The sequence below is a fragment of the Kogia breviceps genome, chromosome 10 (assembly GCF_026419965.1).
Source record: "Kogia breviceps isolate mKogBre1 chromosome 10, mKogBre1 haplotype 1, whole genome shotgun sequence".
Lineage (NCBI taxonomy): Eukaryota > Metazoa > Chordata > Mammalia > Artiodactyla > Physeteridae > Kogia > Kogia breviceps.
In genome coordinates, this window is record NC_081319.1 from 52,980,777 (window position 1) to 53,088,573 (window position 107,797).

Genomic DNA, 107,797 nt, shown 5'->3' on the forward strand with positions numbered 1-107,797 from the left:
CACAATCAGCTGTACTAGGTTAAATTAAACTGTCAGCAGGGCTGGTTTCTTTTGGAGGCTCCAGGGAGCATCTGTTTCCTTCCTTTCCAGCTTCTAGAGGCTGCCTGAATTCCTTGGTTCCTGGCCCAATCTCCATCTTCAAAGCCAACAGCATAGCATCTTCTACTCTCTGCTTCCATCACATTGCTTCTCACTCTGACCCTGCTGCTTCCCGCGTATCAGGATCCATGGGATTAAACTTTGGCCCACGTGAGTAATCCAGTATAAGCTCCCTCAGCACGTCACTCTTCTTGCTTGCATGGTTTCTGTAAAGAAATTGGATGTTATTCCTAACCTTTGCTCCTCCATAGGTGTTTTTTCCCTTTGGCTTGTAAGATTTTTTAAGTCTTTGATTTTATGCAGTTTGAATATGATATGCCTAGGTGTAGTTTTTTTTGGGGGGGTGGTTATCCTTCTTAGTGTTCTCTGAACTTCCTGGATCTGTGGTTTCATATCTGACATTAACTTGGGAAATTCGCGGTCATTATTGCTTCACATACTTTTTCTGTCATTTTCTCTCTTCTCTCGGCATTTTCACGTATATGTTATATCTTTTGTAGTTGTCTCACAGTTGTTGGGTATTCTGTTCCCTCTTTTTCTTCCCCAGTCTTTTTTCTCTTTGCTTCTTAGTTTTGGAAGTTTCTGTTGACAGGTCCTCCAGCTCAGAGATGCTTTCCTTAGCCATGTCTAATCAACTAATGAGCCCATGGAAAGCATTCATCATTTGTTAGTTTTTTTTTTAATCTCTACCTTAAAAAACGAATTATTTCTTAGAATTTCCATCTCTCTGCTTACATTAGCTATCTGTTTTGGTGTGTTATCTACTTTTTCTGTTAAAGCCCTTAACATATTAATCAGAGTTATTTTAAATTCATTTTCTGATAATTCCAACATCTCTACTGTGTCTGAATCTGATGCTTGCTCTGTCTCTTCAAACTGTGTTTTTTTGCCTTTTACTTATGCCTTGTAATTTTCTGTTGATAGCTGGACATGATGTACTAGGTAAAAGGAACTCCAGTGAATAGACCTTTTAGCACTGTGGTGGTGAGGTGTGGGGGAGGGGAGGCATTCTATAGTCCTATGATTAGGTCTCAGTGACCCTGTGTCCCTGGGCTGTGAACTTCATAAGTGCTTCTCTGTCCTCCCTGCCCCCTTACACACCATAGGTGGGACAGGATGGCTAGAGGGAGCTGGAGTTGGGTATTTCCCTTCTACCAGGTTGTTTAGGCTCTGATAAACCCCAATTAAGAAGGCTGTGATAAACCCCAATTAAGAAGGCTCTGATAAAATGGCTTCTCTTGAGGGCAGGCCTTGTTAATAGAATACTCTGACTTATTTCAAAACGGTTACTTTCTTCCTTCCCTTACCTGAAACACCAGGGGATTTTTCTCTGATTTTCCCTTTGAGACCCTGGTAGGGCTCCAGGAGGTAAAACTCACAAAGCAGTGGGGATCCCCTTCTAACTAGGGGTTTTTAACTCAGACTTGTCCACTCTGAGCCTCCAGCAATTTGTCAGTTACAGTTCCAGCTTTCTTACCCCAGCACTGTCTCCCTTAGAGGTTTCTGCTTGGAAGTTTCTGCTTCAGTAAGTTCTGGGTCTCTGTGTCCACCTGCATGCCTCTCCAATATGGAGGACTGCAGTTGGCCCTGTGACCTCACTTCTCTGACAGATCTAAGAAGAACTGTTGATTTTTCAGTTTGTTCAGCTTTTTACTTGTTAGGATGGAGAGATGACTTCCAAACTCCTTACTTGGTGGACCAGAATCCCCAAGTCTAATTTCCCCCTCTCAAAATCCTAATCACACCTGCAGAGTCCGTTTGCCAAGTAAGGTAGCATTCACAGGTTCCAGGGATTAAGATGTGGACATCCTTGTGGGGGCCAATAGTCAACCTACCACAAGATGTTTGGGTGGTTTCAGTTTTCCAATTGCTGTTACGAATTGTGTTGTTATGAACAGTCTTGAATGTGTCTTGTGGAAAACATGTTCTCCTCTCGGGTGTATATGTAGACATGGATTGCTGGATTCATAGGCTATGTGTATATTCAGCGTTAGCAGGTGTTAACTGTTTAGCCAAAGTTTTTCCAAAGTTATAAGAGGTCCCATTCCTGGGAGAAAATATTTGCAAATTATATATCTGATAAGAGTATAGTATTCAGAATATATAAGAACTCTTAAAACTCAGTAGGAAGACAGCCCAATGTTGAAATGGACAAAATATTTGAATAGATATTTCTTCAGAGAAGATATGCAAATGACAAGCACATGAAAAGTTGCTTGATATCATTAGTAATTGGCAAAATGCAAGTCAAAGCCACAATGAGATACCACTTCACAGCTGAAAAAAAATAAGTGTTGGTGAAGATGTGAAGAAATTAGAACTCCTGTACATTGCTGGTGGGAATGTAAAATGGTGCAACCACTTTGGAAAACAGTATGGTTAAACATATAGTTATGACATGACCTAGCATTTCCACTCCTGGATATATACCCAACAGAAATGAGAACATATGTCCTCACAGAAACTTGTATACAAATGTTTATAGCAGCATTATGTATAATAGCTAAAAGGTGGAAACAAACGAAACATCCATCAGCAGACAAATGGGTAAATGGAATGTGACATATTCATACAATGGAATATTTTTCAGCTATAAAAAGGAATGGGAGTTCCCTGGTGGTCTAGTGCTTAGGACTTTGTGCTTCACTGCCGAGAGAACTAGGATCCTGCAAGCCACACGGCGTGGCCGAAAAGAAAAAGGAATGAAGTATTGATACATGCTACAACATGGATGTACTTTGAAAGCATGTTAAGTGAAAGAAGCCAGTCAAAAAAGTCAGAATGTATGATTCCATTTATATGGAATGTCCAGAATAGGCAAATGCTTTGAGACATAAAGTAAATTAGTGGTTGCAAGAGGAGAGGGCAATGAGGAGTGACTGCTAATAGGTATAGGGTTTCTTTTGAGGGTGATGCAAATGTTCTGGAATTATACAGTGCACAGTCTTGTGACTATACTAAAAACTTGCCGTCGCTTTAAAAGGGTGAATTATGGTATGTGAATTACATATCAATTTTTTTTAAAGGAATTTGCATTACTACCAACAGTATATGAGTTCCAGTTGCTCTACATCTGTGTATACACTTGCTATTGTCTATCATTCTGGCAGATTTTTTATTTATACAATAGGATCTTATTGTGGTTTAATTGTATTTCCTAATAACTAATGAAATTAAGCATGTTTCATGTTTATTGGCCATTTGGATATCCTCTTTTGTAAAGTACCTGTTTAAGAATCTTAAGAGTCTTCTTTTTTTCCCCCCCTCAGAAAAATAGGGAGATATTTGACTTTTCTTACTAACTCATTCTTTACATATTCAGAATACTAGTCCTTGTCAGATACATATTGGAAGTATCTTCTCTCATTCTGTGGTTTGGCCTTTTCACTCTCTTATTGCTATCTTTTGATGAATAGAAATTGATTTTAATGTTCCATTTGCCAGCTTCTCTTTATGGTTATTGATTTTTTTTTTACCTGTTTTGAAGAAGTCTTTGCTTGTCTTCAAGGTCATGAAGATAGTCTAAGTTTTTTTTTTTTCTAGAAGCTTTATTGTTTTACTTTTCTACAATTCATCTGGGATTGATTTCTGTGCATGGTATGAAATAGGGGATAAAGGTGTTTTGTTTTTTTTTAAGTGTGGTGTTCAGTTAATTCATTACCACTCTGTTGGGGGTATCATCCTTCTGAACTGCAGTGTCACCTGGGTCATAATTTGTCCATTTATGCATGCATCTGTTTCTGGACTTTTTGTTCTTTTCCATTTGCCAGTTTCTCTATCCTGTACCAGTACTACAGTCTCAATTTCTGTAGTTAAAAACCTTTATCTGGCAGCCTAAGCCCTCCCCTATTGTTTTTCCTTAAGATTGTTTTTGCTATTCTTGACGCTTTGCATTTCCATATAAACTTTAGAATCAAGTGGTCAGTTGCCACACCAAAGAAGTGCCCTTTTGATTGAGATTGAATTTATGGATCAATTTGGGGATAATTATCATATTTACAGTATCTTCCAAGCTATGCACAGGATATACTTCCATTTATATAGGCCTTCAGTCTCTCCTCGAAGTGTTTGTAGTTTTCAGTGTATCATCTTGCACCTTCTTTTGGTAGATTTTTTTCCAGCTAATTTTTTTAGGCTATTTTATTTTTTTATTTATTTTTTTGTCCACGCAGTATGGCTTTCGGGATCTTGGTTCCCTGACCAGGGATTAAACTCGGGCTGTCAGCAGTGAAAGCTCAGGGTTCTAACCACTGGACCGCCAGGGAACTCCCTTTTTGATGCTGTTTTAAATGGCATCCTTTTAAAATGTTATTTTCTTTGTTGCTGGTATGTAAAAATACACTTTTTTCATATTGATCTCATCCAGCAACCTTACTCAGATTCATTTGTTAATGTTCATCCGTAGTTTATTTTACATGTGTCCTGTCTACAGTCCTCTGCTCTCCCAGCTGAGCTATTGAAAGGTGCACCATCTGTAATTTATTTTATATTTTTCTACATATAATTATGTCATCTGCAAATAACGAGTTTTAGTCTTTTCTAATGTTATTTTGCTTTGTGACGCCTATGCTCCAGTATAGGATTCTATAGAACCGATGAGAGGAAGCATCTTTATCTTGTTCCCCATCTCAGAATGAAAGCTTTAAATATTTCACTATTGAGTATATTTGCTGCATGCTTTTTGTAGATACTCTATCAGAAAGAAAGTTCTCTTCTTTCCTAGTTACTTTATAAGTTTTATCGTGAATGGGTGTTGAATTTTATAAAATGTTTTTTTATTTATTGAGATAATTTTTCTGTTAATGGTATCAGTTACATTACCTTTTAGAAATATTAAGCCAACTTTGTATCCCTGAAATAAATTTAACTTGATCTTGATGTATTAGTTTTATTGTATTGCTGGATTTGGTTTGCTAACATTTTATTAGGATTTTACATCGTGCTCCTGAGAAAAATTGGCCTGTAATTTTCATGGTTTTGTCAGTGTTTGGTATCAAGATTATGTTGACATCATAAATCCAGTTGGAAAGTATTCCCTCTTTGTAGACTTTGTAAAGAGTTTGTGGGACTTCCCTGGTGGTCCAGTGGCTAAGACTTTGCTCTCCTAATGCACGGGTTCGATCCCTGGTCACGGAACTAGATCCCGCATGCCGCAGCTAACACCCGGCTCAGCCAAATAAATAAATAAACAGTTTGTGTAAGATTGGTGTAATACTTTTTAGTTTTGCTTCTTTAAAACTATCAGATATCAATTTATAAGGCCTGTTGTGGAACTTAACAATAGCCCAAATGGTAATATCTATTACAGTTTTCATATGTGGACTTTCGTTTTAGAGAAGGTACTTGCTTTTTAAACTGGTAAAATGCCAGAATACGGGAATTCCTCTTTCATGTGGCACCTTATTAATGTCTTTATCAAAAAGTGGTTCCGGGGCTTCCCTGGTGGCGCAGTGGTTGAGAGTCCGCCTGCCGATGCAGGGGACGCGGGTTCGTGCCCCGGTCCGGGAGGATCCCACGTGCCGCGGAGCGGCTGGGCCCGTGAGCCATGGCCGCTGGGCCTGTGCATCCGGGGCCTGTGCTCCCCAACGGGAGAGGCCACAGCAGTGAGAGGTCCGTGTACCAAAAAAACCAAAAAAAAAAAAAAAAAAAAAAAAGTGGTTCTCCATGCTGAAATAGGATTGTAGACAATGATATCAGGGAATTCTCACTATATGTGTAAGAGTTATCCTGTGATCATGATCACTTCAGAGAATTATAGGAAAAATTGTAGTCCGCACATACAATAAAAAATACATGAAGTAATTAATGTGAAGAGGTATATGAAATTCAAGGATTTTTAAAAGGTATTTCTCAATCAGATAATTAGAGAATATATGGATAGAGTTATACTTTGAGAAATAATCATAAAATAATGATGCTTCCAATTTCTCAAAATATGACTATATATAGAGAGAGAGGGGGACGGAGAGTAATATATACAGACACACACGTTTGGGGCAGAGTAGTACCTTGATCTCATTGTATCACCAAAATCTTTTTAGAATTGGTGACAATTCTTTTCTTTCTTACGTTGGGTTAAGATTTTTTTCTAAAATTCAAATATGGGTGATTCTTAAAACTTTTGGTCACAAGACTCCTTCCCCCACCCCCTGCGCGAGGCTTCGGAGGGGTCTTAGTTCCCCAACCAGGGATTGAACCTGGGGCCTCAGCAGTGAAAGTGCTGAGTCCTAACCACCAGGGAATTCCCAAGACTCCTTTATATTTGTACTTATTAAGAACCCCAAAGAATTATTGTTAATGTGGTCACTTATCTGTATTTGCCATATAATAAATAAAAGCTGAAATTTTTAAAATATTCATTTATAAGTAACAATTAGTAATTCCATTACATGTTAAAGTAACTTTTTATAGAAAACAACTTTACAAAACTAAAAGTATGTAGAAGGGTACTGTTTTACATTTTTACAAGCTCTGATGCCTGGCTTAATGGAAGACAACTGGGTTCTCTCATCTGCTGTATTCCATCTGATGTGCTATTTGAATTCCAGGAAGAAAATCCAGCCTCACAAATACATAGGTGGAAAAAGTAGGAGTATTTTAATAGCTTTTCTAGATAATTGTGAATTTTCTTTTCTGATACTAAAGCTTGACAAGTGTTAGTTTTTTAAAGGTTAATTGCAGTGTGGAATCCATTGATCTTTCTTGCCCTTTGAGTGGATTTTTGCCCCTATGTGGTTTTGTAACATTCACTGGATTTAGAAAATATCAGTTCACTGAACTACAGGGTTCTTCCAAATATTGACATGTCCCATTATAAAATGTCTCCCCAAACCACATATTTTTAGTTATTATCAGATCTCATTAGAAAAGATTAAGTGGTGGGAAACTGTCAGGCTGAGTGATGGATACAAATTTTCCAAGATTCTGATTTTTTGAAAGTTCAAATTTTATCAGTTTAACAGATAGTGTCAGTTTTACTCCTTGTATTCACAGGCTCACTTCGTTCATTTCTGAGAAAGTGTCTGCCAAGTACATCTGAAAAACTAGTTGGGCTGTAAGTAGTTCTTTCAAGTAAATCTGGTGGAAGAAGTGGCCAGTTCAGCTTACCACTCAATAGCACAAAAACTTCTGTAAGCAGCAGAAGTGGTACACATGGCCTTCCATTTCCTCACACAGAATTTTAGAAGAACTGGTACTAAATGGTTGCAACTTAGTGAAGTTAATTTTTACTTCATCAAGGGAATTCTTAAGTGAACTTGGCTTTATATTTTCCCACAGAGTGGTAGAGTGGTGAAGAATACGATGACTACAAGTTCAGTTTGGTGCCACTGCCTTGCCTTGTGCTAGAGTGCTAGCAGTTTTACTCCACCTGTGGTGCAAACAAATGTTCACACAGTGAAAAAGGCAGATGACCTCTTAGTAGTAGTCTGAGAATAGTTTTGACTTTATGGAATCCCAGCAAAGTTCTCAAGACTTCTAGGGGTCCTCTGAGCATACTCAGAACTGCCATTATAACCCAGTAGCCAAATCAGTCATTTGATTTTGTCCTGTGTTGCCTTAGAATTTAAAACAAGGCTTTGGTTCAGAAATTTTGGTTGACGTCCTGTAGGATGTGACTCTTCTGAACATTCTCTATTAAAGTGTGTTCTGTCTTTAATGCTACAACTTTGCCAATAGTTACCTGGGTTAGTCTCCTATTATTCTGTGTTTTGTGTCTGTGTGCACTCTGGTCTTTTAAAGTTCTACTCAGATGGGAAATACTATTAAAATGATAGGTGATAACCAAATCTTTTTTTTAATTAAAAAAAATTTTATACAATTTTTAAAGGTTACTTCCCATTAACAGTGATTACAAAATGTTGGCTCTATTCCCCATGTTGTACAATATATCCTTGAGCTTATCTTACACCCAGAAGTTTGTGCCTCCCACTCCCCAACCCCTGTAACCATTAGTTCTCTATATCTATGAGTCTGCCTCTTTTTTTGTTATATTCACTAGTGTTGTATTTTTTAGATTCCACATATAAATGATATATATCTGAGCCTGGAGCAGCCACCTGCACCTTGTGTTCCTGTCTACCTGTGTCTGTGTGCTGCCCTGGTCCACTCTCCTTGAATTCCCCCTGGTTAATCCCCTTAGTATTTGTCTTTCTCTGTCTGACTTATTTCACTTAGCATAATGCCCTCCAAGTCCATCCATGTTGCTGCAAAGGCAAAATTTCATTCTTTTTAATAGCTGAGTAGTCGTCCATTGTATATATGTACCACATATTCTTTATCCATTCATCTGTTGATGGATTCTTAGGTTGCTTCCATATCTGGCAATTGTAAATGCTGCTATGAACATTTGGGTGCATGTATCTTTCCGAATTAGTGTTTTTATTTTTTTCGGGTATGCACCCAGGAGTGGAATTGCTGGGGATGGCCACATCTTTTGCTGTACTCCCAAAGCTTTTGCTGCTCTTTAACTGCAGTAGATGCTTAATATTTCGAGAGCATTAACTTTCAAGTAAAGTAGTCTTAGTCCAACCCTACCTTGCAAGATATGAGCATCTTAGCCACCACCTTCTCCTTAAATGGGCTTTGTAAAGCCACAAGCTTCTTCATGTGCAAGAACTGCAGTGCCAGGATGCTGTGGAAGACTGTGGAAAGAAGCAGAAGAGCTGGATTACTCCATTTATTAATCCCTTGAGTCTGTAAATCATTTATTCTGTAGCTGTAGTTCCATCATCTGTGTAGTGTCAAGGACAACCTGCTTAGGTGTAGAGTTACAAATGTGGTAAATGAGATTGAGGCTGTGGGGTCCTTTCTAAACTGAATCGTTGCACAGATTAAATTTTCATAGCCACCGGGGAAGGAGTTTTAATTTACATAAATTCCTTAAATACTAGTCCCATGATTATTCAAGTATGTTTAGCTATCTGCTCTAAATATATTAGTGTAATTAGACCACTTCTGAAATGCCTACTGCCTTGTATGCTTGTTTCTATAAGAAAATAGTTATATATATACACACATAATATATATATTTATACATATGTATATATTTATACATATATGTATAAAATTGTATTATACCAACTGATAGCTGTTTGTAAAGATAAAATTAGATCCATACCTGACATCAGTCACAGGAATCAACTCCAAATGTATCAGACCTAAATATAAAATATGAAACCATAGAATTACTAAACGAAGACATAAAATTATTTTGTATCTGAGTGGGGAAAGACTTTCTAACTTTAACTCAATCCACATGCAATGAAAGAAAAATTTTATATTCACCTACCTAAAAATAATTGGGGAAAAAAAGCATGATGGCAAAAAGCACCATAAGCAGAGCCAAAAGGCAAGCAAAAGGTTTGAGAGATAGTAGTTATATCACAGATAAAGAGCTGATATAACTAATATTTGAAGAACTCTTAAAATAGAGGTGGGGGAACTAAAATCCTTATAGAATATAAATAAATAGGCAAAAAACATGGACAAGTAAAACATTAAAATAGCCCTGAACATATGTAAGTATGTTCAGTTTTCCTCAGGGAGAAATGCAAATTAAAATTACACCAAAATATTATTTCTCCCCATCTGAGCGAAGAAAATTCAAAGCTTGATACTACACTTTGTGGGAGATGTGGGAGAAACAGGTATGTTCACTATTTCTGGGAGTGCAAAACAGTATAACCTCTCGCAAGGGCAATTTGCAGCATTTAACACAACTACACAAGCTTAATACCTACCTAGGAATTTACCCCAAAGATACATATCTGACAATACAAAAATAATATTCACACAGTTATTCATTGTGACATTATTTGTAATTGCAAAATATTGGAAACAGTCTAAATGCCTATTCATAGGAAATAGGGTGAATAAACTGAGGTATGGCCACTCAATGTAATTATTCAAAAAAACCAAAACCAAAAAACAAAGCTGATTTCTATGAACTGACATGCAGCAACTTCAGGACAGTATATGTCTCTTTCCACTAAAGAAACACAGGGAAGATAACCAGAAGCGAACAAGATGTTACCTGCAGAGGGTGATAGAGCAAAATGAGACAGAACAGATAGACTGAACACCTAAGTGTATCTTTTTGTATGTTTTTACTTCTGGAACTTTATGCTTCACATTTTCAAAAACTAATAATGATGAGGGGAAAACAGATTGTTTTCTGGAATCTTTAATGATGCTCAGTGTGAGGCACCCTGTGTTAAGAGTAGCCTTATAATGACAGAGACACCCTGTAATCTAAATCCCAAACGACCCCACCCTCTTTTCCCAAAGCAGTCAAAAGATTCCACCTTGCCTCCATCACATCTCTCACCCAAGCAATCAGACTGTCCTGAACTAAAATACCCAACTGATATTGAGGAAGGAGGCTAAGTTATCTAGAGTCTTTTCCCCCCAAATACCTCTGAGGAATTAACTCCGAACACAGGAGTGCAGAAAGCCTAGAACGAAAGGCATCACTAGCATTCCTTTGCCATCGAAGCCCTCTGCTGGTATACATAAAATGTGAAGATTGACGAAGTTATTTGCTTATCCTCTAATCTTGTTGATAAACTATCATCCCTAGGAGATTTCTGATCCAAACTTTTCTTTGCTTACCTGGCACAGCACAGCACCAAACACTGAAGTGTTTGGAAACGTTGACGAGGAAAACTTGAGACCTTTTTCTTTGCCTCTATGACACTACTTTTGTGTTCTCCTGCTCTCTAAACATGGCTTTATTTCTGTGACTCCTGTTCACCTTCTCTCCCACTCCTGCCAAAGTTCTAGCCTAAATCCTTCTTCTCTCTGTAGGTTCTTCCCTTGAATTTTTTTTTCTTTTTTTTTTTTGTTCTGGCTGCGCAGCTTGGGGGATCTCAGTTCCCTGACCAGGGATTGAACCCGGGCCATGGCAGTGAGAGCCAGGAATCCTGAGCACTAGGCCACTAGGGAACTCCCTTTCCTTGAACATTTGTACAGTTCTGTCAGTTTGATGAGTTTCCCGAATGTTTTATCTCTTCCAGATCCGTATTTGAAACTAGGTACTAAGAACTCCACTTGAACTTACTTCTGGCATGGAAACCTTGGTGTGTCCTAGTCTGAGTTCTTCACCTTGGCTTTGTTTAGACAAAAGATCCCAAACCTGAAAATAAGGCTGAAGGATTACCAAGTGCCCTTTCAATGCCATATATCAGACTAGGGCAGTGCTTTTCAAAAGGTGGTCCAGGACTAGCAGCATCAGCAGCATGTTGGAGCTTGATACAAACTCCCAAGTTCCACTCAAGATCTCCTGAGTCAAAAACTGTCGGGGTGGAGCCCTAGAAATCTGTGATTCAACAGGCATTCCTGGTGATTCTGCTGAGAATCTGAGGTAAGAACTACTGAAGTAGAGTGGGATTGTCAGATTGTAGCTTGTGGGCCATTCCGGCCCAGTGCCTGTTTTTATAAAGTTTTATGGGGATATGGTTGCAATATAGCATTTATTTATGTATCATTTATGTCTGCTTTCACTCTACAACAACAGAATTGAGCACTTATGACAGAGACTGCATTGCCCTCATGGCCTAAGACATTTACCATCTGGCCCTTTACAGAGAAAAGTTTACAAACCCCTAAACTACAGCACTGTCCCCCACACCCTCTGAAGGGTCATCAGTGGTCTAGGGAAAGATAATTTTACTTACTATTTATTATTGAATTGGGCCCAGAGTCTATTATAACGTTAGATGTTAATTATAGAAGATATGTAAGCTACAAATAATTTTTTGTCTTTATTTTTATTTATTTAATTTTAAAGATTGAAGTATAGTTGATTTACATTGTGTTAGTTTCAGGTATACAGCAACTTGATCAGTGGCATGTGTATCAAGTTTTTTCAGATTCTTTTCCCACATAGGTTATTACAGAGTATTGAGTTCCCTGTGCTATCCAGTAGGCCCTTGTTGATTATCTGTTTCAGTGGTCCCCAACCTTTTTGGCACCAGGGACCAGTTTCGTGGAAGAAATTTTTCCACTGACCTCCCCTCCGCCATCAGTGACCCACGGGGTGGGCGCGGGGGTATGATTCAGGTGGTAATGTGAGTGATGGAGAGCGGCAGATGAAGCTTCACTCTTTCGCCCGCCACTCACCTCCTGCTGTGCGGCCCAGTTCCTAACAGGCCGGGACCAGCACGGGTCCGTAGCCCGGGGGTTGGGGACCCCTGATCTATTTAATATATATTAGTGTGTCTATGTTAATCCCAATTGCTAATTTATCTCTCCAACCCTACCTTTCTCCTTTGGCAACCATAAGTTTGTTTTCTATGTCTGTGAATCTCTTTCTGTTTTGTAAATTAGTTCATTTGTATCAGTTTTTAGATTCCACCTGTAAGTGATACCATGGTATTTGTCTTCTCTGTCTGACTTACTTCCCTTCGTATCATAATCTCTAGGTCCATTTGTGTTGCTGCAAATGGCATTATTTAATTCCTTTTTATGGCTGAGTAATATTCCATTGTGTATATGTACCACATCTTTTTTATCCATTCATCTGTCGATGGACATTTAGGTTGCTTCCATGTCTTGGCTATTGTAACTAGTGCTGCAGTGAACATTGGGGTGCATGTGTCTTTTCGAATTATGGTTTCTCCTGATATATGCCCAGGAGTGGGATTGCTGGATCATATGGTAGCTCTGTTTTCAGTTTTTTAAGGGACCTCCATAGGGTTCTCCATAGTGGCCATTACCAATTTACATTCCCACCAAACAGTATAGGAGGGTTCCCTTTTCTCCACGCCCTCTCCTGCACTTATCGTTTGTAGAGTTTTTGATGGTTGGCCATTCTGACTGGTGCGAGGTGATACCTTGTTGTATTTTTGATTTGTGTTTCTCTAATTAGCGATGTTGAGCATCTTTTTGTGTGGTTTTCTCTTTTTAAACAGTGTAAGTAAAATTTACCTCTTGAAATTGGCTTCTTGAAAGTTTGCCCTGTTTTGAATTATATTTTTTCTTTTAAAAAAATATTTATTTATTTGGCTGTGCCGGGTCTTAGTTGCGGCACGTGGGATCTTTGTTGCCGGTGCGGGATCTTTAGTTGCAGTATGTGGGGTTTTTTTTTTTTTTTTTTTTTTAGTTTCAGGATGCAGAATCTTTTAGTTACGGCATGCAAACTCTTAGTTGTGGCATGTGGGGTCTAGTTCACTGACCAGGGCCCAAAATCGGGTCCCCTGCATTGGGAGCTTGGAGTCTTAGCCACTGGACCACAAGGGATGTCCCTTGAATTGTTTCTTGATGACCTACCCCAGGACATTTCTTGAGGGCAGGTGTCATATACAGCCCCTCAGGCCTAGTGAAGATGGAAGTGCCCGTTAAGTCGAGGTTTTAAAGTTGTTGTTATGGGAAATAGCCACAAGGTGGCAGGATTTCTTCATGCCCAGGTCTGGTTACTCAGGCAACCAGAGCCTTAGGGAAAGTGGTGTTCCTGGGTTGTCAGAGTGGAATGTGCCAGAACAAAGGCCCAAGGACTTGTGTCTCATTACTTCTTCCCCTTTACTTTTCACCTTTCCCCAGACAAACCCCAACCCCTAGAAAACCGCTACGCTGAGGGTGCTTTCGTCTGGAGGTGGGGCGATTCTAAGGAAGGAGGCTGGAGGTGGGAACTCCACCACCAGGAGACGTGGAGACCAGCTGACTTTTCAAAACTCTTCCAGCCCAGAGGGTCCACCCTTCTTTGCGTGCAGTGGGCTTGGTTTAGCTGTAAGAGGGCCCGCCTGAATCTGGAGATTGTGGTCCCATCCAGAGGGGACCAGGCACTAGAGGGCCAAGGGGGGCTCATTTGATGGCACATCCTCTCTAACTCCCTGAATCCCAGGGTAGTCCAGCCTTGGGACCCAAGCCTACTCAGGCTCCAGGGATGGGACACCAGCTTGCGTCACCAAGGCCTGAGGGGAATAGAGTAGGCATTTCTGATTTTCCTTTTTAATTTAAATGTAATTTTTATTTTATATTGGGGTATTGTTGATTCACAGTGTTGTGTAAGTCTCAAGTCTCAGCGACTTTGATTCATTTATACATAGACATATATCTGTTCTTTTTCGGATTCTTTTCCCATATAGGTTATTACAGAGTGTTGAGTAGAGTTCCCTGTGTTATCCAGTAGGCCCCTGTTGATTATTTTATATATATTAGTGTGTCTATGTTAATCCCAATCTCCTAATTTATCCCTCCCCCACACCTTTCCCCTTTGGCAACCATAAGTTTGTTTTCTAAGTCTGTGAGTCTGTTTCTGTTTTATAAATTAGTTCATCTGTATCAATTTTTAGTTTCTACCTATAAATGATATGATGTTTGTCTGACTTACTTTGCTCTTTTCTGATAGAAGTGAAAATGATTTCTTTGCTAGAGTTAATCACAAAGGCAATAATTTGTGATTATTACAAATTAGCCATTTAGCTAATGGCTAAACATTAGCCAGTTTCGTATCTAACCTAGTAATCTTATTCCAGCTTTTTTTCATATGTAGACACACTCACAGACATATACACACATACCACGATCTTTCATATAATTCTCTGAACCATTTTTGCATTCTTTTGATTGCTAGTAAGTTAAATAAGTCTTTGAAGCATGCTGACATACTTGGAGGACCGTCATGTTTTTCACTTTTTGAAGTTTATACTTTGATCCTGACAAGAGTTAATTCCTCCTATGTTCCTTGTCTCTGTCAGTCTGTGTTACATGGCTTGAAAGTTTAGCACCTGTTCCAATTCCTCCCTTTTTCTTCAAACAAATCAATCGCCAAATCACACTGGTTTTCCTCCCACCGGGTCTTTTCAAGCCATCCCTTCTGCTCTCTTTCCATGACCACTGTCTGAATTTGAGCCTCTCTTTCGTACTTCCAGAACTTCTACAACAGCCCCTACCTGGCTCTTTGTAAGCAGCCCAGTCTACACAAGGCTGCTAGAAAAATATTCTCAAGCAAGAGCTCTAGTCATTTCACTTCCCTACTTCGGTGGTTCCTCATTGTTTAACAGTAAAGGAAAGCCCTAGTTCCTTAGCCTGATTTCTAAGGCCCTTCAAAATCTGACCCTCAGTTTATCCTCCTTGACAACCCTTTGTCCTTCCTCCCTCTGTTCTCTGTGCAGTCTCTTTGCCTTCCACCCCGTTGCCCCTCTGCCTGCAGTACCCTCTGTCCTCTTTCTGCATGTCCAAAGCACGGGTTTTTTTTGTTTTTTGTTCTTTTTGAGGTACGTGGGCCTCTCACTGTCGCGGCCTCTCCCGTTGCGGGGCACAGGCTCCGGACGCACAGGCACAGCGGCCATGGCTCACGGGCCCAGCCACTCCACAGCATGTGGGATCCTCCCGGACCGGGGCACGAACCTGTGTCCCCTACATCGGCAGGTGGACTCTCAACCACTGCGCCACCAGGGAAGCCTCAAAGCTCAGTATTCTTTAACCCCCAGCTTGAAGTTCTACCACTGCTGATCCTTTTAGCTGAAAGTCATTTCCCTCTACTCTCAATTCCCAAAACATTTACTTTGTATCTCTTTTATGGCACATACACTTTGTTTTGTGAGGTGGTCTGTTGTGTATGTTTCTTGTTTCTGTGGCCTCTTTGTAGGACAGTGTCTGTGGTCCAAATTTGTATCCACATTACTGCCTAACTGTGCTAACATAGATAAGAGACCCATGAAGTTTTTTCAGTAGGAGCTGCTGGAAACTTAAAATTTCAACTGAAAAGGTAGCACCAAATTATTTTTTTAATGTTGAAAATCTCCTCAAATTATATTTTCCCACACTATCTCTTTTTTTTTTTTTTTTTTTTTTTTTTTGTGGTACGCGGGCCTCTCACTGTTGTGGCCTCTCCCGTTGCGGGGCACAGGCTTCGGACGCGCAGGCTCAGCGGCCATGGCTCACGGGCCCAGCCGCTCCGCGGCATGTGGGATCTTCCCGGACCGGGGCACGAACCCGTATCCCCTGCATCGGCAGGCGGATTCTCAACCACTGCGCCACCAGGGAAGCCCCCACACTATCTCTTTTTGTGAATGTTTTCTTTCCTTCATTTAAAAAATATTAACTACATTAAAGGAGAAAACTGAATACTCTCCAAAACGTAAATGAATCTTCTTTTCTTCTATTTAGTGTATCTTTTCTCCATAAATAAGATTTCTCATTTCAATGTAGCAAGTCCCAGAATTTAACTATTCAGTTATTTATTCATTAATGAAGTGAAAGTTTTCTGTGTGGCTGCCCCCATCCAAAGGACTTCCTAGTACAGTCATCCTGTGGTGTCCCCGGGGGGTGGGGGGGGGACTGGTTCCAGGACCCTCCCTGGATACCAAGATCCTCAGATGCTCTAGTCCTTTATATAAAAACATGTATTTGTATGTAACATATGCACATCCATACATTTAAAATCATCTCTAGATTACTTATAATACCTAATACAATGTAAATGCTATGTAAGTAGTTGCTGGCATACAGCAAATTCAAGTTTTACTTTATGGAACTTTCTGGAATTTAAAAAAAGTATTTTCTATCTGTGGTTGGTTGAGTCTGCAGATGCAGAACCCATGGATACAGAGGGCCAACTATATAAGTGTTTGTTCATGAAGACCTAAAATCTTCAGTTGGTCTTTTAATTTATTAAGAAACAATAAGCAATGCACATTTTTTTTAAACTGGCAGGGATATTAGTGTCTAAATGCTAGGCACCCCCAAATCAATCAGAGCAAAGGAGGTTATGGCCCGTCTGCTGTCTCCTACCTAATAGCTTTCATTCCCATAGTGTTATGAAACAGTGTTTCTCCACATGTGGATGGATTTCTCACTGGTAGTATGTGGAGAGCTGCTTACGAAATTATATTCCCAAGACCCACCCAAATCCAGACACTTTGGGGCTGGATCTCCAAGGAGCTTTATTTTTAACTTCCCAGATGATTCTTCGGCACCCTGAAGTTTGTGAATCACAGGCTACATTCTATCCTCTTCTAAATTCAAAGAGAAGCAGAGAACCTTTTTAGACTTGCCCAAGTGCACCATAAACAAACCAAGAGCCTTGAGAGTCGTCCATTTTTTCTCCTCTAAGTGTCCTTCTTTGTAACTTTCCCTTAATATTTTATTTTGAAAATATCCAAACAGAAGTTGAAATAATTGTACAGTGGACACCCATGTACTACACCATTAACACGTTATCACAGTTGCTTTATCACAAATCTCTCCTTTCATCCATCTCTCTATTCATTAACTCATCTTTTTTTTTCATGAATTTCAAAGTAAATTTCAGACACAGGTAGTGTCTAATTTGGGATGATGGTGACTTGAAGAATAACAAGGCAGTGAATTCTTGTAGCCCTTGTGAAAGCACAGTGGCTTTATTAGCCAGGATTGGTGGCTGCTTGACCTCAGCAAGAGGTTAAGAATGTGTTTAATCAAAGACAGAAGGATAGTTTGGGCTGACTGTAGATTATCTCCCCACCCCCCACCCTCACCCCCTCCAGCAGAGTAGTATCTATTTGTCTCTATTCATTTGAATGAGAGCTTTTGTTTTGTTACTGGGAGAAGAAAGGGAGGTTTGGGGCTGTGGAGAACAGAAGATAAATGTGGAAGCAGAGGGCAGCAGTAATGCCTCCCTTTAGCTCGGTTTCAAGGCCGTAATGGAGAGATGGGTTACAGGCTGAGGTTGCTGGCTTAGTGGTTAGCAGCAAGGCCATGAGTCAGACTGCCTAGGCCTACATTCTACTTGTCCCTGGGTGTTTGACCTTGGATGTGATACTCAGCCTCTTGGTCTTGTTTCTGAACCGAACTTGGGTCCTCTTGCCCAGCATGCAGCAAAGCCAGTTTACTGACACTGGGTTGTAGTAAAGGAAAGTACTGCATTTATTGGAGGGCCCAGCAAGGAGAATGGACAGCTCATGCTCAAAAGACCCAAGCTCCTCTATGGTTTTCAGGGGAGGGTCTTAAAGGCAACATTTGGGGTGAGAGTTGCAGAGGGCATGACTTTCTTTTGATTGGTTGGTGTTGAGGTAACAGGGTGGTGTTTCAGGAATATTAATCACCAACCTTCTGGTTCCAACCAGTCTGGGGTCTGTGTGCTGGTGGTTAGCATGTAGTCACTATCCTCCACTTGGGGGTCTTAGTTCCTGCAGAACAACTCAAAGATCTGTGGTCAGATTATGTGTATATATCCCCTGAGGAAGAACTAGGACTCTGTTTAATCCCTGAGCTATCATTTCTTGACTGCTTTTCTTTTGTTTCTGCATTCCTCACTTCCATAATTAGTAATTGCTTGAATCTGCTCTTGGGGACTCAGGGAAGGCCTAGGAGACTAAAGCCTTTTTTTAAAAACAAGAACTGGGGAGGGGCTTTTGTACCTGGGAGGACTGGGTTCCAGCCTCAGTTTTCTCATCTGTAAAATGAAAGTAATGACAGTACCTACATTATATTGTTGTGGAGAAAATATGTGTGCCTAGCATGTAACTTAATCAATTTCAGTTGCTAAAATATAATTACCTTCCTTGATGAGTATCTTTAAGTTCACACAAAGTTAACATATAGGGCTGTAGCAGCTGGTGAACAAAAAAGAGACAAGTAAATGAAACAATTTTGCTAATTAAGCCTAGAAGGAATTCAGAGAGAAGCAGGAGGGAGAAATCCTGCAAGTCCTTCAAGAAAACCCATAGCACTTAAAATGAAATACAACTTTTTCCCTTGCTCTGCAAGGCCCCTACATTATCTGGCCTCTGCCTACATCTCCAACTTCACCGCCTCTTTCTCCCTTATTTAACCTAGCCACACTAGCCGTTTCATAACGAGCCGAGCTCATTGGATCCTCAGACATTTGCACCTGCTGTTCCCTTTCCTTGAGTCTCTCCGCAGATCTTTTCAAGAAGTTAGGAAAGAGGTAAGGCCTCGCGGCTGGGGACGGGGCTCTGGAGGAGGCGGGGCAGGGGCGGAGTCGGCCGGAAGTGGGGCGGAGGCCCAGGAAGTGAAGGCCCTGGAAGTGGAGTCGGTGAAGTCGGCGACGCCAATTGCTGCCTTGCGTTCCCGGGCCGTGGGAGATGGAGAACGGAGCGGTCTACAGATCCACCACCGAGGCGCACCCGGGCCCCGCCAGAGGCGCCCGGAGCGGCCTCGTCGCCTACTTCACCCTGCGCCGGCTCAAGAGGACCCGGCTAATCATCAAACTCCTTCAGCTGGTGAGTCCGCGGCCGGGGCGGGCGAGAGGAGACAGTCGAGCGGCTCTCAACTGGCAGTTAAGAAGTGGCCGTTTCTGCATCTCCAGTTCCTTCCCTCTCCGCCTGGGGAGGGGCTGTTCCCCTCGGGGCTCCCCCTTCCCTCCGGCGCCCCCTCATCCCGGGTCCCTCCCCCGGTCCCCGACAGCGACCTAGGACCACCGAGCGAGTTTGGCGGGCGCAGGAAATGCGTCAGAGACCTAAGTCAGCCTCTTAGACTTTCTCTCCTCCTCTGTAGGAAGGACTTCGGCTCTTCTCCCAGCTGTAACTCTGCATTATCTCCCAAAGTGCCTGTATTTAGGCTATGAAACGCTTTTTATCTTTCTCTGGTTCTTGCGGGTTTCCTGGTGCGAGCCCAAGGGGGCAGTTTAATTTGTTGGACAAAGTCTTCCGATACTATGCAAGGCATAGAGATGTGTGTGTCCAATAAATTGTCTCCCAAAAGTTTTATATTGACTGGAAAAGAATTACTTCTGAATGAGCAATTTGTGTGTACCAAATACGAAGTCAAAAGGACAGCTTTTTGTGTGTGTTGTGTGCAGGTAGCAGAGCGAGGGCATTCTTTTTCAGTGTCTCTGAGTTTCAGTTTACTTTGGGCATTGGTTAAGGACCTTAAACCTACTACTGAAAATATCAAAACATCTTTGAGATTTAAATTTTAATTCAGGTTACATATTAAGCTCCTGTGTTCTGTTTTAACCAATGATGGGTAACATTTTCTGCAAGAGGAAAACTTAGACTGTTTAGAGTGTTTATGGGTTGGGTTGGTTTTTTGAACCAACCAAGTGAAAATATAGCCAGTTAGTTTCCTTGGAAAAATCTTAAGTTCTTAGAAATCAGGCAACCAGAACTTATATTCTTAGAACTCAGATGACCTACTTTTATTGGATAGAAAAATAGTAGTCAGAAAGCAAACAGTACTTTTTAGCCACCAAAATGATCACTTCTGAGAAAAATTGGGGAGTCACTTGGAATAAAGTGACACTGTGGCCTGTGGAACCCAAGGGTCTGGCTCTATCTCCTTTTAATTCCATACTGGCAATCTTTCTGTTCTTACCAGGTGTCATCAGCTCCCTCCTGCCATTGTTCCTTTGCATGGGTGGTTCCTTCTGCCCTTCCTCTTGTCAGCTCTCACTTGACTTTTATTTTTTTATTTTTCCCCAGATAAGAGTTTTTATTATTCTGTCTCTTTTGCAGGCAGTGGTCAGAGAGATGTATGCAGAAGTCTTTGGGTGGAGTTTCCAGGAAAGATCTTTAAAGAGGCCTACTCATCTAGGAGACACAACCTTTTGCCCTTCCCTCCTCTTCTTCCTGCCTGCCTAAAACATATGATGGCTGGAGCTCCAGCAGCTATCTTGAACCATGAGCCCCCCCCCCCCCAACAATAGCTGATACATGCTAAGGATGATGAAGTGAAGTGAAAAAAGGAACCTGGGTGTCTAACAACTTTGTCTCACTTGACTTTTAGATATCAGCTATGTTTCTCTGCCTTAGAGCTAAAATGTTTCTACATAAATAGTAGAACTCTTTAGACCAGAAAAGGGTTAATATTCATCTGAAGGACTCTTGCTGCTCAAAAGACATCATCAATTCTGGTCTGTTGCCCATTAAATCTGTTTTTAGTTGCCTTTATTTTTCCTTTCTAATCAGAACTGGCAAATCTAAAGTAAAATTCCCCATTACCTTGTGTATAGTTTAATAAACTGTAGTTCCATATCTTCAGAGTAGAATACAGCCAGAAGTTTGGATAGACTTTTTACTTGGATGTAGAGAGGAGAGGAAGATGAGTTTGCCTTTCGAGGGTTGTTAGACTATTCCTGCTTGTTCTCCATCATCCATAGGAGAAAGAGCGAGAGAATAAAAACTGCCACTGCACAGCTTGCGGGATCTTAGTTTCCTGACTCGGGATCAAACCCGTGCCCTCCACAGTGAAAGCTCGGAGTCCTAACCACTGGACCGCCAGGAATTCCCTCTGTGTATGGGGAACTTGTAATGTTACAAGAACATTTTCTTTAATATAGATTTTTAAAAATATTTCATTATTGCCTTTCATTTTGATGGTTTTCTTTTTGGTCCTGCTTTGTCTGTTTTAATGTCTTACCTCTTCACAACAGTATATTATAGGAGTTACCCAGAAAGTCCCAAGGAAGTTATATATGGAATAAATGAAAACTGTCATCCAGCCAGGGGCAACAGGCAAAGGCCTCTTTGCCTTAACTCAAACTCTGCCTTTAAGTGTTTCACTTTAGATAGATAACTTATTTTTTACTTAAATAGAATTGGAAAGCTCCAAGAAGGAAACAACCATAGTGGAGAAACCCATAATCAAAAGAGGAGGTACTTTAATAAGAGACCTGCAAGTCCTATGACATTTTATTCAAAATATAGTGCATTTCTGTGTTTGGGTACATTATTCTAGACCCATAAATCTTATCAGATTCTCAAAGACCCTAAAAGGGAAATGAATCTTATTCTAAAACTTAAAAAACACTGTGTAATTAGGAAATTCTTAGAGTCCTAGGAAGTTGCATTGGATTTCCTCTAAGGTTCTTTCCACTCTTAAGATTTTTAGAAATCTCTGAGGCTCTGTGGGATATGCTTGCTGGTACAGAGCTGAACACCAAAGAGTAGATAGAGAACGGAGCCTGCAAACAGAAGGAGAGGTTAGAGAGGAAAGAGAATAACCAGCTCTTGAGTTAACATACTCTGGGAGTTACATGGCTCTGTCTGCGATTCAGATGTGACCTTAATTTTTTCAAAGGCTTGTCCATCCACCCTTCCAGAGCTGAAGAAGAAATAGAGACTCAGCTGAGAATTTACCATAAGGAGTCATTGCAGGTCTGAATTTATGTGTCACTTTATTAGTTTATTCTACCCTTAGACTGGTCCTTATGCCCATATTTTATTTTGTGACGTTTTTGTTGTTATTTTTGAGGGAGTTTGTTTTTGTTTTAAGGGGAGAACTGACCTTTGGCAACCTAATTCCTTGCTAGTAAACTGGTGCAGTGATCTAAGTATGTGTGATATTCTCTCTGCCACAAGCCGACATTGTGTGTTTATGGTACCAATTGAATGTCCTGAAGTCTGCATAGTACTATGATTATAATGACTTTTTTTTTGGCTGTGTTGGGTCTTCATTGCTGAGTGCGGGCTTTCTCTAGTTGCGGTGAGCGGGGGCTTCCCATTGCAGTGGCTTCTCTTGTTGAGGAGCATGGGCTCTAGGCACGCGGGCTTCAGTGGTTGGGGCATGCTGGCTTAGTAGTTGCGGCAGGAGGGCCCTAGAGTGCACGGTCTTCAGTAGTTGTGGCACGTGGGCTCAGTAGCTGTGGCTTGCGGGCTCTAGAGCGTAGGCTAAGTAGTTGCAGTGCATGGGCTTAGTTGCTTCGTGGCATGTGGGGTCTTCCTGGACCAGGGATTGAACCCATGTCCCCTGCATTGGCAGGCGGATTCTTAACCACTGCGCCACCAGGGAAGTCCCCATAATGGCTCTTCAGGCAAGCAGTTTGATTTAGAATTCACCAAATTTATTAAATTATAAATATTGTTACTCTGTAAGTGCCAAGAAACAGATCACTTAGAAACAGTTTGTATTATGTTGGTGCTCTTTTCATGATTTAAATGTGAAAACTGTTAGGTACTAAATTGAAATGCTCTGTTTTTACCTTGAAGAAGATCTGTAATGTCAGCAAATTATATGTTCGAACCTTTGGGAGAATAAATGTTTGCCGAAGGCAAGGGAGGCTTGCTTGATTTCAGGCTGACTGATTTGTTTACTTGAACCTTATGTATCACTACGAGGTTTTTAATAGCAAATTCAGAAATTCACAGACTAATATAATTGTGTAGATGGAGCCTTATAATCAATAGCAAACGTTTAAAAGTTTTTTGTTTGTTTGTTTGTTTTTTTGTGGTACGTGGACCTCTCACTGTTGTGGCCTCTCCCGTTGCGGAGCGCAGGCTCCGGACGCGCAGGCTCAGCGGCCATGACTCATGGGCCCAGGCGCTCCGCGGCATGTGGGATCTTCCAGGACCGGGGCACGAACCCGCGTCCCCTGCATCGGCAGGCGGACTCTCAACCACTGCGCCAACAGGGAAGCCCAAAAAGTTCTTTTTATGAGAAGTTTTTTGGTGGTAGACTGCTAAATGATGGAGAACTAGTATGTAGTATGATGACTTAATTTTAGGGAAGACTGAAGTTTCAGAAAAGGTAGTGAAACTGAAATGGAGACACAGGGTAGTCATTATCTGACTGTTTAAGTCACTAGAAGTGTAAGACCATCTTTAGTCACTAAGACTTCCCAAATGTGTTGACCCTAGCACGTTGGTTTTAATGTATGATTTAACAGCAAAAGGGGAAATGCACAAAACTATGGTTGTAACTTCAAAAACCCAACTTACAGGGAAAACATACATAGTCGTAAAATGAACTTAATAAACAGTGCTTTATGGGGGGAAACAAGTACAGAGTGGGAGTTAGGAGACCCGGGTTCTTGTCTGTGCCTGGCTAATTTGGAATTTAGTCTGTCAGAGATTAAGTCCATCAGCTGTAAGCATGAGGCTAGGAGACTGTGCTCTCCAAGGACTCTCCCAACTCTAACAGCTTGATAATTCCCTTAATTATGTTTGGGTAAAATTTCATGTCATTAGAAGGAGCTGCATTGGGTGTACGTACTGTTGTTAGGTGCTTAGCCTAATATTCAGTAAGCAATCTTTAGTACATGCCTTCATGCCATTGAGAGCAAAACTGTTTACCAGAGAGTAATCAGTGAGCCTCTAAATTTATGGGTTGCGTTCACCATTATTTCCTTACGCAATTCAGTGACTTTATCTCTTTTCCAATCTCTAACCACTTTGGTATTTAATGCTGGTGACCACACATTTCTGAAACTTCTTCCCTTAACTTTCACATCATTTTTCTTTTTTAATACAAAAAAGTGTCTGCTTACAAATATAAACAAATATATACGATTACTTACATATATATGATTAATAAAATAAGCCACACTTCAGCCCTCACACCACTCACACACTCCGCAGCATCATTGTTAGATTTACAATTTAGAGGAGTGTGTTTACTTCCTTTCTTTTTTTTGGCCACACCGTGCAGCTCCCTACATTGGAAATGCGGAGTCCCAACCATTGGACCACCAGGGAAGTCCTTGCTTTAAAAACATTTTTAATTTGTTTGTTTGTTTATTTATTTATGGCTGCATTGGGTCTTTGTTGCTGCGTGCGGACTTTCTCTAGTTGTGGTGAACGGGGGCTACTCTTCGTTGTGGTGCATGGGCTTCTCATTGTGGAGCATGGGCTCTAGGTGTGCAGGCTTCAGTAGTTGTGGCTCGTGGGCTCTAGATTGCAGGCTCAGTAGTTGTGGCACACGGGCTTCGTTGCTCCGTGGCATGTGGGATCTTCCCGGACCAGGGATTGAATCCGTGTTCCCTGCATTGGCAGGTGGATTCTTAACCACTGCGCTGCCAGGGAAGTCCCGGAAGTCCTTGCTTTTTAAGGAGTTTAGGAAAGAAGTGTTAAACTTCCTGTGACTTGCTTGTCTGGTGCAAGTTGCCCTGTTCCCTCCTCCACTTGAACTGTTGATGTTCCTTCAGGCCTCACCCAGACCTCTGCTCCTCCTGTCTGCAAACCAACTAAACCAGACAGGCAGTGCCTGCATCTAGAAGTCCATACTCCCTGGCACGATCATCACTGTCACTCAACTCCTTAACCATTTTCCTCATCACTTCCCATCCAGTTAGGTTGGTTGCCTTATTATCCCTTTTGGGCTACTGTGCAAATCCTTGCTGGCATGAATCTGTTCCTTTTGTGCTGCACCTGGAATGCCCTCTGCCTATCCTGATTCTGTGTGTCTCTTGGCCCTGATTTGAGTCTTGCTTTTCCATTCATCTTTCTCCAGCTATTATTAGTGCAGGTGGATCTGAACATTTTCCTGAGATTTCCTGAATTTATGTATAACAAATGCTCAATTATGAGATATAAAATTATTATTTTCTTATTTTTTCTTATACGTTGATCTTGTTGCTCTCTTATTACATGTTCCTATATAGATTACAATGTTGGATACATGAAACTCAATGCACTGTATTTTTTTAACTTTTTTTTCAGCATCTTTATTGGAGTATAATTTTTTTTTAATTTTTATTTATTTATTTACTTTTGGCTGCATTGGGTCTTTTTTTTTTTAACATCTTTATTGGAGCATAATTGCTTCACAATGGTGTGTTAGTTTCTGCTTTACAACAAAGTGGATCAGTTATACATATACACATGTTCTCACATCTCTTCCCTCCTGCGTCTCTCTCCCTCCCACCCTCCCTATCCCACCCCTCTAGGTGGTAACAAAGCACCGAGCTTATCTCCTTGTGCTATGTGGCTGCTTCCCACTAGCTATCTATTTTACATTTGGTAGTATATATAAGTCCACGCCACTCTCTCACTTCGTGCCATGTTACCCTTCCCCCTCCCTGTGTCCTCAAGTCCATTCTCTATGTCTGCGTCTTTATTCCTGTCCTGCCCCTAGGTTCTTCAGAAACATTTCTGTTTTTTTTTAGATTCCACATATATGTGTTAGCATACGGTATTTGTTTTTCTCTTTCTGACTTACTTCACACTGTATGACAGACTCTAGGTCCATCCACCTCACTACAAATAACTCAGTTTCGTTTCTTTTTATGGCTGAGTAATATTCCATTGTATATATATGCCACATCTTCTTTATCCATTCATCTGTTGATGGACACTTAGGTTGCTTCCGTGTCCTGGCTATTGTAAATGTACCTGCAGTGAACATTGTGGTACATGACTCTTTTTGAATTACAGTTTTCTCAGGGTATATGCCCAGTAGTGGGATTGCTGGGTCGTATGGTAGTTCTATTTTTAGTTTTTTAAGGAACCTCCATACTGTTCTCCATAGTGCCTGTATCAGTTTACATTCCCACCAACAGTGCAAGAGGGATCCCTTTTCTCCACACCCTCTCCAGCATTTATTGTTTGTAGATTTTTTGAAGATAGCCATTCTAACTGCTGTGAGGTGATACCTCATTGCAGTTTTGATTTGCATTTCTCTAATGGTTAGTGATGTTCAGCATACTTCCATGTGTTTGTTGGCAATCTGTATATCTTAGGAGAAATGTCTATTTAGGTCTTCTGCCCATTTTTGGATTGGGTTGTTTGTTTTCTTGATATTGAGCTGCATGAACTGCTTGTAAATTTGGGATAGTAATTCTTTGTCAGTTGCTTCATTTGCAAGTATTTTCTCCCATTCTGAGGGTTGTCTTTTCGTCTTGTTTATGGTTCTCTTTGCTGTGCAAAAGCTTTTAAGTTTCATTAGGTCCCATTTGTTTTTTTTTTGTTTTTATTTCCATTTCTCTAGGAAGTGGGTCATAAAGGATCTTGCTGTGATTTATGTCAAGGGGTGTTCTTTCTATGTTTTCCTCTAGGAGTTTTATAGTTTCCAGTCTTACATTTAGGTCTTTAATCCACTTTGAGTTTATTTTTGGATATGGTGTTAGGGAGTGTTCTAATTTCATTCTTTTACATGTAGCTGTCCAGTTTTCCCAGCACCACTTACTGAAGAGGCTGTCTTTTCTCCATTGTATAGTCTTGGCCTCCTTTGTCAAAAATAAGGTGACCATATATGCATGGGTTTATCTCTGGGCTTTCTATCCTGTTCCATTGATCTGTATTTCTGTTGTGGTGTCAGTACCATACTGTCTTGATTACTGTAGCCTTGTAGTATAGTCTGAAGGTGGGGAGCTTGACTCCTCTACCTCCATTTTTCTTTCTCAAGATTGCTTTGGCTACTCAGGGTCTTTTGTGTTGCCATACAAATTGTGAAATTTTCTGTTCTACTTCTGTGAGAAATGCCATTGGTAGTTTGATAGGGATTCCATTGAATCTGTAGATTGCTTGGGGTAGTATAGTCATTTTCACAATGTTGATTCCTCCAATCCAAGAACATGGTATATCTCTCCATCTGTTTTATCATCTTTAATTTCTTTCATCAGTGTCTTATAGTTGTCTGCATACAGGTCTTTTGTCTCCTTAGGTACGTTTATTTCTAGGTATTTTATTCTTTTTGTTGCAATGGTAAAAAGGAGTGTTTCCTTAATTTCTCTTTCTGATCTTTCATTATTAGTGTATAGGAATGCAAGAGACTTCTGTGCATTAACTTTGTATCCTGCAACTTTACCAAATTCATTGATTAGCTCTAGTAGTTTTCTGGTAGCATCTTTTGGTGTCTCCATGTGTAGTATCATGTCATCTGCAAATAGTGACAGCTTTATTTCTTTTCTGATTTGGATTCCTTTTATTTCTTTTTTTTCTCTGGCTGCCGTGGCTAAAACTTCTAGAACTATGTTGAATAGTAGTGGTGAGAGTGGGCAACCTTGTCTTATTCCTGATCTTAGTGGAAATGGTTTCAGTTCTTCACCATTCAGAACGATGTTGGCTGTAGTTTTGTCATATATGGCCTTTATTATGTTGAGGTAAGTTCCCTCTGTGCCTACTTTCTGGAGGGTTTTTAATCATAAATGGGGGTTGAATATTGTTGAAAGCTTTTTTTGCATCTGTTGAGATTATCATATGGTGTTTCTTCTTCAGTTTGTTAATATGGTTTATCACATTGATTGATTTGCATATATTGAAGAATTGTTGCATTCCTGGGATAAACCCCATTTGATCATAGTGTATGATCCTTTTAATGTGCTGTTGGATTCTGTTTCCTAGTATTTAGCTGAGGATTTTTGCCTCTGTTTTCATCAGTGATGTTGGCCTGTAGTTTTCTTTTTTTTTGTTTGTTTGTTTTTGGGGGCTGTGTTGGGTCTTTGTTGCTGCGTATGGGCTTTCTCTAGTTATGGCGAGCAGGGGCTACTCTTCGTTGTAGTGCGCAGGCTTCTCAGTGTGGTGGCTTCTCGTTGCAGAGCATGGGCTCTAGGCGTGTGGGCTTCAGTAGTTGTAGCACGCGGGCTCAGTAGTTGTGGCTCGTGGGCTCAATAGTTGTGGCTTACGGGCTCTAGAGCACAGGCTCAGTAGTTGTGGCGCATGGGCTTAGTTGCTCCGTGGCATGTGGGATCTTCCCAGACCAGGGCCCAAACCCATTTCAGCTGCATTGGCAGGCGGATTCCTAACCATTGCGCCACCAGGGAAGTCCCTGGCCTGTGGTTTTCTTTGTGACGTCTTTGTCTGGTTTTGGTGTCAGGGTGACGATGGCCTCATAGAATGAGTTTGGGAGTATTCCTCCCTCTGCTGTATTTTGTAAGAGTTTGAGAAGGATAGGTGTTAGCTCTTCTCTAAATGTTTGATAGAATTTGCCTGTGAAGCCATCTGGTCCTGGGCTTTTGTTTGTTGGAAGATTTTTAATCACAGTTTCAATTTCAGTGCTTGTGAGTGGTCTGTTTATATGTTCTGTTTCTTCCTGGTTCAGTCTCGGAAGGTTGTGCTTTTCTAAGAAGTTGTCCATTTCTTCCAGGTTGTCCAACGTTTTATTGGCATATAGTTGCTTGTAGTAATCTCTCACGATCCTTTGTATTTCTGCAGTGTACGTTGTTGCTTATCCTTTTTCATTTCTAATTCTATTGATTTGAGTCTTCTCCCTTTTTTCTTGATGAGTCTGGCTAATGGTTTATCAATTTTGTTTATCTTCTCAAAGAACCAGCTTTTAGTTTTACTGATCTTTGCTATTGCTTCCTTCATTTCTTTTTCATTTATTTCTGATCTGATCTTTATGATTTCTTCCTTTCTGCTACTTTGGGGCTCTTTTGTTCTTCTTTCTCTAATTGCTTTAGCTGTAAGTTTAAGTTGTTTGAGATGTTTCTTGTTTCTTTTCTTTTTTTTTTTTTTTGTGGTACGCGGGCCTCTCACTGTTGTGGCCTCTCCCGTTGTGGAGCACAGGCTCCGGACGCGCAGGCTCAGCGGCCATGGCTCACGGGCCCAGCCGCTCCGCGGCATGTGGGATCTTCCTGGACCGGGGCACGAACCCGTGTCCCCTGCATCGGCAGGCGGATTCTCAACCACTACGCCACCAGGGAAGCCCTGTTTCTTGTTTCTTGAGGTAGGATTGTATTGCTGTAAACTCCCTCTTAGAACTGCTTTTGCTGCATCCCATAGGTTTTGGGTCGTTGTGTTTTCATTGTCATTTGCTTCTAGGTATTTTTTGATTTCCTCTTTGGTTTCTTCAGTGATCTCTTGGTTATTAAGTAGTATATTGTTTAGCCTCCATGTGTTTGTATTTTTCTACAGAGTTTTTCCTGTAATTGATATCTAGTCTCATAGCATTGTGGTCGGAAAAGATACTTGATACGACTTCAATTTTCTTAAATTTACTGAGGCTTGATTTGTGACCCAAGATATGATCTATCCTGGAGAATGTTCCATGAGCACTTGAGAAGTGTATTCTGTTGTTTTTGGAAGGAATGTCCTATAAATATCAATTAAGTCCATCTTATTTAATATATCACTTATAGCTTGTGTTCCCTTATTTATTTTCATTTTGGATGATCTGTCCATTGGTGAAAAGTGGGGTGTTAAAGTCCCCTACTATGATTGTATTACTGTCGATTTCCCCTTTTATGGCTGTTAGCATTTGTCTTATGTTTTGAGGTGCTCCTATGTTGGGTGCATAAAAATTTACGATTCCTATATCTTCTTCTTGGATTGACCCCTTGGTGTCCTTCTTTGTCTCCTGTAATAGTCTTTATTTTAAAGCCTATTTTGTCTGATATGAGAATTGCTACTGCAGCTTTCTTTTGATTTCCATTTGCATGATGTATCTTTTTCCATCCCCTCACTTTCAGTCTGTATATGTCCCTAGGTCTGAAGTGGGTCTCTTGTAGACAGCATATAGATGGGTCTTGTTTATGTATGCATTCAGCCAGTCTAAGTCTTTTCGTGGGAGCATTTATTCCTTTACATTTAAGGTAGTTATCAATATGTATGTTCCTATTACCATTTTCTTAATTGTTTGGGGTTTGTTATTATAGGTCTTTTCCTTCTCTTATGTTTCCTGCATAGAAAAGTTTTATAGCATTTGTTGTAAATCTGGTTTGGTGGTGCTGAATTCTCTTAGCTTTCGCTTGTCTGTAAAGTTTTTAATTTCTCTGTCTAATCTGAATGAGATTCTTGCTGGGTAGACTAATCTTGGTTGTAGGTTTTTCCCTTTCATCACTTTAAATATGTCCTGCCATTCCCTTCTGGCTTGCAGAGTTTCTGCTGAAAGATCAGCTGTTAACCTCATGGGGATTCCCTTGTATGTTATTTGTTGTTTTTCCCTCGCTGGTTTTAGTATTTTTTCTGTGTATTTAATTTTTGATAGTTTGATTAATATGTGGCTTGGCATGTTTCTCTTTGGATTTATCCTGCATGGGACTCTCTGCGCTTCCTGGACTTGGATTAACTGTTTCCTTTCCCACGTTAAGGAAGTTTTCAACTATAATCTCTTCAAATATTTTCTCAGTCCCTTTCTTTTTCTCTTCTTCTTCTGGGACCCCTATAATTCCAATGTTGGTGTGTTTAATGTTGTCCCAGAGGTCTCTGAGACTGTCCTCAGTCCTTTTCATTCTTTTTTCTTTATTCTGCTTTGCAGTAGTTATTTCCACTATTTTATCTGCCAGGTCACTCATCTGTTCTTCTGTCTCAGTCATTCTGCTATGGATTCCTTCTAGATAATGTTTAATTTTATTTATTGTGTTCTTCATCATTGTTTGTTTGCTCTTTAGTTCTTCTAGGTCTTTGTTAAACGTTTCTTGTATTTTCTCCATTCTAGTTCCAAGATTTTGGATCATCTTCACTATCATTACTCTGAATTCTTTTTCAGGTAGACTGCCTATTTCCTCTTCAATTGTTTGGTCTGGTGGGTTTTTACCTTGCCCCTTCATCTGCTGTGTGCTTCTCTGTCTTCTCATTTTGCTTAACTTACTGTGTTTGGGGGTCTCCTTTTTGCCGGCTGCAGGATCCTAGTTCCCATTGTTTTTCATGTCTGCCCCCAGTGGCTAAGGATGGTTCAGTGGGTTTTGTAGGCTTCCTGGTGGAGGGGACTAGTGCCTGTGTTCTAGTGGATGAGGCTGGTTGTGTGTTTGGGGGCGTCTGTGACCTTATGATTTTAGGCAGCCTCTCTGCTAATGGGTGGGGTTGTGTTCCTGTCCTGCTAGTTGTTTGGTATAGAGTGTCCAGCACTGTAGGTTGCTGGTTGTTGAGTGGAGCTGGGTCTTAGTGTTGAGATTGAGATCTCTGGGAGAGCTTTCGCCAATTGATATTAAGTGGAGCCGGGAGGTCTCTGTTGGACCAATGTCCTGAAGTTGGCTCTCCCACCTCAGAGGAACAGGCCTGACACCCACCCGGAGCACCAAGACCCTGTCAGCCACATGGCTCAGAAGAAAAGGGAGGAGAAAAAGAAAGGAAGAAATAAAAAAATAAATAAAGTTACTAAAATTAAAAATAATTATTGAAAAAGTTAAAAAGTAATAAAAAAGAAAGAAGAGAGCAACCAGACCAAAAAAACAAATCCACCAATGATAACAAGCACTAAAAACTATACTAAAAAAAAAAAAAAAAATAGACAGGCAGAACCCTAGCACAGATGGTAAAAGCAAAGCTATACAGACAGAATCACACAAGCATACACATACACACTCTCAAAAAGAGAAAAAGGAGAAAAATATATCTGTATATTTCAAAAAAAAAAAAAGGAGGGGGCTTCCCTGGTGGCACAGTGGTTGAGAATCTGCCTGCTAATGCAGGGGACATGGGTTCAAGCCCTGGTCTGGGAAGACCCCACAGTCCGCGGAGCAACTAGGCCTGTCAGCCACAACTACTGAGCCTGCGCGTCTGGAGCCTGTGCTCCGCAACAGGAGAGCCCGCGATAGTGAGAGGCCTGCGCACCGTGACGAAGAGTGGCCCCCGCTTGTCACAGCTAGAGAAAGCCCTTGCACAGAAATGAAGACCCAACACAGCCAAAAATAAATGAATGAATGAATGAAAAAGCCAAGCCCTTTAAAAAAAAAAAAGAAGGAAGAGAGCAACCAAATCAATAAACAAATCTACCAATGATAACAAACTCTAAACACTAAACTAAGATAAACATAAAACCAGAAATAAATCCGATGCAGAAAGCAAACCTCATGTCTACAATTGCTCCCAAAGTCCACCGCCTCAATTTTGGGATGATTTGTTGTCTATTCAGGTATTCTAGAGATGTAGGATACATTAAGTTGATTGTGGAGATTTAATCCGCTGCTTCTGAGGCTGCTGGGAGAGATTTCCCTTTCTCTTCTTTGTTCGCACAGCTTCTGGGGTTCAGCTTTAGGTTTGGCCCCGCCTCTGTGTTTAGGTCGCCTGAGGGTGTCTGTTCCTTGCCAAGACAGGACGGGGTTAAAGTAGCAGCTGATCAGGGGGCTTTGGCTCTCTCAGGCCAGCGGTGGGTGTGTGTGTGTGTGTGTGTGTGTGGAATGCGGGGTGAGCCTGCAGTGGCAGAGGCCAGCACGACATTGCAACAGCCCCTGAGTTGCACCGTGTGTTCTCCCAGGGAAGTCGTCCTTGAATCACAGGACCCTGGCAGTGGCAGCTGCACAGGCCCCTGGTAGGGGAGGTGTGGAGAGTGACTTGTGCTTGCACACAGGCTTCTTGGTGGCTGCAGCAGCAGCCTTAACATTTCATGCCTGTCTCTGGTGTCTGTGCTGATAGCCGTGGCTCACGCCCGTCTCTGGAGCTCCTTTAGGCGGTGCTGTGAATCCCCTCTCTTCACGCACCCTTTTGGGAAATCTGAGGTATTCTGCCAGCGTTCAGTAGGTGTTCTGTAGGAGTTGTTCCACATGTAGATGTATTTCCAATGTATTTGTGGGGAGGAGGGTGATCTCCACATCTTACTCCTCTGCCATCTTGAAAGTCTCCTTCTAATTTATTTTTTAAATTGAGGTATAATTGACATGTAACAGTTTCAGATGTACAACATAATAATGTGATATTTGTATATATTGTGAAATGTTACCTTTATTTTGTATTAGAGAGTGTACAGTGCTGTGGGAGATTTTAAAGGAAGGTTAGTAGCATCAGAGATGGGGAGTCAGGAGAAATTTTCATACTGAATATAGCTTGTTGTGCTAATTTCTTGGCCTTTATCTGGGAATAGGAACTAGTAAATTCCGAACTTGATCTAGCACCCCTTCATTCTCTAGGAAGTCCATGCAGAACCCTCCTCTTGATAACTGCTTTAGGGCTTAAGGTCGGTAAGAATGACTCCTTTAATGAGTTTGGAATAGGACTTGTAATGACTTGTCACTGATTGCTTCTGGCCCAGCTGGATCCTGCCCTTTTCTTCGGGAGAGTAGATAAGCAGTCTGTGTCTCTACTGCAGATAAGATTTTATTGTCTTATAGCCTGCACTGATGAGTGTTCCTGATAATCTCATTATTGTAGAGAAGAATGGTTCAAGATCGACTATTCTCACACCCCAATTAGAGTTTTAGGCTCATATCTTCTCATAGTTAATTGACTTTCATACACCTCAGGTATATTTTGCAAATGTCTCATAGAGAAACTCCTAAAACTTGGACAAGATTTAACATAGAGTTGAGAATAAAGCAAATGAAATATTAAGACATTTGGTATCTTATTATACTGTAGACTTATAAAAACTCCTCTTGTAATTATAATTACAGGTGAAGAATTTTACACAATGACCTTTTGGGACTTGTCTTGGTGTGTCGCTTTATCCTGTGGTGCGGTGACTGGGAATGCCTCTCCTAACATCTGTCTGATGTGAGGAAGTTGTTTGGGATATTCTGGACCATTTTATGCCTCATTAACTTACTGGAAATCACAGCAATAGGACCTATTTTCGTCCTTACATGCATTCTTTTCAATTTTGGGAATATATGAATTTTGTATTGCCAGCAGGAAGGGGGAAATCCCTTAGAGGTTTAGATGCCAATTTGGATTTGACTTTTTTTAACTTTTTATTTTGAAATAATTATAGAATCACAGGAACTTGCAAAAACAAAATGTAAAGGGAGGTCCTTTGCATTCGTGTGTGTGTGTGTGTGTGTGTGTGTGTGTGTGTGTGTGTGTACACCTCTATGCTGTTTTATCAAGTGTAGCTTCCTTAATCACTGCTGCAATCAAGAATCAGAACTATTCCATTGGACTTCCCTGGTGGCACGGTGGTTAAGAATCCACCTGCCAGTGCAGGGGACACGGGTTCAATCCCTGGTCCGGGAAGATCCCACATGCCGCAGAGCAACTAAGCCTGTGCACCACAGCTACTGAGCCAGCGCATCTAGAGCCCGTGCTTTGCAACAAGAGAAGCCACCGCAACGAGAAGCGTGCGCACTGCAATGAAGAGTAACCCCCGCTCGCCACCACTAGAGAAAGCCCTCACATGGCAATGAAGACCCAGTGCAGCCAAAAAATAAATAAATAAATGGGAAAAAAAAGTTCCATCACCACATGGTTCCCTCTTGCCACCCCTTTATAGCCACACCTCTCCCCTCTACCCTGGCCACCACTAATTACTTTACTATCTCTATAAGCTTTGTTATTATATAAATGGAGTCATGCAGTATGTAACCTGTGGAGATTGGATTCTTTTCACTTTGCATAGTTCTCTGGAGATTCATCCAGGTTGTTGTATATACCAAGTTTGTTCCTTTTTATTGCTAAGTAGTATTCCATGATATGGATTACCACAGTTTGTGTAACCATTGAAGGACATCTGTAGCATTTAGAGTTTGGGTCTCTGATGAGGAAAATGTTATGAACATTCATGTATCAGTTTTTGCAGGAATGTAAGTTTTCATTTCTCTTGGTCATATACAGAATGTAGGAGTGCAGTTGCTGGGTCTTATGGCAGTTGCATGCTTAGTTTTTAAAGAAACTGCTGAACTGTTTTCCAGAGTGGCTGTACTATTGACCTCTGATTTGATGAAAGTGTTTCGTAGGATAAAATTTTGATTATCTACTTAACGTGTGTGTTGATTTTGGTAGCAGTCTTATTGCCATTAATATATCTGGTTGCTCCTGCTGGCCTGACTTGTGTGAGACAGCATTTCCCAAAAGGCTTTGACTTGGGTCATCAGTCATTTTGATGGTTTAATACCCAGAAGGAAATTCCCTTAGCTTCTACAAAACCCACACAAACTGCACAAGTGAATATCTTCTCTCTTCCTTCCTATTTCTAGAGAAGAGTTAGCCTCACACCTTGAGCCCTGAATCTTGCCTTTAGAGATCCTCTTTTCTTTCTGTCTTTAGACATCTTACAGGTTTCTGTCTAAGCATTTAAACATGCTCAGTTCTCTCCTGTCTTGAAATTCCTTTCCCTTTGACCTCATCCACTACTACCCTTTATCTGGCCACTCAAAGCTGCACTGGGTGACTGGGCTGTCTCTCTTGCACTGCCTTGTCCAGCCCTCACTTCCAGTGTACAGTACAGTAATCTAGGTTGCCTCCCTCAGCACACTGAAATGGTTCTGTTGATGTCACCAGCAACCCTGTAGCTCAGTCTCATGTAAGCGTTTCAGTACTCTGAGTAGCATTCAGCACTCTTGATTACTTGCTCTGAGTAGAAATACTTTTTTCTTGATCGACTACCCCTTGGACTGCTGCTTCTAATTGTCCTTTGCTGTTGTCTCTCCCTCTGTCATCCCTTAAATCTTGGGGTTCCTCACAGTTCTGCACAGGGCCGACTTTCCTCATTCTGGGTAATCTCCCACATCTTGGTCTCCACCTCAGACCTGTCCCCTGAGCTCCAGACCCATATATCCTTTTGCCTCCTAGCTAGCTCCACCTAACTTTTGCAGACTTTTCATATACAGCATATTTAAAATGGAATTTATTCTCTTCCCAACATCCTTGCCTCTTAAAAAGAAGAAAAACTCTTCTTTCTTCAGTGAGCCACCGGTGTGTTAATACCACATCATACAACAGTGGGAGCGCTGTTAAAACCACCTGCATTTAATTGAGTTGCCGAATTAGCCAGAGATAACTGTTCTCCATTCAATGCAAATGCATAAAAATTATACTTAAAAAAAATTATTTAGCTGCGCCGCGTCTTAGTTGTGGCATGTGGGATCTTCACTGCCACGTGTGGGATCTTCATTGCAGCATGCAAACTCTTAGTTGTGGTATGCGGGATCTAGTTCCCTGACTAAGGATTGAACCTGGGCCCCCTTGGGAGTGCAGAGTCTTAGCCACTGGACCACCAGAGAAGTCCCAAAAATGGCTAGTTAAATAACTGCAAGACTAAAATTGAATGTGAAAAGGCATTGTTTCTATGGAAATAAATGGAATGCTTTGGAAAGACCAAAAAAGCTACTAAAATACTTGCAGTGGAATTAAGTAAGAGCAAGGCAACTGTGAAAGGCTAGTAAAACTAGTCCAACTCTAGAAGGATTCTGCACGCTGCTTTCTAGGTGTCCCAGATCTTGCTCCACTTCAAATAACATCAGTCTGGAAGTGGTAGTCATAAATGATGGAAGTGATTAATGCAGAAAACATGATGGGGAATTCCAATCAGGTGCATTCTCAAAGAAAAGGCCCACTTCAAAAGACTGAATAAATGTGCCTTTTTATTTTAAATGAAAATAAAATGGTTTAAGCATATATGTATTATCTTGTTTCCTATTCTGTTTGTATTCATCCTGTTGGATGAGGGCTTCTACTGCATCTTCCAGTGATTTCACTCTTGTCCATTACTACTACCCTACTCACTGTCTTTCCTCTGATTTCTGACATCAGCTTTCCCAACTGGATGTCCAGCCCCAGTTTTGCCTTCCCCCGCTGTCTCCCCCTCCCCGTTTCCCACCCCCGTCTCTCCTCCCCGTCCCTTCTTTATATTGTAGCTATAAAGAACTACTAAAAGCATAAGGCTGATCATGTTACCCCTTTGCTTTATAAATTTATTTATTTAAATTTATTTTTGGCTGTGTTGGGTCTTCATTACTGCACACAGGCTTTTTCTAGTTGCAACGAGTGAGGGCTACTCTTTGTTGCAGTGCGCGGGCTTCTCATCGCAGTGGCTTCTCTTTGTTGCAGAGCACAGGTTCTAGGTGTGCAGGCTTCAGTAGTTGTGGCATGTGGGCTCAGTAGTTGTGACTCGGGCTCAGTAATTGTGGCTCGCGGGCTCCAGAGCACAGGCTCAGTAGTTGTGGCGCTCAGGCTTAGTTGCTCCACAGCATGTGGAATCTTCCCAGACCAGGGCTCAAACCCATGTCTCTTGCATTGGCAGGCGGATTCTTAACCACTGTGCTAGCAGGGAAGTCCTTACCCCTTTGCTTTAAAAATGCTTAAAATCCAGATTCCTTAAACTAGTAAAAGGAGGATTTAGATCTGGCCTCTGCTTATTACCTCTCTGGTCTCATTTCATCATTTCTGTGCTGCCATCTGCTCCCCTCTGACACATTAGCCATGTTGACTCAACTCACTTTCACAGTTGAGTGGGGCTTGTGGGATATCTGTGTATGGTTGGCGTGGGAAGGTACCGAGCTCTCTCACTTCTAGGTCTTTCTGTGCACTGCTTCTCTGCCTGGAACTTTTTCCCCTATCTTTCACCCCACAACTGACCCTTCTGTCCTTCTGGTCTCTCAGCTTTCCTTCAGGAAGCCTTTCCCAACCTGCAGGTTGAGTGCCTTTTCTGTGTGCTTTTATAACAACACCCCGGATTTCTCCTATTCTAGCATTTAGCACATAGTAGGTAGTTAATTATCTGTGTACCTATATTCCCTTCAGGGCAACTGGAGTGTAAATTATGTGTAGATCAGGTTCATTCAGTAATCTTGTTTGCCGAGTCTCCACTTGATAAATATTTGAGTGAACAGGTGGTGTTTTCTGAATACTGTAGGTTTCCCTGAAAAACACTTAAGCAAAATGTTTTTTTTCTTTTGTAGGTGCTGTCTCTGTTGGCCTTTATCTGTGAGGAAGTTGTGTCACAATGTACTTTGTGTAGAGGCCTTTACTTTTTCGAATTTGTAAGCTGCAGTGCCTTTCTGCTGAGTCTCCTTTTGCTGATTGTGTACTGCACTCCAGTTTATGAAAAAGTTGATCACGCAAAAGTCAAGTCATCGGTAAGCATGAAAATATATCCCTATAACAAGAATTTAGGTATTTTTGGATCTTGTGTAGTTGTATTGTTCACAGTAGTAATGCTTTCATAACTCAGTAACAGGAAAAGACTCTATCCATTGTTCCAGCTCTGCCTCTAAGCAACTCAGTTTTTCCCTGCCAGATGGTATGGTAGAGGGGGAAGGTGAAATTAGAATGCTAGTGACAGACACTGCTGATAATTTACAGTTATTGGTGGTTTAATCTAATTCACATGAGGTATTTTGTAAAAACTAGGATTTTGTCACTTGATTTCTTACATTTAGACTGTCACTCAACTGGTTCTACAGTTATTCACTGTGTGCCTATTGTAGGGCAGGCGTTACGCCGGACGTAAGAGATGGAGTAATGAACTAATGTGATATATTGATATTTCTGAAGCCTTTAAACAAAATAGCATATAATTCTACCTATTTTGTTTTGATTTTATTTTATGGAAGAAAGTTCTCTATAAGTGAATTTAGAAAGTATTTGTTAAATTCATTTTGCAGAAATTTCCCTTTTAATAAAAGTCTGTGAGAATTTTATACTCACAAAGTTAGAAATGTATAACTTTCTAAAGACTTAGTCTGCTGATCCTCTGTTTTTATTTGAGTATAATATGGATTTTTGAGATAACAGATGAGATAATTTACATAGTTACTGCATTTAAGGAAGAAAGAATTGAGCAGTTTACTTCTTCAATAGCATTCAAGTTATCAGGAGTGGTTTATGAGGAATTGTAACTATCAGGGTTGATTTATGAAAGAATTCACAGTTTTGAGGGAAAAGATAAAAAATTAGGGTAAATTTTAACTATTAAAAAAAGAGAGGGACTTTCCTGGTGGCACAGTGGTTAACAATCCACCTACAAACACTTTTCCTCGGCCAATTGGCAAAAAAAGTGGCCCACACCATCCAGAGTCCCATTGTTGCTGTCAAAATAGAAGACCAGAGAGAGCTACAGGGTGAAAGTGAAAGGGAGATCAATCAAGAAAAAATGGACAAAGAAGACAGGAGATAAACAGAAAACAGGAGGAAGAAACTCCTGAGGAAAAAAAAAAAAAAGAAAAAAGAGAGGAATAACAGATGGAGCCATGTGGCTGACAGGGTCTTGGTACTCCGGCCGGGTGTTAGGCCTGTTCCTCTGAGGTGGGAGAGCCAACTTCAGGACATTGATCCAACAGAGACCTCCCGGCTCCACGTAATATCAAATGGCGAAAGCTCTCCCAGAGAGCTACCAGATCTCCATCTCAACGCTAAGACCCAGCTCCACTCAACAACCAGCAGCCTATGGTGCTGGATACCCTATGCCAAACAACTAGCAAGACAGGAACACAAACCCACCCATTAGCAGAGAGGCTGCCTAAAATCATATTAAGGTCACAGACGCCCCCAAACACACCACTGGACGAAGTCCTGCCCACCAGAAAGACAAGATCCAGCCTCATCCACTAGAACACAGGCACTAGTCCCCTCCACCAGGAAACCTACACAACCCACTGAAACAATCTTGGCCACTGGAGGGAGACACCAAAAACAATGGGAACTACGATCTGCAGCCGGCAAAAAGGAGACCCCAAATACAGTAAGTTAAGCAAAATGAGAAGACAGAGAAGCACACAGCAGATGAAGGAGCAAGGTGAAAACCCACCAGACCAAACAATTGAAGAGGAAATAGGCAGTCTACCTGAAAAAGAATTCAGAGTAATGATAGTGAAGATGATCCAAAATCTTGGAACTAGAATGGAGAAAATACAAGAAACGTTTAACAAAGACCTAGAAGAACTAAAGAGCAAACAAACAATGATGAAGAACACAATAAATAAAATTAAACATTATCTAGAAGAAATCCATAGCAGAATGACTGAGACAGAAGAACAGATGAGTGACCTGGCAGATAAAATAGTGGAAATAACTACTGCAAAGCAGAATAAAGAAAAAAGAATGAAAAGGACTGAGGACAGTCTCAGAGACCTCTGGGACAACATTAAACACACCAACATTGGAATTATAGGGGTCCCAGAAGAAGAAGAGAAAAAGAAAGGGACTGAGAAAATATTTGAAGAGATTATATTTGAAAACTTCCTTAACATGGGAAAGGAAACAGTTAATCCAAGTCCAGGAAGCGCAGAGAGTCCCATGCAGGATAAATCCAAAGAGAAACATGCCAAGCCACATATTAATCAAACTATCAAAAATTAAATACACAGAAAAAATACTAAAACCAGCGAGGGAAAAACAACAAATAACATACAAGGGAATCCCCATGAGGTTAACAGCTGATCTTTCAGCAGAAACTCTGCAAGCCAGAAGGGAATGGCAGGACATATTTAAAGTGATGAAAGGGAAAAACCTACAACCAAGATTAGTCTACCCAGCAAGGATCTCATTCAGATTAGACAGAGAAATTAAAAACTTTACAGACAAGCGAAAGCTAAGAGAATTCAGCACCACCAAACCAGATTTACAACAAATGCTATAAAACTTTTCTATGCAGGAAACACAAGAGAAGGAAAAGACCTACAATAACAAACCCCAAACAATTAAGAAAATGGTAATAGGAACATACATATTGATAACTACCTTAAATGTAAAGGAATAAATGCTCCCACGAAAAGACTTAGACTGGCTGAATGCATACATAAACAAGACCCATCTATATGCTGTCTACAAGAGACCCACTTCAGACCTAGGGACATATACAGACTGAAAGTGAGGGGATGGAAAAAGATACATCATGCAAATGGAAATCAAAAGAAAGCTGCAGTAGCAATTCTCATATCAGACAAAATAGGCTTTAAAATAAAGACTATTACAGGAGACAAAGAAGGACACCAAGGGGTCAATCCAAGAAGAAGATATAGGAATCGTAAATTTTTATGCACCCAACATAGGAGCACCTCAAAACATAAGACAAATGCTAACAGCCATAAAAGGGGAAATCGACAGTAATACAGTCATAGTAGGGGACTTTAACACCCCACTTTTCACCAATGGACAGATCATCCAAAATGAAAATAAGTAAGGGAACACAAGCTATAAATGATATACTAAATAAGATGGACTTAATTGATATTTATAGGACATTCCTTCCAAAAACAACAGAATACACTTCTCAAGTGCTCATGGAACATTCTCCAGGATAGATCATATCTTGGGTCACAAATCAAGCCTCGGTAAATTTAAGAAAATTGAAGTCGTATCAAGTATCTTTTCCGACCACAATGCTATGAGACTAGATATCAATTACAGGAAAAACTCTGTAGAAAAATACAAACACATGGAGGCTAAACAATATACTACTTAATAACCAAGAGATCACTGAAGAAACCAAAGAGGAAATCAAAAAATACCTAGAAGCAAATGACAATGAAAACACAACGACCCAAAACCTATGGGATGCAGCAAAAGCAGTTCTAAGAGGGAGTTTACAGCAATACAATCCTACCTCAAGAAACAAGAAACATCTCAAACAACTTAAACTTACAGCTAAAGCAATTAGAGAAAGAAGAACAAAAGAGCCCCAAAGTAGCAGAAAGGAAGAAATCATAAAGATCAGATCAGAAATAAATGAAAAAGAAATGAAGGAAGCAATAGCAAAGATCAGTAAAACTAAAAGCTGGTTCTTTGAGAAGATAAACAAAATTGATAAACCATTAGTCAGACTCATCAAGAAAAAAGGGAGAAGACTCAAATCAATAGAATTAGAAATGAAAAAGGATAAGCAACAACGTACACTGCAGAAATACAAAGGATCGTGAGAGATTACTACAAGCAACTATATGCCAATAAAACGTTGGACAACCTGGAAGAAATGGACAAGTTCTTAGAAAAGCACAACCTTCCGAGACTGAACCAGGAAGAAACAGAACATATAAACAGACCACTCACAAGCACTGAAATTGAAACTGTGATTAAAAATCTTCCAACAAACAAAAGCCCATGACCAGATGGCTTCACAGGCAAATTCTATCAAACATTTAGAGAAGAGCTAACACCTGTCCTTCTCAAACTCTTCCAAAATATAGCAGAGGGAGGAACACTCCCAAACTCATTCTCCAAGGCCACCATCACCCTGATAACCAAAACCAGACAAAGATGTCACAAAGAAAGAAAACTACAGGCCAATATCACTGTTGAACATAGATGCACAAATCCTCAGCAAAATACTAGCGAACAGAATCCAACAGCACATTAAAAGGATCATACACTATGATCAAGTGGGAACACAAGGATTCTTCAATATACACAAACCAATCAATGTGATACACCTTGTAAACAAATTGAAGGACAAACACTGTATTATCATCTCAACAGATGCAGAAATAGCTTTTGACAAAATTCAACCCCCATTTATGATAAAAACCCTCCAGAAAGTAGGCATAGAGGGGAACTTACCTCAACATAATAAAGGCCATATATGACAAAGCCACAGCCAGCATCATTCTCAATGGTGAACAACTGAAACCATTTCCACTAAGATCAGGAATAAGACAAGGTTGCCCACTCGAGTTCACCACTGTTATTCAACATAGTTTTGGAAGCTTTAGCCACGGTAGTCACAGAAGAAAGAGAAATAAAAGGAATCCAAATCAGAAAAGAAGAAGTAAAGCTGTCACTGTTTGCAGATGACATGATGCTATCCATAGAGAATCCTAAAGACTCTACCAGAAAACTTCTGGAGCTAATCAATGAATTTGGTAAAGTAGCAGGATACAAAATTAATGCACAGAAATCTCTTGCATTCCTATACACTAATAATGAAAGATCAGAAAGAGAAATTAAGGAAACACTCCTTTTTACGACTGCAACAGAAAGAATAAAATACCTAGGAACAAACCTACCTAAGGAGACAAAAGACCTGTATGCAGACAACTATAAGACACTGATGAAAGAAATTAAAGATGATAAAACAGATATACCATGTTCTTGGATTGGAGGAATCAACATTGTGAAAATGACTATACTACCCCAAGCAATCTACAGATTCAATGGAATCCCTATCAAACTACCAATGGCATTTTTCACAGAAGTAAAACAAAATTTCACAATTTGTATGGCAACACAAAAGACCCTGAGTAGCCAAAGCAATCTTGAGAAAGAAAAATGGAGGTAGAGGAATCAGGCTCCCTGCCTTCAGACTATACTACAAGGCCACAGTAATCAAGACAGTATGGTACTGACACCACAACAGAAATACAGATCAATGGAACAGGACAGAAAGCCCAGAGATAAACCCACGCACATATGGTCACCCAATCTATGACAAAGGAGACAAGAATATACAATGGAGAAAAGACAGCCTCTTCAATAATTGGTGCTAGGAAAACTGGATAGCTACATGTAAAAGAATGAAATTAGAACACTCCCTAACACCATACACAGAAATAAACTCAAAATGGATTAACGACCTAAATATAAGACCAGACACTATAAAACGCTTAGAGGAAAACATAGAACACTCTTTGACATAAATCACAGCAAGATCTTTTTTGACCCACCTCCTAGAATAATGAAAATAAAAATAAAAATAAACAAATGGGACCTAATTAAACTTAAAAGCTTTTGCACAGCAAAGGAAACCATAAACAAGATGAAACGACAACCCTCAGAATGGGAGAAAATATTTGCAAACGAAGCAACTGACAAAGGACTAATCTCCAAAGATATACAAACAGCTCATGCAGCTCAATATCAAAAAAACAAACAACCCAATCAAAAAATGGGCAGAAGACCTAAATAGACATTTCTTCAAAGAAGACATACAGATAGCCAACAAACACATGAAAAGATGCTCAATATCACCAATTATTAGAGAAATGCAAATCAAAACTATGAGGTATCACCTCACACCAGTCAAATGGCCATCATCAAAAAATCTACATCATCAATAAATGCTGGAGAAGGTGTGGAGAAAAGGGAACCCTCTTGCACTGTTGATGGGAATGTAAATTGATACAGCAACTATGGAGAACAGTATGGAGCTTCCTTAAAACACTAAAAATAGAACTACCATATGACCCAGCAATCCCACTACTGGGCATATACCCTGAGAAAACTGTAATTCAAAAAGAGTCATGTACCACAATGTTCACTGCAGCTCCATTTACAATAGCCAGGACACGGAAGCAACCTAAGTGTCCATCAACAGATGAATGGATAAAGAAGATGTGGCATATATATACAATGGAATATTACTCAGCCATAAAAAGTAATGAAATTCAGTTATTTGTAGTGAGGTGGATGGACCTAGCGTGTGTCATACAGAGTGAAGTCAGTCAGAAAGAGAAAAACAAATACCATATGCTAACACATGTTTATGGAATCTAAAGAAAAAAAATGGTTATGAAGAACCTAGGCATAGGAAAAGAATAAAGATGCAGATGTAGAGAATGGACTTGAGGACATGCAGAGGGGGAAGGGTAAGCTGGGATGAAGTGAGAGAGAGGCATGGACTTATATATACTACCAAAATACATAGCTAGTGGGAAGCAGCCTCATAGCACAGAGAGATCAGCTTGGTGCTTTGTGACAACCTATAGGGGTGGGATAGGGAGGGTGGGAGGGAGATGCAAGAGGGAGGAGATATGGGGATATATGTGTATGTATAGCTGATTCACTTTGTTATAAAGCAGAAACTAACAAACCATTGTATACCAATTATACTCCAATAAAGATTTTTTTTAAAATAAAAAACAAAAACAATCCGCCTACCAATGTAGGGGACACAGGTTCGATCCCTGGTCTGGCAAGATTCCCACATGCCCAGAAGCAACTAAGCCCGTGCGCCACAACTACTGAGCTCTGTGCTCTAGAGCCCGTGAGCCACAGCAACGAAGCCCACATGCCTAGAGCCCAGCCTCCGCAATGAGAAGCCACTGCAATGAGAAGCCTCTGCACCGCAGTGAAGAGTAGCCCCTGCTCGCTGCAACTAGGGAAAGCCCGTGTGCAGCAACAAAGACCCAATGCAACAAAAATAAATAGAGAACTGGATAAATACAAAGCAGTAAGATTTTATTGTTTTAAATTAATGAGAAGCAAGCATTGGGTCCTATATTGATCATACACCTAAGATTTACTTTTTTCTCTATACTGTTTTGTTCCTCTTAAGTTTTGTACCATAAGAATCTATTGCCTTCTTTCACTTATTTATTTTTTTGCATTTAAAAAATTTTATTGAAGTATAGTTAATTTACAGTGTTGTGTTAATTTCTGCTGTACAGCAAAGTGATTCAGTTATACATATATATTCTTTTTCATTATGGTTTATCACAGATATTGAGTATAGTTCCCTGTGCTACACAGTTGGACCTTGTTGTTTATCCATCCTATATATACTAGTTTGCATCTGCTAATCCCAAACTCTCAGTCCTTCCCTTTCCCACCCTCCCTCCCCTTTAGCAGCCACAAGTCTGTTCTCTAAGTCCATGAGTCTGTTTGTTTAGTAAATAAGTTCATTTGTGCTGTATTTTAGATTCCACATATAAGTGATATCATACGGTGTTTGTCTTTCTCTGTCTAACCTACTTCACTTAGATGGACCTAGAGATCATCATACTATGTTGCTGCAAATGGTGTGATTTCATTTTTTTATGGCTGAGTAGTATTCCGTTGTGTGTGTGTGCATGCGTGTATACACACAGACAGACACACACAGACACACACATATATATATATATATACACATATACACACACCACATTTTCTTTATCCAGTCATTTGTTGATGGACATTTAGGTAGTTTCCATGTCTTGGCTATTGGAAATAGTGCTGCTGTGAATATTGGGGTGCATGTATATTTTTGAATTAAAGGTTTGTCTGGGTTTATTCCCAGGAGTGGAATTGCTGTATCATATGGTAACTCTATTTTTAGGTTTTTGAGGAGCCTCCATACTGTTTTCCATAGTGGCTATACCAATTTACATTCCCACCAGCAGTGTAAGAGGGTTCCCTTTTCTCCACACCTACTCCAACATTTATTATTTGTAGGCTTTTTAATGATGGCTGTTTTGACCAGTGTGAGGTGGTGTATGTACCTCATTGTAGTTTCGATTTGCATTTCTCTAATAATTAGTGATGATGAGCATGTTTTCTTGTGCCTGTTGGCCATCTGTATATCTTCTTTGCAGAAATGTCTATTTAGGCCTTCTGACCATTTTTTGATTGGGCTTTTTTTGTTATTGAGCTGTTTGAGCTGTTTGTATATTTTGGAAATTAAGCCCTTGTCAGTCACATCATTTGGAAATATTTTCTCCCAGTCCGTAGATAGTCTTTTCATTTTGTTTATGGTTTCCTTTGCTTTACAAAAGCTTATAAGTCTGATTAGTCCCATTTGTTTATTTTTGCTTTTATTTCTGTTGCCTTGGGTGACTGGTATGATTGGTACGACTTATGTCAGAGAATGTTTTGTCTATGTTCAAGGAGTTTTATGGTGTCATGTCTCATATTTAAGTCTTTAAGCCATTTTGAATTTATTTTTGTGTATGGTGTGATGGTGTGTTCTAACTTCATTGATTTGCATGTGGCTGTCCAACTTTTCCAGTACCACTTGCTGAAGAGAGTGTCTTTTCCCCATTGTATATTCTTGCCTCCTTTGTTGAAGATTAATTGTCCATAGGCGTTTGGGTTTATTTCTGGGCTCTCCACTTTGTTCCATTGATCTGTATGTTTTGGGGCCAAAACCATGTTGTTTTGATTATTGTAGCTTTGTAGTATTGTCTGAAGTCTAGGAGGATTATACCTCCTGCTTTGTTCTTTTTCCTAAGGATTGCTTTGGCAATTCTGGGTCTTTTATGGTTCCATGTAAATTTTAGGATTATTTGTCCTAGTTCTGTGAAAAATGTCATGGATAATTTTGTAGCGATTGCATTAAATCTGTAGATTGCTTTGGGTAGCATGGCCATTTTAACAGTATTCTCCCAATCCAAGAGCATGGGATATCTTTCCATTTCCTTGAATCCTCTTTAATTTCCTTTATTAATGTTTTATAGTTCTCAGCATGTAAGTCTGTCACTTCCTTAATCTGGTTTATTCCTAGGGGTTTCTTGTAGTTGTTGTTGGTGGTGGTGCTATTTTAAAAGGTATTGTTTTTTTACATCCCCTGTCTGGTATTTCATTGTTAGTGTAAAGAAATGCAACTGTTTTCTAAATATTAATTTTGTATCCTGCTACTTTGCTGAATTCATGTATTAGATCTAGTAGGGTTTTTTTTTAATTAAAAAAAATTTTTTTTGCGGTATGCAGGCCTCTGACTGTTGTGGCCTCTCCCATTGCGGAGCACAGGCTCCGGACGCGCAGGCTCAGCGGCCATGGCTTATGGGCCTAGCCACTCTGCGGCATGTGGGAACTTCCAGGACCAGGGCACGAACCCGTGTCCCCTGCATCGGCAGGCAGACTCTCAACCACTGTGCCACCAGGGAAGCCCTAGATCTAGTAGTTTTTGTGTGGAGTCCTTAGGGTTTTCTATGTTCAGTATCATGTCGCCTACATATAGTGAAAATTTTATCTCTTTCCTTCCAGTTTGGATACCTTTTATTTCTTTTTCTTGTCTGATTGCTGTGGCTAGGACTTCCCAATACTGTGTTGAATAAAAGTAATGAGAGTGGGCATCCTTGTTCCAGATTTTAGCGGGAAGACTTTCAGCTTTTCACTGTTGGCTATTATATTGGCTGTGGGTTTGTCATAAACAGCTTTTATTATGTTGAGATATGTTCCTTGTATACCCACTTTGGTAAGAGTTTTTATCGTGAATGGATGTTGAATTTTGTCAAATGCTTTTTCTCATCTATTGAGATGATCATGTTACTTTTTTTCTTTTTTAAAATTTATTTATTTTATTTATCTTTGGCTATATTGTAAAGCCTGCTGCACGTGGGCTTTCTCTAGTTGCAGTGAGTGGGGGCTACTCTTAGTTGTGGTGCACAGGCTTCTCATTGCAGTGGCTTCTTTTGTTGTGGAGCACAGGCTCTAGGTGCGTGGGCTTCAGTAGTTGTAGCATGATGGCTTAGTAGTTGTGGCTCACGGGCTCTAGAGCATAGGCCCAGTAGTTGTGGCACACGGGCTTAGTTGCCCTGCAGCATGTGTGATCTTCCTGGACCAGGGATAGAACCTGTGTCCCCTGCGTTGGCAGGCAGATTCTTAACCACTGCTCCACCAGGGAAGCCCGACCATGTGGTTTTTGACTTTTGTTAATGTGTATTACATTGATATGCATATGTTGAACCATCCTTGTGAACTTGGAATGAATCCCACTTGGTCATGGTGTATGATCTTTTTTATGTGTTGCTGGATTTAGTTTGCTAATATTTTGTTGATAATTTTTGCTTCTATATCAAAGATATTGGCCTATAATTTTCTTTCTTGGTGGTATCTTTGTTTGATTTTGGTATCAGAGTGATGGTGGCTTCATAGAATGTCTTTGGGAGTGTTCCCTCATCTTCAATCTTTTGGAAGAGTTTGAGAAGAATTGGTAGAAGTTCTTCTTTGTATGTTTGGTAGAATTTGCCTGTGAAGTCATCCAGTCCTGGACTTTTGTTTGTAGGGAGTTTTGGGGGTTTTCTTTGTTTTTCTTTTACCACACCATGCAGCATATGGGATCTTAGTTCCCTGACCAGGGATCAAGCTCTTGCGCCTTGCATTGGAAGCATGGAGTCTTAACCACTGGACAGCCAGGGAAGTCCCTGTAGGGGGTTTTGTTTGTTTGTTTGTTTGTTTTTTACTATAGATTCTGTTTCACTTCTAGTGATTGGTCTGTTCAGATTATTTCTTCTTGATTCAATCTTGGTGGGCTGTATGTTTCTAGAAAGTTGTCCATTTCTTCTAGATTGTCAAATATGTTGGCATTATAATTGTTCATAGTATTCTCTTATGTTTTTTTGTATTTCTGCAGTATCCGTTGTGATTTTACCCCTTTCATTTCTTATTTTGCTTATTTGGGTCTTGTCTCTTTTCCTGGTGCACCTGGCCAGAGGCTTGTCAATTCTGTTTACCCTTTCAAAGAACCAGCTCTTGGTTTTATTGATTTTTTTCTTCTATTTTTTAATCTCTATTTTATTTATTTCCTCTCTGATCATTATTATCTCCTTTCTTCTGCTGACTTTAGGTTTTGTTTGTGCTTCTTTTTCTGATTATTTTAGGTGGTGGGTTAAGTTACTTGAGATTTTTCTTGTTTCTTAAAGAAGGCCTGTGTCACTATGAACTTCCTTCTAAGAACTGCTTTTGTTGCATCCCATAGATTTTTATCTTTTTTGGCTGTGCTGCACGACTTGTGGGATCTTACTTCCCTGATCAGGGATTGAACCCGGACCCTCACCAGTGAGAGCTCAGAGTCCTAATCACTGGACCACTAGGGAATTTCCCCATACATTTTGTATGGTTGTGTTTTCATTGTCATTTGCCTCAATGTGTTTTTTAATTTCTTCTTTGATTTCACCATTGACCCATTGGTCTCCATGTAATTGTTTTTTTTTCTTGTTTCTTTTTCTGTTGTTGATTTCTGGTTTCATGCTGTTGTGGTCAGAAGCGATGCTTGAAATAACTCCTATACCCTTAAATTTGTTGAGGCTTGTTTTGTGCCCTAATATGTGGTCAATCCTAGAGAACGTTCCATGTGCACTTGAAAAGAATGTGTATTCTGCTTTTGGGGGGTGTAATGTCCTGAAAATATCAACTAAGTCTAACTCTTCTATTGTATCACTTAGGATCTCTGTTGCCTTATTGATTTTCTATGTAGAAGATCTGTCCATTGATGTGAGTGGGGTGTTAAAATCTACTATTACTGTACTCCTGTCAGTTTCTCCCTTTATGTGTGTGTTTGTTTTATGTATTTGGGTGCTCCTATATTGGGTACATATATGTTGACAAGTGTAATATCCTCTCCTTGTGTTGATCCTGTTATCATTATATAGTGTTCTTTATCTTTCTTTATAGCCTTTGTTTTAAAGTCTATATTGTCTGATATGAGTATTGCGACCCCCCCACTTTCTTGTCATTTTCGTTTGCATGAAACATCTTTTTCCAACTCCTCACTCTAAATCTATGTGTGGCCTTTGCCCTAAAGTGGGTCTTTTTAAAAAAAAAAAAAAAAAATTTATTTATTTATTTTGGCTGCGTTGGGTCTTCGTTGCTGTGCACAGGCTTTCTCTAGTTGCAGCAAGCAGGGGCTACTCCTTGTTGCGGTGCGTGGGCTTCTCATTGCAGTCTTTGGTTGCAGAGCACAGGCTCTAGGCACATGGGCTTCAGTTGTTGTGGCACACAGGCTCAGTAGTTGTGGCTTGCAGGCTCTAGAGCATAGGCTCAGTAGTTGTGGCGCACAGGCTTAGTTGCTCTGCAGCATCTGGGATCTTCCTGGACCAGGGCTCGAACCCAGGTCCCCTGCATTGGCAGGCAGATTCTTAACCACTGCGCCACCAGGGAAGTCCCTAAAGTTGGTCTCTTGTAAGCAACATAGTGTATGTAGGCTCTTGTTTCATCCAGTCTGCCACTCTGTGTCTTTTGATTGGAGTATTTAGTCCATTGACATTTAAAGTAATTATTGATAGATACGTATTTATTGCCATTTTAAACCTTGTTTTCCCATTGATTTTATATTTCTTCTTTGTCCCTTTTTCTTTTTCGTTTTGTGGTTTGAAGACTTTCTTTGGTATCATGCTTATGTTCTCTTCTTTTTGGTGTTTGTGAACCTATTGTGTGTTTTTGATTTGTGGTTGCCCTGTTTTTCAAGTATATTAACCCTTCCCACTTGCTTTAGACTGGTAATCATATAGGTTCGAACACATTCTAGGAAAAAAACATTACATTTTCTTACTGTCCTCCCCCACATTTGATGATTTTGATGTCTTCTTTTACATCTTCATGTTCTTCCTTTTGCTGTTCATTGTGGTTATCATCACTTACACAGAAATTTTCCTTTTTTTAAATGTGTATACGAGCTTACTTAAGTGATTTACTTTCTGATTAGGATTTTCTCTTTTCTATAGATTCTTCTTTTCTATTTAGAGAAGACCTTTCAGTATTTCCCTTAGGATGGGTTTGGTATTGCTGTATTCTTTTAGTTTTTGCTTGTCTGAGAAATTCTTTATCTCTCCTTCTATTCTAAATGATACTCTTGCTAGGTAGAGTATCCTAGGTTGCAGATTTTTCCCTCCCAGGACTTTGAATGTATCTTGCCACTTCCTTCTGGCCTGCAACATTTCTTTGTTTTTTTTCCATAGGCACCTTTTTTTTTGGGGGGGGGGCTACATTGGGTCTTCATTGTGGCATGTGGGATCTTCGTTGTGGCATGCAGGATCTTCTTTTGTTGTAGTGTGTGGGGTCTTCGTTTTGGCATGTGGGATCTTCATTGTGGCATGCAGGATCTTCTTTTGTTGTAGCGTGTGGGCTCTTCATTGCAGTGCATGGGCTTCTTTCTAGTTGTGGTGTGCAAGTTTTCTCTCTCTAGTTGAGGTGCACGGGCTCAGTAGTTGGCGTGGACTTAGTTGCCCCACAGCATGTGGGATCTTAGTTCCCCATCCTGGGATTGAACCTGTGTCCCCTGCATTGGAAGGCAGATTCTTTACCATTGGACCACCAGGGAAGTCCCTGGCCTGCAACATTTCTGTAGAGATATATGTCTTGGTGTAGGTCTGTTTGGGTTTATCTTGTTTTGGACCCTCTGTGCTTCCTGTACTGGGATATCTATTATCTTCTTTAGGTTTGGGAAGTTTTGAGCCATAACATCTTCAATTCCCTTTTCTATTTCTTCTCCTTCTAGGATCCCAGTTATGCGTAGATTGGCATGCTTTGTATTATCCCACAGGTCTCTTATGTTGCTTTCATTTTTTTTTTTCATTTGCCTTTCTGTCTGCTCTTCTGATTGGGTTATTTCCATTATTCTATCTTCCAGGTCACTTGTTCTTCTGCATTATTTGTTCTACTGTTCATTGCCGTTAGCTCAACTTTCATCTCAGTGAATGAGTTCTCTAATTTTTCTTGGTTCCTTTTTATAGTTTCTAGTTTCTTTTTATAGTAATCTGCATTTCTGTCAATACTCCTTAACTTCTTCAGTGTTTTCATTATCTCCTTTTTGAACTTGATGTCTATTAAGACTGAAGAGGTCTGTTTTGTTGTTTGTTCTTTCAGGGGAATTCTCTTGATCTTTTAATTGGGAGTGGTTCCTCTGCTTTTTCATTTTACTTATATTTCTCTTGCTTTATGAGTTGAGGACAAACAATTATCTACTGTGGTTTAGAGGGCTGTTTTTATGTGGGAGTGTTCCTGTGTAGCCTTTGTGGGTTTGATATTTTTTGGTGTGAGGGCTGTTTTTAGCTCGGATGCCTGCCACCTCTTTCCTCAGTGTATGCTAGCTGTTGTTATCCCCTTGCTAGGAGGTGTGACTGGTGTTGTGGTGACCAGAACCTGCACTGGATATTGAGTGGGGCCTCCTCCTTGCTCTTTGGTTTTCACCGCTCTATCAGAGGCTGGGTTTGTTCCCTAGTTGTTGGAGTAGAAGTCCCCAGATGCATTTCTGAGTAATGGTGCAAGGTAGGTGGTATTGGCGTGCTCCCATTGGGAGAGGAGCCACTGACTATTCCTCTGCTAGAGCTGTTCACAGGTGAGTGTGCTCACCTGTCACCCATTGTGCAGGCTCACAAAGCACACTGTTGTTGGCACTGCCCTTGCCCCTGTCTCAACCTTGGGAATGCCATCAGTCAGCCCTGGTGTCCCTCTGACCTTGTTTTCACAAGGCCACCAGTGCAGATCCGTTGAAGTCAGGTTCTAGGACTACAGTAGTTGTGTGCCTGGACCTGCTGTGGGGGCTATGGAGGCAGCTCAGACCCTGGCCCGGCCCAGTCCCCACATGCATGTGCCCACAAAGCCCACAGCTGCTAAGGCCAGATCTGTCCCAGCCATGGGAGGACCTGTTGTCCCTTAGATGTCCTGCAGGTGCTGAATTTACATGGCTGGCAGCGGAGGTGTAAGTCTGCGGCTTGCACAGCTGCAGAGAGAGATTTCAGCCCTACCTCCTAAGTTGCATGGACGCTGGGGTCCAGCTGTGGTTTCAGCTCTGCCTCTGTGTGTGGGCAACCCACTGGTGTTTGCTCCTGGAGCCCGCCAAGGCAGCGGCTGGTTCGCCGGAGCCTGTCAAGGCAGGAGCCCCCAAGGCGGTGGCAGGGGTGCGCTCGCCTGGAGTCTGCCAAGGTGGGGGCTGGCACGTGAGAAAGAGGCTGCTATGGCGGCCTCCATTGCCTCCTCGTGCGCCACTTAACGATGGCACTTCACTTCTGTGACGTGCCTGGGCTTCTTCTGCAAACATCCCCGGTTGCGACCACATCACATTCCAGCCCCTTCAGGCTGTTTCCACACAGCCAACAGCAGCCCTCTCCCTGTTCTGTCCTCTAAACTCTTGAGTTTCAGCACCCAGCCCCTGCCCGTACCAGCAGATGTGCGTCTCAGGCTGGGATGCACAGGGTGGTGGCAGGGCTGTCTGTGCAGGTCTCTGTTCTGCCTGCCACAGACCAGTTGTTGCACTCTCCTCTGTGCCTCTGAAGCTCCCTTTCTGTTCTGGTTGATCTCCCTGCCAGTGAGGGGGCATCCCAGGGTGCAGGAACCTTTCCTTTTTCCAGCTCCCTCCCATGGCCACAGATCCCGTTCTGCTTTCCCTTTTTTTTCCCCCTTATGTCGTACCTGGTCACATGGAGATTTTTCCTGTCCTTTCAGGTGTTTGAGGTCTTCTGCTGGTGTTCAGTAGGTGTTCTGTGAGAACTGTTCCATTTGTAGGGGTATTTTTGGTGTATTTGTGGGAGGAGGTGAGTTCCACGTCCTTCTCCTCTGCTGTCTTGATTGGAGCTCCTGTTCCCTTCTTTTAATTCTATAAGCATGAAATATTGCCATTTGCAGTAACACGTTAGTTACTGGACCTAGAGAATATTAAACTTAGTGAAGTAAGTCAGAGAAAGACAAATACTATATGATATCACTTATATGTGGAATCTTAAAAATAATACAAAAGAATCTGTATACAAAACAGAAACAGACTTAACAGACATAGAAAACAAACTTATGGTTACCAAAGTGGAGAGGGAAGGGAGGAGGGGACAAATTAGGGGTGTGGGATTAACAGATACAAACTACTATACATAAAATAGATAAGCAAAAAGGATTTACTTTGTAGCACAAGGAACAATATTCAATATCTTGTAATAACCTATAATGAATATAATCTGAAAAAATATAACTGAATCACTTTGCTGTACACCTGAAGCTAACACAGTTTTGTAAATCAACTGTACTTTAATAAAAAATATGTATATATATAATGATTCGTTTAAGTTTGAAAAATTAAACAACAAAAAGTTGATACCAAACAGCTAAAAAAAATAACTTTGAAAAACAGGTAGAGTCTGAATCAAATCCATTAAGCCTTTGATGAACACATACATGCAGTTCTTGGTATGGCCAATATATGACAGTTCCCATTATCTTACCCGATAATAGCTGCTGTCAGTGTTTACTGTGTGCCAGGCACTTTATGTGCTGTGATTTAGAATCTTCACACCTCAGTGCTCCGTTTTTCTGTTGAAGAAACTTAGGTTGAGAGTGGTTAAGTAACTTGTCCAAAGTTACACAGTGAGGGTAAAAATAAACAGATTTGAACCCAGGAAAGTTCTCACACTCTGCAGTCTTATCATGTGGCCTAGGCAGAATGCTGCTAGAACTACTGCCCTAGTAACTTTAGATGCTATCATGGCAAATATCGTCACCACAAGAGTCTTTGTATAGCAGTGACAACAGAACCCATTTGTTTTATGAAATACGTATTAAGAAGAGGATGCAGAGAATATCTTAGAATTTTTATTATATTTTTAATCTTTGAAAAGTCTTCCTTTTTACAGATTAGTATGTGATAAGATTTGGACAAGGGAAAAATTCACTGGCATCTGAGCTGGTTGATGTGTAGCTTGAATGTGTAAATTTATATTTTAAACATTAAAGATTGAAAATATTTTTTTCGTTTCTTATCTCAACAGCAAAATAGCACTAGTTTCCATAAAAATATTTTTAGAAATGTTTATAGTTTTTTAGTGCTGCATCTGTATTGTTTAAGAACATTGATCTTTTTGACAAGAAACAATATAATATTTTCCAGTTTAGTATAATGGTCAAACTAAGCAAAATGTAAAGCACTTATTACATCAAACTTGAGCATTTAAAAGTTATTTTAGAGTAAATACTAATTTTAAAATACTGAGAAAAAAAGAAAAATTAGTCATTTCATCCTAAAATAGCTTTTGTAAATATTTTACTGTATGTCTTTTGGGTCTTATAGAAAGTTTTAAACATAGTTGTAATTGTAGAGTATGTATGTTCTACTTTTCACCTAACACCATAAGGAAGTCATGTTTGTTTGAATGGTTTAAAAATTACTCTTACTGTCTGCTTATTAATATACTTAAATTTAAAAAAATCTTTATGTAAGGAGTTTTCTGTTTTAGAGAAAATGTTTTGAGCCGTGTGGTGGTGGTAGTGTCTAGGGAGGAACAGTAACCTTTCTGGAAAGAGAATCTTTTCTATCCCATGCTCCTGCGGGTCCCATTGTATCAAGAATAACAATAGCCAACGTTTATGGAACATTTATTGTGTTCCTGGCACTGATCTGAGCACTTTCCATGGATTAACTCTAATTTATATAATCCCCTATGAATACGATATTGTTACTACTCTCATTTTGCAGATGAAGAAACAAAGGCACATAGATGTTAGGTAACTAATTCAATCATGTAGCTAAGAAGTAATATTACTGGAATGTGAACTCAGGTTGTCTCGCTCTAGAACCCATGTTTATTGAATACTACATTATTCTGTCTCAAAATGATTGTCTTGTTTAAATACCTCCGTGAGTGTACTCCAAGTATTAGTAAATAGTTTTATATTTATATGTAACAGATTTAAATAATATTCAGTTCAAAGGAATAGAAAAAAAGAGAAAGTGCTGCAGAAAAACACCTCTTTTAGAAGCAAAGAGGAAATCTCTGAAATTTCTTATAAGTGTTAAGTGAACCAACAAAATAGTGAACTCTGTTTTGGGTAGTTTTACTGATATTAGGTTTAGTGGAGATTGCACTTCAGAAAACTCAAAAAGTATCAGACTTAAAACACTCTGGAGTGGCTATCATTTTTCCAGTTTCTCCTCTGAATCAAGTATGTATGTCAAGCACTGTTTTCAGTTGGCATTTGAGAACGAGCCTCATGAGGTGACGCCTGAGAGAGCATTTGGAAACCATGAAGAATTCCATTGCTGTAAGCTGCATTATGATGAGATGTGGATGCTTTTATGTAGTAGATAATCTCATCATACAAGCTCACGTTGGATTACCCACTTGGCACAATTGAAAACAACATGCTATTCCAAGAAAGCCTAAGTGTCTTTAGTTAATGATGGGTGATCCTTTTGAGTCTCTCATTTCCAAAGTGCTTTAAAAGCACTGAAGTACTCTCAGAGAAGCCATCCTAGCATGGATTATGTTGAAAGGGAAGAAAAATGCTGTTCTTTGCTGGAAGTAATGTGGGATTTAATAAATCCTTTGGCTTTGATCTTAATATGTCCTAGAGAGGGGACTTCCCTGGTAATCCAGTGGCTAAGACTCCATGTTCCCAATGCAGGGGACCCGGGTTTGATCCCTGGTCGGGTAACTAGATCCCACATGTGGCAACTAAAGATCCCACACACGGCAACGAAGATCCCATGTGCTGCAACTAAGACCCGGCGCGGCCAAATAAATAAATATTTTTTAAAATTAATACATCCTAGAGAAAAAGATAAGCACATACATGCATGACCTTTGGAGAACTGTTTTTATTTTATTTCGTTTTTATTTATTTGTAATAGAATATAATTGATTTTACAATATTATATTAGTTTCAGGTAAACAACAGCAATTCAATATTTTTATAGATTATACTCCATTTAAAGTTAGTTACCAAATAACAGCTAGATTTTCCTGTGCTGTACAATATATATCCTTGTTGCTTATTTATTTTATACATGATAGTTGGTACTTCTTAATCCCCTTCCCCTGTCTTGCCTCTCCCCTTTCCCCACTGGTCACTAGTTTATTCTCTGTGTCTGTGGGTCTTTGTTACTCATTTGTTTACTTTTTAGATTCCACAAATAAGTAATAATGGAGAACTATTTTTATTAAAACATTATCTTGTGATGTACTCTCTGGATATGCCCCTATCCAGAGTGTGCAGAGTGTCTCTTTACAGGGTATTTATCAAATACCAGGCTTATTGAAAAGTTAGAAGTTGAAGTATGTAAGTTTGAGTCAAGAAAAAAAAGTCACTGAGGTTTTTTTAAAATTAAAACATTTGTTTTCAGCCACCCTAACCATGCTGTATTCCTTATGTTTTATGTATATGTATAGGATTTTTATATTACTGTGGGAACAGGATTGGTGTTTTTGGTGGCATCCATCTTTTTCGCTTTGACACATGACAATACCACAGCTGAACTTGCTGCAATTGTAAGTACCTTTTATCTTTGCTTATTTTTATTTGCTTAGAAATATGGAATTTGGAAAGTACTTGACAGGTTATACAATGAGGGAGAGTGGTTTGTCTTTTATTTTTTAGTGTAATTTGATTAGAGGCCTAAAAGCAAATAAATATGATAGCCTTAAAAACCTAGAACCTGTCTTTAGAATTTGACTGAGTTTTGTTAACAAAAATCCATTGAAGCCACATATGAACTTTATTGCTAATGGAAGTGGTAAAATTGACTTGATTATATTTCTCCCCTTTTTAGTTCAGCAGAAACACACCTACATATCAGGTGCTGTTTTAGGTGTAGAGAATAGACAGGAGAAATGACCCCAAAGTTCAGCCTAGTATAAGAGATAGATAAGTAAATGTTTTTATCTGAAATCCTTGAGGGACCAAATGTTTTTTAGAATTCAGAATACTATGCATTTTAGAAAAGTAATACTGTGCATATACTTTATTACACACCTTCAGAGGGCGTGGGCAGCACCTTGTAATCCAACATACTAATTTTTCTGAAGCATCTGAATATTCACAGTAAAAGAGATAGGTAAAGACTGTAAAGAGTTTTACCTTGTGTCAATTTTGAGTCAAGTAAATCATGAAACTTCGAGTTTTTGTTGCTTTTTGGACTTCAGAATTGCAAATCAAGGATCATGGACTTAATTGAACTTGTGCTGTGAATACGAACAACAACTGGTTACCAAGTCCTCTTACTAGTCAGCTGGCTTCCAGTTAACTCTTTGTTCATAAGAAAATTGAAGTTGTAATTGAACTGTCAGCTAATAGATCATTAAAACTGCTTTTTATGATAGAACAACTCCAAAGGAGTTCAGAGAATTAGATGGCTATAACATATCTACCTGTTTATGTGAACACGGTTTCTTAGTACTCACACGTGTAAAAACAAAACAATAAAATTAATGCTGAACCTTGATGCATTCTAGCAATAAGTAATATTTAGTCATGGATACATGAACCAGTTGAAGAGAAAAAAAGCCTTATGCTTAATTTGTTTGTAATCATATTTTTATTGCAAAAGAGTATGATAGGGTGAATCAGTAAAAGACTTTCTAGTATAAAAATGTATTACTATAAAATCCTGTGGAGGAAGTAAAATAAAGTTGAGGAAATGTTGAGTTCATGGGGGGAAAGAAAGCATGTCCTAAAATTACCAGCTATTAAAAAAAAAAGCTTATTTATGTTTTAATTAGGTGGAATGTCAGAATGTTACAGTATTCAGATCTCATTAGATATATTTAAGAGTGACTGGTGGTTTAAAAGCTCAGTATTTATAATATGCTGGAAATTATCTTCTGCAACTATTTAAATTATGAAAATTATATAGACTTAAATGGGTGAGGGAGCCCATTTTTAAAAAAATTGTGATGTGAGCAGAAGAGCTAGAAGATCATGTGGGCTGTATGCATAGAGGGTCCTGGATGGACCGGAGCTCTCTAAGGTGGTCAGAGATGTCTTCGTAGACAAGATGGCATCTGATCTGCCTTTAAAGTGTCAAATAAATTTGCCAGTCAAATAAGGGGACAGATGCCATCAAGCCAAATTACAGACTCCAGAGTGGAGAAGGGACTTGGGTTTCGAGGGTTGGAATTGATAATTACATTTTGGTTGGATGTGTTGGGGACAGGAGCTCTGTTTGCTTTACAGTGAAACGAGGCAGAATGGAGGGATGGGGTGTGAAGGGCAAGAGACTGCAGCAAACGACAACAAAATGTTAAACTTCATGGAGATGGAGCCTTAGAATTGGGACTTCAGCCGTAACCTACATCGATTTTCTCTTTTTACAGAGCACTTCTTTGGCCCTCTTCCTTAAGGGTTTTTCTAGTGAAGAAGCTAAATTTGCACCATGGTCTTCTGTCTCTTGACAGAATTCTCAGAATGTTTGATTAGATGTTTTAAGAGTACAATGAGGAAGTCATTTAAGGAAGAGGTAGTAGGTAGTGGCATCATGTTGCTGTGTCATTACAGTGTGACAGTGAGCTGGAAAATATTTTTTAGGTAATTGAATCATTTAACCTATGAGTATCTTCAAAATAGAATTTCTGTTTTGATACAAATAACCTTTTCCATTTTTACCTAGGCGTGGCTGCCTGCTCTTCTCATCTGTGTGTCAGTCTAAACCATTGCTAACAATCTGGTGTTTTGTATCATGTTATAGGATTTTGTTTTTCATCTATTAACCTTAACTTCATAGATTGGCACCTCACACATACACACACACACACGACAGGACATTAATATTTTGTGAGACCTTGACTAATGGCCATTATTCTGGAATTTTTTTTTGTAACTTCTTTCCTTTTTTTTTTTTTTTTTTTTTTTTGCGGTACGCAGGCCTCCCACGGCCGCAGCCTCTCCCGTGGCGGAGCACAGGCTCCGGACGCGCAGGCTCAGCAGCCACGGCCCATGGGCCCAACCGCTCCGCGGCACGTGGGACCTTCCCGGACCGGCGCACGAACCCGTGTCCCCCGCATCGGCAGGCGGACTCCCAACCGCTGTGCCACCAGGGAAGCCCACTTCTTTCCATTTTTTGATGACCTTAAAAATTTTTTAACCACTAATGTTAAGAATGATGTGTATAAGATAAATTGATGAATTGTCTTGCTTGTATAAAACACGATCAGAGCCAAGTAGGAAATGTGAGAGTATATTGCAGCATTCCTCATATAATCTTTGCCCCTTTTCCCTCCTCAGGTGTTTGGATTTCTAGCAAGTTTTGTGTTCCTGTCTGACTTTTTCATTATGGTCTATGAAAAACGTAAGGAGCCCCGGCTGAGAAAACCTGAGGCTACTGTTAATGAACCACTTAATGCTTAGAGACTCTAGGGAACAGGTGTTACGTCGCCACTGCGTGGTGCCTGAGCCCTGGCAGAAGCTCTTGTAGAGTCTGTCATTATTAAACCACTTCTTTTGGAGCGGAAGGCAGAAAGGCAGTTTGATCATTATTGATTGGACTGTGTGTCAGTCCCACAAATTGGGCCAGAGGGCTTTTTGTTTTAAAAAATATTTTTTTTTTGGTAACAGTTGAAACTTGTGTCAGATGAAGTTTTGTTTTGCTTTGTTTGGAGGTGAGGGCAATTGTTTCTTTAAATAACATAGCTCAACTGATGATAAATTATTCTGTCATTGTTACTAGGCTTAGCTTTCAAATTATGCTTTATAGCTGTATAAACAGCATAAGTTTATCCATTTAGAAATGGTTTCATTTTTAAATTAATTTGTTTAACTATAACTTTGCTTTTTGATGACTAGATAAAATTTAATGTATATTTAAGAGATCAATATTTTAAATGTTGGTCTAGGTTTTTTCCTTAAAATGTAAAACCCAGGCTTTACTGTATCTCACTCAGCCTTAAAATTATACTGTAACATTTTAGGATAATAATAATTAACTCTTTCTGAAACCTTTTATAGCCTAATAGAAAATGTATGGGAGATGTTGATATTTTACATGTTACAAAAGCAACAGCATCAGTAACCCCATGTTTATACTGTACTTTGGTTGTCAATATCAAGTAAAAAAAAGATCTTTATATAGAAAGATAGAAAAATGGAAGAAACTGCTATCATGACTAAGGACCAAAGATAAGATACACTTTTGCACAATGCAGTGAAAGTAGTTATAAAAGTACGCCTCAACCACTTCCAGATGCCTGAAGAGATGAGTTCATACTAGAAGATAGAAAATGGTTTGTTCCCTTTTGCCATATGTTTCTTTCTACTGAAGTTATAATACAGCTCTGCAGGTTCTGTTCAGTATTTTCTTTGGAGCCAATCTTCTTTTAAAACCCCAATCTTTGATTTTTGATTTGAGAGCCTCCCTTTTCTGTATCCTTATCAGAATGGTCCATGTACTACTTCATCAGGCATAGCTGGGCCTCTGGCTCTGGCTTCCTTGATGGCAGATCCTCCAGAATCTTGGGCCCTTTTAATTGCATAGAGTATATAGCAGGATCTTTAGGGTTCTTGTTCCCACATAGGCATTGCTCTGGTTTCTCTTCAAAGGACACCTTCTTAAGAAAGTGAATATCCAGAGATTCCTGCCCAGTTTAATACTGTTGATGGTGTAAGGGAGTAGTCAAACCATTCTCAGAAGACACTTCATACCCAGTTCTGATAATTTGGAAGAACTGTCTGTTGCTGGCAGGCTTAGAGCCAGCCAGCCAGGACACTTTGAGTAAGACCTTTCTTAAAGTGGACGCTTTTTTTTTTTTTTTTTTAAACGGGGCCTTTCTGACCAGGTGGTTCACAGACTAGACCTTTCTTGTCCTCCTGGTAGATTTTTTTGGACTCAAGACTGTAGGGCTCAGGCAATGAGCCCATGCATCAGATCCTTAAGTACTTTGGTGAAAGTCACCTGGGCTATAGTAGATTTTCTGTCTGAAAGAGTAGAATCATGTTTCCAGTGAGACAGTTTAATGACCTCATCCTTTTAAAATTTCTCATCCGCCAATTGTGTGTAGTAGATGGTTTTCAGATGCAGATGGCCGGACACAGCTTCTGCTCTTACTGACTCAGAACCTTATCCATTTGTATCAGAGCTTGGATGCTGGTGCTAGTGGTGATGTTACCACTACCTGCTTGGGAGATAATGAAACCAATCTTGGATGCTGTATTTACTAGGGGTGCTGTCTGAGAGAGGAGAAATAGGATGGATCTTGGGTTCAAAGATAAGCAGCATATGATAGGCAGGTTCTCAAATTTCACATCCAGCTCTACCGTTGTCCTTTTTTTTTCCCCGGTATGCGGGCCTCTCACTGTTGTGGCCTCTCCCATTGCGGAGCACAGGCTCCGGATGCGCAGGCTCAGCGGCCATGGCTCACGGAACCAGCCACTCCGCGGCATGTGGGATCTTCCCATACCGGGGCACGAACCCGTGTCCCCTGCATCGGGAGGTGGACTCTCAACCACTGTGCCACCAGGGGAGCCACCGTTGTCCTTGCACCCAGCTAGGATTCAGAGCAGACCATCTGGGCTACCTCAGGGTTCCCACTCATGCACTAGGCTGTTGAGTTTGATGGAATGTCCTCTGCTGGCCTCACATCCACAGCATGTTGGCGTGGAACTTAAGCTCTGCTTGTTCTGAGGTTTCACTTCCATTTGTTTCATTGGCACAGAATGGACCTCTTAGCTGGCCACCGAAAGGTGGTATCTTCACTGGTATTTTGGGTCACTCTAGAACCTTTCTTCACATTGCTTTTTACAGGACCCATGACTGATTAGCCTCCGTCTTCTATTGTAGAAGGAGTTAGTTAGGAGTAAAAAGATCTTTGTGGTAAATAAAACTTTCAAGGTGAACTTGAAACCAAAGATACTGTTACTTAACAGAAAAGGGCACACTCAGTAAACTCAAATGTAAAAATAATTTTTATTAACATTTATGGTAAATTTATATTGTACACAAATAGACTTTAGAATGGTTCTTAAAAATTATAAGGGAAATGCACATACAGTACAAAAATTTTATAATTGCTAGACTTCTGTTTGGGGACTGGGAAATGTATTTTTACATTGTTTTTAGCCAATCATTTTTGTATTTAATAATTTTAAATCCTGAGTCTTTTATATCTCTGTGTCAAATTTTGTAGTCTTCTTTTTAAATAAACCCACTTTATTGTTCACACCTTTGTAGTTGTTTAATTATTATAAAATCATGGTGTTTAAATGAAAGCTTTCTCCAGAGTTCTAGGAGTTGGCTCTACACCCTTGGTAAGAATACTGGACTTTGGATCTGCCTGGGCACGGGGCAGGGGCAGAAAAGAAACACATCCAACTCCTACCCATGGGCTGTCCCTCTTCTTGGAATGTTGGAATACACGTTGAAACATTTTTAGGGAGCTGTGTGTGAAGAGTTACAAAGGAATGTTAAGGACTAAATATGCCTTTAAATACTCCCAAAGAAGCAAATTTGGACTCCATCACATTTCTCAGTGTGGCCAACAATTGTAAAAACAAAATAGGTGCATTCTCTTTCAAGCTGTTCAACGATTGGGAAAGTGTGAAGCAAAACTGAGGTGGTTCCGGTAAAGCTACAACTATTTGTGTAGTTTGCAAAATTCCTGCCTCCAGACGTACAGAATAACAAGGTCTTTATAGTCATCAAGAACTCACTGGAATTTGTACATTCTTCAGAGTTTTGTGTTTTGTTTTGACAAAGAGCGTGATTTTATCAATGTGTAATCAACTGCAAGGAGCAGAAACCTAATTAAGTAAGTGGGTCTTAAACAGTAAGGAAAATTTATTTCACAAGAAGTCTGGGTAGGGCAGTTCCACAACTGGTAAATTCAGTGGCTCACCAGGGACCCAGGCTCTTTCCATGTTTTTCTGCCCAGCCACTTTTTTTTTTTTTAATTTATTATTTATTTTGGCCATGCTGGGTCTTAGTTGCAGCATGCATGTGGGTTCTAGTTCCCCGACTGGGGATCAAACCCAGGCCCCCTGCATCAGCAACACGGAGTCTTTCCCTTGGGCCACCAGGGAAGTCCTTGCCCATCCACCTTCTGCTGTGAGAGTTTTTGTCTTCTGGATTGACCCTTTATGGTTTTGCAAGATGGTGGCAACATCTGCTTGTACAACAGTGTCCAAAGGCCAGAAGAGAAGAGGTTGTTGATTCTTCCATGTCCTTCCAAGGTGTTCCTTTCTCACAGAAGCCCCTTGGTGGACTTCACCTACTTATCTTACTAGGAGATATTAAATGCCTGTTTCCAAATCACTTTTTAACATGGAGACTAGAATTGCTGTGATTAGCTTAAAGTAATCAAGATTCCTCCCCTTAGGTTGTGAATATCCTTTGAAGCCTACAGCCTTCTGATACCTGAACAAAACTGGTTCTGTTAGCAAGAGAAAGCGTCGTGAGTTAGGGATCAACAGTGTCTGTCATAAGCATGTAAAGGATTGTGACCGAGCTCAGAGAAACAAAATTTCCAGTTTAAGAAATTCCTACAACATTGTAAGTCAACTATACTTCAATTAAAATTAAAAGCAAAAAATTTCTGTAGGCCTGACTACCCCAAAACAATTTAAAATAGAAAAACTTGTTTTATTTTTTACACTAAATTATAATTCTACAAATAATGTCTACCATAGAAAATTGGTTTAGCAAAAGTGGGAAGTATTGTTCTTTCCCTGATATCTTTGCATTTAGCTACTTTAAAAAATTTTGAAATATGTCAAGCACTGGAAGTACAGAGGATAATGCTTACTGTAGATACCACCCAGCTTTAGTGGATAATAACATTTTGCCATATTTGCTTTAAGGGCCCTTGTTTAAAGAGAAAATGAAGTTATACTTTTAAAGTACCACCACCTCTAATCTTATTCTCCTTTTCCAAAGGTAAACACTGTCTTGAATTTGGTGGATATCTTTCCTGTTTTTCTTGTCTGACTTATATATATATAGATGTATCCATAAACAATGTACAGCGTGGTATAGTTTGTTTTTAGTCAGTAGTAGTTTTTAAAATTTATTATTTTTGTCTGCGTTGGGTCTTTGTTGCTGTGCACAGGCTTTCTCTAGTTGTGGTGAGCAGGGGCTACTCTTCGTTGTGGTGTGCGGGCTTCTTATTGCAGTGGCTTCTCATTGCAGAGCACGGGCTCTAGGTGCTCAGGTTTCAGTAGTTGTGGCACGCAGGCTCAGCAGTTGTGGCCCATGGGCTCTAGAGCACAGGCTCAGTAGTTCTGGTGCACGGCCTTAGTTGCTCCGCAGCACGTGGGATCTTCCCAGACCAGGGCTCGAGCCCGTGTCCCCTGCATTGGCAGGCAAATTCTTAACCACTGCCCCACCAGGGAAGTCCCAGTCAATAGTATTTTGAAATTCATCTGATACTTGTAACTCTAGTTCATTCATTTTAACTGCTACTTGGTGTTCCATCATACATATACTACATGCCATGATTTACTTATTCCTATGTTGATAGAAAAAAAATTTTTTTAACATACTTGGAACATCTTGTGTACATGTGTTGGGTGTGTATTTAGAAATCAAATTGTTGGGTCAGAGGGTATATGCAATTTCAACATGACTAAATATTTCCAAATGGGTCTGCAAAGTGGTGGAACTGATTTGTTTATATTCTTTTTATTTTTAATAAATTTATTTATTTTGGCTGCATTGGGTCTTCGTTGTGGCACACGAGCTTTTCTCTAGTAGCGTCGAGCAGGGGCTACTCTTCGTTGTGGTGTGCGGGCTTCTTATTGCAGTGGCTTCTCATTGCAGAGCATGGGCTCTAGGTGCTCAGGTTTCAGTAGTTGTGGCACACGGGCTCAGTAGTTGTGGCTGGTGGGCTCTAGAGCATAGGCTCAGTAATTGTGGCACACAGGCTTAGTTGCTCCGTGGCACGTGGAATCTTCCCAGACCAGGGCTCAAACCCGTGTCCCCTGCATTGGCACGCAGATTCTTAACCACTGCACCACCAGGGAAGTCCCCCCACATTTTTTGACATTATAAAGTACCATAAGGTAATGATGAAAGAAATATTAAAAGTAATAAAAAGCAAAGCTTATCCCTTTTACCTTTTGCATAGTGATTTAACTAGTAAATATTTAACAAAGAGAATTTAAGTTAAATATCCCAAAGCCAGACGAGCTACTTATGAACAGTTTACCAGAGTAGACTCACCTATGTGGCAAAATAGTGAGAAAATTTATAAGTAGAGGTGATAAGCCTAATGAGCCTGGTGATAACTGGTTGTCCAGAAACTTAGTTCAACTTTAAAAATTACCAAAAAAACTATAAATTTTAATGTATTTCTAAATGTTCATCTAAAAAGGTACAGCTTTTTAGAAACAGGATACAACCTTTTCTAGAGAGTAAATATAAACAATACCGTAGTTGGCTTAAAAGCAGCCACCAATTAAGAAGGCATTCGAGCTCAACAATATAATTATCTTCTCTCTTTTTGTTTTTTTTGGCCACACCATGTGGCTTGCGGGATCTTAGTTCCCCGACCAGAGATAGAACCCGTGCCCCCTTGCAGTGGAAGCACAGAATCCTAACCACTGGACTGCCATGGAATTACCAACAAAATAATTATCTTAATACCAACAACAAATTAATCAACTCCTAGTTTAATACTGGACTTACTAATTAATAGAAGCAGTAATGTTAATGAGTAACAAGAAATATTTCTCCTTGCATAAGCTTACATCAGTGACCAATGCTATACTGATAATTAACAGTAAATAAACAAAACCAACGATAAACTATTTATCAAATACACTGTTAACCTTTATACAGTTATGCACCTAAGGAAGATTTTTTAAAAGTAAAAGGAACTCTGCAAATACAAACCCCACCTATTTACCAAAAACATCACCTCTAGCATAAGAAGTATTAGAGGCACTGCCTGCCCAGTGACATCTGTTAAACGACCGAGGTATCCTGACCATGCAAAGGTAACATCACCATTTGTTCTCTAAATTGAGGACTTGTATGAATGGCCACACGAGGGTTTTACTGTCACTTACATTCGCTCAGTGAAATTGACCTTCCCATGAAGAGGTGGCAATGACAAAATAAGACGAGACGACCCTATGGAGCTTTAATTAATTAACCCAAAAAATAAACGATTAAGGGACAACAAAAATTTCATGTGGGTTAACAATTTTGGTCCGGATGACCTCAGAGAACAAAAAAACCTCCGAGTGATTGAAATGTAGACCTACTAGTCAAAATAATTTATCATTTATTGATCCAAACAGTTGATCAATAGAACAAGTAACCCTAGGGCTAACAGCACAACCCTATTCTAGAGTTCATATCGACAACAGGGTTTACAACCTTGATGTTGGATCAGGACACCCCAATTGTGTAACCGCTATTAAAGGTTTGTTTGTTCAACGATTAAAGTCCTACTTGATCCCAGTTCAGACAGGAGTCATCCAGGTCAGTTTCTATCTACTCTATATTTTTCCCAGTTTGAAAGGGCAAGAGAAATAAAGCCTACTTTATAAAAGCACCTTAAAATAATTAATGATATAGGGACTTCCCTGGTGGTCCAGTGGTTAACACTGTGCTTCCAATGCAGGGGGTGTGGGTTTGATCCCTGGTCAGGGAACTAAGATCCCACATGCCGTGTGGCACAGCCCCTCCCACAAAAAAAATAATAATGATATAATCTTAATTTAATTAATTCCTAATTACTCAAGAAAAGGGTTTGTTAGGGTGACAGAGCCCGGTAACTTCATAAAACTTAAACCTTTATAATCAGAGGTTCCACTCCTCTCCCTAACACAATGTTTATAATTAATATCTTAATACTCATTGCAATTCTTCCAGCCGTAACATTCCTTACATTAATTGAACAAAAAGTACTAGGTTATATACAACTTCGAAAAGGACCAAACATCATTGGACCATATGGCCTATTACAACCTACTGTGGACACAGTCAAATTATTCATTAAAGAACCACTATGGGTCACACCGGTTAGAATGGCTATCAAAAAGACAAGTGATAGGGCTCCCCTGGTGGCGCAGTGGTTGGGAGTCCGCCTGCCGATGCAGGAGACATGGGTTCGTGTCCCGGTCCGGGAAGATCCCACATGCCGCGGAGCGGCTGGTACCGTGAGCCATGGCCGCTGAGCCTGCGCGTCCGGAGCCTGTGCTCCGCAACGGGAGAGGCAGCAGCAGTGAGAGGCCCGCGTACCGCAAAACAAACAAAAAACAACAACAACAAAAACAAGTGATAACGAGTTGGTAAAGATGTGGAGAAAAGGGAATCCTTGTGCACTGTTGATGGGAATGTGAATTGGTACAACCATTATAGAAAATAGTATGGAGTTTCCTCAAAAAATTAAAAGAACTAATATATAATATTATCCAACAATTCCATTTCTGAGTATAACTCGAAATGAAACCACTATCTTGAAGAGATATCTGCAACTCGTGTTCATTGCAGCATTATTCACAATAGATAGAAAGATATGGAAACAACCTAAGTATCCATTAAAAGACAAATGGATAAAGAAAATGTGGAATATTTATCTATATAATTCAACCATAAAAAGAAGGAGATCCTGCCTTTTGTGACAGCATGGACCATGAGGGCATTGTGCTAAGTGAAATAAGTCTGACAGAGAAATACTGTATGTTCCCACTTACATATGGAATCTAAAAAAAAATTTAACTCATAGAAATAGTAGAATGACAGTTGCCAGGGGCTGGGAGTGGGGGAAGTGGGGAGATGTTGATCAAAGGGTATAAACTTTTAGCTATAGGATGAATAAGTTCTGGGTATCTCGTGTACAGCATGGTGACTGTAATTAGCAATACTGTATTATATACTTTAAAGTTGTTAAGAGAATAGATCTTAAATGTTATCACCACATGCAAAACAAGGGTAATTATATGAAGGGATGTAGGTGTTAACTTACAGTTTGGTGGTATTCATTTCACAATATATTCATATATCAAATTTTTTTAAAAATTAAAAAATGAACCACTGTGGGGACTTCCCTGGTGGTCCAGTGGTTAAGAATCCGTCTTGCAATGCAGGGGATGCTGGTAAGATCCCACATGCCACAGGGCAACTAAGCCGACATGCTGCAACTACAGAGCCCACATGCCACAACTAGAGAGAAGCCCGCACACTGCAACGAAGAGCCTGCACACTGCAACGAAAGATCTCACATGCCACAACTTAGACCCAATGCAGCCAAAAGATAAATAAATAGGGCTCCCCTGGTGGCGCAGTGATTAAGAATCCTCCTGCCAATACAGGGGATACGGGTTTGAGCCCTGGTCTGGGAAGATCCCACATGCTGCGGAGCAACTAAGCCCGTGCGCCACAACTACTGAGCCTATGCTCTAGAGCCCGCAAGCCACAACTACTGAGCCTGTGTGCCACAACTGCTGAAGCCCACGTGCCTAGAACCCATGCTCTGCAACAAGAGAAGCCACTGCAATGAGAAGCCTGCGCACCACAGTGAAGAGTAGGCCCCACTCGCCACAAACAGAAAAGCCCATGCGCAGCAACAAAGACCCAATGCAGTCAAAAATAAAATAAATAAATTTAAAAAAAATAAAGATGGGAGTTTAAATCTCCCCTTAATGATATGCCACAACCAGAGACATAAACAAGATTCACTACTATGTCATCAATCATTCTAGCGCTACTTATTATATTTCAATGAAACATTTCAAACTATGTTTATCACTTAAACCCAGAATTAAAACTCACTCAAACGCAAAAACAATCCACCCTTTGAGAAACAAAATGAATGAAAATGTATTGGGCTCTTTCATTACCCCAACAATAACAGGACTTCCTATTGCTATCTTCATTGCTCTAGTCCCAAGCATTGTATTCCCCACTCCTAACCCACGAATCCACAACTGTATCATTTTTACTCAACAGTGACAAGTCCAATGCACATCAAAACAAATAATGGGGGCTTCCCTGGTGGCGCAGTGGTTGAGAGTCCGCCTGCCGATGCAGGGGACACGGGTTCGTGCCCCGGTCCGGGAAGATCCCACATGCCGCGGAGCGGCTGGGCCCGTGAGCCATGGCCACTGAGCCTGCGCGCCTGGAGCCTGTGCTCCGCAACGGGAGAGGCCACAGCAATGAGAGGCCCGCGTACCACAAAAAAAAAAAACCAACAAAACAACAAAAACAAATAATGGCCATTCATAATCACAGAGGACAGACCTGAATACGAATACTTCAATCACTCATTCTATTTATTGGGTCAACAAACTCACTAAGGCCCCTACCACCTTCATTTATACCCACCACACAACTCTCAATGCATTCAGGTCTAGCAATCCCTCTATGAGTAGGAACTGTAATGACTGGTTTTCCCCACAAAACAAAAGCATCCTTGGCCTATTTTCTACCACAAGGACCCCAGTGCCTCTTATCCCTGTGCTAGTCATCATTGAAACTATGAGCCTATTTAGTCAACCAATAGCCTTAGCCATTCGATTAACAGCCAATATTAGAGCAGGTCACTGATTAATTCATTGAATCGGAGGGACAACTCTAGCACTACTACATATTAGTACCACCACAGCCCTTATGACAGTCATTCTTCTTCTTTTTTTTTTTAATATTTATTTGGCTGCATTGGGTCTTAGTTGCGGCATGCAGGCTCTAGAGCTCGCGGGTTTAGTCTCCCCTCGGCATGTCAGATCTTAGTTCCCCGACCAGGGATCAAACCTCTGTCCCCTGAATTGAAAGGAGGATTCTTAATCACTGGGCCACCAGGGAAGTCCCGACAGTCATTATTCTTATCCTACTCACAATCTTTGAATTCGCTGTCCCCCTAATTCACACATACTCACCCTACTAGTAAGTCTCTACGTATATGACAACACACAAAGACACACGAAACCCCTGCATGTCAGAGTAAATCCTAGTCCCTGACCCCTTACAGGAGCTCTTCCAGCCCTCCTAATAACATCCGGCCTTGTCATAGGATTTCAGTTTAATTCAGTACTATTATTAGCACCAGGCTTACTAATACTCTAATAATATAACAGTGATGACAAGACATCGTCCAAGAAAGCACCTTCCAAGGCCAATCCTGTACCAATTATTCAAAAAGGACTTCGATATGAACTCATTCTTTTCATGATTTCAGAAGCCCTCTTTCTTACCAGCTTTTTCTGAGTCTTCCATCACTCGAGCCTCACCCCACACCTGAACTAGGCGGATGCTGACCATCCCAGGCATCTGCCCTCTAAACCCACTAGAGGGACCACTCCTCAACACCTCAGTCCTATTAGCCTCCGGGGTACCCGTCACCTGAGCCTGCCACAACCTCATAGAAGGAAACCAAACACATACGCTCCAAGCCCTTTCTATGACAATTGCGTTGCGTGTTTACTTCACACCTTTACTACAAGCCTCAGAATAGTACAAAATGCCTTTTACAATTTCAGATGGGGTATATCGATCAACTTTCTTCATGGCTGCAGGATTCCATGGCCAACATGGAATGATTGATTCTACTTTCCTAATTGTATGCTTCTTACACCAATTAAAATTTCACTTTACATCCAATCACCACTTGGACTTTGCAGCCTGATATTGACATTTTGTAGACATAGTATGACTATTCCTTTACATATCTATTTATTGATGAGGATCTTCTTTATTAGTATTAAATCGTTCAATTGACTTTCAATCAATTAGTGTTGGTATAATCCGAAAAATAATAAATCTTATACTGATATTAATCACAAATAGAGCACTATCCTCACTGCTTGTATGTATCACATTCTGACTCCTTCCATTAAATATTTACACAGAAAAAACAAGTCTCTATGAGTGTGGACTTGACCCCATATGGTTGGCATGCTTACCCTGTTCCAGAAAAGTTTTCTTAGTGGCTATGTCATTTCTTCTCTTCGATTTAGAGATTGCTCTCCTTTTACCTTTACCCTGAGCATCCAAACAAATAACCTAAAAACAATGCTCATTATAGCTCTGTTTCTAACCTTACTACTAGCAACAAGGCTGGCCTATGAATGAAACCAAAAAGCACTAGAATGAACTGAAAATGATCATTAGTTTAAGCTACCATAAAGGATTTTAACTCATCAGATTATGATTAAGTTCATAATTATCAAGTGCCTTTAATATATATAAATATTATTATAGCATGTACAGTATCTCTTGTAGGATTACTAATATACCAATATTACCTAATATCCTCACTAGATACTATGCCAAGAAGGAATAATATTATCACTATTCATTATAGCAACCTAATAATTACTTGCAACCCTAATAATTCTAAACACATTTCACTCTAGCAGAATACCCATTGTCCTACTAGTATTTGCAGCTTACAAAGCTGCACTTGGACTATCCCTATTAGTAATAGTATCACACACACATGGCATCGATGAGGTACAAAATCTTAACCTTCTCCAATGTCAAAAATCATTATCCTTACAAATATATTAATACCACTAACAGGATTATCAAAGAATAATAGAATAGGAAGTAACCCTATAGCCCATAGCTTACTGATTAGTTGAATAAGCCTACTTCTTCTCAGCCAATTTAATGATAATAGCCTCAACTCTTCTCTAGTTTTTTCTCTGACTCCCTATCAGCACCACTATTAGCTTTAACAACACGACATTTGCCACTCATACTTCTAGCCAGCCAATTCCACCAGTCCAAAGAACCCAGAAAAAACTGTACATCACCATACTAGTAAAACGACAAATATTTCTAATCTTAACATTGACTACCATATATGGAAACACAAAAGACCCTGAATAGCCAAAGCAATTTGAGAAAGAAAAACGGAGCTAGAGGAATAAGGCTGCCTGACTTCAGACTGTACTACAAAGCTACAGTAATCAAGACAGTATGGCACTGGCACAAAAACAGAAACATAGATCAATGGAACAGGATAGAAAGCCCAGAGATAAACCCATGCACATATGCTCAGCTTATCTTTGATAAAGGAGGGAAGGATATACAGTGGAGAAAAGACAGCCTCTTCAATAAGTAGCGCTGGGAAAACTGGACAGCTACATGTAAAAGTATGAAATTAGAACACTCCCTAATACGACACACAAAAATAAACTCAAAATGGATTAACGACCTAAATATAAGACCAGACACTATAAAACTCTTAGAGGAAAACATAGAACACTCTTTGACATAAATCACAGCAAGATCTTTTTTGACCCACCTCCTAGAATAATGAAAATAAAAATAAAAATAAACAAATGGGACCTAATTAAACTTAAAAGCTTTTGCACAGCAAAGGAAACCATAAACAAGATGAAACAACAACCCTCAGAATGGGAGAAAATATTTGCAAACAAAGCAACTGACAAAGGACTAATCTCCAAAGATATACAAACAGCTCATGCAGCTCAATAACAAAAAAACAAACAACCCAATCAAAAAATGGGTGGAAAACCTAAATAGACATTTCTTCAAAGAAGACATACAGATAGCTAACAAACACATGAAAAGATGCTCAACATCACCAATTATTAGAGAAATGCAAATCAAAACTATGAGGTATCACCTCATACTGGTCAAATGGCCATCATCAAAAAATCTACGAACAATAAATGCTGGAGAAGGTCTGGAGAAAACGGAACCCTTTTGCACGGTTGGTGGGAATGTCAATTGATAAAGCCACTATGGAGGTTCCTTAAAAAACTAAAAACAGAACTACCATATGACCCAGCAATCCCACTACTGGGCATATAACCAGAGAAAAACATAATTCAAAAAGACACATGCACCCCGATGTTCACAGCAGCACTATTTACAATAGCCAGGACATGGAAGCAACCTAAATGTCCAGCAGCAGAGGAATGGATAAAGAAGGTGTGGTACAGGTTATAAAAAAAAAAAAAATAAAAAAATAAAAAAAAAAAGAAGGTGTGGTACATATATACAATGGAATATTACTCAACCGTAAAAAGGAATGAAATTGGGTCATTTGTAATATGTGGATGTACCTATAGACTGTCATACAGAATGAAGTCAGAGAGAGAAAAGCAAATATATATTAATGCATATATGTGGAATCTAGAAAAATGGTATAGATGGTCTTATTTTCAAAGTAGAAATAGAGACACAGATGTAGAGAACAAACATATGGATACCAAGGGGGAAGGAGGGGTGGGATGAATTGGGAGATTGGGATCGACATATATATACTACTGATACTATGTATAAAATAGATAACGAGAATATACTGTATAGCACAGGGAACTCTACTCAATGCTCTGTGGTGACCTAAATGGGAAGGAAATCCAAAAAAGAGGGGATATATGTATACCTATAGCGGATTCACTTTGCTGTACAATAGAAACTAACACAACATTGTAAAGCAACTATACTCCAATAAAAATTAATAAAATAAAATGTTTCCCAGAAGAAAAAAAAATGACTGCCGTAGAACGAATCCTAGTTTGCATTTTATTTGAAGCAACACTAGTTGAAACACTTATTATCATTACCCAATTATATAGTCCAACAGAACAACTGATGCAGGACTTTCTTTCTTTTTTTTTTTTTTTTTTTTTTTTTTTCGTGGTACGCAGGCCTCTCACTGTTGCGGCCTCTCCCGCTGCAGAGCACAGGCTCCGGACGCGCAGGCCCAGCAGCCATGGCTCACGGGCCCAGCCGTTCCGCGGCATGTGGGATCCTTCCAGACCGGGGCACGAACCCGCGTCTCCTGCATCGGCAGGCGGACTCCCAACCACTGTGCCACCAGGGAAGCCCCCAGGACTTTATTTCTTATTCTACACACTAGTAGGATCCCTCCCACTTTCGTTTTTTGGGGGTTTTTTTTTGGTGGGGGGGCCACACCTTGCAGCTTGTGGGATCTTAGTTCCCTGACCAGGGACTGAACCTGTGGCACGACAGTGAAAGTGCTGAGTCCTAACCACTGGACCACCAGGGAAGTCCCCCCATTCAGTATTTTTAAAACTGGGGGGATGCTTCGCCTCAGCTATGGCATCTGAGGCCCTAACACAGTCAAATACATGTACATTTGAGCTTGAGCATCTTTTAATATGTTTGTTGACCTTTTAGGTCATGAGCCTATCTATACCAGTAGGTACAGATGCTGATACACGATCATACTTTACATCAGCTACTTCAATTATCGCCATTCCCACAGGAGTAAAAGAATTTAGCTGATTAGCCACTCTTCTCGCAGGTAACATCAAATGTTCCCCCGCTATATTATGAGCCCTAGGATTTCTTTTCCTTTGACAGTAGCTGATTTAACAGGAATTGTTAGAGCCAACTCATCCCTAGATACTGCCCTTCTCGACACACACTACGGAATTGCACTTTTCCACTGTGCATTAGGAGCGGTCTTCACCACCATAGGAGGCTTTGTGCAACTGATTCCCGCTATTCTCAGCTTATACACTCAATTCAGCAAAATCCATTGTTTAATTATATTTGTAGGCATAAATATAACCTTCTTCCCACAACATTTCCTCAGTTTATCCGGAATACCACAGTGATATACTGACTACCCTGGCGCATATACAACGTGAAATACCATTTCATCAATAGGTTCCTGCATTTCAGTTACAGCAGTCATACTAATAATTTTCATCATCTGAGAAGCACTTGCATCACAACGAGCGGTCTCAACAATAGATGTAACCACTCCAAACTTAGAGTGATTCCATGGATGCCCTCCACCGTATCACACATTTCAAGAACCCACTTATGTCAGTCTAAAGTAAGTAGGAAAGGGACTTCCCTGGCGGTCCAGTGATCCAGACTCTGCCCTTCCGATGCAGGGGGCACGGGTTCGAACCCTGGTTGGGGAACTAAGATCCCACATGCCCCGGGGCAACTAAGCCACAACTATTTAGCTCGCAAACCTCAACGAGAGAGCCTGTGTGCCACAGACTACAGAGCCCATGCGCTCTGGAGCCTGCGCACCACAACTAGAGAAGAGAAAACCCACATGCCACAACTAGAGAGAAACCCGAGCATACCGCGCACCAAAACGAAAAGATCCCACAGGCCTCAAAGATCGCGTGTGCTGCAACTAAGACCCAATGTAGCCAAAAAAAGAAAACTAGGAAAGGAAGTAACCAAACCCTCTACTGTTTCAAGCCAATACCGTAACCATTATGTCTTTCTCAATAAACGAGATATTGGTAAAAAGTACATAACTTTGTCCAAGTTAAATTATAGGTGAAAGCCCTATCCCTCTCCAAGGCATATCCTTTTCAACGAGGCTTTCAAGATGCAACATCACCCATGATAGAAGAGCTTCCTACATTTCCATGATCACACATGAATCATCTTTTTTTAAAATTTACTTATTTACGTAGGCTGCACTGAGTCTTAGTTGTTGCATGTGGGATGTTACTTGCGGCACTTGGGACATTAGTTGTGGCATGCGGACTTCTTGGCTGTAGCATGTGGGATCTAGTTCCCCAACCAAGGATCGAACCCCGGCCCCCAGCATTGGGAGTGCTGAGTCTTAGCCTCTGGACCACCACGGAAGTCCCGAATCATCATATTTTTCATTGGCTCTTTGGTTCTTTATATTATTTCATTCATACTAAAGACTAAACTAACACATACAAACACAAGAGATGCACAGGAAGTCGAAACAATCTTAACAATTTAACAGCCATCAACCCAATCTTAATTGCCTTGGCATCCTTATGACTTCTTTACATCAGTCATCCTTCTCTGACTGTAAAAACTCTAGGGCAGGGCTTCCCTGGTGGCGCAGTGGTTGAGAGTCCGCCTGCAGATGCAGGGGACATGGGTTCGTGCCCCGGTCCGGGAAGATCCCACATGCTGCGGAGGGGCTGGGCCCGTGAGCCATGGCCGCTGAGCCTGTGCTCCGCAACGGGAGAGGCCACAACAGTGAGAGGCCCGCGTACGGCAAAACAAACAAACAAACAAACAACTCTAGGGCACCAATGAGACTGGAGTTATGACTACACAGATTATGAACCTTTAAATTCTGATTCATCTGTGATCCCTGCCTCAGACCTAAAGCCAGGAGAACTGCGATTATTAGAAGGAGATAACTGAGTAGTTCTACCCATAGAAGTGACAATGCGAACATTAACCTCTTCTGAAGAGGTTTTACACTCATGAGCTGGGCCTTCATTGGGCCTAAAAAGAGATGCTACTCCAGGATGCTGAAACCAAACAACCCTTATATCAACACAGCCAGACAGTGCTCAGGAATCTGTGGAGAAAATCATACCTTCATACCTATCATCTTCGAATTACTTCCACTAAAGTATTTCAAGAAATTGATCTGCAACAATATCATAAATTCATTAAGAAGCTAAACTGCATGAAACTTTTAAAGACGGGAGTTTAAACCTCCCCTTAATGATATACCACAACTAGAGACATCAGCACGATTCATTACTATTTCATCAATCATTCTAGCCGTATTTATTATATTTCAATGAAACATTTCAAACTATGTTTATCACTTAAACCCAGAATTAAAACTCAAACACAAAAACAATCCATCCCTTGAGAAACAAAATGAATGAAAATGTATTGGGCTCTTTCATTACCCCAACAATAACAGGACTTCCTATTGCTATCTTCATCGCTCTAGTCCCAAGCATTGTATTCCCCACTCCTAACCCACGAATCCACAACTACATCATTTCTTTGTTTTTTTAAATACAAATTTTATTTATTTATTTATTTATTTTAGGCTGCATTGGGTCTTCATTGCTGCACATGGGCTTTCTCTAGTTGTGGTAAGCGGGGGCTACTCTTCGTTGCAGTGTGCGGGCTTCTCGTTGTGGTGGCTTCTCATTGCAGAGCACGGGCTCTAGGCACACAGGCTCTAGAACGCAGGCTCAGTAGTTGTGGCGCACGGGCTTAGCTGCTCTGCAGCATGTGGGATCTTCCCGGACCAGGGATCGAACCCGTGTCCCCTGCTTCGGCAGGCAGATTCTTAACCACTGAGCCACCAGGGAAGTCCCCTGGCCTATTTTCTACCACAAGAACCCCAGTGCCTCTTATCCCTGTGCTAGTCATTATCAAAACTATAAGCCTATTTAGGTAACCAATAGCCTTAGCCATTCGATTAACAGCCAATATTAAAGCAGGTCACTTACTAATTCATTGAATCAGAGGGGCAACTCTAGCACTATTCAATATTAGGACCACCACAGACTTTTTGACAGTCATTATTCTTATCTCACGATCCTCGAATTTGCTCTCCCCCTAATTCAAGCTTACATATCCACCCTAATAGTATAGTAAGTCCCCTACATATGAACAAGTTCCGATCCAAGAGCACGTTAGTAAGTTCAATTTGTTCATAAGTCCAAAGTTAGCCTTGGTACCCAACTAACGCAATTGGCTATACAGTACTGTAATAGGTTTATAATACTTTTCACACAAGTAATGCATAAAAAACAAACACAGAAAATAAAGGAAACTCTTTTTTTTTGCGTTACGTGGGCCTCTCACTGTTGTGGCCTCTCCCGTTGCAGAGCACAGGCTCCGGACACGCAGGCTTAGCAGCCATGGCTCACGGGCCCAGTGACTCCGCGGCATGTGGGATCTTCCCGGACCGGGGCACAAACCCGCGTCCCCTGCATCGGCAGGCGGACTCCCAACCACTGCGCCACCAGGGAAGCCCCTCTTTTTTTTTTTTTTAAGGAAACATTTTTAATCTTACAGTACCATACCTTGAAAAGTACAGTAGTACAGTACAAGAGCTGGCATGCAGGGGCTGGCATCGAGTGAAGAGGCAAGAAGAGTTACTGCCTGGAGGAGGAAGAGGAGGTGGGAGATGGTAGAGCTGAAGGATCATCAGCAGTTGGAGAAGGAGGGCAAGCTGCAATTCCACTCACACTTGACATTGATGACATAGGTTCTGGTTCCTTGCTGGATTCAATTCTACCCACCCTCTTGCTTCCAGACATCCTGGGCTTGAAATAAAGATACTGTACTACTGTACTCTATACATTACTGTACAGTAAAGTACACAAAAACACAACTGTAGAGGATGCAGGCATGTGACAGTGTACGCCAGACATGTGAACTAACTTACATGATTGGACATGCAAATGCACATTCGCATCTTTGAAAGTTCACAACTTGGAGGTCCGTATGTAGGGGACTTACTTTAAGTCTCTACTTAAATGACAACACACAGACCCACCAAACCCCTGCATGTCATAGAGTAAATCCTAGTCCCTGACCCCTTACAGGAGATCTTTCAGCCTTCCTAATAACATCTGGCCTCGTCACAGGATTTCAGTTTAATTCAATATTATTGATAGGACAAGTCTTACTAATACTCTAATAATATATCAGTGATGATGAGACATCATCCGAGAAAGCACCTTCCAAGGCCAATCCTGTACCCATTGTTCAAAACCGACTTCGATATGGACTCATTCTCTTCATGATTTCAGAGGCCCTCTTTCTTACCAGCTTTTTCTGAGTCTTCCATCACTCGAGCCTCACCCCACACCTGAACTAGGCGGATGCTGACCATCCCAGGCATCTGCCCTCTAAACCCACTAGAGGGACCACTCCTCAACACCTCAGTCCTATTAGCCTCCGGGGTACCCGTCACCTGAGCCTGCCACAACCTCATAGAAGGAAACCAAACACATACGCTCCAAGCCCTTTCTATGACAATTGCGTTGCGTGTTTACTTCACACCTTTACTACAAGCCTCAGAATAGTACAAAATGCCTTTTACAATTTCAGATGGGGTATATCGATCAACTTTCTTCATGGCTGCAGGATTCCATGGCCAACATGGAATGATTGATTCTACTTTCCTAATTGTATGCTTCTTACACCAATTAAAATTTCACTTTACATCCAATCACCACTTGGACTTTGCAGCCTGATATTGACATTTTGTAGACATAGTATGACTATTCCTTTACATATCTATTTATTGATGAGGATCTTCTTTATTAGTATTAAATCGTTCAATTGACTTTCAATCAATTAGTGTTGGTATAATCCGAAAAATAATAAATCTTATACTGATATTAATCACAAATAGAGCACTATCCTCACTGCTTGTATGTATCACATTCTGACTCCTTCCATTAAATATTTACACAGAAAAAACAAGTCTCTATGAGTGTGGACTTGACCCCATATGGTTGGCATGCTTACCCTGTTCCAGAAAAGTTTTCTTAGTGGCTATGTCATTTCTTCTCTTCGATTTAGAGATTGCTCTCCTTTTACCTTTACCCTGAGCATCCAAACAAATAACCTAAAAACAATGCTCATTATAGCTCTGTTTCTAACCTTACTACTAGCAACAAGGCTGGCCTATGAATGAAACCAAAAAGCACTAGAATGAACTGAAAATGATCATTAGTTTAAGCTACCATAAAGGATTTTAACTCATCAGATTATGATTAAGTTCATAATTATCAAGTGCCTTTAATATATATAAATATTATTATAGCATGTACAGTATCTCTTGTAGGATTACTAATATACCAATATTACCTAATATCCTCACTAGATACTATGCCAAGAAGGAATAATATTATCACTATTCATTATAGCAACCTAATAATTACTTGCAACCCTAATAATTCTAAACACATTTCACTCTAGCAGAATACCCATTGTCCTACTAGTATTTGCAGCTTACAAAGCTGCACTTGGACTATCCCTATTAGTAATAGTATCACACACACATGGCATCGATGAGGTACAAAATCTTAACCTTCTCCAATGTCAAAAATCATTATCCTTACAAATATATTAATACCACTAACAGGATTATCAAAGAATAATAGAATAGGAAGTAACCCTATAGCTCATAGCTTACTGATTGGTTGAATAAGCCTACTTCTTCTCAGCCAATTTAATGATTATAGCCTCAACTCTTCACTAGTTTTTTTCTCTGACTCCCTATCAGCACCACTATTAGCTTTAACAACACGACATTTGCCACTCATACTTCTAGCCAGCCAATTCCACCCATCCAAAGAACCCAGAAAAAACTGTACATCACCATACTAGTAAAACGACAAATATTTCTAATCTTAACATTGACTACCATATATGGAAACACAAAAGACCCTGAATAGCCAAAGCAATTTGAGAAAGAAAAACGGAGCTAGAGGAATAAGGCTGCCTGACTTCAGACTGTACTACAAAGCTACAGTAATCAAGACAGTATGGCACTGGCACAAAAACAGAAACATAGATCAATGGAACAGGATAGAAAGCCCAGAGATAAACCCACGCACATATGCTCACATTATCTTTGATAAAGGAGGGAAGGATATACAGTGGAGAAAAGACAACCTCTTCAATAAGTAGTGCTGGGAAAACTGGACAGCTACATGTAAAAGTATGAAATTAGAACACTCCCTAATACGACACACAAAAATAAACTCAAAATGGATTAACGACCTAAATATAAGACCAGACACTATAAAACTCTTAGAGGAAAACATAGTCAGAACACTCTTTGACATAAATCACAGCAAGATCTTTTTTGACCCACCTCCTAGAATAATGAAAATAAAAATAAAAATAAACAAATGGGACCTAATTAAACTTAAAAGCTTTTGCACAGCAAAGGAAACCATAAACAAGATGAAACGACAACCCTCAGAAAGGGAGAAAATATTTGCAAACAAAGCAACTGACAAAGGACTAATCTCCAAAGATATACAAACAGCTCATGCAGCTCAATAACAAAAAAACAAACAACCCAATCAAAAAATGGGTGGAAGACCTAAATAGACATTTCTTCAAAGAAGACATACAGATAGCTAACAAACACATGAAAAGATGCTCAACATCACCAATTATTAGAGAAATGCAAATCAAAACTATGAGGTATCACCTCATACTGGTCAAATGGCCATCATCAAAAAATCTACGGACAATAAATGCTGGAGAAGGTGTGGAGAAAACGGAACCCTTTTGCACTGTTGGTGGGAATGTAAATTGATACAGCCACTATGGAGGTTCCTTAAAAAACTAAAAACAGAACTACCATATGACCCAGCAATCCCACTACTGGGCATATAACCAGAGAAAAACATAATTCAAAAAGACACATGCACCCCGATGTTCACAGCAGCACTATTTACAATAGCCAGGACATGGAAGCAACCTAAATGTCCATCAGCAGAGGAATGGATAAAGAAGGTGTGGTACATATATACAATGGAATATTACTCAACCGTAAAAAGGAATGAAATTGGGTCATTTGTAATATGTGGATGTACCTATAGACTGTCATACAGAATGAAGTCAGAGAGAGAAAAGCAAATATATATTAATGCATATATGTGGAATCTAGAAAAATGGTATAGATGGTCTTATTTTCAAAGTAGAAATAGAGACACAGATGTAGAGAACAAACATATGGATACCAAGGGGGAAGGAGGGGTGGGATGAATTGGGAGATTGGGATCGACATATATATACTACTGATACTATGTATAAAATAGATAACGAGAATATACTGTATAGCACAGGGAACTCTACTCAATGCTCTGTGGTGACCTAAATGGGAAGGAAATCCAAAAAAGAGGGGATATATGTATACCTATAGCGGATTCACTTTGCTGTACAATAGAAACTAACACAACATTGTAAAGCAACTATACTCCAATAAAAATTAATAAAATAAAATGTTTCCCAGAAGAAAAAAAAATGACTGCCGTAGAACGAATCCTAGTTTGCATTTTATTTGAAGCAACACTAGTTGAAACACTTATTATCATTACCCAATTATATAGTCCAACAGAACAACTGATGCAGGACTTTCTTTCTTTTTTTTTTTTTTTTTTTTTTTTTTTTTTTTTTGTGGTACGCAGGCCTCTCACTGTTGCGGCCTCTCCCGCTGCAGAGCACAGGCTCCGGACGCGCAGGCCCAGCGGCCATGGCTCACGGGCCCAGCCGCTCCGCGGCATGTGGGATCCTTCCACACCGGGGCACGAACCTGCGTCTCCTGCATCGGCAGGCGGACTCCCAACCACTGTGCCACCAGGGAAGCCCCCAGGACTTTATTTCTTATTCTACACACTAGTAGGATCCCTCCCACTTTCGTTTTTTGGGGGTTTTTTTTTGGTGGGGGGGCCACACCTTGCAGCTTGTGGGATCTTAGTTCCCCGACCAGGGACTGAACCTGTGGCACGACAGTGAAAGTGCTGAGTCCTAACCACTGGACCACCAGGGAAGTCCCCCCATTCAGTATTTTTAAAATTGGGGGGATGCTTCGCCTCAGCTATGGCATCTGAGGCCCTAACACAGTCAAATACATGTACATTTGAGCTTGAGCATCTTTTAATATGTTTGTTGACCTTTTAGGTCATGAGCCTATCTATACCAGTAGGTACAGATGCTGATACACGATCATACTTTACATCAGCTACTTCAATTATCGCCATTCCCACAGGAGTAAAAGAATTTAGCTGATTAGCCACTCTTCTCGCAGGTAACATCAAATGTTCCCCCGCTATATTATGAGCCCTAGGATTTCTTTTCCTTTGACAGTAGCTGATTTAACAGGAATTGTTAGAGCCAACTCATCCCTAGATACTGCCCTTCTCGACACACACTACGGAATTGCACTTTTCCACTGTGCATTAGGAGCGGTCTTCACCACCATAGGAGGCTTTGTGCAACTGATTCCCGCTATTCTCAGCTTATACACTCAATTCAGCAAAATCCATTGTTTAATTATATTTGTAGGCATAAATATAACCTTCTTCCCACAACATTTCCTCAGTTTATCCGGAATACCACAGTGATATACTGACTACCCTGGCGCATATACAACGTGAAATACCATTTCATCAATAGGTTCCTGCATTTCAGTTACAGCAGTCATACTAATAATTTTCATCATCTGAGAAGCACTTGCATCACAACGAGCGGTCTCAACAATAGATGTAACCACTCCAAACTTAGAGTGATTCCATGGATGCCCTCCACCGTATCACACATTTCAAGAACCCACTTATGTCAGTCTAAAGTAAGTAGGAAAGGGACTTCCCTGGCGGTCCAGTGATCCAGACTCTGCCCTTCCGATGCAGGGGGCACGGGTTCGAACCCTGGTTGGGGAACTAAGATCCCACATGCCCCGGGGCAACTAAGCCACAACTATTTAGCTCGCAAACCTCAACGAGAGAGCCTGTGTGCCACAGACTACAGAGCCCATGCGCTCTGGAGCCTGCGCACCACAACTAGAGAAGAGAAAACCCACATGCCACAACTAGAGAGAAACCCGAGCATACCGCGCACCAAAACGAAAAGATCCCACAGGCCTCAAAGATCGCGTGTGCTGCAACTAAGACCCAATGTAGCCAAAAAAAGAAAACTAGGAAAGGAAGTAACCAAACCCTCTACTGTTTCAAGCCAATACCGTAACCATTATGTCTTTCTCAATAAACGAGATATTGGTAAAAAGTACATAACTTTGTCCAAGTTAAATTACAGGTGAAAGCCCTATCCCTCTCCAAGGCATATCCTTTTCAACTAGGCTTTCAAGATGCAACATCACCCATGATAGAAGAGCTTCCTACATTTCCATGATCACACATGAATCATCTTTTTTTTAAATTTACTTATTTACGTAGGCTGCACCAAGTCTTAGTTGTTGCATGTGGGATGTTACTTGCGGCACTTGGGACATTAGTTGTGGCATGCGGACTTCTTGGCTGTAGCATGTGGGATCTAGTTCCCCAACCAAGGATCGAACCTCGGTCCCCAGCATTGGGAGTGCTGAGTCTTAGCCTCTGGACCACCACGGAAGTCCCGAATCATCATATTTTTCATTGGCTCTTTGGTTCTTTATATTATTTCATTCATACTAACGACTAAACTAACACATACAAACACAAGAGATGCACAGGAAGTCGAAACAATCTGAACAATTTAACAGCCATCAACCCAATCTTAATTGCCTTGGCATCCTTATGACTTCTTTACATCAGTCATCCTTCTCTGACTGTAAAAACTCTAGGGCAGGGCTTCCCTGGTGGCGCAGTGGTTGAGAGTCCGCCTGCAGATGCAGGGGACACGGGTTCGTGCCCCGGTCCGGGAAGATCCCACATGCTGCGGAGGGGCTGGGCCCGTGAGCCATGGCCGCTGAGCCTGCGCGTCCAGAGCCTGTGCCCCGCAACGGGAGAGGCCACAACAGTGAGAGGCCCGCGTACGGCAAAACAAACAAACAAACAAACAAACAACTCTAGGGCACCAATGAGACTGGAGTTATGACTACACAGATTATGAACCTTTAAATTCTGACTCCTCTGTGATCCCTGCCTCAGACCTAAAGCCAGGAGAACTGCGATTATTAGAAGGAGATAACTGAGTAGTTGTACCCATAGAAGTGACAATGCGAACATTAACCACTTCTGAAGAGGTTTTACTCTCATGAGCTGGCCCTTCATTGGGCCTAAAAAGAGATGCTACTCCAGGATGCTGAAACCAAACAACCCTTATATCAACACAGCCAGACAGTGCTCAGGAATCTGTGGAGAAAATCATACCTTCATACCTATCATCTTCGAATTACTTCCACTAAAGTATTTCAAGAAATTGATCTGCAACAATATCATAAATTCATTAAGAAGCTAAACTGCATGAAACTTTTAAAGACGGGAGTTTAAACCTCCCCTTAATGATATACCACAACTAGAGACATCAGCACGATTCATTACTATTTCATCAATCATTCTAGCCGTATTTATTACATTTCAATGAAACATTTCAAACTATGTTTATCACTCAAATCCAGAATTAAAACTCAAACACAAAAACAATCCATCCCTTGAGAAACAAAATGAATGAAAATGTATTGGGCTCTTTCATTACCCCAACAATAACAGGACTTCCTATTGCTATCTTCATTGCTCTAGTCCCAAGCATTGTATTCCCCACTCCTAACCCACGAATCCACAACTACATCATTTCTTTGTTTTTTTAAATACAAATTTATTTTATTTATTTATTTATTTTAGGCTGCATTGGGTCTTCATTGCTGCACATGGCCTTTCTCTAGTTGTGGTAAGCGGGGGCTACTCTTCATTGCAGTGTGCGGGCTTCTCGTTGTGGTGGCTTCTCATTGCAGAGCACGGGCTCTAGGCACACAGGCTCTAGAACGCAGGCTCAGTAGTTGTGGCGCACGGGCTTAGCTGCCCTGCAGCATGTGGGATCTTCCCGGACCAGGGATCGAACCCGTGTCCCCTGCTTCGGCAGGCAGATTCTTAACCACTGAGCCACCAGGGAAGTCCCCTGGCCTATTTTCTACCACAAGAACCCCAGTGCCTCTTATCCCTGTGCTAGTCATTATCAAAACTATAAGCCTATTTAGGTAACCAATAGCCTTAGCCATTCGATTAACAGCCAATATTAAAGCAGGTCACTTACTAATTCATTGAATCAGAGGGGCAACTCTAGCACTATTCAATATTAGGACCACCACAGACTTTTTGACAGTCATTATTCTTATCTCACGATCCTCGAATTTGCTCTCCCCCTAATTCAAGCTTACATATTCACCCTAATAGTACAGTAAGTCCCCTACATATGAACAAGTTCCGATCCAAGAGCACGTTAGTAAGTTCAATTTGTTCATAAGTCCAAAGTTAGCCTTGGTACCCAACTAACGCAATCGGCTATACAGTACTGTAATAGGTTTATAATACTTTTCACACAAGTAATGCATAAAAAACAAACACAGAAAATAAAGGAAACTCTTTTTTTTTGCGTTACGTGGGCCTCTCACTGTTGTGGCCTCTCCCGCTGCGGAGCACAGGCTCCGGACACGCAGGCTTAGCAGCCATGGCTCACGGGCCCAGTGGCTCTGCGGCATGTGGGATCTTCCCGGACCGGGGCACGAACCCGCGTCCCCTGCATCGGCAGGCGGACTCTCAACCACTGCGCCACCAGGGAAGCCCCTCTTTTTTTTTTTTTTAAGGAAACATTTTTAATCTTACAGTACCATACCTTGAAAAGTACAGTAGTACAGTACAAGAGCTGGCATACAGGGGCTGGCATCGAGTGAAGAGGCAAGAAGAGTTACTGCCTGGAGGAGGAAGAGGAGGTGGGAGATGGTAGAGCTGAAGGATCATCAGCAGTTGGAGAAGGAGGGCAAGCTGCAATTCCACTCACACTTGACATTGATGACATAGGTTCTGGTTCCTTGCTGGATTCAATTCTACCCACCCTCTTGCTTCCAGACATCCTGGGCTTGAAATAAAGATACTGTACTACTGTACTCTATACATTACTGTACAGTAAAGTACACAAAAACACAACTGTAGAGGATGCAGGCATGTGACAGTGTACGCCAGACATGTGAACTAACTTACATGATTGGACATGCAAATGCACATTCGCATCTTTGAAAGTTCACAACTTGGAGGTCCGTATGTAGGGGACTTACTTTAAGTCTCTACTTAAATGACAACACACAGACCCACCAAACCCCTGCATGTCATAGAGTAAATCCTAGTCCCTGACCCCTTACAGGAGATCTTTCAGCCTTCCTAATAACATCTGGCCTCGTCACAGGATTTCAGTTTAATTCAATATTATTGATAGGACAAGTCTTACTAATACTCTAATAATATATCAGTGATGATGAGACATCATCCGAGAAAGCACCTTCCAAGGCCAATCCTGTACCAATTGTTCAAAACCGACTTCGATATGGACTCATTCTCTTCATGATTTCAGAGGCCCTCTTTCTTACCAGCTTTTTCTGAGTCTTCCATCACTCGAGCCTCACCCCACACCTGAACTAGGCGGATGCTGACCATCCCAGGCATCTGCCCTCTAAACCCACTAGAGGGACCACTCCTCAACACCTCAGTCCTATTAGCCTCCGGGGTACCCGTCACCTGAGCCTGCCACAACCTCATAGAAGGAAACCAAACACATACGCTCCAAGCCCTTTCTATGACAATTGCGTTGCGTGTTTACTTCACACCTTTACTACAAGCCTCAGAATAGTACAAAATGCCTTTTACAATTTCAGATGGGGTATATCGATCAACTTTCTTCATGGCTACAGGATTCCACGGCCGACATGGAATGATTGATTCTACTTTCCTAATTGTATGCTTCTTACACCAACTAAAATTTCACTTTACATCCAATCATCACTTGGACTTTGCGGCCTGATATTGACATTTTGTAGACATAGTATGACTATTCCTTGGCGTATCTATTTATTATTGAGGATCTTACTCTTTTAGTATTAAATTGTACAACTGACTTCCAATGTGTCAGTATAATCCAAAAAAAGAAGAAATTTTAAACTGACATGAATCACAAATAGAGCACCATCCTCGCTGCTTGTATGTATCACATTCTGACCCCCTCCATTAAATATTTACACAGAAAAAACAAGTGTCTATCAGTGCAGATTTGACCCCATAGGATTGGCACGCTTACTGTGTTCCATAAAATTTCTTAGTGGCTATCATATTTCTTCTCTTCAACTTAGAGATTGCTCTCCTTTTATTGTACCTTTACCCTGAGGATCCCAAACAAATAACCTAAAGACAATGTTCCATGAAAAGATGCTCAACATCATTAATTATCAGAGAGATGCAAATCAAAGCTACAATGCGGTATCGCCTCACACCAGTCAGAATGGCCTTCATCAAAAAGTCTACAAACAGGGGGCTTCCCTGGCGGTGCAGTGGTTAAGAATCCGCCTGCCAATGCAGGGGACACGGGATCGAGACCTGGTCCAGGAAGATCCCACATGCCGCGGAGCAACTAAGCCCGTGTGCCACAACTACTGAGCCTGCGCTCTAGAGCCTGCAAGACACAGCTACTGAAGCCTGTGCACCTACAGCCCGTGCTCCGCTACGAGAGAAGCCACCGCAATGAGAAGCCCGCGCACTGCAACAAACAGTAGCCCCTGCTCACCACAACTAGAGACAGCGCGCTCACAGCAACAAAGACCCAACACAGCCAAATAAATAAATAAATAAATAATTTTTTTAAAAAAAGTCTACAAACAATAAGGTGTGGAGAAAAGGGAACCCTCTTACACAGTTGGTGGGAATGTAAATTGGTATAACCATTATGGAGAACAGTTAAAAAACAGTTTAAAACAGTTTAAAAACAGTTTAAAAAACTTAAAACAGAGCTACCATATGATCCAGCAATCCCATTCCTGGGTATATACCCAGAGAAAACTATAATTCGAAAAGATACATGCACCCCAATGTTCACTGCAGCACTATTTACAATAGCGAGGACATGGAAGCAACCTAAATGTCCATCAACAGTGGAATGGATAAAGAAGATGTGGTACATACATATAATGGAATATTAGCCATAAAAAAGAATGAAATAATGCCATGTGCAGCAACATGGATGGACCTAGAGATGACCATACTAAGTGAAGTCAGACAAAGACAAATATCATATGATATCACTCATACGTGGAATCTAATTTTTTTAAAAACTGACACAAATGAACTTATTTACAAAACAGGAACAGATTTACAGATACCGAAAGCAAACTTACAGTTACCAAAGGAGAAATGTTGGGGGAGGGATAAATCAGGAGCTTGGGATTAACATACACACACTGCTCTATATAAGATAGATAACCAACAAGGACCTACTGTATAGCAAAGGTAACTCTACTCAATATTCTGTGATAACCTATATGAGAAAAAAATCTGGAAAAGAATGAATATATGTATATGAATAACTGAATCACTTTCCTATGCACCTGGAACAACATTGTAAATCAACTCTACTCCAATAAAAATTTTTTTTTAATGCTCATTTTAGCTCTGTTTCTAATCATACTACTAGCAACGAGCCTGGCCTATGAATGAATCTAAAAAGGACTAGAATGAACTGAATATGATCATTAGTTTAAGCTAAAATGAATGATTTTAACTCATTAGATTATGATTAAGTTCATAATTAGCAAGTGGCTTTAGTATGTGTAAATATTATTTTAGCATGTACAGTATCTCTTGTAGGATTATTAATATACTAAACTCACCTAATATCCTCACTAGATATTATGCTGAGAAGGAATAATATTACAATTCATGATAGCAACCCTAATAATTCTAAACACACATTTCACTCTAGCCAGCAGAATACCCATTTTCCTACTAGTATTTGCAGCTTACAAAGCTGCACTTGGACTATCCCTGTTAGTAATAATAGGGATATAATAATAAGAGTAATAATAATAATCAAACATGTATGGCACCAACTAGGTACAAAATCTTAACCTTCTCCAATGTCAAAAATCATTATCCTTACAAATGTATTAATACCACTAACAGGATTATCAAAGAATAAAAGAATAGGAAGTAACCCTATAGCCCATAGCTTACTGATTAGTTGAATAAGCCTACTTCTTCTCAGCCAATTTAATGATAATAGCCTCAACTCTTCACTAGTTTTTTTCTCTGACTCCCTATCAGCACCACTATTAGCTTTAACAACACGACATTTGCCACTCATACTTCTAGCCAGCCAATTCCACCCGTCCAAGAATCCCTAATCCGAAAAAAAATCCCTCTACATCACCATACTAGTAATACTACAGATATTTCTAATCATAACATGGCCTGCTGTAGAACAAATCCTAGTTTATATTGTATTTGAAGCAACACTAGTTCCAACATTTACTGTCATTACCCAATGAGATAATGAAACAGAACGACTTCACACAGGACTTTCTCATTCTGCACACTAGCAGGATCCCACCCACTCTTAGCAGCACTAGGACATATCCACAATACTACAGGCTCATTAAACTTCTTAATAATTCACAGACACAGAGAACAGACTGATGGTTGCCAAGGGGGAGGAGGTTGGGGGAGGGATGGATTGGGAGGCTGGGGTTACCAGATGTAAGCTTTTACATACAGAATGGATAAGCAACAAGGTCCTACCGTATAACACAGAGAACTATATTCAATATCCTGTGACAAACCATAATGGAAGAGAATATAAAAAAGAATGTATATATATGCATAACTGAGTCACTTTGCTGTACAGCAGAAGGTAACACAACACTGTAAATCAACTATACTTCAATTTAAAAAATTTTTAAACTTCTTAATAATTCAACATCAAACACAAATAATACCCGACTCCTGATCTAACATTTTCATGGGACTAGCAGTGTAAAATAGCCTTCAGTGTAAAAATACGTCTCGACAGCCTTCACCTCTGATTGCCCAAAGCCCAGGTAGAAGCCCCCAGTGCAGGATCTATAGTCCTTGCTGCCATACTACCAACACGTGGAGGCTACAGCGTTCTATGGTCACAAGAATTCTAAATTCACGCACAGATTTCAGAGCATATCCCTTTCTCATCCTTTCCTGACGAGGAATAATTCTCACTCGCTCCATTTCTTCACACCAAACAGACTTAGGTCACTCACCACATACTCATCAGCCAGCTGCACAGCACTAGTCCTTGTAGCCATTCTCATCCAAACACCTTGAAGCTATAGAGGAGCTGCCGCCCTAACAATGACCACGGCCTCACATCATGTATACTCTTCTCCCAGCAAACTCACACCACGAACGCATTCACAGCCAAACAATCATCCCAGCACAGAGGCCCACAAACGCTCCTCCCATTCACAGCAACTTGATGATGACCAGCAAGCCTTACAGATTTAGCCCTACCCCCAACTCTCATTCTAATTGGAGAATTTTTTAAATTGGACTATAGTTGATTTACAATGTTGTGATAGTTTCTGCTGTACAGTCAAGGGAATCAGTTATACATATACATATGTCCACGCTTTTTAGTTTCTTTTCCCATATAGGTCATTACAGAGTATTGAGTAGAGTTCCCTGTGCTATCCAGTAGGTCCTTATTAGTTATCTATTTTATATATAGTAGTGTGTATATGTCAGTCCCAATCTCACAATTTATCCTCCGGTAACCATAAGTTTATTTTCTACATCTGTGACTCTATTTCTGTTTTGTAAATAAGTTCATGTGTGGGGCTCCCCTGGTGGCGCAGTGGTTGAGAATCCACCTGCTGATGCAGGGGACACGGGTTCGTGCCCCGGTCCGGGAGGATCCCACATGCCACGGAGCGGCTGGGCCCATGAGCCATGGACGCTGGGCCTGCGCGTCTGGAGCCTGTGCTCCGCAACGGGAGAGGCCACAACAGTGAAAGGCCCACGTACCGCAAAAAAAAAAAGTTCATGTGTACCTTTTTTTAGATTCCACATATAAGTGATATCATATGATGTTTGTCTTTCTCTGTCTGACTTACTTCACTTAGTATGATCATCTCTAGGTCCATCCATGTTGCTGCAGATGGCATTATTTAATTCTTTTTTATGGCTGAGTAATAGTCCATTAATATATATATATGTAATGGAATATTATATATATAGGTATATATAATGGTACATAAATATATATCTTTATCCATTCCTCTGTTGGACATTTTGGTTGCTTCCATATCTTGGCTATTGTAAATAGTGCTGCACTGAACATTGGGGTGCATGTATCCTTTTGGATTATGGTTTTCTCCAGATACATGACCAGGAGTGGGATTGCTGGATCATATGGTAGTTCTGGTTTTAGTTTTTTAAGGAATCTCCCTACTGTTCTCCATAGTGCTTGTACCAATTTACATTCCTACCAACAGTGTAGGAGGGTTCCTAGAGTACTATTTGTAGTAATATCATCTTTCTCATGATCAAACATTACCATTATCCTCATAGGAATTAAAATAGTAATGACTTCTTTAGACTCCCTATAAATGCTAATCATAACACAGGGTAAATATATACATTACGTTAATAACATCAAACCATCACCGACATGAGAAAATGCCCTTATAACTCTCCACCTCTTACCTCTCTTACTCCTATCACTTAATCCCCAAAGTATTTGTGGGCCCCTCTACCGTAAATACAGTTTAAAACAACCCCACTAGATTGTGCATCTAGTAACAGAAGCTCAAACCTTCTTATTTACCAAAAAGGCATGTAAGAACTGCTAATTCACTCCTCCATACCTAGCAGGATGGCTTTTTCAGACTTTTAAAGGATAGTAGTCATCTCTTGATCTTAGGAGCCAGAATGCTGGTGCAACTCCAAATAAATGGAATAAACTTATTTGCCTCTTTCACACTAGTTACATGATTTATTTTAACACCACCAATTATAACAATAAACTCTAACGTCTATGAAAGTAACATATGTCCATCCTACATAAAAACCACTAACTCAGAGGCTTTATTACCAGTCTGCTCCCCACAATATTATTCATTCACTCAAGCCAAGAAATAATGATTTCAAACTGACATTGAGTCACCCTCCAAACCTTCAAATGATCACTTAGCTTCAAAATAGATGACTTCTCAGTAGTATCTGTACCAGTAGCACTATCTGTTACATGATCTATGATAGAATTCTCAATGTGATATACACATGCAGACCCCAATACTAACTGTTTTTCAAATACTTACTCCTCTTTCTAATTACAATACTAATTCTTGGTACTGCCAACAATCTTCTCCAACTTTTCATCAGAGGAGAAGGAGTTGGAATTATATCTTTTTGACTGATTGGATGATGACATGGCCGAGCAGCTGCAAATCCAGCTGACCTTCAAGCAATCTTTTTTTTTTTTTCCTGTGGCCATGCCGTGGAGCTCGGGGGATCTTAGTTCCCCAACAAGGGATCCAAGCAGCCCTGGCAGTGAAAGCACAGAATCCTAACCACTAGGCCACCAGGGAACTCCCCCTCAAGAAATCTTTTATAACCGCATGGGAGATACTGGATTTCTTTTTTTTCTTTTTTTTTTTTTTTTGTGGTACGCGGGCCTCTCACTGCTGTGGCCTCTCCCGTTGCGGAGCACAGGCTCCGGACGCGCAGGCTCAGCGGCCATGGCTCACGGGCCCAGCCGCTCCGCGGCACGTGGGATCTTCCCAGACCGGGGCACGAACCCACGTCCCCTGCATTGGCAGGCGGACTCTCAACCACTGCGCCACCAGGGAAGCCCGAGATACTGGATTTCTTATATCGATAGCATGATTCTTATTCAAGTTAAATGCATGGGATTTACAACAAATTTGTATACATAACCTAGACTACCCAAACTTACCCTTCATAGGGCTTCTTCTCCCGCTGCAACTGAAAAACCTGCCCCATTTGACCTACCCCCTTGAATTCCCTCAGCGAGGAAAGGCCCTACCCCTCCCGCCCCACCCCGCCCCCAGCCCTACTCCGCTCAAGTACAAAAAACCCAAGACTCGCAACAGCATTTTTCTACTTATTCACGTTTACCCCCCAGTAGAAAATAACAAGTTCCTTCAAACAACAGCATTACACTTAGGAGCAATCACCACACCCTCTACAGCAACGGGTGTTCTCACCCAAAACGACATCCAAAAAAATGGTTGTTTTCTCCACTTCCAGCCAAGTAGGCCTCACCATGGTAACAATGCCATGAATCAACTTCATTGAGCCTTCCTGCACATTTGTACTCACGCCTTCTTCAAAGCCATATTGTTTCTATGCTCCGGATCCATGATCCACGATTCAAACGATGAACAAGACATTCGAACAATAGGAGGTTTATGGAAAGCCGTATCTTTTACCGCAACATCTCTGGTCATCGGAAGCCTCGCGGGAACAGGAAGACCCCGCCTCACAGGTTTTCATCCCAAAGACCTAATGATGGAAACTCCTGGCGCGTCCTATACCAACGCCTGAGCCCTGTTAGTCAGTCACTCTCATCACCGCGTCGCTCGCAGCTGTCTACAGCACTGGAATTCTTTTCTTCCTGCTCCCAGGGCAACCTCGCTTCTCTACATTAATTCTCATCAGTGAAAACACCCGCTCTTAATCAATTCCATCAAATGTCTATTAGCCAGAAGCAACTTCACTGGATTCCTTCTCTCCAACAATATTCCCCCACCAACAATTCCGCAAATAACTATGCCTCATTATTGGAAATGAACTGCCCTGGCCGTGACTGTGTCAGGTTTCATTCTGGCCCTTGAAATCAACCTGACTACACAAAATCTAAAATTGAATTATCCTTAAAACTTCTTCAAATTCTCTCACCTCTTAGGATATTTTCCAACTCTCATGCACTGGCTCTCACCATACTGAAATTTATCAGTGAGCCCAAAATCAGCCTCATCGTTTTTTAAAAAACTTTTATTGAAGTATAGTTGATTTACAATGTTGTGTTACTTTCTACTGTACAGCAAAGTGAATCAGTTATACATATACATATATCTACTCTTTTTAAGATTCTTTTCCCATATAGGTCATTACAGCATACTGAATAGAGTTCCAGTAGGTCCTTATTAGTTACCTACTTTATATATAGCAGTGTTCCTTTGCCTTTTTTAAAAATATTGAGTATTTTCTTCATTTGAGAGTTCTTGACATATTATAGATATTATCCTTTGTAACACGCCTTGGAAATATCTTCTCATATTCTGTGAATTATATTTTAGCTTTGCTTCTGTAGTTACCTCAAGGTCAGAGATGTTCTCTACTTTCTAAAATGTTTAAGGATTTGCATCTTATATTTAGTACTTGCTTCTGCCTTGATTTTTGTGTGTGGTGTGAGTCTCTCATCCCCTCTGATTTATTATTTCAGTGAGTGACTCTGCTCCTCTAATAGACAATATTGCCCCTGTCATTTACCAGGTTTATGTATATGCCTGGGTCTGGTACTAACTTTCTTGGGCTATTTTTCCCCTTGCTAATATCACAGTCTTGATAAAAATCTTAATATCTGATATGGCAAGTTCTAAATTGTTTTATTCTTGGCACTTTTTTTAATTTTAAAGACTTTTTAGAGAAGTTTTGGGTTTACAATAAAACAGAGAGGAAGATTACAGAGGCACTTTAGTTTTTATTATGAATTCTTAAGATGGATTTGGCAAGTTTCATTAAAAAATGAAAAAAACTTTTTTTCTTGGAATTGCATTAATAGATAAATTTGTGGAAAAATGATTTATTATTGAACCTCACAGTCATAAACATAGCATCTTCACTGATTTAGGTCCTGTATTGTTTTTCAGTACAGTTTCATGGTTTTCTTCATAAAAGTCTTGCCCATCTTTTGTCAGGTTTATCCTAATTTTTGTAGCTACCCAGAATGGGATCTTTTTTTTTTGGCCGTGCAGTGCTGCTTGTGGGATCTTAGTTCCCTGACCGGGGATTGAACCCAGGCCCTCGGCAGTGAGAGTACGGAATCCTAACCACTGGACCACCAGGAAATTCCCCAGCATGGGATCTTTATTTAAAAATTACATATTCTGATTAGAATTGTGGAACAAGGATGGGGTTAATTTTGATTACTTTGTATTCAGCAAGGTTGCTGGCAACCTTTTTTCCCTCTAATAGTTTGGATTCCTGTAAGACATCTCACATTCTGGATTTATCTGTTTGTGTTCTTGTGTTATTTATCTTGTTCCTCTATTCCTAGTATTTCCTCTAAACAGAAAGCAAGCTCTAAAGTCTTGCTTAAATTCAGGTTAGGCTTCTTCTTGTTTTAAGCGTTTCTTGGAGGTGATGCTGTGTACTTCATCAGGCAGTGTGTACCCTGACGTAGTACCACTCTTAGTGCACACTTAATCAGTGGATTCAGGTGCTGACAGCCTGACTCCTCCCACTGTAAAGTTTCCCATCACCTTTTTATTTTATTTTATTTATTTATTTATTTATTTATTTGCGTTACGCGGGCCTCTCACTGTTGTGGCCTCTCCCGTTGCGGAGCACAGGCTCCGGACGCGCAGGCCCAGCGGCCATGGCTCACGGGCCCAGCGGCTCCGCGGCATGTGGGATCTTCCCGGACTGGGGCACGAACCCGTGTCCCCCGCATCGGCAGGCGGACTCTCAACCACTGCGCCACCAGGGAAGCCCATCCCATCACCTTTTTAGATGAAAAGTTGCATCCATTGACCTTTGTCTAAATCTGTTATTTTAGTAAGGGTTGCAAAATGACTTTATAATTCTGTAATTCCTGCCACTTTTATTAACTAAAATTCTTCAGTGATACTGTTACATTTTTAGAATGCGTCTTTGATTTTATACAAACGTATAAATTTAATCAGTGTTCCTACCCATCTCCCAAACAAAACTGACCTTAGAATGAATGCCCATCAGTTCTTCCCATCTACTGCATTGTTGTTGCCTAGTCGTTTAAATTTATCTTGTTTTAATGTCTCCCTCAAGTTAGCTATTATTGTTGTTTTATGCAACCACTGCTTTTTTTAGACTTGCCAATATATTTTATTTTTTCCTCACCATTGCCTCTTTACATTCTTCTTATTTTTGGATTCCATTTTCTTCTGACTCAAGGGTTACTTGTCCTTTCAGCAAGAGTGCCCTTATACTTAAAAAATAGCTAAGCTGGATGGTGAATTCTAGATTGACAGTTTTTTTTTTTTTTTTAATCTCAATCCTTCAGAGGTATTATTCCATTCCATTATTCATCCGGGCTCTAACATTGCAAAAAAAATCTGCTGAGCCTACATTCATAGTAGGTCATCTTTGGTTCTTTTAAGATTTTATCTTTGCATTTGGTATTGAGTTTCACTGGAAGACATCTAGGTGGATTTATTTTCATGTAACTTGCAAGGGATGTGGTATGCTTCCTTAGCCTGAGGATTGACGTTCTTCATTTCTAGAAAATTCTCGTTTGTTTTCCACTTTGAAATAAACTCTCCTTATTCTCCCTCTGGATTAGATTCTGCATCAGACTGCGTGGGACCTTCTCATTCCATCCTCTGTAAAGATTTTTTTTTAAATGAGAAGTGTTTTTTTAAAAAAATATATTTATTTTTTGGCTGCATCAGGTCTTAGTTGCAGCACACGGGCTCTTTGTTGCAGTGTGTGGGCTTCTCTCTAGTTGTTGCATGCAGGCTCCAGAGTGCATGGGCTCTGTAGTTGTGGCACACAGGCTCCACAGCATGTGGGCTCTGTAGTTGCGGCACATGGGCTCTCTAGTTGTGGCATGTGGGCTTAGTTGCCCCGCGGTGTGTGGGATATTAGTGCCCCAACCAGGGATTGAACCAGCATCCCCTGCATTGCAGGATGGATTCTTAACCACTGGACCACCAGGGAAGTCCCATCCTCTATAACAATGAACTCTTTAATATTTTCTAATTCTTTATCTCTCTGTGCTACATTCTGGATGGTAGCCTCAAACACTAATACTTTTCTTAAGCTGTATTTCACTTATTCATTGAATTTTAACTCTAATTTACAGTATAGCAACTCCATTGAGTTTTTAACTTCATTTACTTTATTTTCTTTCAGATTATTCTACGAAGATCCTAAGTTCTTTTGATGCTAATTCTATTTGTTGGATTTACTGAATCTTCCTCACATTGGTTCCACTGTATCCTTTGGAAGTTCAAACTCCAGGTTTCAAATGGCTCAGCCCTTTTTATTTGATCCTCAAGTTCAACTCAACCACCTGTACACTTGGCCTAGCTTCTGAATACCTTTCCCAGCCACCAGTTACCCTACCCCCCTTCCCTCACAGTAAGAATATTTAACATCTACAAAAAGGTTGTTCCACCAGAAGCCAGTAGGAACCTAATCCTGGCTCTGGACAAACCAATGTCAACCCATTGCTTCTGCCTTTGAAATCCTCTCAAGTTAGGGTTTAACCTAAAATCTACATGGGCAACAGAGAAGAAGCCAGATCTTTTTTTTTTTTTTTTGGCCACACTGCAGCAAGGCATGTGGGATATTAGTTCCCTGATTAGGGATCAAACCCATGCCCCCTGCAGTGGAAGCCTGGAGCCCTAATCACCGGACCACCAGGGAATTCCCAGAAGCCAGCTCTTAATAAAACCAGCCTCTATGAAGCAGGAGGTATAGTTGGAGACCCTGAAGTTCTAACCACCCCTCCTTGGTGCCTTCTGTAACTATCTCCACAAATAATGATGCATACTAAGTAACTCCCCAATTCAGTGACTTAACACTATGTATTTAGCTCATGAGTCTGTGGGTCATAGTTTAGGTTGCGTGGCTTTTCTGTCCTTGGCAGGGCTGACTTGAAGTCTGGGCATAGGCTGGCTGTTGGCTGGAAGCTCATGCTTCTGGGTCATCTCCCTGTCAACAGGGGAAACCGGTCCTCTCTCCATGTGAGAGGCACATGCCTCTCACATCCTGCCAGCAGGCTGTGGCCCAAACATGTTCTCATAGCAGTGGGAGAAGCAAGAGGGACAAGCCCCAAAGGGAAAGTGCTTTTCAGGTCCCTGTTTTATCCTGTTTTAACATCCCACCCTTGTCTCTACTTCCTTGAGCACATGCCCTCACAACAAAGGGTGGTAGCTGCCACCCTGATGGGCATCCTCTCATTAAAGACTATTTTCCCTCAAATGTGATTGAATCTATAGGGGAATACGTTCACTGAATGGAATACAGAAATTGTCTATTGATATGGAAAGATATCCAGTTTAATATGACACTGTGCCTCTTGGTACAGATTATAAGTAAGGCATACTGGGGGGAATCAAGCAGGTTAGAAGTTGAGTGTGTGCAGTTCCCTAAGCTTTCACTAGCCTATAGTTTGTTCAGAGCATAAACAGACTACAGGCAGAGAGGGACCCCACCCCACAGTGCTCCCATGTGTATGTACAGAAGGTACAGGGGGCACTCAAGTAATCATTCAACTCTCAAAGAATGGAAGCTCTCTGGAAGAGCAGCCTTATTGGAAAAGGAGACCCTCAAGAGCTCAGGGGCTGGACAATCCCACTCCTGGCCATATATCCAAAGAAAACCATGACTCAAAAGGATACATGCACCCCTATGTTCACTGCAGCACAGTTTACAATAGCCAGGACATGGAAGCAACCTAAATGTCCTTTGACAGAGGAATGGATAAAGAAGATGTGGTATATACAATGGAATATTACTCAGCCATAAAAAAGAATAAAATAATGCCATTTGCAGTGACATGGATGGACCTAGAGATTGTCATACAAAGTAAAGTAAGTCAGAAAGAGAAAGACAAACATTGTATAATATCACTTATATGTGGAATCTAGAAAAATGGTACATATGAACTTATTTGCAAAGCAGAAAGAGTCCCAGATATAGAAAACAAACTTATGGTTACCAAGTGGGGAAGGGGAGGTGGGATGAACTGGGAGACTGGGGTTGACATATATACACTATTATGTATAAAATAGATAACTAATGAGAACCTATTGTATAGCACAGGGAACTCAGTGCTCTGTGGTGACCTAAATGGGAAGGAAATCTAAAAAAGAGTGGATATATGTAAATGTATAACTGATTCACTTTGCTGCATAGCAGAAACACAACATTGTAAAACAACTATACTCCAATAAAAATTAAAAAAAAAACAAAACAAAACTCAAGGGCTGGAATCAGTATGTTTTTCCATTGTGCTAACTCAGACCTTTAGAGTCACCTCTCCAATAAGCTACCAAAATGAGGGAGGAAATGAACCTCCAGGACCATCCAAATTTGTCTTAATCCACCCCTGGCCCTGGGGCCCTGCAGCTGGGTTAGATGAGGGTGACATATTCAACATCATGAGAACTAGAAGATTAGGGGAAGGACATTTGAAACTGTTGGTCCATACTTGTAAAAGGAAAAAAAAAAAAAGTTACTCATGTCCCCTTGACCTCCGTGTATTTCTGGGGTCAGACATGTTCACACCTGATCAGTTGAGATCTGTCATCCCCCATCAGGGATAAGCCACTTCATCCTCCTTCCTGGACTCAGGAGTTGCCATTTTCCAATGTAAGTAGACAGTGGGCAGAGGAGGGTGGCCATAGAATACCTGGGACAAAGTGTCCAAGTTTGTCTACATAGATTTGAATGAAATGAAACATCCACCCATTCATCTGAGGTCAAAGTAGGTGCAAAAGTCCTTGAGCACCTAGGAGCTCAGGTAGACAGAGGCGGTAATCACCTTGTGCAAGTTGTAAATAGGTGAAGACAGACCAGCTGGCCCTGTGGAAGTCATCACTGAGGACTCTGATATAGTTGGCAAATAATACGAGTCTTTGCAGTGAAGAGTTGCTTGCATGATTTCTCACTGGGCATCTCAAGCTTTATGGTGGTTGCTTACCCATGGTGGACTTGAGCACAGTCCACTGGTCTGTGGTAGAGGTGATGGCCACACATGTTGGCTTTTTCCACGTACGTTTATCTCAACACTTTTCTCTAGATGTGGTTGCTTCATCTAAACATACATATAATGTAAATATTGAGTCTGTAATTAGTTATGTTTCCAAGGGGGATGCACCCAATATATGGTATGCCTTTACAAGTCCAGTCCTGGGTGGCCCAAAGACCTGACCATTACATCTAGGCCATTAGTGACAGCCCATGAGCTTATATACAGATATTGTTCATTAAATCCCGGGGGGGGGTGCACTCTGGCTAGAAGTGCCACCTTAAGTTCAGCTCATCACAAGGGGGCATCCATTGCTGTGGGCCTTGGCCGTTTGCTCTCACTGAAAGGCTCTAGCATCAGAGAGGACCTGCTCAGCTAGGAGGTGGGTGGGGCTCCTTCAACACTGATTCCTGTCAGCTGGCCTTCATGAAACCAGCAGCCCAGTAGGGAAGACACCTGTTTGTGAAGTTAGTTAAAGGCATAGGGGCTGGCCTTAATTGGAAGATCCATGATATTTTCATTATAGAACTTTCCCACCTATGGAATTTAGTTCAGACTTGCAGGATGTCAAGTTGGAGGCTGTTTTGATTAGAGCTCAGTCATTCTCACAGTCGCTTCTCGGCAGTAGGAGAAAGTTCTCAAGTTCAAAAGCTCAGAGGCCCAGGAGAACTGGAGGAGTGGTCATTGCCAAAAGCCCCCTTCAGATGTGCAGTTGGTCACAGACACCTGTACTTCCTCTAGGTCTGAAGGAGACAGAGGTACTAGGGTAAGGCGTCTTTCATTGCTGCCCAAACGGCTTCCAATATTATTGGTTATTTGGGGCCCTCATTCAAAGGTGGCCACACGTCTGATGACTTGGGGTGGAGGCTGTGGGAATATTTCCAGGTTTGGGATGTAATACTGTCTCCAACAGCCAATATGCAAAGTGGCCAGTTTGGGGGTGGGGCCCCTTTTTTGGTAAGCGGTGGCTACGACAAAGTTTGTCCTTAATTGATTGCGAAATGTCTCTTTGGCTGTGACGCAGCTCCCAAGATGGTTAGTTGGAAGGCAGGTCACTTGGATTTTGTCCTCATTGAGGGGCCCATCTGTCTTTCATCAGCTCTACTTGGGTGATGCAGCAAAGCAGTTTTCTCTGTGGAGCCATTACAATGCCTGCATACCCACCAACAGTTCACATGATACCAGGTGTGTCCAAACCACTGATGCTCTCTCACTGGAGAATTCAGGGCAATAAGTGTGCTGTGTGCTGTGCTAGGTGAAGGCAAACTGATTCCATCCGTCCCTCACCCCCACACGCCCCCATTTAAAAAATGAAGTGTTAGCAGTACCCCAGGCTGCAAACTAAGGGCCAGGTATGATGGCAGCAGCACCTCCATCCACTTTGGAGACGTCGGGCACTGTGGAAATGAAAGTGGCCACCTTCTTATTTAAGCGCCCAGAGTCCACAGTAAAGCTCCCAGCTTCCATCGGCCAGACAGCGGGGTGCAACCTCCAAGGAAGCTTGGAAGCTATGCGTAACACCCCTGGCCATCCGAAACCCTGGGTGAAAAGACCTTGTACCTTTTCTTCTCCCAGGAAGAGGCACTGTTTCAAATGCTCGGCGAGCTTTATGGGGAAACCCTGTCCTCGGCTCTGCCTCTGACCCCTTACATGAGCCACCAACAGTGGATGCAATGAACGGATCCCGTGAGCAGGTTCTTACAAAAGAGCAGCAAGCACAGTCCAGACCCAAACCAACCAAACAAAACCCCACAAAACTACAGGCAGTATCTATAATAGAGTTTAGGAATATGTAGGGCTTCCGCTTGGGTGGGGATGAATCCCGTCACCCGATCCTGTACCTGAGTCTTGTCCCTGCTTGTCTCGTGGCTGTAGTTTATCCGGCCTGAGTGGTATCAGCTCACACCGAGTAGTTCTTTGCTGCACAGGAACGGTGGACTCGCTCCAGGTTTCTGCCTCTGCTGGTCTGCTCCGCCCACCCCTTTAAGGCTGTCAGTCACCTGACTTGGCTTTTAGTCGTAAAATAGATGCATCTGTGCAGGAGTTTTCCTGGGCTGCCTTCTTCCTGGCATTCAGTGGCCTCATTACCCAGGATTTTTATTTGGTAGGTGATTCACCTCTTGTTCAAACGACTTGATCATCTGAGAATCTTAGTGGCTTTCTGTCCACCCACTTCTTGGGGTCCCTGGCCGTTCACTGCTCCCTTGAGGTTGTGTATTTTCTTTCCTTGGATGAGTCAGATGCTCAGAGCTCTGGCCACTGGGGCCGCCAATCTCCACTACTGCCTTCTGAGGCTGCCCCCTGAGTAAGGCTGTTGGTGCAGCCGCTGCATATTGTCGGCTTGTACCCACAGATCCAGATGAACCATCTACGTGGGCAGTGAAGCCGGGAAGGAGAGAGAACCAACCAGTAGGAGGATGTGCTGCCGCCGAGTGGACCACCCTGTGTCATCATTTGCATGGTCCCACGGGACTGTCCTTGGAGACACTGTATAAAACCTGCCTCAGCACAGTCTATCCCGGGAGAGAAGGAGGACAAATGTATCCACTGACTCCTATGTCCCATTGGCCAGCATCACCCCACGGGGCAGGAACTCCTGCACCTGCGGGCTGGACACCCCTGGCGGCGACCACGGGAAAGCTCTGGTGTGACAGTCAAGAGCTGTCAGTGAAGCGTGCAGCCCAGCTCCGTGGTTGCGCTGGAGTGAAACTGGTCACAGGCCTTGCAGGGCAGGCACGCGGTGCCGGCTGGATTATGAGATGGGGGGGGCCAAGAGGATGTCCAGTGCTTCCTAAAAGGCGGTGTCTGTTACAGCAACACAGCGAAAGGATGACATACAGCGTGGGGTTTAATAAATAACTGCCATACTTAGCTGCACTTTTTAGGCAATACATCGAGCGACGCTAGAATTATGTAATAAGAAAAGCAAAGGTGTGGTGAATGGTAGATTCGGAAGAGAAGAGGACGGGGCGGGGGGATGGGAAGCATTTAACTCCATTACAGTTAAATGGAGGCTGCGGTCACGAACCAGAGGATTATGATTCATCTGAGCGCCTGAAGTCCAAATAAAACGTGCAAGTTGTGCTTCTGTTCCCGAACCCTGGAGTCGAACGAACTGGGCTCCCCGCGGCCACCAAAAGGCGGCGCTGCGGGCGCGGGCGGCCACCTGCGGGGCCCAGTGAGTTTCCCGTAGAAAGGCAGGCCGAGCCCCCGGGGAGCCGCGCGCCTCGGGCTGGGGACCCGGCTCCCGCTCCCCGGGGAGGGCCCCCGCCCCCGCCCCCGCCCAGCGGTCGGGAGGAAGCAGCTGACTTCCTGCGTCTCCCCCCGCCCCCCACCCCGCGCCCACCCGCTCCAGCACCAGCGCCTCGGGGTGGGGTAGCAAACCTGGGGGCCGCAGGCCGCAGCCAGCCCCACGCAAGTTTTGTTTGGCCTAAAAATCCAGATTTCCACTTCTCTCAGTCACTTGAGGAATGAGGGTTTCTTTTTCCTTTTTTTTTTTACAGTTTTGGTCAGATCAATAGAGTGCCCATTTTCCTGGCTGCTATCACTCTTCAGAACTGAGCCCTGTGCAACGCTTCATACCATAGCATTTCCTCTTTTGCACAACTTTATATATTAATCATGGTTTTTTTTTTGGCGTAATTACTTATGTATACAGAAAGTACAGTAAATCTTCAACAAGCCACCAGTGGCCTCAGTTTCCTTACAAGGTCCAGAGGCACGAGGTATTCTCACCGTGGTCCCCTGAGGAAGTTTCTCCCGGTGTCCTGCCCCCTCCAACCTGGGCGGGTCGCTGTGTCCATTTGTCTGGTGCCCCGTGGGCAGCCTGGCAGCTCCTTTCAGTGCAGGGGGTGCCTGACATTTTTTTCTTTTTTAAAGCAGAGAAATCTCCTTTCTCAATCTAAATCCCCCATGAAATTCCATTATATAAAACAGGAAATGTAGTATTCATATAAATTACTCATTTACATTTATAACATTGACTTATTATGAAGTGAGTCTGGAAGAGTAATGGGATTAATTTGAAAAGCATACGATTTAGAGGAAGGAGCTAATTGGGGCTGTAGCCTCATCTTCCATTCATTCCGCTGCTTGGTCCTGGTGGCAGAAGTTGGAGGAAGCCTGGCTCGCCCAGGACGTCGTGGAAGGTTCTCAGCTACTCACCTCCCACTCCTGGCGTCTCCCTGGACCAGCCCAGGAGCAAGGCCAGCCTTCCTCAAGGGCTGCATGAGGCCAGGGAGCCTGTGCTGGTGCACGGCCGGCCCAGGGGTTCCCACCGTTCAGTGTTTGCCACTGATAGCAGAAGAGTGTGCGTTTTAAGATGTTAACATATATTTTGCACATTAAATCGACATCTGTGAGCTCCTTGGGGCACCTGTGAGAGTTCACAGGCTGCAGTTCAGAAACCACTACAGTGGGGAAAAGATGGGGCTGAGAAGGGGCCCAAAGGTCTGTGGTGTTTCCATGGCAACAGAAGTTAGCTATCCTTGCTAAGGAAGAGGCCTGGGAGGTGGTGGCACAGGGAGTGGGACAGCTCTGGGTCACCTGAGCATCCCGGCTGGAGGCCCAGGCTGAGGGCTGAGCAGGTCACCATGTCTGGAAGAGAAGCCACCACGCCTGCTGCAGCACAAGGGCTGTGTCAGGCCAGGGCCTCTGTCAAGAACACACTTGTGGGGCTTCCCTGGTGGCGCAGTGGTTGAGAATCTGCCTGCTAATGCAGGGGACACAGGTTCGAGCCCTGGTCTGGGAAGATCTCACATGCCGCGGAGCAACTGGGACCGTGAGCCACAACTACTGAGCCTGCGCGACTGGAGCCTGTGCTCCGCAACGAGAGGCCGCGATAGTGAGAGGCCCGCACACCGCGATGAAGAGTGGCCCCCGCTCGCCGCAACTAGAGAAAGCGCTCACACAGAAACGAAGACCCAACACAGACAAAAATAAATATATAAATTTATTTAAAAATGAACACACTTGTTTCCTTCTCTGGGCCTTATGCAGACACCAGGGCCACCCGCCTGTGGAGGAAACCAGCTGGCACAGGCTGGCTCTGGCCCCACCCTGCCTGCCACCCCAGAGGACCTGGACTCAAATCCCAGCTCTAGCCCTAACCTCACTTCCCCTCAGCTGTCTCCTTGGGTCTCCCTACTCCATGGCCCGACCTTCAGGATAGATGTGCTTCCTAGTGGGGCCCTCAGAGAAAGAGGCAGTGCTATGGCTGCACGCCACCTCCTGCAGAGAGAAGCACAGCTAAGCTGTTTTCCAGAGCCTCTCTGAGCAGCAGTCTTTCTTGTGGGTGGTGAGAAAACACCTGTGCAGAGGCCTGCTGGACAAAGGGCACCAAACCACTGTCCAGCCCTCCTCCCCAGGTCTCTGCTGGCCAGGAGCTGCCCACTCGTGGGAGATGATGTGGGCAGACCCACTCTGGTCTCATCTCCCAGTGCCCCTAGTGCCCCAGGTGCCAACACCCTATCCCGGGCCTGCGGTGGCCACAAGGAGCCAAGGCTGGCTCTTGGTCCTTGGGGCAGGTACCTGACTCCCATCCTCCCCCCATGGGTCCAGTCTTCCCTCCTCTCACACCTTGGCTTGGTCCTGCCCGGTTGGGTCTGCTCAGTGGGTCACCTCCCCGTGTTGGGACAGAGTTTGGCTTACACGTGGGCACTCCCCCTGGGTGAGCAGCCCCAGAGAGCACCTGGTGTAGAGAAGACACACACGTCCTGCAGCCTGTATCCTTTAGACCTGCGACACTTAGCTGTTAGAACACAGTGCTGGCCTCTGCTGGGCTGTGGTGCCTGCTGTGGGGTATGCGTAATTGGACATCTGCCTTCCTCCATTTCCCAAGTAGCTTTGCAGCTACTTAGGTGCCTTAAGACAGAAGGTCCTGCATTGCTTTAAAAAAAGAATCGTGGTAAAATATACATAAAAGTTAACTGCTTTAACAAATTTTAGTTATACAGCGCAGTGGCATTAATTAATTTAGATTATTGTGCAGCCATCACCACCGTCCATCTCCAGAATGTTTTCTTTTCTTTTTTTTTTTTTGGCTTCTCGACATGTGGGATCTTAGTTCCCCAACCAGGGATCAAACCTGTATCCCCTGCAGTGGAAGCACGGAGTTCTAACCACTGGACCACCATGGAAGTCCCAACCAGAAGGTTTTCATCTTTCCAAATGGAAACTGTATGCATTAAACACTCACACCAGGGCCCCTCCCTCCAGACCCTGGCAACCAACCACCATTTTACTTCCTGTCTCTCTGAATCTTGCCTATGCTATGCACCTCATGTAACTAAAATCATAC

The 107,797-nt window shown here is 41.2% G+C and overlaps 1 protein-coding gene across 1 annotated transcript; it reads left to right on the forward strand.

Moving 5' to 3' along the window:
- The first annotated feature begins 18,945 nt into the window (after positions 1–18,945).
- CMTM6 (CKLF like MARVEL transmembrane domain containing 6) lies at positions 18,946–63,544 on the forward strand. The gene is made up of 4 exons (XM_059077425.2): positions 18,946–19,265; positions 38,186–38,362; positions 57,785–57,883; positions 60,615–63,544. The coding sequence occupies exons 1-4, from the start codon at positions 19,128–19,130 to the stop codon at positions 60,735–60,737; spliced, it is 537 nt and encodes a 178-aa protein (XP_058933408.1). The 5' UTR covers positions 18,946–19,127; the 3' UTR covers positions 60,738–63,544.
- Positions 63,545–107,797: the final 44,253 nt, after the last annotated feature.

Coding starts and splice junctions, on each gene's coding strand:
- CMTM6 (XM_059077425.2), top strand. CDS start 19,128: ATGGAGAACGGAGCGGTCTACAGATCCACCACCGAGGCGCACCCGGGC. Junction 19,266..38,185: donor TCATCAAACTCCTTCAGCTG/GTGAGTCCGCGG, acceptor TTTCTTTTGTAG/GTGCTGTCTCTGTTGGCCTT. Junction 57,884..60,614: donor CAGCTGAACTTGCTGCAATT/GTAAGTACCTTT, acceptor TTCCCTCCTCAG/GTGTTTGGATTTCTAGCAAG.